At 49.5% G+C, this 143,829-nt stretch overlaps 1 protein-coding gene across 5 annotated transcripts; it reads right to left on the bottom strand.

The window, feature by feature from the left end:
- Window positions 1-46,506: 46,506 nt before the first annotated feature.
- Window positions 46,507-106,308, bottom strand: ADCYAP1R1 (ADCYAP receptor type I). Of its 5 annotated transcripts, XM_041727939.1 has the most exons (18): window positions 105,973-106,308; window positions 94,889-95,028; window positions 92,611-92,716; window positions 77,695-77,802; window positions 75,328-75,348; window positions 74,313-74,357; window positions 71,873-71,985; window positions 71,143-71,240; window positions 70,537-70,669; window positions 69,480-69,633; window positions 68,985-69,045; window positions 68,343-68,412; window positions 64,762-64,853; window positions 61,798-61,881; window positions 57,395-57,478; window positions 54,150-54,279; window positions 52,768-52,809; window positions 46,507-51,298 (listed from the first exon to the last, which is right to left on the bottom strand). In XM_041727939.1, exons 2-18 carry the CDS (start codon window positions 94,937-94,939, stop codon window positions 51,110-51,112), a joined length of 1,581 nt encoding a protein of 526 aa, XP_041583873.1. In that variant the 5' UTR covers window positions 94,940-95,028; window positions 105,973-106,308; the 3' UTR covers window positions 46,507-51,109. The 5 variants fall into 5 exon arrangements, with proteins under 5 accessions (XP_041583873.1, XP_041583875.1, XP_041583874.1 ...); XM_041727941.1 differs by lacking the exon at window positions 57,395-57,478; XM_041727940.1 differs by lacking the exon at window positions 61,798-61,881.
- Between the last annotated feature and the right edge of the window lie 37,521 nt (window positions 106,309-143,829).

Below are 143,829 nucleotides of genomic sequence, written 5' to 3'. Positions count from 1 at the left end.
TTATTATCATTATTATTCTTAATAAATTTTACGAAGGATGGTATCTAATTAGGTCCTATATAGCTCTGCCTTAATCAAAATATTACTGACTTGGGATGAAAACATAGAATGCTTAAAATGTTTATATTAATATGTCCATGTATGATACTTACATGTTACAAATCATATGGTCAATAATTATAAATAAGAAACAGGATTCAAAGACTATGAAAGCCCAGGCAATGTAATGGGCACTAGAAACCTGTTGTTGAGAGACACAGTCTATGACCTTAAGGAATTCATGGTCTGGCCAAAGAGACTAATAGTCTGCAAAATTAACAAGTTGGTATCGATGAGACAAACACAGAATCCAGTTTTGGGATCCAGGATAGGAAGTGATGTGGCTCCACGGCCACTGATGTGAAAAAAACTCTGGAGTATAGTTTGCCACATGCTCCATGATTCAAGAGCAAAATGTTGCTCTCGGAGATACAAATGTATTTTGGGGATGTGTTACTGACATGATGGTGTTCAGAATAAAGCAGGTGATAAACTAGCACTCTGGAAAGATCTGATCCTATTCATAGCTCTAGATTCATTTCTGGGTATCCAACATCTAACAGGTGATGAGAGACATTCGCAAACTGGCGAGGAACTAGAAGCCATGGTGACCAGGGCAATGATGAACCAGGAGAATTGATGAGTCATGTTCACCATGAATCACAAGAAAATGGCTGGAAACATAAAAAGAGAAGAATTCAAGGAGGCTTGATGGCTGTCCTGAAATATCTCCAGACTGGCCAGGTGAAAGGGAGAATTAGATGCCAGCCCTTCTCAGACAGCAGACTGAGTACTAATAGGAGGGAAGTGTTCATGGCAGGATCTTCAAGCACCACAGATGCAGCAAAGTCAATGCAAAGAAGACAGAAAAGCCTAAAGGCAGTGGTCTATTGTTGGATTGCGCTTGTTACCACTTATCTTGTATAGGGTGTCTGCAGAGAAAGAATGGTACCCAAGATAGTCCGGAGGAGTAAGCATCCCCTCCACGCGAAGCCAAGGTCGGGTGGAGTCTCTGTCCTCTAGGAAGTTGCAACTGGATGACCTGACCCTAAACAACACACAGCCAACTGAGCTACAAAGAAAGAAGTATCCAAAAAAATATCCGAAATCCCCTGAAGGTCCCATCCTTTTGCAATTGAACTTGAGGAAGTTACTAAATCCTGGGAATTCATCGTTGTAAATGTCCCCTGGAACAGCTTCTTCCTCTGTAAGACTTGCCAATCTCATAGTTATCACCCCACTCCTGACTCTTTCACCAGATTCCCAAGGGACATTCATTCCTCCTGCTTTTTGTATTGGGATAAGGGAACGGACTCACAAACTGTTCAAAGATCACTCCGGGCGTCATTCGAAGGATGAACTGGAAGGAGTAAAACTGGACTCCCCAAGATGAAATATAGGATTCCTACCCTCCAACTTCAAAAATGTCCTTTGTTATGCTTCCAATTGTAATAATTAATGCCAGTCGACATCCACTAAGTCTTTACCAAATTATTTTGTAGGGTTTTTTAAATGAACCTTCTCAATTTATGCTCATTTTACAGAATAGAACTGAGGCAAAGAGAGGGTAAGAACTCACATATATGGTGGCATATATGTGCGCTGTTTCCCTGTCTCACCCACCATTTGCCCACAGATCACCTCTCTCCGAAGCCCACCGGCTTAACCACTGTGCTATTTTGCCAGCTAACCGCCTTACAGCTACTTTTTATATCAGTTCTAACCACTTTACCACTAATTTTTATATCAGTTCATGATCTTTAAAACTAATCATCATTCCCAATTTTTAAAAAATAATAATTAACGGGCAGCCCAGGTGGCTCAGCGGTTCAGCGCCTGCCTTCAGCCCAGGGCGTGACCCTGGAGACCCAGGATCGAGTCCATGTCGGGCTCCCTGCATGGAGCCTGTTTCTCCCTCTGCCTGTGTGTGTCTCTCTCTCTGTTTCTCGAATAAATAAATAAGTCTTTTAAAAAAATTTTTTTAAATAATAATAATTAACGAACAAGGTTATGGCTAAATAGAAATAAAACCCTCAGCTCAGACTTCAAGTGTGACATCCGGGCTGCTTGTCTGTTTTTCTTCTCTGGGCCTGTGTCTTTGCAAGATGAACAGCTATCAGGAAAGCTATTCACCCTCTCACACCTCTAACATCTTATGCATCTTATGGCTCCGGATGCAATAGATTGGGAGGCATCACTAGCAAAAAAAGGAGAGTTTATCAGAAAATTACTAAGCCATCTATATCCATCTCTCTCTCTCTTTTTTTTTTTTTTTTTTTTTTTACCATTAAGAAGGGAGGCCAACCCCAGTCATTTTCTGAAGTTAAAGAACAATTTGACCTCTTCTGACCCTGGCTAAACAATCCTGTTGGGAGGGAGGAGAGGGGAGGGCGGGGGTGGATGGGTGGTGGGAGGCTGGAGGGGAGCGGCAGGTGGGTGCTCTGCGGCCCGCATCACCCCATCCCCCGGGGGCACCTGCGGATCCCGACGATCGCTGCCCCACACTGACCCCTGGGGGCAGCGCGCCGCTCCGCAGCCAGGGCTCCGGCGCACACAAAAGGAGCTTCCAGCTGGAGCCGGCCAGAAAATCTGCGACGAGTGCTCTCAGATGCAGACACCACAAAGCCAAAACATTAACATTTTGCTTGCTATTTATTCAGCTTCTCCGTCTTTAATTCCCCCTCGCCAAGTAGCCTCCAAATGTGTCTCTTCGAGTATCAAAGTGATCACTTTGGATTAAAGTATTCCTTCTCAAAAGATACCTTAATTAAAATGTGGGGGGGGTGGGGGGAGGTGGGGAAGGAGGCAGGGGAGACCTTGAGACCTCCTCCGTACTTCTCATTCTTCTCTGGGAAAGACATGACAAGTTAAAAGAAAAGGGAGCTGGCCTTTTCACACCACGGAATACAAGATAAGGTTTTTAATAAGCTTTTTTTATTTGTCTCTTTCTGGTAGTTATTGGAACACTTTGGATAATGGTGACAATAGCGACAGTAGCAGGTAACTACGTTCACTGAGCACTTGCTATATGCTAGGCACCTTTCTAAGTACTTGCATTTGGCATGCACATTTTATTAAGAGGCAACTAAGGCACAGAGAGGTTCAGTGGCTTGGCCAAGGTCACACAGCCGGCAGGTTGCAGAGTTAGGATTCCAACCCACAGCCCCCTCTAACTACTCAACTGCAACCCCTTCTAAGCTGCAGCTCTCAAGGCATTTCCAACGTGAGTTTACACTCTCAACTCCTCGTCTATTAGCAAAAGTTGGCTAACACTCAGATAACACTTGACAACCCAAGGAAGAGTCAAGGGTTTCTCTCAAAGGAGGAAAAGAAGCAGGTTATCTACAGGGCTGAATCCTTTGGCAAGGATTCAACACTGGACACCATCCTAGTTATTTGGGGGCATCACTTAGAAGTTCCTTTGGAGGGGATTCAGAAACTCTTCCTCATCTCGAGAACGGGAATACTAAAATACGTTTGTTATGAGGTTTTTGTGAAATCATCTTGTGAGGTGATTCATGTCAAGGGCATGTGCCTGGTACACCAAGCACAGTGCCTGGTACAGGGTAAGTAGGAAAAGGACCTGATTGTTTAGTGTGGTTATTGCTTCTTATTGAAACCTGACTATGCATGGTCAGAGTGGTGGAGAAAGAGATGTTTATGAAGTTGATTTTCACATGGAGAGTTCCCTTGGAAAGGCCACTACAGAGAAGGGAAAAGGAAGATTTATACCTCAAAACCCTACTACCAGGCAAAAATTTATTTACAAGAAAACATCATGAGGTAGACCCTGGGGGAGGAGTATACAACCTGATGTGGAAAACGTGCCTCACCCCCTGTACTCTCAGAACCACGCCCAAGGCTCAGTGGCTAAGAAATGGTTCCTGACACTGTCTATGAAATATTCTTGCCAAAAATAAAAAACCTGAGTCTGATCGAGCCTGTAGACCCAAACGCCAATGCTAATATAAGAGACAGAAGAATGTGTTGAACCATGCAGTAGGAATGGAATTGGCAAAAAGAAGACTGTGGTAAGTTTTACAGGACAAATTATCCAATTTCTTTAACAAATAAATCACATGAAAAGAAGAAAGAATATATAAAATAAAAAAAAAACATTTAAAAGATATATCACCTGGGGGACCCTCAGCGGTTTGGTGCCTGCCTTTGGCCCAGGACATGATCCTGGAGTCCCGGGATCGAGTTCCGCATCTGGCTCCCTGCATGGAGCCTGCTTCTCCCTCTGCCTGTGTCTCTGCCTCTCTCTCTCTCTCTCTCTCTGTCTCTCATGAATAAATAAATAAAATCTTAAAAGAGAGAGAGAGATAGACATCTGGGGGCTTAGCAGTTGAGTGTCTCCCTTTGGCTCAGGGCGTGATCGCAGGGTCCTGGGATCGGGTCCCACATCAGGCTTCCTGCATGGAGCCTGCTTCTCCCCCTGCCTATGTCTCTGCCTCTCTCTATGTGTGTTTATCATGAATGAATAAATAAAATCTTTTTTTTTTAAATAAAAGATATATCACCTAAATTCAATGGGTGGACTTTGAATTCTGATTTGAATAACCAACTATAAAAAAAGTAACATTTGTGAGACAATTTAAACATTAACCATTCATCTTTTTAAAAGATTTTATTTATTTATTCATGAGAGACACATAGAGAGAGAGAGGCAGAGACACAGGCAGAGGGAGAAGCAGGGCTCCATGCAGGGAGCCCGATGTGGGACTCGATCCCAGGACTCCAGGATCACTCCCTAGGCCGAAGGCAGGTGCTCAACCGCTGAGCCACCCAGGGATCCCCCAAGATTTTCATTTTTTACATTGATCATGTATTGTGGCTAAAGCAATGTGATTTAAGCACCTGGTATTGTGCTGAAAATGAGTCCTTATCTTTTAGCGATACTCACTAAAATGCTTACACACAAAATGGTATAAGGTCTGGCATCTGCTTTAAAGTAACCCATTCAGGGGTAAATTGAAACAAGATTTGCCATGTGTTGCTCTTTGTTGGAGCTGGGGAATGGGTACAGGAGGGCTCATTTCATTATTCTCTTTTAGTGATACAGGTGAAATTCTCCATAATATTTGATATGAATGACTGATGTCACCATGGATAAATAAGGAACCAGGGTGAAAGAACCTACACGTGTTCAGGTATAGAGGGGGGAACTTTGAAGGATTCTGTAAGAATCAGGGAGCAATGCACACTCCACATTGCTTCACAGGTTACATAAAGCAAGGTAGAAACATGTAAATTTGGGCAGAAATGGTAAGCTTCATTTATGAAGAGCCATGAATACCAAGAATAAAAAGAGCAGCTAACATTTTTTCTTGACAATTACAACGTGCCAAACATATAGCTTCTCCTCACTCTTTAGTGTTAGACCAATAATTAGTTCCATTTTATAGAAGAAAGTGATGCTTGCAGGAGGTAGGTCACCGATGCAAGTGCGCACTTAGCAAGTTAAGGAGCCGAGATCCAAACCAGAGTCTGACGACCCAGCCCCCACCCAGTCTTCACAGATGTAGAGTGATGTAGAGTGTGGCCAGCGGGGGGCCAGCGGTGGGGGGTGCTGGGCTGGGCTCCCTCCAGGCAGGTTCATCTGGTACGAGCTCAGGAGATGGCTTGGAAGGGAGACTGCTGGTAGAGAAACCAAAAGAGACTGTAGTTGTCTAAAGGAGAGCTGGAAAGGCTTACACGAAGGGATGAGAGAAAATAGGATATCAGAAATGAAGAGAACACAGAAGGGTCAAACAGCAGACCTGATTTCAATGACCAGAAAGAATGCACTGAACTTGGGAGGACACCTAGAGAAAATTCTTTTAACCTGCTGGTACTGGCGGGGACAAGAGCAGATACGCTGTTATATTCAATGGAGCTACACTTGGGTACACATTTTTTGCTGTGAGGTATATTCAGATGACATTTTACAAAACAATGCTTTGCCTCATGATTTATATACCATTATCTATTTCATTTCGGCTATAAAACTGAAAATAGACACATCTTTCCAAGAAAAAAAAAATAGCAGACTTTGCTGGACTTCTGTGTCTCACAATGGCAGGGGCACCCTTGGATTCTAGCTGTGAAAATAGAGCTCTCTGGAGCACAGGGCCTTCTGGACAGATCCGGACAAAACAGCCAGACCACCTGCAACTTGTTTGTTGAGGGAGAGATTAAAAATGCCCCAAGGGATAGGGAGCACCTTCCTGTGCCGGCAGCAAATTGAATCTCCAATGCTCCAGTAATCTCTCCGTGCTTGATTTCTTGGAGATGGAAGGAATGCTCATCTCCTATGAAATGAGTGTGAAGCCCAGAAGAGAGGTGACTGATCCGAAGTCACACAGCTAAATGTTGGCAGAGGCAGGCCTAGAGGTCCGGTTTCTAAAACACAGCACCTCTGGAGCAATAAAAACATTCTTAATAATTTCTCCAGTGAGCTACTAATCTCTCATATTTTTCAGATTACGAACCCAAAAAATCAAAAGCCAGCTTAGCAGTCAAGGGACCAGTCTGCTGACTTGGTTGGTAAATGACTGGACTTTACAATTTTACCAGGAATGAACATGATTAGTTGGCACCCCTCTAGGAGTGTGCCTTCACCTTTGATCGCAGGCACAACAGCAGCTTCACGTGGATCTATCCTACACGGATTTGGTGAGCACATGCTATAGGGTTAGGAAAGAATGAACTTGATCTAATTACGTCTCCTCTCCATGACAGGAGGATCTTAGCCAGGTTTTGTCTGTTTACTTTAAAGGCTTGTTGATAAATTAACAAGTGCAGATTTACTGGGCCCTAGGCAGACATCTAAGAACTCAGACAGTATTGGGAAAGTCCCTGTACTCAGGCAGGCAGGAGAGCTGCTCCAGCATCTTGGCCTGGCATCCTGATGGAGGTACACTGGGAGAAATGGCAGTGTCTTCTGGTGCCAAGCCTGCCAGAGGCACTCAAAGACATCTGGTCACTCTTCTGAGAAGGCAGAGACTCAAAACAGCAGGGAAAATTAATTTAAAGGAGCAGGATGAGCAGCTCCATGCTGCTGATGGTTGATCTCAGCAGAATGCGTGTGTCCTCAAAGACAGGCAGAGTGCACCAAGAAATGGATCCAAGCTTCCTGTCAAACCATGATTCTGCATCTGGAGCAGACTGAAGAGTAAGCCTTTGGGGTCTGCTGGGAAGTCGCCAAAAGGGGAAGGAAACACACAGCAGTGTACCTAGTGGCGATGATCAATCGTACCAGTAGGAGCCAGTGTGGCCTCTGCCATCTTGGCTGCACTCTGTGCAATCTTATCCCAGAGATCTGCGAAGAGGGCTCCTGCCGCAATGACCCCATCCATGTGCAGAGAGGCAACATGAGACCGAGGTGAGCACGTTGTGCCATGGGGGAATTTGGTCCTAAAGTTAGAGTGGTGGTTGATCAATCTACATTATAGATGACTGACCCCACTCATCTGTCCACGTTCTGGGCCAGCCACTTGCTAAAAACTCTAGAGACAAGGAATAAAGAAGACTTAGCTCCCTGCCCCTGATGACTTGATGATGCAATGAACGGTACAAACGGATAAACCCTTATTTACAATAGGGGGCATGAAAGAAAGTGCTATGGGAACTTAGAGGAGAAAGTAACTAACCATCTGTGGGGAAGCAACGATCAGGAAGGCTGCGCAATGGAAGTGACAACTGAGTGGACTCCGCATGAGATCAGTTCACCAGGTTGGGAGCAGTGTCACCCCCAGGAGTAGGAACAGCATATGCAAAGGCACAGCAAGTTTGGTAACAGGAGGAAGAGCCTTCAGCCTCTTGCTATGGTTTCAGAACTTTCCATGTCAGGTGACCCACAGCTCTGATTATTGTTCTTCCCAAATGCATGATTTAGGTCACTCACAAGAATTGTTCTGTTAGTGCTGACTCTTATAATTGCTCATTTATGGGTCAGTGATGGAAATGAGCATGACAGTAGAAAAATAAAGTTTCTCTTGAACCTACAAAAGTACAAGGAAATCAACTTTCAAGATACAGAGCTAAAATAGCCACTATTTAAAAAGCCCCTTCCACTCAACCCTTAGACACGTTGGAACTTAGGAAGTGTTTGTAGCCAAGCACAGGCCTGCTGACCGTCTCTCTTAGCACTACGAGAGCAAGGAGGTTATCCATAGCTAGGATTTTCTAGTTCCCCGTACAAATTTCCGGTCACCTTGGACCACCACCTTGGATTGTTTTGTCATGTCATTTTTCAGAAAAGGCTCACTGCTTGCTTATCCCTTCTTGAAATGAAAGGTGTTATGTTCCCTGCAAAATTCTATTTTTATTTTAAATGCTCAGTTGGGAACTTTAAACTTTGTTTTGCTAACTCATTTTTAACTGAAGCTGAACAATAGCGTATGATTCGAATTCTATAAATTTTTCTCTTAGCTTCAAAGACTTCCACCCCCAAGAGCTTGAACTCTGGCGCTTTATACATCCACGTGGTGTGAACGTGTTAGAGGGCTGACGGTAGACCTTGCCATCAGGACAGCATTTGCAGCTAAAATAATCCCACAGTCGCAACCGGGGCATCCGTGCCCTTCTGTCAGCACTTTTGCTGCCCTCACCAGCCATTCTGTTTCTCATGGTGACTCTACTAGGAAAGGAACTAACCATAGAAGTAAGAAACAGAAAGAGAGGCTCCCTGTGATATAAAAATACAATGAAGTTCCCCCTTGTGATGTCCCTGCATAAAGAATGCCAAATAATAGGGACGCCTGGGTGGCTCAGTGGTTGAGCGTCTATCTTTGGCTCAGGGCGTGATCCTGGAGTTCTGGGATCGAGTCCCACATCGGGCTCCCTGCATGGAGCCTGCTTCTCCCTCTGCCTGTGTCTCTGCCTCTCTCTGTGTGTCTCTTGTGGATAAATAAATAAAATCTTAAAAAAAAAAAAAAAAGAATAGCATCTTTGCATATCCAGTGTGCCAAGTGCTAGGAATACCATGACAAAAAGACAAAGTCTGGGCCTCATGGAACATGCATTCCTATGGGGAAGACCCAAAACATATATCATCATGCCAGGCGCTTATAGGCAGACATGACAACCTGGGTACAAAGGCAGAGAAGGATGATGTAGGAGGGGCCTGTTCTTGCTCAGATGATCAGGGAAGGCTTCTTTTAGGAGATGATACTTGAGCAGAGATCTGTCTGGAAGGAAGAAGAATCCAGCAGAATATCCACAGGGAGTTGCTGGAAGGCAGCTGGAGTGGGAGGGCGAAGGTGAACTCCAGTTGCCATTAGCAACGGGTCCAGGCATCGCAAGCAGGTGTGGTGTGCCTGGTGGTCTCCTGACTGGGAGAACCCACTGTCTATACCCCAGAAGTCCTTTGGCTGTAACAGTGGCTCCAGGAGCACTCAAAACACCAAAGGGAAAAGGACCAAATCTGAGATCCTCATCCCAATACTCCAGGCAATGAAAGAAGAATCTACTCAAATTCAAAACGGCCACACGAAGAATTTCTTTCCACACCAATGGATTTGAATTCATTTATTTCTACCAATATGTATAAAACATCTATATGGAAGTTGTATTGGTCAAATATTGTACTTCTCAGGATAAGTGGCTTCGTTTATATAAAGTTTTCTCTCTCTTCGTTTTTTATTTTCATGTTGGGGGAAATTTCTCCAACTTTATCTTTCAATTCTTTTGAAATTTTAGTTTTGGGAAGTAAATGCTTATTTTCCAAGAGCACCTCCCTTTTTAAAAAAAAAAGATTTTATTTATTTATTATTTATAAGAGAGGGAGAGAGAGAGAGAGAGAGAGAGAGAGAGAGAGAGAAGCAGGCTCCACACAAGGAGCCCGATGTGGGACTCGATCCCAGGACGCCAGGATCATGCCCTGGGCCGAAGGTAGGTGCTAAACTGCCGAGCCACCTGGGGATCCCCCCAAGAGCACCTTCTTACTCCATCATTGTTCCTTTTTTCATAGCATACTCTACTAATTTTATGGATACAGAACCTTCTTGAACCTCTCCGAGGACATCAAGCAGAAGATTTCTCTTAATTTCTTGTGTTCTCTGGTTTAACCATTTTCTTCTAGGAGAATTATCCTATTTGATCTATTATGTTATTTATTTCCATGCTTGCTGGTTTTCTTTATACCCAGTGATATAGCTGTTGGTAAACTGGGTGAATTTTCTTTTTTTTCTTTTTTTTTTTTTTTTGCTGCTGTTGCTGTATATGTACATCTCCCTACCCACTCTGCCACCACTAGGTCTTTTCCAAGAATAGAAAAATCTGACTACATTTTATACATAGGTGTAAGGCTTGTTGCTGGCAGATTTTTATTATCACGAGAAGGTACCAAGCTGGTACTGGCATCCACATCGCAACCTTGATTCTCAGAGATTTTTACCCAATTTCTTGAGAGAGACATCTGATGTGTAGGGATGGAGGGAGGGAAAAACCTAGACTATTTGTCTTCTGTGCAGAAGGAAAAAGGGGGTGTGGAACCATTCCAGGCATTCCTTCCAGGGTTTCTTAAATGCAAGCAGTACACCCTTTTATTTAGAAACAACTGGATGCATTTGTCATTGTCCTGCTAACTAAGGGATCATTAGTACTAGCATTTATGGAGAGGAGCCAGGGACACCAAATGAACCACAATACACAGGACTGTCCCATTTGATAAAATTTGATCAGCACAACATGTCAATAGTGCTTCCAGGGAGAAAACATTAGACAGACTTTCTGTTAAATCCCCCCTCCCCTCAGCACCATTACCAGCTTTCCTTCGCACTCACGTCAACTCTTGCACTTGTTCATCATCACCTGATCCTGGAGGGTCTCCAGGTCTGTGGCCTGCAGACTGAAGCTCTCCGGTGTTATGGGCCCCCTTCTGGAAATTCTAAGCTATAGCACTCTTGCTCTAACCATCAAAGGGCTCCCATAATCTTCAGTATCCACAAATTTACTAAGACCACTTTTTGCTGCTAATCTTTTTCCTCTTTGCTATTATGGGGTTATTCCTATTTTACCATTTCATTGAGTCCTCAAGAAAGGGAGAGAGAATGACTAGGCTTCCATTCAACATCATGCCTATTTTTTTGTTCTGTCAACATGAGTATCTTCATTCTCTTCTAAATATGAAAAGGATATTGGCACACTTCCCATTCGTTCTAACATCTTCCCTTCGCACCTTCTACCCTATAACTTGCACTTGACTGTCCTACTTTCATTACCATTTACGTTGATTTCTGCAACTGCAAACATCATCCATTCTTTGTCCATAAATTCTAAAAGTTGAAAATCAATAACTTTTATTTAAATTTAAATATTATTTACAGCTAGCCTGCATATTATGTTTAATTATATTTCCTATAGGCCCAATGTCCTAACTTCTGGACATTCAACAACCTTTCTAGAAAAAAATTAAATGCATTACCCACCCCCTCACCCCCATCTTCTCTTTCTGATAGTTAATTTTATGTGTCAACTTTACTAGGCCATGGGAGTCCCAAATGTTTGGTTATAAAAACTAGGGACACCTGGGTGGCTCAGCAGTTGAGCATCTGCCTTTGGCTCGGGGCATGATCCTGGAGTTCCGGGATCAAGTCCTGCATCCGGCTCCCTGCGAGGAACCTGCTTCTCCCTCTGCCTGTGTCTCTACCTCTGTGTGTGTGTGTGTGTGTGTGTCTCATGAATAAATAAATAAAATCTTTAAAAAAAATTTTTTTTAAACTATTCTGGGTACGTCTATGAGGGTATTTCCAGGTGAGTTTAGTATTTGAGTCGGTAGACTGAATAAAGTAGATCACTGTTCCCAATATGGGGGGCCTCATGCAGTCCCCTGGAAGCCCGAATAGAACAAAAGACAGGGTAAAGGAGAATATGTAGATAGATTTTAAAATTAATATTGAGTGCAAATAAAGTAAGAAAAAAGTTTTTAAAAGTAAAAAATAGTAATATTTCTAGCATATAATACTATAATAGAAATTTTTTAATGGATGGGAAAAACGGGTGAAGGTGAGTAGGCTTCCAGTTATGGATGAATAAGGCACAAGGAGGAAAGGTACAGCATAGACAATAGAGTCACTGATACTGCAATAGTGTTGCATGGTGACAGGTGGTAGCTATACTTGTGGTGAGCACAGCATAACATATAGAGCAGCTGAATCACCATGTTGTGCCCCTGAAACTAATGTAATGCTGCGTGTCAACTACACTCAAATAATAAAAAAAAAAAAAAATGTGAATAAAAGATAAAACAAAATGACAAACTCAAAACAACACTGCAGTAAATGGGAGTATCAGGAAAATAGATGGAGGGGATCCCTGGGTGGCGCAGTGGTTTGGCGCCTGCCTTTTGCCCAGGGCGCAATCCTGGAGACCCGGGATCGAATCCCACGACGGGCTCCCGGTGCATGAAGCCTGCTTCTCCCTCTGCCTGTGTCTCTGCCTCTCTCTCTCTCTCTCTCTCTCTCTGTGTGTGACTAATCATAAATAAATAAAGAAAAAAATAAAAAAAATTTAAAAAAAGGAAAGTAGATGGAAAGGACTCTGCTTGAACACACCAGAGTGGGTGCATACGGAGCAAGGAGAATGGGACTGGGGAGAAGGATGAATGGGTGGAAAACACAAAATCTGGGTAACTGAGTGGCTCAGTGCTGGAGCCTCTGCCTTTGGCTCAGGTTGTGATCCTGGGTTCCCAGGATCAAGTCCAACATTCAGCTCCCCACAGGGAGCCTGCTTTTCCCTCTGCCTATGTCTCTTCCTCTTTCTCTGTGTCTCTCATGACTAAATAAATAAATCCTTAAAAAAAAAAAGGAAAACACATAATAAAATGAAACAAGAGATGGATTGTATGGACCAATGACATTCATTGTCAGGAACTTAGGAGAGTGATTAAATCAATTCTGTTCACCTGAGGTTCTTACTTCCCATCTCTGCAGAGAGAACATTGTCGCCAACTCTTTCCCTCCAGGCCTCACCAGCCCCACTCATCAGTGCCCCGCTCCCCCTTCAGGATCAGTTTGATCTATCCCCAGGGGAAGGCATTCCTCCTCCACCCTAGCCCCCAGAGCACACTCTCTGCCACACTTGCATTATCAGTCCTTATCACAGCATGTGTGACTCTCTGCAGCATCCTACACCTACCTGGCGTGGGGCTGCCCTGGGAGTCTCAGATTCCACTTAGGAATTTCCCAGAGACTTTCTAACATTTCTCGGTGGACTGGGAAATGTAATATTGCTTCCTTGAGCATCTGCACAATGCCTGACACATCTGTAGCTATAACTGAATTTGGGGTTTGTAGAGTCATTAAAACTACGGATCTTGGAAGGACAGATTAGTAATACTGTAGAGAAATGAAAATATATCTTTCTCTTAAAACTTTGACGCCAATGTGTTTGAGAGGAAAGAGACAAATTTCCCATACAACAGAATTCAAATAGTTTATGTAGAGACTCTGCCCAGAAGGAATGGGAAAATAGCTCCCTATTTCTTCAGTGTGGGCTGCACATAGTGAATTTGAGGAAAAGTAATTCTCCAGGAGTGAAATCTGACAGACACCACATCATCCAGGTGATCCAGGTCAACATCAACAGTCAGAAATTGTGTCGATAGTATGTACCTTTGAAATGATGTAATGAAGATGGCACTTTACTTCTGTGATCTTCCTCCCAAATCACCATAACTCCCATCTAATCATGAAAAAAACATCAGATAAAGTCCAATAGCGGGCATCCACTAAAACACCTGACAACTACTCTTCAAAACTGCCAAGTCATCAAAAACTAAGAAAGTCAGAGAAATTGTCACACGAAAGAGGAGCCTAAAGAGATGTGATAACTAAATGTAATATGGTACCCTGGGGTGGAATCCTGGAATAGAGAAAGGACAGTAAGTAAAAATGAAGGAAATATGAATAAATTGGGGACTTTAGTTAATAATAACATACCATTATTGGTTCATTCCTTACAACAAATATAACAACCTGATTTAAGATGTTAGTAATAGGGGAAACTAGGTGTAGGGTATATGGGAACTCTGTACTATATTGGTAATGTTTTCATTCCTCTAAAGCTGTTCTAAAAAATACAGTCTATTAAAAAGAAATCAGATTTGTAAAGAAAAGTAATTGCCAATACTGTTAAGAGCAGTGGCTTATGTGCTTTCCATTATTGTTAGCATTGTTGGCCCACAGAGCAAACCATAAGCTACTCCCTCCCCACCAACACCCCCCTCATCAAACTAGTTAAGCCCACATTTAATGAATATGGCCACTCATTTGCAAAACAGACACAACCTAAAAAAAAAAGAGTCAAGAGGAGATGAGTTAACCCTCTGGCTCATAGAAAGTAAAGCAGGATCAAGACTTGGAATTCTTCACATCTCCAGTGAGTGTGTGGGATGACTCTCTTCTCAGTGGAAAAGTCCTGGCTACTTTATTGTGCTAGTAGCAAAAAAGATATGGTCTTCAAGACAGAGAAATGATAGAGTTAGACATGAGACACAGACACGACGTATTTGTCAGGGATCTCCAGAGACAGTCATCTAATGTAATATTTTTCCAGGAAAATACAATTTTTTTCCAAGATAACATGTTTCATTAAAGTTAGAAGAGATCTCCCTATGAAAGCGGTTTATAAACTGTGACACTGTTCATATATCAATTATATTATTCCACCTTATTAACACCTTGATGTCATCAACGGAACCAATATATACTGATTTTCAGCCTCATGGCTAACAAATCCAGAGCTATCGCTGATAACAACTAAGAAATCTTAATGTGCAAAAACTGTACAGGGAAGCCCAAGGCAGGGTATATAGGAAGGGAGATGTCAGCAAGTTAATGGAGAGTGGTGCTGGACACTTAGGCAAAGGGGCCGTCCTTCCAAAGCAGATGTGAGAATTAAGCAAGAAAAGAAAAGCAGCTAAGTCAAAACAGAAGTGATCTTTTTCACTTGTTAAAAGTATTTGATTTTCTTTCTTTTTTTTTCTTCTGGGTCATTTCCTGCAAGAGAATGGACTGTTAACACATGACTAGTGGTATTGATATTGTATGTCATCTCAATAGAAATACAGGGATCTAATCATTAAATGCTTAATATAAGACTAGTGAATATACGCAAAACCCTCTCTTCTCCCAATAGCTTTTGCAGAAGTTTTCTGCCAAAGAACAATCTTCACAGATAGCACGAACGAGCATGCAGTTCTTATGCAAGGGGAGTTTTATTCCGGCATCAAAAGCATTCAGCAAGAATGTTGAGAGCATCTTTGGATGCTCAGAAACAGAGATGAATTTTCTACTTGGAAATCTGACTGCTTTTGATCTACCCAGTTTCTACTTTGTTGTCTTTGTTTTCACTGCCGTGCGATGCTTGATGGTGTCGGGCAAGGATCGAAGGTGGGAGAAATGAAGTTTCGTGGAAACAAAATGATCATTCAGAGACTCTACTGTTGAATATTGCAAAACCCTCAGGGAAGGGTGCTGAAGGAAAGCCAGTGAGCAATCCTCATTTCCCCAGCCCGGTTAGTTCCTGTGTTCTTCCAGCACTCCCAACTTCCTTTAGGGAAAAAGCAGCATCCACTAAATGCCTCCTCACAGAGTCTGAAAGACCTAGTAAAGCGAATCCCAAAAGGTTAAATCTAGATGATTCCTACAATCAGAATGAATTGGTTTAATAACTTCAATTGCTGGGGTTTTGTCTTGTTTTTCTTTTTTGAGCTAGCTGATTCCTTTTGTGAATAAAAAAGGTCCATATCTGGACAGACTCTCTCTTCTCTCCACAGAGCCTTAGATCAGTTATTTCTTAAACTTTTGTGAGGCCAGGGGTCATCCCTTTAAGAATGTAATTAAAGCTACAGATGTCTTCACAGAGTGATGTGAAGACACGCCTACATACACACACGCACACACAAATGTCAGGTAAGAACCCCTGCTCTGAATAATTTTGCACGGCTCCTCACATTCCCACAGTTTTATACATGGAGTGCCTTCACAGGAGCTTCTGCAAGTTGTAGCAAAATTAAATGCATCCCCCAGAATCCTTGAAGGTATCATTCCTGGCAGGCACACAAGTGCAGGTTTGAGTCAAGGAATGATGCAAGGCATGAGCAAGCAAGGCAGCACAGCCTGGAGGGCAGAGCATGCCCCTCCGTTCCCATGCTGGGTGACCCGATGTGGCTCTTTGAGCAAGTTACTTCAGCAGCTGGGAAAAGAAGATAAAATGGTACTACCTCATGGGATAGGTCCTGCCCACCACTGCCAAGGATTTGGCAAACTCTCAATAGAAGTAAGCTACGATTATTTATGCTTTATAACTCAAGCTATGCTCCCTTTATTACTTGCCTACTCTCTAGCCTCTTTCCTTTCTCAAATATTATGATGCAAAACCACAGAAAATTCATGAGAAGTAGAAGGGAATAAAGAATCCCATCCAAGAATAGCCCTGTCATAGATGGTCATCCTATATAATGGGATGTAGATGCAGATGTAGGGATGTAGATGGTCCCTATAGGAATCTAGAGGACATCTACAATTCCTTGTCATCTAAACTACCGTGAACGGCCACAACAGGAAGTCTTGCTGTCTCATAAGCAGCCCCTCTACCTTGGGACAGGCCTGTTTATAAAGATACTTTCCCTTGTATGAAACTGAAATCTTGTCTTAAAGCTGTCAGAATCTCAGTATCCTTTTCCCTTCCACATGAGAAGTGTCCAGAAGGCAGGACATATTCATACATCTTCTACACATCCCGTATTCCATGCCCAGTGCCCAGCCCCCAAATGCTGCTCAGTTTTTAATTTAATTCATTGAGACTTTAAATATTTGGAAGCAGCTAACGAGGTACCTCCACCAGCCTGAAATGTCCCCTCTTGAAAGCTAACTTTCCCCAGTTTCTTTGAAATTCCTCATAGTACATGGTTCCCACACTGTCATCATCTCAGTGGTCCTTCAGTTTAAGCACAATGTGCAGCCCAGGTGCAGTCTGACTAGGTCAGAGAGGAATATCACCATCCTTGTTCCATTCCCTTTATTCATTCATTCCTTCATTAACTCATTCATCAACCAATGCCTTTGATTCTTGTTCCTAGAAAATTCTTGGAGATTAAAAAGGGGAACTGTACCTAATACACGGCTTAAAACACTTGACCATTGATGGAGTACGGTATTTCCCTCTGGGAAAAAGCCATGTGAGTCCTTTCTAAATCTGTTGTGGCACTAATGTCAGCTCATGTGAACCATTTGCTGCTTCTTACTTTGTATACTGAGCTTTTTTAAACATTCCTGATTGACCTAATCTTTCTCCAAAACTAATTCTTAAAAAATTCTCTTTCTTCTTTCAGTTTTAAGTTTCATATTCCTTCTGGCACAGCTTCCTGTTACTGTTAATCTTCCTGTTTCTTCTTTCCACTCAGGGCCAACATACGTCTTTTCTTCCCTTTTGACCTATGTAGTTGCAGAACACGTCAATCACCACCAGGGGAACTTGGTTTGGCCTTCAGATACCAATAGCCAGCAACCACAAGGGTAGAGGAAATAAAAGAAGAAATATTTTTCCAAGTAGAGATTAAAAAAAAAAAAAACCACTTTCATACTTCTGCAAGCAAGTCAGCTACAAATGTCTGAAACTCTGTGATTCTCCCAAGGAACAGCCGACAGGTTTAATTTTAGCACAACCCTTGAAAGAGCTCAGGGAGCCCAGGATAACTGGTTGTACTGTAAATCCATGATACAACAGGACAGGAGGAGTATGTGTCCCCTAATAAATATTGATATTAGCTCTCAGATTTTCATGTGATGACTGTTTTCAAAGGAAAAGTCTTTTATCTGAAGGATCGGATTGACAGGTAATGATTTTGGAGGCTCTTTTATCAACAAAATGGGTGGAGAAACACTGGCATAATTAACTTTTTTAGCTGCTGATTTTTTTTTTTTTTAGGCCCGTATTCCACAACTGTCAATTCACTATTCTCCTTCTGAAGTAAGTTACAATTCCCAAGAGGCCGAGGAAGGTTTACCAACTTCTAAAAGGTCAAACTGCAGACCAGCGGCAGATCTGAAGTCAGGCCTCCTGGGTAATCATGGCTGCATCAGAAAGGAGCACAGGGTGTGGTGAGAGTGACCCTCCATGAGTTGGGTGAAGATCTATAAGGGGCAGAAGAAGGGGCCCATGTGAATACCCCAAAGAGATGAAAATGTCCTGTGACAGCATAACCACCTCTGAAGGAAAAGCCACCAAAGTTCTTCAAACCCTCAGCCTGTTCCCACTTAAATGATTTCACAGAAAACAAATACAAAGCTGGGAGAAACATGGGTTTGCAACCAGGCTACCTGCATAGAAGAAAAGAGAGTTCAGGTAGTATTTCAACTCTTCTTCCCTAGAAAGTTTTGCCTGTAGAAGAGAAAGGAGGCTGGGAGAAGTGCCCAACTGGACTGGATTCTTAAGGTACATTTACCAATGCCAAGATGACTACTGGTATGAGGCAGTTTACCAAGGCAAACTGAGGAGATGCTTGGGCAAGAGACTTCTGAATGGAGCAAGAGAGCTCTAACCTGGGCACAAGAGAAAACCGCCCACATACTATAGTAAAAACAGAGGATGGTGGAAGACAAATCAAGATTAATATATAAAAAATGACATCTGGCAACTCTAGACAGCACATAAAAAATTCTAAACTCTTAATGTGATTATTCTTATGAAATCTTTGTGTAAACAACTGATAGCATGAAATTCTCTCTTGAATTGAACAATGCAACAGTATACATTGTCCCTTTAAAACGGAGTTTATTTTACTTTAACTGGCCCAAGCGAGATAATGCACACAAGTGCCTGTTGGTTAAAACTCTGTTCATTCACTTATTGATTCTATGAAGACCAACTGCTTAGCAACTATAGGCACTCTTGTGCTATAGGCGTGTAAGTAAACATAACTACTTCTTGTTCTTGAAAAGCTTATTAGCTAGTGAGTTCCCCATAGTACATGCCATCAGAAAAAGATATAATTGAAGCCAAAGAGGAGAAAAGGATCACATGGAGAAAAGATCACAACAGAGCCAATTTGAGAAAGACTGCAAGTCAGCCAAGCAAGAATTAAATGCAGTTCAGCGCAATAAGAATAGTTTTTGTTACCTAGTAGACCTTCTGGAAAAATTATTTAATCTGTGTGCCTCATTTTCATTCCCTGCAAAATAGGAATGATAATGCCTGTTCATAGAGTTGCTTCAAGCAATGAGTGAGGATATATATACAAATGGATATATATGGATATGTAAAGTATATGGGACATCATTAGTGCCCAACAAATGGTGATTTTTTAAATGAAAGAAACTTTCACATTCTGTCATATATATCTATATTATTTGCATTTTGTAATAAGTATTATGATAATAATCAAAAAGAAGGGGGGAAGGAAATGCTAAAATACATGTAGGAATTAATCAGCAATAGACTTGATTAAAAAGAAAAAAAAAGAAATATGTAGGTGAACTGCTGACCCCAAACACTAGGACAGAATTAGAATTATCCAAGGCCATATTATTTTTCCTGGAGGTCACACACTATGGATTCAAGCTCCCACCCAATCAGGATGATTACTTGTAGTGGAGTACAATGCACGCTGGAACCCAGCACCCTGGCATGGGTGCCTGCCCCACCATGTACCTTAAGAATCCAGTCCAGTTGGCCACTTCCCCCAGCCTCTTTCTTTTCTACAAGTAAAACTTTCTAGGGAAGAAGAGTTGAAACACTACCTGAACTCTCTTTTCTTCTACGCAGGGAGCCTGCCAATGTCAGATACTGAGAAGGGAAATCCAGGCCTACTTCGAGGGGATGGGGGGCAGCAAAACAGGAGTTCTCTGGGAAATCAAGCTGCATGAAGATCTTTCACACAGGAACCACATTGGATAAGAAATGTTCCCTTTTGTGATATCCACAGAAGTGGGCATTACGGGATGCCTGCGCCACATAAAGAGGAACAAGCTTCAGAAAACAGCGCTTCATCTCAACCAGTACAGATTGGCCCATGGGAGTCATTCAGACCTTTAGACATTTTGTACAGGCTGTGTGTTAGAGTTTTCCAAGTACTCTGTGCTCTGTAGTGGAAAGATCAGGTCTTGGGTTCAGACAGAGCTGACTTACTATCCTCCTTCTATCACTTATTAGCATGTGGTCCTTAATTACCCGCCTCTATATGAACCACTATAAAAACAAGGAGAATATTACTTGCCTTGCAATCATCTCATAATAAATAAGCGATCTTTCAGTCTGTGAAATCTCCTAATCTAATATCACTTAAATAGTAAATGCTTAATAAATGATGGCTATTACTAACTGGATTTCTGGATTATTACTTGATAAGTCAAGTTAATTAAAAATCTGCCCAGTCTTTACTTCAGTTTGTGTGGACTAAGAGGAAAATGGTATTTTGAAAAAATTTTAAATGTGGTTATTTCACGGCCACAGAATAATAACCACTGACTATTACGAACTGCGGGCCTAACTTGTTTAGACTTCTTTATACAGATCTTATTCGTATTTCTTTTTTCACAAGGGCAAATAAATAAGTAGTAGCTCCCAAACAGTTCTTATGCATTTTATACTCTCAAAAGTTTGGGCAAATATAAATTAAAAAATAATGCAATACACTTATAGACAGATATAGTGTAAATGTAGTAATCTTGTCAACTGGTAAATATTGATGAAGTGTATATGGATGTTTGCATTGATATTCTTTTAATTTTTCTGGACACTAAAAATGTTTTAAATAAAAAATTGGAGAAAACCTTACTGAAACATTAAAATTAATTTAGTTAAACTTTAAAATGTAATTTTCCATATTGAAAGGACATACTAAATGTTGGAAAAATTTGCCCAGAATGACCAAACCAAGGCATACTCTAAGAGTTTTGCCAAAATTTTAACAAAAATAAAAGAAAACATCTTTTGGATATTCAAATAAAAAGACCAAGTCCGTGAAGGGGGAAAGAATAAAATTGTTATGTATGTTTGTCAGTAATGTGACATGTCAGGAAATAAAAGAGTAACAGTTTACATACTTAAAAAAGTAAAATATGAGCCAAAGATTTTGTATCTGGTCAAACTGACCTCAAGAATAGAAGACACAGTGTCCTGCCCCTGGCTAGCTCAGTTGGTAGTGCATGCAACTCTTTATCTTGATCTCGGGGTGTTAAGGTCAAGCCCTGTGTACAGCTTACCTTATAAAAAAAATAGAGGACATAGAAATTTTAACTTTTTATTTTGAAATCACTTCAGAGTTTCAGAAAAGTTGCAAAAAAATAGTACAAAGGGTTCTTGTACATTGTTCACCCAGGTTACTCTACTAGAATATGACTGTGTCCTTAGACACCAGAGAGGCACATGCACAGAGAAAAGGCCTTGTGAAGACATAGCACGAGGCAACCACCTACAAGCCTATGAGAGGTTTCCGGAGAAACCATTCCTGCTAGTACCCTAATTTTGAACTTCCAGCCTCCAGATCTCTGGGAAAATAAGGTCTTGTTTTTTGAGCCATCCCACCTAGTATTTTGTTATGGCAGTCCTATCAGATAAATAGTGACATGGTCCAACTTCCAATTTTTCTATAGCCAGTCCTTTCTTCCAGCTTTTCCTTCAACTTAGGATATTTTACTATCTATCTGCCAGAATGTTCACCTCTTACATCCAAGGCTCTTGAGTTCCTTAGAATGGCCCACACACGAACTGATTATTTGTTGTCTTTTCTCAATCCAGTATTTAAATCTTGTGTAAATTCCTTCATGTTTCTGACATGGAGAAGCATCTTCTCCAATTTCCAGTACTGCTGTATTTTTGCCCTATTTTATATTCAAATAGACATTTCGCTGAGAATCTGCAAATATGCTATTACCTAAACACACTCCCTTCTCCAGCTCTCCAGGAAATCTGATGAACAGTCTTCCTAAGTGAATATTGGTTACAGTAACAGATTTGTTAAAGATTTCTTGATGTAGCAAGGTTATGCATTTAATAGTCTTTCTAGTTTATGAAAATCTTCTAACCTACCTGGTAATGAAGCAGCAGACAAACAACATCTGGGCAGATATTTATCTTGTTAAGTTAAACATGCACCTGGCCCCTTAATTATCAACTATAATTGACAACTTCATCATTGCAGAGCACTTTTCTGTCCATGCCACAGTGGTGCAAGTAATTAGGTAATAATTAATGATTCTTTAAGTGCATTATTTCCTAAGAGTTCAATTCGCACTGTATGTATATTTAAAGAGCAACAACTCTGTTTGTTTTGTCCATATAGACAAATGTTGGAATAAATGAGAATTGCCATGCTTATCATGGGTAACTCAAAGTATCATCCATAATCATTCCTAACCTTTTTTCTACTCCATAGAGTGCTTATTTTCTTTTCATTGAGCCTTACCAAATAACCATAAAGTTTTAGAGCTAATTATAGAATCCAAATGAATACACATTCACAAAGATACTCATCCCCATGTTACACATAATAAGGAAACATGTAAATATATAAATGGCCAAAAGGATTAGTAAACTATGGTACATGAACTAAACAAAATATTATGCTAAATTTGAAAATAATAATTTTGAACATTATAAAAATGTGAAACGTTATATTTTAAAATAACATAACATTCTCTGATTATAATTATATCAAATATGTATATTAATAGAAAAATACTAGAAGGTAATAGGTACATAAGAATGCCCACAAGTGAAGATTCTCTCATTAAAGTAAATTTTTCTTCTGAAAAATATTTTATTTCCATTATTGACTAGGTAACACATGCCCATAGTACAATATTCAAAAGATAAAGAAGGATATTCATTGAAATGTTAATGTCTGTCTGAGACTTGTCTTCCATTCCTTACAAGTAACTTTTTCTAGGAAGTATTAAATTTTACTAGTTTTTGTATATTATTCCAAAGACACTTTTTATAAGTGAACTTACTCACTTAGAAAAAAATGTAAATACATTTTTCCCACACAAATAGTAGCAGTAATAGCACACACATTGTTCCACATCCTGCTTTTCTCTCTCAATATCTCTTGGAATAGTTCCATATCATTACATAGAAAGCTACCTAATTATTTTTAATGGTTATATTTCATTATATGAATTTATCACAATTTATTTAACCATCTTGTATTCATACGTTTAAGTTCATGCCAATCTTTTACTATTTGAAATAATGTTCCAGACAATAACCAGAGTGATACGTTTAAAATGAAAATGAGGGATCCCTGGGTGGCGCAGCGGTTTGGCGCCTGCCTTTGGCCCAGGGCGCGATCCTGGAGACCCGGGATCGAATCCCACGTTGGGCTCCCGATGCATGGAGCCTGCTTCTTCCTCCGCCTGTGTCTCTGCCTCTCTCTCTCTCTCTCTGTGACTATCATAAATAAATAAAAATTAAAAAAAAAATAAAATGAAAATGAGATCAGACTTCCAATTTGAAGATAGCATATAAAATTTGAATTTTTCTTTCATTTCCTTGGAAGTCTTTGTAAAGTAAAAAGAAGAATGAGAAACATAAACACAGAAACCATAAACATGTTCTTTGTAGTGAAGAAAAAGAAAAATCCCATACATGTTTATCCAGTTCATAGAAAGGAAATAAAAATAAAGTGAACTTATATACCAAACCCTATATCATAAGAAACACCTCACCTAGCATCACACTATTCTACCTCTTATAAGAGTTTCTCTGGGAAGATTGTACATACTTTAAAGATAAGCGATCACAGATGAATCCTTTTGGTAATGACAGAGTAGATGGTTTCAGATCAACTGTCCCACTAATATCACCTAGAAATACTCAAGAATATGTTTTTAAATATGTATTTGAAGACACCAGAGAACTACAAAGGCACTGAGGACTTAAAGAAACAAGAGAGAAGGAATTTACAAAGAGGTGAGTTGGCATTAATTTCAAACTGCTTTTCTGATCAAGGAATGTGATGATTCATAAGTGGTTATGAAGAGACAGGAGAGGATGAGTAAGGATTTCCTGCATTCTTACAAGTCTTAAGGGAAATAATTGGAGGAGGATCCCTAGTAAACATCCAAGGATTTCCTTTGAGAGCCCTAAAGGAACTAAACAGCAGGAATAGGGATGAACCCAAAAGTAAAACATCCCTTATGAGACTGAAGCCCAGCTTCAAATTAATTCAATATCTGGATGGATTAAAATGATTGTATCCTACTCTAACTTCATACCAGAGATTTAATAAATGCTCTCTAGGCCTAGATAACATCATCCAGAGCATTTCCAAAGTGTTTTGTGTTCAATAAAGGAATTTAAGCTATTATCAAAAATTGTTGTTAGATCAGAAAATAAAACTGATGGTTTCAATCATGACAAAGAAAGAAACAAACAGATATCAGCTCCAGAGCCATAGGTGATTCAATATTGTTTTTATCAGATATGGTCTTTAAAATAAGTGATTAGTAATGTTCAAGGAACTAGATGACAAGATAGTAAATTTCATTAGAGATTACAAAGCGCACAATAGAAAAATTGAATTTAAAATGCAAAACTAAATGAATAAATAAATAAAAGAAAACCTAAAATTAAAAACTCAACTGATGTGTCTAGCAGCAATATATGCATATATATTATGTACATATATAAAGCTCTAGCTCTATAGCTAAAATAGATGGAGATAGAGATGGGGGAGGGAGAGAAAAATTATTAACTGGCAGAAGATAAGAAGGAAACATCAAAAGTGAAGCCTGAAAAAGAAGGAAGGATGGAGTAAGAAACATGTAAGACATAGCAAAAAATATGTAGTATTGTAGTCCAGGAGGGAATGTAGAGAATAAATGGGACTGGAGCAATATTTGAAGTAATACCAGATAGAAATTCTCTACAACTGATGGAAATCATGCTACAGGTTTGAGAAATATTATGAGCCACAAGCAAGAAAATATAAAGAAATAACACACCTAGACTCACCATAGTAAAACTGCTAATAATATATATATATAAACAAACAAAAAATGTTTTGAAAGTAACTAGAAAAAAACAAAGACATTTCCTTCAAAGAAGCAAAATAAGAATGACAGATTACTTCTTAATTTACATAATGGAATACAGAAGACAATGGAATGACATCTTCAAGTTCTGAAAGAAAATAACTGCTAAATTTGAATTTATCCCCAGAAAAAAGTATCCTCAAAAGATAAAAAGGACAGTTCAGATAGTGAAAAACAGATAATTCATCAGCCAATCTATAATAAACAGAATACCAAAGATGTAAGGAAATTAATCCCAGATTAATCATGGTAATGGAGAAAAAATAAAGAGCAAAAAAAAAAAGAAAAGAAAAAAGAAAGGTCCATGTGAGAGTGAATCTGAATAAATATCGACTGTATAAAAATAATAATGGTTTATAGAGCTAATATGTATGTAAAGTTAAAATATATAACTCTAAGGTTTTTGCATTAACAGAAGAGTAGTAAAAGTACTAATTTATGTTGCATTCTAATAAATCAGGATTGGCAGATGACATGATTGTGTACAGAAAATTTTTTAAAATACAGGTAACATATATGCTTAATAAATAAATTAAACAAGGTTATTTTATGCAAAAACTATTTCTTTAGATAAGCAACAAAAAAATAGAAAATAAAAATTTTTAATATTATGCCATTTTCAAAAATAATAAAAAATTAAATACCAAAAATAATTTTGAGAAAGATGTTAGCTCTTCACAGAAAACTATAAAAAATTACTGAAAAATATGAAAATATTTCTTTTTTTAAGATTTTATTTATTTATTCATGAGAGACACAGATTGAGAGAGAGAGAGGCAGAGACACAGGCAGAGGGAGAAGCAGGCTCCATGCAGGGAGCCCGATGTGGGACTCGATCCCGTGTCTCTCCAGGATCAGGCCCTGGGCTGAAGGCCGTGCTAAACTGCTAAGCCACCGGGCTGCTCCTGAAAAATATTTCTTAAAAAAACAAATGGATGAATATCACCATGTTCATTGACTAGATAACTTGATATTGTTGAAGATGTCATTACCCCCTATATGAATCATAGATGCAAAGGAACTTCAGTCAAAAGAATCCTAACCCTGTTTTTGACAAGCTGATTCTAGAATTTATAAAGAAAAGTAAAAGGGGAAAAGAAGTCAAGACAATCCTGGAAAAAATAAAAGGAACTGTGGAAAGACACTACCAGATATCAAGATATAACAAAATCACTTAAAATAAAATCACAGTAATGTGATAACAGCACAAAGGGAGACAAATAGATCAATGAAATGAAACAGAAAGTCCAGACACATAGACCATAGACATCAGACACCTGATTTATGATGGTTGGTGACTGTAGTCGGCTAAAATATGACCGCACAAAGACATCAAATCTTAGTCCCTAGAACCTGTGAATGTTATTTTATGTGGTAAAGTTTTTGCAGATGTGGTTAAGAACACTTAACTGAGGAAATGATCCCGGATCATCCAGATGGTTCCTAAAAGCCATCATAAGTGTCCTTATAAGAGACAGGCACAGGGAGACTACACACACACACACACACACACACACACACACAGAAGGTCATGTGAAGATGGAGACAAAGACTACGATGATGTGCTCACAACCAGGAATGCTGGCAGCCACCAGAAGCTAGAAAAGGCAAGGAAGGCATTCTCCCTTAGAGCCTCTGGAGGGAATGCCACCCTGCCAACACTTTGATCTCACCCCAATGATACTGATTTTGAATTTCTGGCCTCCAAAATTGAGAATAAATTTCCCTCTTGGTGCCTGAACTCAACAAGTTTGTGGGAATTTGTTACAGTAACCATAGGAAATGAATACAGTGGTACCATGGAACGTTGGGGAAAGGATAGTCTAGGATGGTCTTGTCCATAAACGGTGCCAGGTCAACTGAATAGCCATATAGAAAAGAAATGAATGCAGCCCTTGACTTCACATAAACCACAAGGATAAACTTGAGACAAATCAAAAATTCAAACGTAAATTATTTTTAAAAGAACATCAAAAAGATAACATAGGGAAACAGATTCATGAACTTGAGATGGACTAAGATTTCTTAACTAGAACCTCAACAGAACTAACCAAAGGAGAAAAGACTGTAAGCTGGGCTACATTAACACGAAGGACTCCTATTCATGAAAAGATTATTTCACGAGAATGAAATTGGAAATGGGAGATGATATTATCAAATATATATAACTCTCAAGAGATTTGCATACAGAAAATATTTTTAAATCACTTCCAAATCAATAGAAAAAAAAAAAAACACCTGTCAACTCAATAGGAAAACAGACAAGAGATTTGAGCAGGCGCTTGACAAAAGGGAATATCCAAATGTCCTAGTAAACTGATAAGATACTCAATGTCATTATTTAGCAGAGGAATAAATATTAAAACCATAATGAAATACATGGTTACATATCTAGGAGAATAGCTAAAATTTAAAAGATTGATAGCACCCCCTATTGGTAAGGAAACAAAGCTGTTTTAAATTTCATGTAGTGCTGGGGGAAGTATAAAGTTATACAGGAGGCATCTTTGGAAAAGCATTTGGGATCACCTCCTAAAGTGTAATATATACAGACCTTATGACCAACTGTCTAGGCACTGTGGTCCAGCCATGCTGACCCATCAAATTAGTCGTCACTTCCTAACTGTAAAAAATCCTAACATGGGGCACCTGGGTGGCTCAGTCAGTTGAGCATCTGCCTTCCGCTCGGGGGTTGGTCCCAGGGTCCTAGGATCAAGCCCAGCATCAGGCTCTCCGCTCAGTCTGCTTCTCCCTCTGCCTCTCCCCTCTTGCTGGTGGTGTGTGTGCTCTCTCTCTCTCACTCGCTCTCTCTCTCTTTCTCTCTCACTCACTGTTTATCAAAATAAATAATAAAATATGTTTTAAAAATCCTAACTTTTTAAATAAACATATATTAGTTGTGGAATATTATTTGCATTAATCTGCTACTGAATTGTTTACTATTTTGTACACCAACTTTCAAAATAAAGACTGAAATATAATTTTCATTTTTATCTTTGACAGGCTTGATATTAACCTTTTTCACATCATAAAACAAATGTGGAAGATTTTCTTGCTTGCAAGTTTATCAAAGATAGGGTAAAATATTTCCATGAACCCATCTGGGTCTGGAGCCTTTTACGGAAAATGACAGTGCCTCTTTGGGAAATTTCTCTATTCCTTCTATTGTACTTGGGCTGTGTAATTTCTAACTTCTTCTAGGAGTGGTTTTGCTACTTCATATTTTCCTAGAGTATCAACCAATTTCATGTAACAGCTCAAATGTATTTCCATGATATTGAGCAAAAATATGTGTTTTTCTGATTCTTTGAATTTCCTTATCTTTCTTAATATGTGATTTTATGTTTTCCTTCTTTAAAAATCAGATTAAGTAATTTTTCAAATAACAAACCCATGAGTTTATTTAGAATTTCCAAAATTTGGGATCCCTGGGTGGCGCAGCAGTTTAGCACCTGCCTTTGGCCCGGGCGCGATCCTGGAGACCGGGGATCGAATCCCACGTCGGGCTCCCGGTGCATGGAGCCTGCTTCTCCCTCTGCCTGTGTCTCTGCCTCTCTCTCTCTCTCTCTCTCTTTCTCTGTGTGACTATCATAAATAAATAAATAAATAAATAAATAAATAAATAAATTTCCGAAATTTCATGTTTTCCAATTTATTAGTTTCTGCTTTTAATTCTTCTTTTCTGCTTTTCTTGGATTTATTTTATGGTTTCCTAACTTTTAAAACAATGCTTAATTCATTTGTTTTCATCATTTATTTTTTATGACCACAAGTGTTTGGGGTATGTGGATTTTTTCCCAATTCTTTTAGGATATTATTGGATTATACTATTTAAAAATAAATACACATATGCAAAGTTTTCCAAGAAAGGGCATGAAATCCATGTTCTAGTTTCAAGGCTACTGGAAATATACAAAAGGTGGATGATTACAGACTTCCCATTACTCTTTGGAAATATGGCAAAGTCGTATAATGACAGTATAGCTTATAGTTAAGAATCTGAGCTGTGTCTTATAGCTCTAGGTTAAAATCTTGACCTTACTACCTACCTGCTATGTGACACTTGGGAGGTGACCTATCCTCTCACCGCTTCTCCGTCCCCATCTGAACAAAAGCAAGGATTTAAAAACAAAATTTAAAAGGTACCTATTATATAAGGGTGTTGGGAGAACAAAAGGTAAAAATCTTTATGAACAGCTTCGAAGAGTGCTTTAATATATAAGTTCAATTAATCTGTTCATTTGTTTAGTGAAATAGATGAATTTGGTTACTTCCAGTTAATTTCCGAAGGATCATGGCATACCAATATTTATTTGATAAGGATCTGGACAGGGATCCCGGTTGACACCAGTGACTGAAATTGTGCCTTTTCATTCACTATTTCCAAGGCTCCAATGGCTCTCAAGGACCCTGAGAATCAAGTACACAGTGTGTCCACCTAAGGACAGAGTCTAAACTGCTGGGTGCAACTCTACACACTCGGGTCTCTAACCACATCTCCCCACCACACGTTCCCACCATAACAAAATCAATCTACTTCCTCAAAAAAACCATGTCCCCTCACCCCTGTGCTGCTTCCTCTGTCCCGGGGTTTCTCAACCCAGCCCTAGAGCCATTTGAGGCCTGGATAACTCTTTGCTGTGGGGGCTGTCCTGTGGGTTGTCGGATAGTTCAGCAGCACTCCTGGCCCCTACCCACTGAGGCCAGTACCACCTACCCCTGATCTAATACCCCCCAAAATGTCTACAGGCCTTGCAAGAAGTGCCCTGTGGGGCAAACTCTAGGGGTGCCCAGTTCTAGGAACTGTGCTCTACCTTCAACCCACCCTCCAGATTTCTGCCGTGTCCCCAGGGTCAGCACCCCTGCTATACCCAGACAGCCGGGGTGGGGGTCAAGCAAACGGCCCCCGCGTTCCTTGCACAAGGATGAGAATGGGAGGGCTCGATGGGGAGCCCAGCAGTGAGGCCCCATCAGGCAGCAGGTTGGATGGGGGGCTGGAGGGGGGGCCCTAGAGTTAGACAGGAAATTGGCCTGCTTTCCAGTGAAATGATTGGGTTAGAAGCCTGGAATGGAGAAGGGGGGGGGGAGCTCCGAAAAGAAGCATGGATTGGGGTGTGCCAGGATGGAGAGAAGGAACTCATGGGTTCAGAGAGACTCTGACCTGGTGGGGCGGCCAGGTAGGGACACTGGAGAGGGGACACTCAGAAGCAGTGGCCCTACCTTCTTTCTTGCCCGGAGTTAAATCTGTGCCTTTGGAGAGGCCATCCAAAGTTCTGGGGGGACCCCAAATCCCCTCTCCCGCCCCGCTCAGCGCCCCCCCTCCCCAACACGTGCGCACCTGCACGCGCACTCCTGCCTGGAAATCACGCGTGCAAAAGCAGCTGCCGGAAGAAGGAATTCTTTTTTATTAAGGCGGGGTTGGGGTGAGAAGATGGAGAGAGAAGTGGGAGCCCGAGGAGGACCCTGGCAGGTAGGAGAAGCCACCCCCAGACCCGGCAATCTGGGCTGGGACCTGCGGAGCGCAGGCCGGCGCCGTCGTCTGGCGCCATCTAGTGGCTGGTTCTTGTAGCGACTGGAGCTCTGATCCGCGCTGAGGACCCCCGGGGCAAAGGGACTTAGGGAGCCAGAGAGGTAATGACTGGAAGGGCACATAGAAGCTGTTCTTCTGGGATCCAGGAATCATACATCCAGCTTGGAACAGGGCACCTGCACTCCATTCAGGCTGCCCGTGGGCGGCCCTCCTGGGAGGCTGGCTTCTCAGAGCCTGGTCATTCCCCTACAGTCCTCTCCAGATCCCAGGGCACCCCCCCACACACACACACACCTTTTTTAAATTTTTTATTTATTTATTTATTTATTTATTTATTTATTTATTTATTTATTTATTTATTTATTTTTGTCTGACCAGAGGATCCCTCACGTCTGGTTGATGACGGCCCTTGCCGATGTTTTTTTTTTTTTTTTTTTTCTTTTTTTCTCCTCCTAATTATTAGCAGTCTTTATTACTAGTGCCTGGATATAGTATTTCTTATTTGGAAATCCAACAAGCTTTTAATTAGAGAAGCAACAGGAAGAGATATTAAGCTGTATTAATGCATCTGAAAACCCAGCACAGTTAAAAGAAAGACAATCTCATAGATAACAGCACGGTTGAAAATTACAGGAACAGCTTCCAGTAAATAACTAAATGGAAAATCCCAGAGAGGGTCAATTGTTGTTAGTTAATATTTGTAGCAAAGTACGGCACTTAATAATGCGGCCGTTTCTTATCCTTATGGGAGGCAAATAACAAGAATTGGGATTTCCACTTTAGATCGTAATTCTAGCTCATTTTTAAGGGCCCAGATTTTGCAATAATGTATCCAGAGAAGGTTTGTCGTAGAAATAATCCCTTCACCATCAATTCTCAGAAGGGTCTCTAAAAATGCTTTTCTTGCCAAGAAATTTCACAAAATGACCTTAGAGCAGGTCATAAAATAGACCCGGACATAAAAATGGGCACAGTCACTGCTCTCCCTGTATTTACTCCTTGAAGCTGGGCTGGGTTTGACTTGTTTTGTCTAATAAAATGCAGTGGAAAGCACTTAACCAATTCTGAGCCTGGAACTCAAGAGGCTTTGTGTACTTCAGCTCAATCTCTTGGAACCCTGCCAGCTGTCAAGCAAACAACCCCAAACCAGCCTGGTGAAACATGCAAGAACATATGGAGCAGAGACAAGCCATTGTAGCAAGGCACGAGGGAGAGCCCAACCAAGATGAGCAAGCCATCCACGGATGCATGAGACGACCCAGCGGAACCGCAAGAACCACCCAGCTGATCCCAGCCCAAATTGTCGGTCTTCAGAATCATGTGATACAGCAAGAGATAGCTGATATAAGTATTGTGGCTAAATTGCATATAGAGAATTTGTATTTCCTGACTGCATAGGAAATCATGATACAGAAAGAAAGAAAGAGAGAAAGAAAGAAAGAAAGAAAGAAAGAAAGAAAGAAAGAAAGAAGAAAGAAAGAAAGAAAGAAGAAAGAAAGAAAGAAAGAAAGAAAGAAAGAAAGAAAGAAAGAAAGAAAGAAGAAAGAAAGAGAAAGAAAGAAGAAAGAAAGAGAAAGAAAGAAAGAAAGAAAGAAAGAAAGAAAGAAAGAAAGAAAGAAAGAAAGAAAGTAAAAGAGGGATAGTGGGAGTACATTTGAGGAATAATCCAGATGGAATTAAGGACTTTGCTCCTGCTCATGTTGCCAGGCAGAGGACTCTTGATTTCCTTCTGGACTATCTAACTCTGACTGAAACTAACTCTATTCCATCATTAATACATCCTAGTTAAGCAGAGATGGAATTTTAATGAACTGCAATTCCTGTTGTGACCACACTTGCCTAAATCCTCATTTATTTCATACCTAATTTATTGTAACAACTGATTTTTCTTACTCTAAATTTATTTCTACTCCAATTTATATTGTTGTCTACAATCAAACCAAGTGTTTTTTAATGTCTTTTTCTACATGTTGAACCCCTGCTCAAAATGCTTCAAAAATCTATTTCTGGGCAGCCTGGGTGGCTCAGCGGTTTAGTGCCACCTTCAGCCCAGGGTGCGATCCTGGAGACCCGGGATCGAGTCCCACATCAGGCTCCCTGCATGGAGCCTGCTTCTCCCTCTGCCTGTGTCTCTGCCTCTCTCTCTCTCTCTCTCTGTGTGTGTGTGTCTCTCATGAATAAATAAATAAATAAAATCTTTTTAAAAATCTATTTCCTATTGCCCCAAAAGGTCTCTGAAAACAAAAACAGCAAAATAAATTTTTAAAACTTGAAAAATGATAAATTGGACTTCATAAAAATTTTTAAAAGTCTGTTCTAATGATGCTGTCAAGAAAATGAAGACAAGCCACAAATACTTGTAAAATACACATTTGGTTACTGATGTAGCGAAACACCGGGACACCTACACCCCAATGTTCATAGCAGCAATGTCCACAATAGCCAAACTGTGGAAGGAGCCTCGGTGTCCATTGAAAGATGAATGGATGAAGAAGATGTGGTCTCTGTATACAGTGGAATATTACTCAGCCATTAGAAAGGATGAATACCCACCATTTGCTTTGACATGGATGGAACTGTAGGATATTATGCTGAATAAAATAAGTCAATCGGAGAAGGACAATTATCATATGGTTTCACTCATATGGGAAATATAAGAAATAGTGAGGAATTATGAGGGAAAGGAGGGGAACTAAGTGGGAAAAATGAGAGAGGGAGACAAACCATGAGAGACCCCTGACTCTGCAAAACAAATAAAGGGTTGTGGAAGGGGAAGTGGTTGGGGAGATGGGGTAACTGGGTGATGGGCACTGAGGAAGGCACTTCATAGAATGATCACTGGGCGTTATACTAGATCTTGCAATTTGAATTTAAATTTAAAAATTTTAAAAACACATATCTCTTTTATGAAGATTTTTTTCAAAAAATTCCCAGAATTCAGTAGTAAAGAAAGAACCCAGTTCTTTTGAAGAACAGGTTATATGAGCAGACATTTAACCAAAGGAATGATATGAGTAGCAAATAAACACATGAAAAAATATTCACCAGCATAATTCATTAAGAAAATACAGAATAAAACTGCAAGGGATATCACTACATGACTATTAGAAAGGCTTTTTTTAAAAAAAAACAAAAAAAAAAACTATCACTGGGCAGCCCAGGTGGCTCAGTGGTTTAGCGCCGCCTTCAGCCCAGGGTGTGATCCTGGAGACCTGGGATCGAGTCCCACGTTGGACTTCCTGCATGGGGCCTGCTTCTCCCTCTGCCTGTGTCTCTGCCTCTCTCTCTCTGTCTCTCATGAATAAATAAATAAAATCTTTTTAAAAAAAGGAAGAAGAAGAAGAAGAAGCATCAAGAGGCTCGGGACGCCCGGGTGGCTCAGCGGTTGAGTGTCTGCCTTCGGCCCAGAGCGTGACCCTGGGGTCCCCAGATCGAGTCCCACGTTGGACTCCCTGCATGGGGCCTGCTTCTCCCTCTGCCTGTGTCTCTGCCTCTCTCTGTCTCTGTCTCTGTCTCTCTCTCTCTCTGTGTGTGTGTGTGTGTGTTTCTCATGAAAAAATAAATAATCTTAAAATAAACTATCACTATCAGGTGCTGATAAGAATGCAGAGCATCCATGTTCCTGCTGGATATGCAAAATGGCACAGTCCCTTTGGAAAACAGTTTGACAATTTCTTACAAATGGTAGGGAGAATTATGACCTAGCTTTCAGCATATTTGCACCTAAAAATTATACACAGCCTTTTAAAATAGCTAATCACAAAAGCTAAAGTGAAATATAAAAAATGCTGAAGACAGATTAAGTATAAAAACAATCTAGGATAGTATGTATTCCCATAAAAAAAGGTATAGCTTAAGTTGGATACAGTGAAGAAGCACTAAATTGCTACTATTTACATTTATCATTAATAATAGTGGTAGTTAAGCCTAAATTTACAGATCCTCCCAAATATGTCTGATCAAATGTATTCAAAGCTACTTACAGCAATGTTTTGCTTTTCTAGTGGGCGTTTCATTTTTTTAACTTAAAAAAACAGTTTTATTGAGATGCAATGCACATACCAAGCAATTCACCTATTTAAAGTGTATAATTCAATGATTTTAAGTGTATTCACAGATATTCGCAACTACCACCACAATTTTAGAACATTTTCATCGTTTCAAACAAACAACAAACAAAAACTCTCTAAGCCTTTTCATTATTATGTTCACAATCCTCCCCCAGACCTAAGGAAGCATAATCTCCTTTATGTCTCCATGGATTTCCCTGTTCTGGACATTTCATATGAATGGACCCAGGTAATCTGTGGCCTTTTGTGATTGGCTTCTTTTACTTTCCACTGTATGGCTATACCACATTTTGTTTATTTTTTCACTAATTGATGGACATTTGGGTGGTTTCCACCTTCTGGCTGTTGTAGATACTGCTGCTAGAAACATTCATGTAGAAGGTTTTTTTATCTTTATTCTTTCTCAATATAGACATTTATAGCAATCAATTCTCCTCTAAGCCCTGCTTTCGCTGCTTAATATCGGTTTTTGGTATCTTGTACCTTCATTTTCATTCATCTCGAAGTAGTTTCTGACTTCTTGTGATTTCTTCTTTGACCCGTAGGTTATGTAGGAGTATGTTGTTGAATTTCCACAAATTTATGAGTCTCCCAGTTGTTTTCCTGTTACTGATTTCTGATTTCATTCCACTGTGTCTGGAGAACATGCTTCCTATTATTTCTATCCTTTTAAATGTATTGAGGTTTAGTTTATGGCTTAGCATATGGTCTGTCCCGTGTGCTTGAGAGAATTGTATATTCTCCTGTGGGGTGCAGGGTTCTATACATGCTAGGTCTAATTTGGTTTATACTCTTGTTCAAGGCTTGCTTTTCCTTATTGATCTTTTGTCTCCTTGATCTGTCCATTATTGAAAGTAGGGGTATTGAGGTCTCCAACTATTGCTATTGAACTATTTCTCTCTGCATTTCTCTCAGTTCCACTTCATACGCTGTAGTGCTCTACTATTAGATGTGGATACATATATAATCATTATGTCTTCCTGATCGATATACCCTTGATGGATCTTTTTATCATTATAAAATCTTTATGTCTGTTGTCCGGTAGCCGTATAGCCACTCCAGCTTTCCTGTGGTAGCTGTTCACATGATATACTTTCGCTCATCCTTTTATTTCCCATCAATTTGTTGCTTAGAATCTAACAAAAATGCATGGTTTTCATAAGTTATAAGGTAAAAACCCTCATAGTTAGCACCAGAACTTTCCTTAGCTGCTTCAGAAGCCCCTCTGTGTGGCATTCCAAACACAGTCTTGTCCCTGCCCCCCAAATTAATGACTATCTTGATTTTTCTAGTAATCTAGAAAATTAGATTAGTAATCTAGTAATTACTAGATTACTAGGTTATCTAGTAATTCCTCATTACTAGAAAATCTAGTAATTCTTTGACTTCTTTAAAGTTTTACAACACCAACGTGTAGCCATAGATGTTATGGTTTAGCCTCTCCTGGTTTGTTTTTGTTTTTGTTTTTAATCTGTTAAGTTTCTTCTTGAAAGCTGTATGGTTTGCTTGAAGCTGGCCTATCTGAAATGAGAATGGAAATAGGATTCAGCCTTGTTTAAGAAGCTCTAGGAAGTCAAGAATCAGAGACTCAAACATCTTGCAGAACTGCAAAAGCATGTCTGCCGCGTGTATCCTAAATCCTGTTTGGACAGAGGCGAGAAGTGGAAATGTGGAACATAAGATTCAAGGAAGAATCACAGAAATTAGGGACATGAGATTCTCAGTCCCCTCCTGCCCCCTGCTGTCTGCCTGAGGTAAAGCCTGTTGCCATGGGGAAGCACCAGCTGGAAATGGGATGTGGAGGCTGGAAGATAGGGGCTCTACCCTCCCCCACAAAACACAAACATATTGCTTAACCTTCAGAGGCAGAGGTCAAGAAAGTAGCCACCAAGCTGAGACCTAACACAGAGCAAGAGCCTGTGCTAGAAGACAGGAACCGAAGGGCAGGATGCCAAGTCCAGGGCCACTGTACATGATTTAGGACACTGAAGAGCACAGAGTTTCCAAGAATCAGATTGTCAATGAGCCTTTTAGTGAATCTCAAAAACTGGTAAATGGGGGTCAGGGATTACTAATCCCCAAGACCATCTCCTGTCTCCCAAAACAACACTTACAGGAAATGAGCTGCAGAAGCCCAGCAGCACATGGAGGAGGAGAATCCTCCTGGATCTTGCTCTCCAGTGTAGCTCTGGAAAGCAAGGCAAGTGGGAAATCCCTCCAAGGTGCAGCTGAGGTCACCTGGGAATGGTGAATTGTGGGTGGGAAGAGAAGGGCACAGAGAACCACAAGAATCTGGAAACACCATCCTTTCTGGGAGCAGCTAAGAACATGTGCTGCCTTCCGTGGACATGAACAGCTATTTTCACCTGAGCCAGCCCAGCCCAAGTACTACTATCTCCTAAACCAGGTCTGGGCCATTTAACACTAGAAATACTGAGGACGGACTGGAATGGGTTGAAAAGCCCAGAGAGCCTCCTGGGGGGTGAGGAAAAGACTTGTATCATGAACTCTAAAACCAGAAGAAGAAAAGTTTGAGATGTTCCAGAAACATCCATGGCATATGATGGTGCTGGCCAAGAAGGAATGATGTACCCAGCCCTCTGGGCACCACTGTGCTACCCTATGTCTCAGTCCTAGTGCCGCCATCAGGGACAGAGTCCTGGAGGACCTGGCCATAAGAACAATCCTTCAGCATGTGCTAATGAGAAAAACTCAGCTTAACAGAATCAGCTTTGGAAAATCAACTCAACAGAGTCAGGAAGCTGCTCTTGGTCTATGCCAGTGCTAGGTGGCATTAGGTAACCTGAAGAAGTGTAGAGCAGCATCCTTCTTCAGAAAGACAGGAGAGCTTTCAAGGAAGGAAAAATCCGGTCTCAAAGTCTGCTTTGGAAGTTTTGGGGGGCATTTCTGATAATCACAACAGTGAGAGCTGGAGTACAACTGGCATCTATTGGGCAGGGGCCAAGAACAGTGGACATCCTGCGACATACAGGGCAGGTCCACACTCTGAAGAACTGTCCCACACCCTGCAGTGCTTTATGCCCTAAGAGACCTTTGTGTAGGCAAAACATGCAGGATTTTACTTAAAACCTGGGCCAAAATAGGTTCACATTTAAACCTGGAAGGAGAACACAACTGCTGTTTATACTTAAATGAAAAGTATTAGGGGAATACGTTGCATTCCTCAGGAAAGCAACTGCCCTGTTAATCAAGGGAGGATTAAACTCTTGTCAAAAACTCTACCAAAATTGGGGCACCTGGGCGGCCCAGTCAGTTAAGTGTCTGACTCTTGATTTCAGCTCAGGTCATGATCTCAGGGTCCTGGGATTGAGCCCCAAGTCAGGCTCCACGTTCAGCTGGGAGTCTGCTTGAGGATTTCTCTCCCTCTGCCCCTTCCCCTGCTTATGTTGTCACTCTCTCTCCAGATAGAGAGATAGATAGGTAGGTACCTAGGTAGGTAGATAGATGATAGATAGATAGATAGATAGATGATAGATAGATAATAGAACAGCAAAAACAAAAAACAAACAACAATAAAACCTATATGTTCCTAATCTTAGATAATTGTTCCTAGTCTTAGATGATCATATCAATGACAATAGCTCTGCAAATGGCATTTGAGTCTTTGGCACACCTCTAAAAGTCTGTATTTGCAATGGCTGTATTTGTGGTGATATGATGTACAAGGACAAGAATCTACTTCTTTATGTCCGCTAGTGTCGTGAGCTGAGAGCATTTACTTATTGAATATATATCATTAAGTTTAATGCCCCTTTCTTTCTTCTTTATATGGCAGTCAGACCATTATATTGCTTTTTAAACACTTAAGTAAATACATATGCATATACATATAGATACACACACACATATATATACTATGAATTTCATTTTAGAAAAGTAAAATGGGTGCATCAATCATAATGAGCTAATTATACCACAGAAATCAACAACCCTGCGTTAATCTCTGTGATTTAAAACAATCAAAATTTATTTCTGCCACAAATGGCATCCCCACACTGATCTTCGCTCCAGCAGAGGAAACGAGAACATGACAAATCTCACACGGCTCTTGAATGCTTCAGTAGCAAAGTGGCCCAGTTCACTTCTGCTCACGATTTGTCGGCTAGTGCATGTCACATGGTCACGCCTGACTTCAAGGACTGGGGTGAAAGCCATCCAATTTCTTTCCCATAAAGAGAAGGATCAAAATTTTTAGGAAAGCCCTAATGGCCACCCAAAATGTGATGAAAAAGGCATGTTGGATTTCATAAGATTAGTAACTGCTGCATTAGGAAGATCTCACTCCGTGCAACTTGTAGAAGAAAAGAGAAAAGCTTTGGCTCTAAGGTCAGTCTGCCATCCCAGCGATCATGAGAGCCCTTGTGAAAGAGGTGACATTTGGAAGGTGGGTGCCTTTTGGTTCTTGGGAACAGTGGTGAATACTTCAAAAGTGGACTGGGAGCTGGAGAAAGAAATATGTTGAGCACCTACTCTGTGCAGGCATAAACTACCCCCAGGCAGCCATTGAACAGGGGATCATGAGTAAGGCTAGCAAGTATTGAAAATTTAGAAGTGTCCTCGAAGTCACTTATTTCCACAAATGTCCCTGGTTAACTCCTGTGCAGTAAAATTTGTTTTGTGTCCATCAGGCACAGGAGGATAAATAAAACACACCCCTGCCTGGGAGAGCTTCTACCTCCTAAGGCTACAGGTCTTGGGAAGTCTTATTATTTTATTTTATTTTGAAGTCTTATTATTTTAGAACAAAGAACAGTGCAGTCTTAGGACGTTGGCTTGGAGAATAGAACTGGTAGCCAGTAGGGCCTGGGCTCCTTGAGAGGCTCAGTTCCCTTGTCCCTGGGGCCATTTGTCAGGGGACCTTAGGTAGTCACCTCTAGCAATGGCAGAAACTTGCCTCTTACTGATTCACACCATCCCTGGTCCTCTAGGGAAACCCTTAGCTCTGAATGCAGAGACTAAATGAAATACTTCAGTGCCTTAAATGTGGAAAACCTAGAGAATATTCCAAGATCCCAAATACAGCATTTGTTTGGAAGTGCTTGAAAAATGCTTGGCAGTCATTGCCATGGCTTCAGATAACCACCCACAGCAGGAGCTGACATTGGCTGAGGCTTGAACCATTGTGAGGAATTAGAACATCTGTCCCCATGGGTAAGTTTTGGGAAAATTGTCGGAGAGAGACTTGGTGATGTTGACCGATTAGCATATTTTATTTTCACTATAGAACTTACCTGAATTTATCTAATTGTCCATCATTTGTTTTCTCATTTCTTTCCCTCCCACTAGAACGTAACAAGCTTTGCCACATTTGCTGCTGTGTCCTCAAGGCCTGGGAGACTGCCCAGTTCAGAGAAGGCACTCAGTCCATGTGTTTGTGGAATCAACGATCCTCTCTAACGTGCTCAAATCTAACCTAACCTCCCAGGCACGTTTTCCTGATCCTGAGAACAGACATTGTCTTTCCTGAGCCTCTTTTTATGGCACGTGTTTTTGTTTGGATTCTATAGAAGAGCCTGAAATGGAGACTCCTAAGCAATGGAGTCTCCAAATGGAGACTCCTATCTCCTCCTAAGATATTGTGAATCTTAAGCAAATAACTTTTCTCCCTCGGGAGAAATTATAGGGGAATGAGGGAAGCCGGAAGGGGCAGGGGGGTGCTAGGCAGAGATGTCATTGCAGCTGAATCAGTCCCCTCCTGCCCCTCCTTGCAGGGAACTGTGGCATGGACACCGCACCATAGAGACTGCCCACCCAGAGGCAAGGGCCCGGGTTGTCATACCCCTGCATCAGTTAGTTGCTGGCCACAGGCCGCACCAGATGGGGAATGTGGAGGGAGGGTGGTGTTACCACTTGGGCATCCCTCAGCGATCATTTGGAGAAGGGGACAGGTGGACACCATTAGCAGCCCACACCTGCCGCGGCTGGCCCCGGGTGGGCATCCATAGCATCTGCTAGGGCCTATCTCGCTGTGTGCCTTCCTTCAGTGTATTTATTAACTTCCTTATGAGCAGCAAGCTCCTTGAGATCAGAATCCTTATCTCTTTCACCTTCGTGTCCTTGAGGGAGGTCATAGTAAACATCTCAGTGGAAATCTGAGGCCCGAATGAATGAGTAACTGAGTGTATTTGTGTTTACAATTGAGTGTGAAAATCCTTACGCCCATATTCTCTTCCCAAATGACACCAAACATATGTTTCTTATATTTATGTGGTCTTCAGAAATAAACTTTCTGTGTGATCAGGGGGGGAAAAAAATGTAAGTTAATGCTTCACAACGGAAAATGCGAAGGGTTAAAACCTGCTGCCAAATCCTCTCTGGGCCGCATTCTCTCCACAGGCGATTTAAGATAGAAGTTTTTCCTCTAGATGTTAATTATGGTAAACATTTTAGCTTGCTCTTGTCCCTCATTATTTCATTTATGAGTCATTGTGTGGAAGCAAGCTGGGTTGGATGAAAAATCCGGGCTGGGAAGGGCTCCTGCAATTTCCAGAAGGGAGCGCCGCGCTGCCTTGTTGATAACTGAGTGACCAGCAGGGGGCAGTGCAGACCCACTCACTGATTTTTCCTCCCAAAGAAACCCAAGATCAGAGAGCTTGTGTCTGGACGATTTTGGAGGAATTGGTTCGCAGTGCCTGGGCTTTTTCTATTTGCTGTTACCTCACGTGCTCGTTCAGATTAGATGACAGGTTGGGTCATGACCTGTTTTAAGTATGTCCCTGCTCAAGATGCCGATAAATGAGGAGGCAAGGCCATTTACAGAGCCCAGGACACCCATTTTCTGCACTGTCTGTGCTTCCAAGCATGTGGACCAGGGCCCAGTCTCAGATCCTATTGGTGATTGGTGTTGAGGGGCTCGGTGCAGCTTGGGTCTTACTCCTTTAGCCTTTCCAATGGTTCTGTGATCCTCTAATGCCCCTATTAAAACTCCTCATACTTGGAATACCCACAATAGCTTCTCTTCTCCTGACTCCTGACTGATTGTGACATTAAAAGTTGACCCTTGGGTAACAGAACACTTCAAGTCTCCTTCCCAATCTGCCCACCTGTCTTCTTCGTCTCCATTAATGACACCCTGCCTCAGCCATTGTTCAACCCAAGAACCTGATCATCATCTTCCCTTATCATGCCCAATCCAAGAGCAACTCCCGTTGGTTTGACCTCTATATGCCCCCAGTCATATCTCACCATGTCCACTGCTACACCTCCACTCCAAGCTAAATGATCATCCTTCCCATCTGGACAGTGGCAGCAGTCTCCAGATGAGCCTACAGTCCATTCTCTACAAGGTAGCCAGAGTGATTTGAACATACAAACCGCATGACCTAACTCTCCAGCTTAAAACTCTCCCAAGACTTTCCACTGAACTTGAGAAATATTCCAAATTTTTTATCATGGCCTACAAGATGCTACTTAACCTGGTCACTGCCTGCCTCTCAAACATCATGACCCTCCCCATGACTTACTGCACTCATTGTTTTGTCTTTTAAATTTCTCATTTCCATCACCTGGAGATTTCCCTTTCTTGCATTAGTTCTGCTAATGCAAGATATATATATATATTATGTATTTTTATATAATATATATATATCAATTCATCCAGAATTTCTATATATTTGAAATTGAAGTTTGCTTACCAGCCTTGTTGACCAGATATTTCATCCACACTGGTCTTTTTTCTGTTTCTAGAAACACCACTAAATCTGTGCCTACTCTCAGGATCTTTGCACTTTTCAGATCATTACTCTTTTGATCTTTCAATGACCATATCCTTGTCTTTTAGGTCTCAACTCAAGTGTCACCTTCTTGAGAGGCCTGTCTGGAGCACCGTGTTAAAATCTCTACCCCACTACCCTGTTTGGTTTTATATATTTTATTATTCATTTGCCTATATAATTTCTGCTTTCTTGATTAGAATATATTCCCTGCAAGAAAAAAAAATCTTTTCCTTCACTCATGGTTTTATCCCAGGCATTTGAAGCACATAGAACTTAATAGATGTGCCATTAATATTTCTTGCATGAGTGTTCAAACTCAGTGTGACTTCAGAACAAAATTGTATGAGAAAATATCAGAGAAGCATTTAACTGGATTTGGAATCATAGGAAGCTTTTCAGAAGAAAGTGAAGAAGTCTTTGATAATACTACTTTCTCTGCTTCTAAAGTTTTGTTGGTTTTTTTTTTTTTTCTGTCTTCTTGGGTATTTGTTCATTAATACTCAGGCTCAAGAGGAATTCTCTTGAAAAAGTTTACCAAATCCTTCCTCCAGCTATTATCAAGTTCCTCTAACAGTCAAGATACTCTATGTCACAAGAGACTGAAAACCTGACACCATCTCACATGTTGGGGACTGGTGAACTGACCATGAGCACTTTGGGGATCTTGCTAAAGGGAAGTCAAGTTAAAGATACAGTCAGTTCGGGTTACAACTAAATAGTGTGCTGTTGCTTCATTATGTAATTAGATTATTACTAAGTCATCTAGGAATTCTCTTATATTTCATTGAACATTACATATAAAAACAGAGGACTAGAGATCATAGCATAATATGAAGATGTCTGGCATTGTGATTAGTTGTGAAGAAACAAAGTTTGACATATATGAAGCTAGGCATTTGTCTGGAAAAAATAATCTTCCAATCATTAGATATGTAAAAGTTTAAGTGGGGGATTCTTTTCTCATTGGTAATGAGTCCAAGTCATCAGTAATAAAACACATATTTTGATGAATCATGTGACTGAATTATATTTCAGTTATCTGTATGGAGAATGACAGAAAAATTGTTATCCAGTAAAGATATAATCAAAGAGCAAATGGACCAAAAAATAGACAAAAGTGTCATAGAGTAATTAATACAAATATTATATTTTTTTGGATTTTGAAATATTTGTGATAGTTGTCAACTTCTCTCATTCTAAAAGGAAAAATGTTTATATCTAAGTTTGAATTTAAATCTTTGCATTTTTTTAATTAAAGATGACCCAACCCTCCCCCAAATTATATGTGTTTCAGACCCTATAAATCCTAGATCTGTGTTTGTTCAAGTCAGATAAATTGGCCACACAAAGATTTGACTCTCAAGTAGGTGTAGTGTCTTGGAACTGTCTGTGGTGCTGGACCTGAAGTTCACTCAGTTCTCTCCATGGTACTTCTTGCACAAACCCCCACCTATGCCAATAGATTGTGCTTGGAGATGAAGGATCGGGATTATCAACTGAAGTCATGGTTAATGAATACGAATGAGTGCTTTTGTCCCTGGAGAGAATGTCTAAAAGGAAGAAGGTTGAGAAGAAAACCACAGACGACTCCCAAGTGTCAGGGAAACCCAAAGGACAGGCACACCAAAAGGGTATCATCTCAAGAAAAACATTGAGCACCAAGCCATGCCTAAATCTAGATCAAGGGCAGAGAGAGGGAACCCAGGGTAAAGAAAACAAGTAAAGAGAATAGAATAAACTGGGGGTAGGGACTGTCTGGAAAGGGAATAGGAGACAATGACTGAGAGGGGTGGCCTGAGAGAAAGCCCAGAGGGCCACAACAAAGACCCTTTCCATTGAGTTGGTGGGACTTCACTCCCCAGTCTCCATGTGAAAGTCTATATGAGTTGGAATAGATGTAAATGATGGTTTTGTACAAGTCTTCTAGCATCCCTAAGTATGTGTAGTTGACTCCATATTTTTTCGGTTTGCCTTTGCTTCTGCTTTGGAATGGGCACTCAGTTTCTTTGAAAGCTGGGGTTATTTGAACAGTGAGAGGTCAGTGTCTAGCCTTCCTGAATGGGCTTCATCCAGCTTCACCTGCTGAGACTGGGCCCCCTAAGCATTTGGATGCTCCAAATGTGATCTGGAAGGCAACAGAATCTTAGAAACCAGGCAATTTCCATAGGAAACATGAGAAATGCTCAAAAAAGGACCAGACCAGAGCTGGGTGGGCCAGCACCAATGCATGTTTATTACAGTGGCCTGGGAAGAAAAGTCAATTAAAGCTTATGCTGCTGATGCCTGTGCTTGTCCTCCCCCTCTTAGTAAGTTAATCATTGTCCAGGCCTAAGTTTCACAAAAAGGCACTGTGATGTCTACTCAGTGCCCTCAGTAGAATGTCCGGAACAGTGGTTCCTAAAGTATTGTCTCCAGACCAAAGCAGCCGCCGCAGCAGCAGCACCTGAGAACTTTTTAGGAATGGAAATTATTAGGCAGGCCCTACCTCAGACCTTCTGGATCAGAAATTTGAGTCCAGCCATCCGTGTTTTAACAACCCCTCAGGTGATTCTGATGCATGGTAATGCTTGAGAACCACTGGAAACCCAAGAGGAACTCCTCACACTATCCATAGCAAAGAGCATCCTCAGGAATAATCAGGGTTGAAGGCCTTCTTTTAAAAGGCTTGGGAGAAAAGAGGGCTGGAATGGTTGACAGATTTGGCGGAATGGATAGGACAGGATTAATAAGCGTTCATAGACTGAGTAGTTTGATGATCTTCATAGTTGCAAGAAATTCAAGTCTAATCCAGAATTCAAGGCTTTCAGTTTGCTTTTGACTCCTTATCTTTGCTTCTTGAATGTGACCTCCTTCTAAGAATGAAACCTATGGAACCTCAATTTATCATGGTCACACCAGTGAGGACACTTTTTCTAGACACTAGTCTTCTGCCCAAGTTATCAGCAGTCAGACATGCAAGATTGATTTTCACCCGTTGAGGATGAGTTCCATTTTGGAAGCAGCTCAAAATATCTGCTAAGTGGGTCATATGACATAGCTGGTACTATCCTTTAGGGTTCGAACAAGAGGTGGACCTGGAGAGAAAAGAACAGGGGCAATCTTAGGAAGAAGAAACATCTGGGGAACAGGCCCACTAGATACCTGGTGCATTTGGCAAGTGGCCTATCTGGTTGTAGGGCTCACGTGTTTCCAGCTGGGATTGATCTTTTCATTGGCTTGACTTCCTCATCGTGGCCCACCCGATCACTGGAGGGAGCTGGCTCTGCTTCAGCTGTAGACATCAGGCCTGCTGTAATGGGTATTTGTTATTCTAGGGCTTTTTAATACTATTGTTAAGTTTAGAAAATCTCCAGAATTAGGATCCTGACTTCCCCAGGAATCCAGAAAAGTCAAATTTCTGGCCTCCTTTGCAACCAAAACACAGCCAACCTAATGGACTCATGTGAGGCTTCGATTCAGAAATGAGAAACTTGAGGAAAGAGGCTGCATGTGGACTGATTTCCTGGTGAAGATGGCAGCAAAGCTATTTGCTCTCAAAGCTATTTGGATTTATCAGCCCAAATTATCTTCTGTTGCTAGCAACTGTAAATTCTGACTACTTACAAATGGGCACTGGAGGTTAGGACAGTCAGTAGAAACTCGAGGAAATGGAAGTTACTTGGAATTGGTGAACTGGTCTGGCATGGGCTAATGGCTCTGAATATCCAGATTAGGGGGTGGGCTCTGGTAGCCAGTGATGCACCTGTGCTTATTTGGAATTATAGGCAAGCTCTAGGGTATCTGGTAGCCGTGCTCATAAAACAACATAAGGCCACAGGGAATCAAAACCATGGGGTGAGTTACTTTCGTTTCTGGGAATTCAAAACATCTAACAGACCTTGATTCCACTCAATTTGCATGATCCTTTCAGGTCCTTTTGAGGTCATGACTTTACTCTTCCAAGCCGGTTCGTTCTAAGCTCATTATGCTTGTTCTCACACCTGTCCCTTGGAATCCAAAAGGCCACAGGACTGTGGGGACTGGATTACTATGGGTGGTCAGATTTCCTCCCCTTCCACCTCCTCTCCTCCCTGCCCATAACTTCTGCCAAGTTAACAGCCACCAGGAAAAATGGTAAGACATTTATTGAGTCATCTACAGCAGGTTGACATCCTTAAAATCCCGGACAAGGTTGTGAGCACAGCATTAATGGCGGCAGCGGGAGCAGTGAGGTCTTTGGGGTTTATCTTTATTGTGGGAGACAAAACACAGCGGGGAGCCTGGTTCCACAAGCAAGCCTGAAGCCACGTCTGGGATGCTGGAGACTGCCCCACTTCAGCCCTCATGAGGGCAAACCACAGAACACGAACATAAGACAAGACACAAATGACTAAGCACAAACACATCCCAGGACCTCACGTTTAGGGAAAGCAGAAAGGGGCACATAGCCCACTTGAGGAATTTCCCAGATCCTTGAAGGATTCCCATGGAGGTGACATGGAAATCACCACCCACATAAAATCCTCCCCATCCTAACCCCAAGAGCAAAGTGAATCAGTTGACAGACATAAATCTGGAATTCCGTGTCCATCACAGTCCACTGGCCTCCCCCTCACCCCCAGTGCTGGTGGTTTTACAAATGGAGCATAGGTTAGCCCAGGATGGCTCAAAGCAGTTGACAAATAGCACAGAGTCCCTTTCAGAGGTCTTCGCCCCAGTAACCAGCCAATAATGTAGCTTCCAAAGCCCTTTTACACACAAGGCGGTCTCATTTCAACCTCATCCCTGGCTAATGGGGCAGACTGCAAATCATCTTCTCCCATTTCACAGATTAAGAAACAGAGGCTCCAAGAAGCAGGTGGGAAACCCCAGGCTAGAACACAGTTCGCCCCAAGCCACACTGACTCCATGGCTCTTCCTGTAATTTGGAGTCCTAACAACTTCTGCAGCCAGAGCCCCTTTCTTGTGCAAGAAGACTGTTTCCTGTATGGATGCTTTATTCTGGTTCACGTGCAGGGCTGGGCACATGCTGGCGGGCCCACTGCCTCATTCAGGTTTGTAAAGCATATTGGATCCCAGCACAGTACAGGCACCATGCTGAGTAAGCCTGCCGGTAAGTGAGTTCTCAGCAGCCCAATGGGGAGGTTGGACCTGTCGACCTCTGTTTTTCTTCCCAGATCTAGTGCTTTGTGAGTCTTCCTCAAGATATATGGGGAAGGGGTCAAGGCCAAACAGCAGGTCACCCACAAAGTTGGGAGAAGCCCAGGTTCTCCGCTCCGCGCTCAAAGCTTTTCTGACAGGCTTCCATGGTCACTGGGTTCAAGCAGGAATTTATGATGACAAAGCACTCACTGCTTTCACATTGGTGTGGCCTCAAGGGGGTCGAAGGTACTCACAGGATCACAAAGAAAGCCTCTTCTGGCTTTCCTTCCAGGAAGGGAAAGGGTCAAATGAAGGAGGTGAGTCAGCACACTTGGTGGGTGATGGTGTGTATTCCAAGCCTTGGCCCAGCTCCAGCTCCCTGGCCCTATTCCCCAAAGAAACTGGTTTGGGGGAGGCAGGAGAGTAAGAAGAGGAATCACTGCACACCACTGGATGTGTCAAGGAGAGTCACAGAACTACCCACCGAGCTAGACAATGTGGCCTGGCCTTAGGTATAGTAGGGGGTTAAGCAGTCCCCCCCACCCACCCAGCACTGGGGACCACAACTAGCTACAGAACTGCCCGCCCCCCACCCTCCAAATCACACACTCTGTCCTGTCACAGGTTCCCTGACAGCCTCAGCATCCCTGACTTGCAATCCCATTTCCTCCAGGGTTGGAGTTTCTCCCGTAACAGGACCTGTCCCATGATGAGACATTCATAAAAGAGGTTGAAAAATTTCTTCATTCCAAGAAAAACTCAGCCACTCCGGGTGACTGTTGCCCTTTAGGATTGCATAAAACAATGAAAAAAACCCCTTCCTGGTAATGATCCTCTAGAGTCATGGAGTCGGATAACTGCTCCTCTCCAGCCTAACCATTCCCAAAGCCCTCAAACCCCTCCCCGCCCCACACCACTTCTTATCCTTTCCCAGACAGGCAGATACCACAATCTTTGCCTGGGACCCATGCCCAGTAAGTAGATGGCTGGTGTATAGACATAGAATTCCAGGGATGCAATGGGCCACACAAATCACCTAGCCTTACTGCCCATTTTACAGATTTGAAAACAAAGACTCAGAGAGGGAAGGGTTTTATCCAGACCTTATGCTATCCCCCTCACTGCCTATGATGCTCAAGGCCAGCTGCCTAACCTTCTGGAACATTCAAAATACATTGGGTACATCTGTTCACAAGACTGGCAATTATTCGTTCAGATAGAAAAACAAACCAACAAACTAACAGGAACCTGGAACCTCTACAAGGATGCAACCCAGGGCTCAGGTGGCAGCACAGCACATGGAAATCAGGGCTGATTATGTTTTTGCTGTTTTGTGATGACATATGTATAAAATCAAAGTCTCTTTTTTCCAAGGTGAAGCAGATTTGCTGGTGGGGACGGGGACGAAGAAATGAGGTCCACTCGGGGGACTGCTCCTAGGATCTTGGGGTGGCTACCGTCCAAGCAGCCTTGGCACCCTGCCCAGGTTAGGGACATGGCTGGATCTGCACATCACACCCAAGGCCCCTGTCCAATTGTCCCTGGCATGACCCCTCCCTCCAGCCCACTAGCTTCCACTGTGGTGTCCCAATGGAAGAGACAAGTGTTTCCTTTCTAAGAAAGGGAAAATAAACAACATTCTCCCCTCTCTCCACATATGTACAAATACGTGCACTTCAGAACCTTTTTGGTGACACACATGACAATGACGCATGCCCTTTTATCTGCTTAGTTTTGAACTGGAGAATTATTGATGTACAGAGCTTGGAGAAGCTTTTAGAAGTCACTGCATCTCACAAATGAGAAACCGAGGCCCCAAACAGGGAGCTCTGTGTCCACAGTCTCAGCAGTATGAGCCCAACTGGGGCAGATTCTGGGTTTGCCAAAGACCCAGGGGGTCAACAATGCTTCACTGTCCAACAACACAAGGCTCATCCCTAAACCATGCAACCAAGTCCTTCTCCAGTCATCTTGGGGATCTCTCCAAAAACAGACCCCCCCAAACCTCCCAGGCCTCTACCCCTTTATAAAACCAAGCTAAGCAGCATTCCCTCTCCACCCAAGTTCCCCAAGCATTCCAGAATACGATCACGAAGCAAGTCCACAAACACACTTGGACAAGAACAACACCAAAAGTTGACATGGAATGAAGTGGGCCCCACACACGGGCCATGGCACTCTAGCATTTTGCTCCACCATCCCCCAACCTGGTTCTGCCCCATTTTGAATTCTTAGGCTGTGGCCAAGAACTGCAGCTGGAGAACCACGATGGGAGCTGGAGAGCTGCCGGGCCTTCCATCTGCAGCTTCTTCTAACAGGCCTGGTGGGTGTGGTTCCCTCTCCCAACACCCTAGGACACTCTGGCATCTGTGGTGATTCAATGTCAAGAAAACACAGAGGGAAGTCTTTGCAAAGGTCTCAGAGATATTTCAGTAGCTGAGCCAAAGCCCAAGAAGCTGGTGGCTGGGGCTCATCGTCCATGAGGGTGGGGAAAGGGGAATCTCATGCCCTGGATTCGGGCACATGGAGGTAAGGTGCTTTGGGATTCAGTGACATCACAGGAAGGCGGCTGGTTCATCCTAATCATGGCTTTGACTTAAGGAGGAACGAGAAGGGGGAGGGCATAGGGCTCCTCGTAGTAGGTATGGGTGGGGAGCAGTCTCTCTGAGGCATGTGTCTCTCACCTCCTGCAGCTGATGCTCAGGGATGGGAGGGATAGAAGGGAGGCTACCAGGTGAATCCCCACCCCCTTGAGTCCGGAGTGAAACAATGGAGCCAGTGAAGGTCTTCTTCCATGGGCCCCAAAACTCTTTCCATCTCCTTTCCAATCACATCCACATTTCTGGATCTTGGTAATTTTTCTTCCACCAGATGAAGAGCACCAGAACATTCCGGGACCCTCAGCCCCACACCCAAAATGAAGTCTCTGATTGGAAGAGCCCTGGAGCTGTCCACCGTCCTGATACCCAGGAGCGGGACATCTGGACACCAAGATGCTGGGTGAGGAGTACGAAGGAGTCTCAGCTCAAGTCTTGCTTCCACTGAAGGAAGCTCTGGGCACCCACACCGGGCCTCTGGCAGACCTCAGGGACCGGGCCAGGCCTGAGGAGGGCCTCAGGTGGCAAGCAGACTCAAGGAGTCCACATTGAAAGTCAGACACTGTGGGGGCTGTCAGGAAGGCCCCACCCCAAGCCTCTCAAAGCAAGGTCGTCAGCCTTAGCCCACAAGGCCTCATTCAGGGGTCAAGAAGATCACTAAGGCTGGTGGAAACAGGATAGGGTGAAGCTGGGGACTTGCTTGAGGTGAGCAGGGACAGTGGGTAAAGGGGTAGGGATGAGACAACTTCTCAAAATTTGTGGAGTATTTACATGTCTGGGATCAGGGCAAAGAGGCCCATGGTGGGTGGGGCCAGTGCCAAACGGGTAGGGCCAATACCCATCTGCGCCCGGCATCCTTCTCCCACCTCGGGGAGCCCAGCCTTCAGCCCAGGGCCTGCCCGAAGTGAGAAAAGAAGCACAATGTGCGTGGGCTGGCGCCTGCCCGCAGCCCCAGCCTGTGTATGGAGGAGAGGAAGAAGGGAGGGTGGGCTCAGGTGGCCAGGTTGTCAGCCGGGAGGCCCGACATGCGGATCTGGGAGCTGCTCTTGCTCAGGATGGAGAGCTGGGTGCCCCCGTTCACCCCGCTGCTGGCCAGGGATGGGTGTCGGTGCTTGAAGTCCACGGCAAAGTAGCGGTTCACCTTCCAGCTCCGCCACTTACGCTTGATTTCCGCCTGCACCTGCAGGGAGCAACTTAGATGGTCACTTCTAGACAGACATCTTCTGCAACCTCGTCTACCTTGAGGCCCCTCCCAGGCTGGCATCGCCACCTCCTGCACTACCGTCTGACCCAAACGGCAGCTTGGAGCCCTCAGGGCCACCAATGCGAAAGGAACTCCGCTGAGGAGCTGACCGTAGTAGTCAGTCGCCCAAGTCACCGTCTGAGCAAGGCCCTCTCATGGCTTCTTGCTCTCTGTGGGCCTCTGGGCCCGGGCCTTGGAGCTCCACAGTCAGGGACTGGCTCTCAGGCTCTTTCAGGGGATCGTACAAAGCAGGCCCTTGGGGCCGACAGGTCAGGGCAAAGAGCCCACTGTCTCAGACCATTAACAGAGGGCTGCACGGCGGAATAACCTGGAGAGCTCGACAAACCCAGATGCCCAGACCATATCGCAGGACAGTTACATCAGAGTCTCTGGGGTAAGGCATCCGTACGTTGTACAGCTTCCCCGGGGGATTCCAATATGCGGTCAGGGTCAGGGACCACTGAATAATGTGCTCTCTGGGTGAACACACCCCCATGTTGCTCTTAGCACGGGATGTACGGGGCAGGGCTAGTTTCAGGCTCCAGACGCCCCCTCAGGCTGGCATCTCCGTGTGGCGCACCAACTGCACGACCGCAAGTGAGCGGTCCCAGCTTCCAGCCCTCTGGTTCCAGCTCCTGCTTCCCCCGCTCACCCAGGTCTCTTGGCAAGCTCCACATAACTCCCATTCCCTGCCTCCCCCAGCCACCCCCTGCAGGGCTCTGTTGTTTCTCCTCATCTGACCTTTCTAGAGTTGTCTTGGCGATCTCTAGACCCAGTCTTCTTATTTCTCAGATGCAGAAAGGGAAGGAGCCTGCCGAGGTCATGCAGCTGAGACCCAAGCACGGGTGCGTGATCCCTGCCCACTCTCCATACTTGTCCCACCCAAGGAGCCCCTACCCTGGCCTAGGACCTCTGTTCTGGGCTCTAATCAAGAGCATCACCTTAACACACTGGAGCAGGAGGCCCTAAGACTACAGCTCTGGAAATGGAACACTACAAGAAGGCTCCAGGCCTCTCTGGGAGGGGGCTCTCCAGGTCCCCAGAGCCCCCACTCTACAGGGGATGGGTTTGGGCAGGCTAGCAGGCATGCCGGGGAAGATGCTGACCTTGGGGCAGCTATGTCCCACACTGCAAGCCCTGCCAGGCACAGGTGTGCTCAGCAGGTGATGCCTTACAGGCACAGTTGATGCTTTGCACAGCAGGCAAAGGGGGACAGATTCTGGCACAGGGTGCAGACTGCCAGGAGACCCTAGCACCGCTGCCCTCCCCCTCCACTGGGTGCTGGGGGGAGCCTGGCATGGCCCTGGTTCGGAGAATCAGCTCTGGTGGGCAGCAGGCTCCGCCCCTGTCTGCTCCCCAGCAATCCCCACCTCCATTACTGAGAAGCCAGAGGGCCGGAATCTTACCTCCCCATTCAGAAAACAGTAGAGAACAGCCACCACAAAGCCCTGGGGAGAGAGAGCAAATAACCTGAGAGAGCTAGCAAGGGACCTTGTGCACAGGGAGGGGAGGAGGCGGCAGAAATGGGGAATGACACCAGGCGGCAGAAAAGTACAATGACCTGGATGGGGGGCCACCTGCCCGGGGAACCTGTGGTTAAGATGGGAGAAGTTCTGCTGCACCAAGACGGCCACACCCATGAGGCCAAGTGACTGCCCCGGGCTTTGGATCTCACAGTCCCTAGGTTAAATCCTTCCCATTGCCGAAGGCCAGCTCTATCCACCTGCTGCAAGAAGCCTTTCCTGGATGTTCCCAGGGATGTTCTCTGGGCTCCCTAACCAGCTTGCAGGGCCCTGAGGGTGGCACCATTCCAGGACAGAACAGACGTGTGTCTTTATCCCCACTACCTCCCCCATTGCAGCCTTCCTTGGCCAGATACCCATATACACAGCACGCAAAACACCACATGAGTAATTGCTCGACACAAAGTAGGCAGCTAGCTACTCTACGTGGAGTCTTCACGTGTACTCCCGGCACTTAGAGTTCCTGTGCCGGGATGGGAACGCTGGGCTCTGCCTCCGGGCTGGGGCTGCAGCCACACAACTCCCGGCCACGCCAGGCTAAGAACCCTAACTGGTAAAATGGCCTTGAGTTGGAATGGGGTGGGGAGAGGTTAAGTCAGATACACAGAGTCACCTTCTGACCATCAAGACGCTGGGCCCGACAGCTGGGTTAGAGAGAGGTGCTCTATCGTGGGGACACTCAAGGTTGTCACTGCTACCTTCACGGATCCACTTGTGCAGCCGTCTATTAATTTACTCCAAATCCTTAAAGCAACTCACTCACATCCACTTACGCCTTCAGGCATGGGTGCATGGTCCCCCCTACTCGCTATTTCCTGGATCGTTTACATCTCTGCTCATCCACCTGTTGGGGTCTCTGTGGCCAGGTCCAGTGCTGGGGACCCCAACTTGGGTAACACAGAGCTCCGGCACCCCTAAGAGGCATGGTTCGGCAGGCTGGAGTCGGGATGTGGACACACAGGTCCCTGGAGAGCATCCTGCTCACACCCCAGGCTGAAGGTGAGGGATGGGGAGCCCAAGGCCTTGCTGAGGCCTTGCTGAGAACACCCAGGTGCGGCAACAGGCAGATAGCAGTGTGTGTTCTCACAGGAGCCCACAGGGTAGACAGAAGGATCTCTCCCGGCTCCCTTTTCTCCCAGTGCTCCTATTTCAGAGATGGAAACACAAGGCTGGATCTAGGTTAAAGAAGTCAGAACCACCAGCAGTTTAGGGGCCGGGCCCTGGTTCCCCCTGAGTCCCCCACCTGCCATCCCCACCACACGTACCTGGAAGGAGCCCAGCCCCAGCTCAAACACAAGTCTCTCCCTCTTGCTGACATTCTCCGGGGAGAAGGCGAACACCGTGTAGTGGATTCCAAATAGCGGGATGAGCAGCAGAGTAGACCGGGCTAGCCGTCTGTCAGGAGAGAGCAAGATATTGCTCTTGAGGCTGCCAGGTCTTGATGCCGGAGCCTTGGAAGGCAGAGACCCTAGTCCCAGCTCCCTGTTCTCCCCCAGAGCTGGAGCTCCTGTCCACAGACCCTCTCAGGATTCTCTCCCAGTGCGTGGGGCCTGGAAGAGATGGTGGCAACACAGTAGGGCTTCCAGAACTCCCTGGGAAGTTCTGGGGGGAGAGGGGGACACAGCATCCCTCTAGGCCCTATCAGTATCCTGCACAACCACTAAATATGCACGTGTGAGTGTGTGGTTTACAGACACCCCTTGTGGGTGGGAGGTACAAAAAACCTTGGGAAAAGTGAAATCAGGACAAATAGAGGGATGGGATCCGGAAGGTTTGAGTGACATGCTGGACCCTCAAGCAAAGCAAACCCTCTCCTGCTCTGGATGGAATTCCATGTCCCTGTCTCAGGGACACGGAGGCAGTGGGCTTTTCTGAGTCTGGGGTTGCCAGGGACACTCATGGAGAGTGATGGGGAAGTGGGGGTGAGGGAGAGGTGGGGGGCACAGTGGGTGGACCACAGAAGGAGAGACTCGGGAGGGATCCAGGGAAGGGTTTTCTGACTCTGGGAATCAACAAACACCAGCTAAGCCAGAGGAACCTACTACCTGGGAAAGTCAAGAGAGAGGAGACAATCTGCTTGGAGCTTGTGGGCTAGGGAGAGACAGGGCCAAAGGGACATCCATGCCTCCTGAGGCTCCTCTTCTGGGGTTCCTCTGCTTGCCCCTGGCTACTAAGCCCAGTGAGGTGGGGCTCTGCTCTGAGGGACCAGGGCACAGAAGCCATGATATGACATCCCAAGGATCCACATGGCATGTACTCATGGGTCCTACTCTATCAGAAGGGGTGTTCCCAGAGGGTCTCCAAGACTGGGACCCCATCTTTGCCCACCCCAGCAGACTGGCTCCCTCTGGAGCTCCTGGAAGAGCCAGCCCTGCCCTTGTAGGTATGGTCTGCCCCCTGGGCAATCTGAGTGGGGGGTGTGAAGTGGGTTCCCGACCCTCTCAGTTCCTATCCTTGGGGGTATGGGATGGCTCTGTGATTTGGGACCTTTACACATGTGCCCTGCCCTCTTCTCCACTCCAGCCTTTCGGGGAGACAACATTCTGTTGAATATAGGGGCCCTGGATTTCAGGAGAAGGTGAATCCATGGAGTCTGAGGGAGGCCCTTGGCATCTCAGCTTCAACAAAGAGAAAAGGAAAGTGAGAGGGGGGAAGGAAGAAAAGCAGAGGAGGAGACACAGAGGAAGGGGGAGGAGTAGCCTGAGAAAACCTTCAGGTGGACCAAGGCTCAGCCCTGGAAGCAAGAAGCTCCACGAGTGCCAGTGCCCGCCCCCTCTGCCCCTGCTCGCAGGCAGCCAGTTGTGCAGGACCCGGGTGCCCTGGACTAGAACTGGCACCAACAGGATGTGAGTTGGTCCCACTCTGCACCCAGGTGTGGTCCTTGAGTGGTCTGTGCCCTGCCAGGCTCTGGCTCCTTGAAGGTGGGCCTGGACTGCCCTTACCAGTTGCCCTCCCTGGCCAACACACGCCAGGCTGGGGGCTCACACGCAGAAGGTGCCTGCCTGGGAAGGGACAAATGGACACGCGGGCCTGAACGTGCCCCAGGGCCCAGGCCCTGCTCATCTCTGTGTCCCCCATGGCCAGCACCAGAGGCAGCAGGGAGTGACAGCTGAAGAACGAAAGCTCGAAAGGCAGCAGAAGAGGCAACTGGCCTGGAAACGCAGGCACATGGGCACCTGGAGGCCCCTGTAGACCCTGCCCAGAGGGGGTTACCTTACAAGGGTAAGTGAAGGGGCTCAGGAGGAAAGGCGGCCCTGGGACGCACCTTTGGCCCCTGCCCTCCTCCCCCCTCCCTTCCTCCATGGGTCTGTTTGCAGGACTCATCCCTGCAGTTTGAAAGTCCTTAGAAACCAAAAGGCCAAACCTCTCCAGCTTTCATGGGGCACTGGATGGATGCGTGTGTGTGAGAAGCAGGATCCTTCTAGACATGGATTCAGGCCTTCCCTGTCCCTGGTCAGGTGGCAAATGGCAGCAAGGACAACACTTTTCACTCCTGGATGGCCCTACCAGAGCCCTGGAATGGCTGGGGACTTCGGCCAAGGTCCCAGTGACCCCTTTGGTAGATGGGGTGGGGGGGCACAGATGAGGAGGCCATGAGGACCCAAAGTTCTGGAACCTCTGTACTTCAGAGCTGACCAGAGGCCATGAAATGGGGACACATGGTGTGAGCCTTGGAAACCCTTTGAGGACAGTCAAAGAATCACCCTATGATCTGATTAGGCCACAGAGACAGTAACACCGGCCTCAGCCTCTGTCCTCCTGCTCCAAGGAGGCATCAATGGGCAGAAGAGTCCTAAAACACCCAAGGAAGAGCTTCCACAGTCAGTCACCCAAATTATGTTGGGCTCCCCCCTTCAAAGGATTTCCAAATGAAATGAAGACCGATCTTCAGTTAGAGATGCCTTGGGGCCTTAATGCTTAGGTCTCCCTGGGTTCAGTTATGGGACCTTGAGGGAGTACTTCACTTCTCTGTTCAGTCTTCTCGTCTGTAAAATGAGGTTATTACAAGGATCCCCCTCACAGGGTCATTGAGGGGATGAAGCCACTTGGCACATGAAGTGTGAGTGAGGTTCCTTGGAGTAAGGGTCCTGTCCCGCGCAGGAGGACAATCGATAGGAACTCAAGTTCTAGGGCTCTTAGAAACAATTGGATAGTTGCAAAGCCTGAAGCCCAGAGAAGTGAGGGATTCAGGACAAACCACACATCATGGCAGCAGCAAGGATGCTTCGGAGGCTTCCAAGCCTCAGAGCCGGGCAAGCCCTGCTGCTCCCACCTGGGCCCACAGATCCACCCCACGACCACCCAACTCCCGCCCCGATGGCTTCAGGTTGCAGAGAACTCACAAGACACACAGACGTCAACATGCAACAGCACAGAAGGGCTGGGCAGGAGGCACAGGCTTGCTCTCCGCCCTCGTCGGGCCGGGCCAGGGTACAAGCTCCGGGCAGCAGCAGCATGCGGCCCCCTCCCCTCCAGGATTCCCGGCCACAGCCACGCCACGCACACTTACAGAGTTATGGTGGACAGTTCTGACATCTTGCAGGAGTGCTGCTGAGCCCGCTGTGGCTTGCAGTAGCATTTCTGCACGCAGCTGCTGGGTGTGACAAGATCAGCACTTCTGTCAGCTGGGGGCATCGGGCAATGGAGAAACTGAGGTGGACCTAGAGCGACACGGCTCAGGGGAGGAGAGGGGAGCCCCCAGTGTGGAGACAGGGTTGGGGCAGTAACGTGGAAGAGAATGAGGAAGCCAGGGGCCAAGACACGGTCAGCTCTGGACACAGAAACGCATGCCCATACGTGTACAGGTGTGTGCATGGACACACACGCACACAACAAGCACCACACTGGGTCCACAGCAGGTAAGGGAGATGGGAGCACATGTGTTCTGAAGGTGGGGGCAGGCCTGGGTCTCAAGCAGGGGTCCGGATGCTGTCTGCTGAGTCAGCTCCAGGCTCAGAGCGTGGGCCTGCCGGAGGTCACTCAGCAAGACAGCAAGACGGGCAGCTGGAAACGTACGCCATGGGCCTCACGCTGCCTACGCCGGGCCGGCCGAGCCTGAATCAGGCCAGTTCTGGGCTTGGGTGTCCACCGCCTTTGTCCTCTATACCTCTCACTCTTCCTGCCTGGACCTTCTCCTCTCTGTGCTCCCAGGCAGCTCCCCGTGGGCACACAGGGGCGACAGAGGTGGGACGGATGGAACAGAGTGTTACTTAATCTACATCCGCGTCACCCCATACGACAGCCACTCCACATCGGCAGCTATCTGAGTTAAAATGAAATCAAATTAGAAATCCCCTTTCCTCGGTTACCCTAGCCACACTGCAATGGCTCAAGAGCCACATGGAGCCAGTGGTTCCCATACGGGGTGGCACAGTCTCGGGCATGTCCGTCCCTGCTGAGAGTCCTACAGCACAGCGCTGGGCTGGACTTCCTGATAAAGTTCAACAGGCAGGGGCTGCAGGCTGGGAGGGTGCCTTTTGGGCACTGCCCTCATGCCTGCAGTAACAGGTCATCTTAAAGGAGGCATCCGCAGGCAGGCCCTGGGTGCCAGGCTCCCTCTACATCCCGCTGGGCGAGGAGGCACAGAGCTTCCACCTCCTCGGAGATGTCAGACTAAACGTCCATCTGTTCTAGCTTCTCACGGTCCTGCTTACGCTTGGGTGGGGACAAGCCACAGACACTGCTTTTCCTTCTCCAATACACACGTACGATCCGGATCAAGAGCCATGTCAGCTCGTCAGACTGCAAAAGAGTGGCCTCCTCCACGAACCCTCCTTGGGCACCACGTGGCACCGAGCCCCTAGGACCCGCTGATGATCTCTGAGGGGATCCAATGCACATGAGAACAGACACACACGAAGACACCAGACCTTGGGCATTCACTGATTCGTAATTTGTGATTCCAGCTCTTTGAAGGTCAGTCTGAAGGTCCTTGACATGTGGAGACAGGTCATTTTGCTGAGGCAAGAATATGAATGACACACTTAAAAAGATGAAGCAAGCTGAGGTCCACCCAGGACCCTTGCCTCTGTCAGGTGCGTGGTTCTCATTTAATAAACCGCACCTCTCGGGATGCCTGGGTGGCTCAGCAGTTGAGCGGCTGCCTTTGGCTCAGGTCCTGGGATTGAGTCCCCCATCGGGCTCCTCGCAGGGAGCCTGCTTCTCCTTCTGCCTGTGTCTCTGCCTCTCTCCCTGTGTCTCTCATGAATAAATAAATAGAATCTTTTAAGTAAATACATTAATTGATTAAAAAACAAAAGGCACCTCTCAGTTCATACCACATGGTGGGGTGGGCCCTACTGGCCGACTTTGCAGATGAGAGGTGTGAGGGGAGAGGTGTGAGGGATGGCGTGACGCTCTGCTGCCCAGACCAGCAGCATCAGCACCACCTGTGAGCTTCTTAGAGATGCAGAATCGTAGGCATCACCCCAGCCCTGCTGGCTCACAATCTGCATTTTTACAAGATCCCTACATGATCCACAGACAACTCAGAGCTTGAGAAGCACTGTCGTGAGGAAGTCACGTATTTGAGAAGTTTCTTCATGTGTGCTCAGGGAATGTCAAAGGTCGGTTTCTCAGATATATATATATGATATATATATCTATGATATGATATATATGATATGTATATATATATATATATGTGAAGAGACAGATGGACACACATAAGTAGGTTTTTCTCACAACTTAAAAGAGCTTAATTGGGTATACAGGAAAGGGAGCCATTCTAGTCTCCAAATTTATCTCTACCTGGCCCAGACTGAAAGGTTGGCTACTTTCTCCTGCAGTCAGGGGCCTGATCCCTCAACTGTGGTGCCCAGGAGCCTGAGAGCCCAAACCTCAGATGCCACCCCCTACGTGTCAGGCTTAAGCCCTCACCCTGAATTCTAAATCCTCAGCTGCTGTCCTCGGAGACCACTCTTCCTTGCGCTTCCAAATTGTTGTCCCTGCCCTTTCTGGGCCCTGGCCACAGTAAATACAGACTCCTATGATTTCTTCACAGTATGCTAAAGGCCACTTAGTGGCAGGCGAGCTGGGAGGTCAGACCCCCTGGGTACAGATGTGGGCAGAACAGAGGGCGGGGGCGGGGGGGGCTGATGCTGGGGAGGGCTCTCGGGAGAAGGCTCTAGGAACAAAGGTAAGTGCCCTCCTTTCCAGACACTCCATTTCTCCCAATACATCAATGACTCTATGCAAAAGGACCCACTGAAAAGAATACAAGAGGGTAGCAGAAAAGCCAGAGACAGGCGTGAGAAAGAAGAGATGCCATAACCTCAAAAAAGACACTAAAATTAGTTAAATTTTAAAAAAGGGTGGGGAAATTTTAAAAAAGGGTGGGGAAAAAAAAATAATAAAAAAATAAAAAATAAAAAAGGGTGGGGGTGGGGGGAATTGAACCAAGAGAAAGACATAACGCCAGACTGGCTGGGGAGCTCAGCTCTGATTTGGATTTAAGGGAAGATAAGAAACTAAGGCAAGGCTGCTGGGTGGGAATGGATCATGGATCGGAAGGCTGGAGGTCCCCACAGCAGGTACACGGCCCACACCGCCATCTGGACACCGGGGGAGCCCCGGCTCGCAGGCCTGGTTCCGCCAAGGCTTTGCTGGGTATCTGCAGGAAGGTCAAAGCCACGTCCAGGTCTCAGGGCTCATGTATAACCCAGGGAGGCAGGACATGGTTTCTTCGGCCCTGCTTTGGCCACAGGCTAAATTCCGTGGATGCTTTGGTGCCTTTGGTGTGCAGAGCTGCCTTTGGGCGTGTAGAGCCCCAGGGAACATCCAACCCAATGCTAGACAGAGACCCCTGCGGGGGAGCCCTAGGAGGGCAGCACCCATCTATTCCGCCCTGCTCCTAGTGACTTGGTGGCACTGGGTGGCTCGGCAGGCTCACAGAAGGTCTCAGCCTGAACTGAACATTCTCCATCCAGTCCCTCGTGATGCTAAGATGCTGTATACCCCCCAGAACCCTGGCCCAGCACCCAGGGAAGCACTGCACAGCACACGGCTACTCCAGCCAGAAGCTCAGCTCAGCAGATCTCGGAGCTTCTCTGCCCACTCCTCACCACTGAGGACAAGCTCACCCTCTGTGCCCCGCCCCCAGCCTCTGGGGGTCAGGGTTCGTGAGCTCGAGGCTTCGTCTACACACTGACTTGCTAGCTGGTCTCAGGTGGTACCACTTTCCTTCCCTGAGCCTCAGTTTCACCATCTGCAAAATGGGAGTAACCGTTCCCTGCTGCTGATCCCTAAGAGAAATTGTGAGGACACGGGTGCTGCCAGACAGGGGAGGGGTGCTCTGGAAGTGAAAGATGGAGCCCCGTGGGAGTTGGAAGCTTCCTGACTGCACTTTTGCCACGTCGGAGTCCGTCTTTGGAGGTGGAGCGGTCGCTCAGACTCTGGGTATCACAGCCCTGCCAACATCACAATGTCTGTTCTCTTCTCCCTCCTTTACCCCAAGGGGCCGTGCAGATCTGCTCTGCAAGGTCCCCAAGGGCTTCCTCCCCCACCCCAGACCCGAGAGGCAGCTTCCAAAGCCCATCCTGCAATGCGGAGGCCACCAGGAGGAAAGCCAGCAACTGAAGGTGGTCTCAGCACAACTGGTGCCCTCGCAGAACCTCACCCTCCCCTTTCTGAGCCAGCTGGCTTGTCACAGAGCTAAGGGCAGGGAAGGGCAGACTAACCCTGGCTCCCGCCTCAGGCTGAGACCTAACCCCCACCCCAGACCAAATGGAGCCAGAGCACATGCTAAGCCCCGACCCAGGCCCACACTCCACGCCTGGCCATTGCCCAAGTCCTGATACCAGCTCCTCAGAGTGAGTGTGGGTGGCTCAGGGCCACTGCCCCCTGCAGGGGTCCAAGCCCCAATATAAGCGATGTCTCAAACCCTTATCATCTGAGCAACTGGAACCAACCTACAGGAAAGGGAGTGAATGCTGGTCTGAGGGCACAGGCAGGGGGTCCTCTCGGGCTTTCTTGGGGACTCCCAGGCTTAAATTTGTTCTGGAAACAGAGGAAAAAACCAGAAAGCTGTTGTGGGCAGATCGGAAGGGGCTGCTCAGCCCCACATATAACTCTGGTGGCCCAAGGGGACTTGGGCACAGTCCTGAAATCTCTTCTCCCACCAGGTCCTGCCCCTTCCCATCCCCCCCATAATCTCCCCTCCCCTACAGCAGACACCTCCCTCCCAACCCAAAGCACTCCAGGTGGGGTAGCTCTCGACAAGGCTGGATCCTATGGGGCCTCTTCTTCCAGGAAGCTTTGTTTATATGCTTATTTAACACCATCTTTCATCTGTAACTTCCTTGGCGACAGGATAGACGTGCAGTCAAGCTCAGAGCCAAGGGCCTGCTGTACCAGAGCTATGGCTTCACTAATTCCTCCTGGATTCATTTCACTTCACTGACAACTAGTTCCCTCAGTTGCAAAATGAGGATTATACTGAACAGTTGGTTACTCAGCCCACCAGATTTACTGGATGTTTACGAGCACGAAATGTGTGTGGACTGAGTGGCAAGTGTTGCTAGAAGCTCTGCAGTCCCCAGCAGCACGGTCACTCTGATTATCCCTCACTTCCCACCAACAGGGTCACCCTGACCCTGCAAATGCTCAAATATGTTGCTATGTTTACTGGAATCGAAATGGTCCCGTATCCCGCATCAGCACTCCCCCGGGCTTACAGACCACATCTGACTTTTTCATCTCTGGGGCTTGAGACTAGCACAGGTTTTCTCTAAGAAGAGGATGTGCAGAGGTAGCAAGGGGATTTTTTTTACACAACAGAAGCAAATCAACTAGCTGGTTCTTTAAATACTTGTACTTAAATGTATAAAGCACCTTGACAAATAGTTGTCTATGCCTTAGGAAGGCTGGACAGGACTCCAGTCTGTGGTAACCTGAAAGCTCCGCCACCTGCTTCCCTCTCGCCAGACCCCAGGGCTTCTTGCTGCCTGGGACAAGATGTCTGAGCTGAAGTGTGTGTCGGGGTCACTGAAGGGGTGGCATCGGGGCCTTTTTTAGGCTGCAGCTGGGTCCCTGTATACGTCCCTGCACAGGCCAGGTGAGGGGAAGCAGGGAGAGCCTCCCAGAGAAGAGATCCCAGGAACCACAAAGAAAGAAACACTTCCTACCAGGAAGCAGAGGGGGGGGGTGGGGGGATCCAAGGCATGAGCTTAAAGGAGAGAAGAGGCCACCTTCACTACCGCTAGCTTCAGATCTCTGAAACAACTGTGTGGGAGCCAAAAGGCCTCTGAGCAGTCCATCCTGGGCCAGACACAAGGGCAGGAGTGCTGACATCAGACGGGGAGGTGAAGGGAGCAGGAAGGCCCTGTTTTGTGGGTCCTGGACACTAAGGCAGGGATGATCCCTTGAGGGCAGTTAGTTGCAGGGAGCCAACCCCACTGGCCCCCCAGTGTAAGGCCTCAGAGACTTTATGACTTACATGTATGAACAATTTTTGACGACAAAACACATACATACAAACACGGGTTGGCAAAAAACTTGCAAAAACATGGGGGAAAAAATACAGTAAATGGATAGCAAAAAAATAGGTGGAGGGTCCCTTCCAATGTAATGTAATCCTCTTAAATTCAGGGAAAACAAGGCTGACCATCTCAGGCCCTGTGCAGATCCTCTGCTCCCACAGGAAGGACTTCCACAAGGGGAGGTGCCCAAGTTAACATACAAATCAAGGGAAAACTCTACCTCCCTGAGGAAGCCCCAAGGAGCAGAAGGATCTCAACTGTCCTGCCTCTCTTTCCACCCAGCACAATGGTCAGGTGGGGAGAACCCTCTGCTGCAGTCTCTCTGCTGTTCCACTTGTCCACTGGCAGCCATCAAGGTTCTGAATCCTGGGCTGGGGTCTCTGATGAAGGCAGGACCCATCCCCCACTAATGCCATGAGAAGACTTTGGCTCCTTCTAACCTGCCCTCTTCTTAAAAAACTGAGGAGGCAACACATATGGATTCTACTGCCCATGGATAGACCCCAGGGACTGCTCTCCAAAGTCCTGTGCCTCTCTAGCCCTTCCAGCCAACCACAGGGGACTCGACCTTCCTCCCCATCATCAGAACACACACCCAGCTGGCCATTCTCCTGATCATGAAGCAAGAGGAGTGAAACAGGAAGTTCTTAGTCTGATTCAGAACAGGTGGAGGACTGGAGGAGGGGTGACAGAGCAAGTGGGACAAGCTGTTAGGGACATGACTGCAAAAACACTCGTAGGAAACAAGCCAAATGGCCATGAAAGTGGAGAAAACCCTATGCTCAATGGTGTAAAGGTTGCCTGCAAATCCCCTCAATCTCAAACATATCACCTGTCCCTCTGCTCAGGGAGAAGGGAATTGCAGGAGGAAGACCAGACCTAGAGATAGAGCGGCCCTGAAAGAAGGTGGAGAAGAGAAAGGACTCCCCCCTTCCAATATCCAGACCAGCAAGAATGTCCACCTGGCTCAATAGTAGGGGCTGAGCAACTTGTACACGCTTGGCTGGTGGTGGGACATCAGGCAACAGTGCATCCAGTGGCATTCACAAACTTCCCGCAGAAGCAAGATCCTCCAAGGAAATCCAACTGCTAAACAACTAAGACCCTAATTACTCTAAGGAATCAAGTGTTTCCCATCTTGATTTTCCTAAAGTGACAGAAGATCTGACCATCTCATCTTCTCGCTCTCTTCCCTGACATGTAATCATGCAGATCAGCAACTGGGTTGACTGGAGGATGGGCAGACAACTACATTTTAAAGGCGCTTTAATCAGAAAGAAATCTTGCAAATGCCCCTGCTAGTTTACCCTGTCAGCAAAACCTAGGCCCTCTCCTATGACCTGAGTGCAGGGCCCACACAACTGCTGGAAGTGACTATGGCATTCACAATGGTACTTACAAGTAGATGCTGGACTCATTGCCTCCCATGTCCGGAGACTGAAGTTTCTGCACAAGGATGACAATGATGCCAATGAAGAGCACAAAGTTAACCTGAAGAGCAAAGAAAAAGTAGATAGAAATGATTCTGGGCAAGGACTTTCCATACCCCTACCTCTGCATAGACTGTTCTTGCCGCAACAGGACCCTCCCCAATCCAGTCCAAATCCCAATAATCCAAGATGGCAGCATCAGAACACTCATTTGCCTCCCCACTTACTATTGCTAGAATGACAGAAAAGATAGAAGAAAAAGAATGTCATAGGGGTACTGAGGAACAGGAAAAATTATCATGAGTGAGCTGGAAAAGTAGGCAATTTCTGTAAGAGCAAATAGGATCAGGGTGTTGGAAAACAATGCCAAACAGATAGAGAAGAGGCTCCTGCAGAGGTGAGAACTGTCCTCTGGAGAAACTCCAAGTTCAGAGTAATGGAACACGGGGAACCAGAATGGACAACCAAAAGCATTATTAATTAAAGGACTGTCTGGGAATGGCAATAACAGCATTTACCTTCAGAGAAAGATCAGGGAACAAAATCTCTCTAAACAATGAGAAAAGGGGAGGATAGGGAACAAATAAATAGAAACAAGGTGCAAAGAGAAAACCACAGGGCAATACCCTCTGAGTGTAGCCAAAGCAGCGCCTGGAGAAAAAAAAATGTAGAGCTTGACACTAACTAGTGAAAAAAATAATAAATACTGAAGATAAAATAATTAAGCATTCAAATCAAAAGCTAGGGGGAGAGTACCACAAATTTAACTTACACAAGAAGGAAATTAATAAAGATAAAAATTCATTATAAAGAAATAGAAAAAGTAGACTTGATCAATTAAAAACTTTATTTTGGGGGTCTGGTTTTGTTTGTTTGTTTCCACATGTTCTACGAAGGCAGAGTTCTTTCAGTCTTCTTCTCCAATACAAGCCCAGTGCCTGAACAGCACCAGAAATTCTGCACAGTACATACTGCTCACTGTGTAGGTTAGTCGATTCAAAAGGAGAAAATAAAATTAAGCAAATTTAGGGATAAGAAGGAGGACAAGACAACAGATGTACAGGATATTTTAAAACATAAGAGAAAAATCAAACAAAATTGGAAAACAGAAATAAACAAAATCAAATCAAGAAGCCGTAGAAAATCTGAGTAGAGCAACGACCTCAGGAGAAAGTTAAAGAGTTATCAAAGATGTATGCATCAAAAGGCATCAGGCCCAGATAACTTTACAGACCAGTTTCATAACACCTTTAGGGAAGATGTCATTTATAGCCTACTTCATTTATTTAAGAGCACGTAAAAAGAAGACCTCACAAACTACTTATTAGGCTAACAAAACTCTGCTACAAATCCCAGACAATAAAAGAAGTATACAAATAGATACACGCACACCCAAAACCAGAGAACTTACACAGAACAATGCAAAAACTATAAACAAAATATTAACAAATAGAATTTTTTTAACAAATAGAATTTAGCAGTACATTAAAAGAACAAACAGGTCATGGCCAAAAAAAAGTTTTATATGAGAAATGAAAACAACAACAACAAACAAAACTTTAAAAAACTCAGATCTGCTAATATTTCTTACATTAACAGATCAAAAACAATAAGCTGCCCTTATCCCCCATAAGATTGGTGAATAGTTCAATCATCAAAATATCAACAAAGACATGAGAAATGAGCATTATTGTATTCTGCTCATTTGATATCTATGAAAATGTTAAAGGTACATACCCTTTGTCCTGGAAATTCCATTCCTAGAGATTTATTCTAAAGACATATTCATGTGCATGAATATACCCATTATAGCATTGTTCATAAGAAGAAAATTTGGAATATTATAAAAGCTCATCACTAAGGGAAGGGATCATTCCAATAAATGTTTCCAAAACATTTGATTTCATAATTTTGAAAAAATATACACTAAAACGAGCCGGGAATAGAAACTCTCCTAATTCAATGAAGACTAACTAAAACTAAATAGCAAACACCATCCTAGTCAAAATCAAGGAATCAACGGTATAAAGACTGGAAAGAGTGAAACTATTTTCATATAAAGATTATGTCATTTTCTACCTAGAAAACCATAAGAACCAACTGAAAAGCAACAAGAACTACTAAGAGAGTTTAGAAAGGTAACCAAGAAAAAATACACAGAAACGAACAGTTTCCCGAAGCACCAGCCGTAACCCACTAGAACATAGAATGACGGCATGAGTCCCAGACACAATACAAACCCAAACGGAAAATACCCTAAAGGTAAACTGAACAAGACAACTGAAAAGCTGTACAAAATGACTCTATGGAAAAGGCTGCATAAATGGAGAATCGGGCCATGTTCTTGGAGAGGAAGACTCCACATTTTAAGAAAATCACTTCTCCAAATTAATTCATAAAATTAATGCCATTTCTCTAAAAATCTCAACCACACTTTATTTTTTTTTGCAACCTGATAAGGCTATTTGACAGTTCACCTCAAAGTGTGAATATACAATAAAATCTTGAAGAAAAAAAGAATGAAGAATATTAACATAACAAATACCAAAACCTGCTACCAGGTTATAGCAACCAGCACAAGGGGGCATTCACCGTGGAAACAAGTGGATTAGTAACGTAGCATAGAATACAAGTAGAGTACACAGAATGTTCATGATAAAGTGACATTTCAACATAACTGGGAAACAGTGATCTATTTAATAAAAAGAACTGGGAGGGTGGAATGTCTATCCACTGGTAGGGAAAAAAAAAAACTAAAGAAGATTAGATAACATTTCAGATCAGACAAAGAAATAAAGCTTTAGCTTTATTCAGATTCAGAACATATATATAATAATCCACCCCATAAAAATGTTATAAAACAACTACAAATACTTAGGATGGGAAAAGGCTTCCGTAATAAGAAAGAAATTTCAGAATTTAGGAAGACAAACCGCGACAGTTTGTCTAAAATTATGCAGACTTGGAAATACACTTACAACATGTTTACCAGATAAATCGTTACTACCTTTCAAACAATTAGAAAGACAAGTGAGCAAAGCAAGCAAAAGAGAAAATGAGCGAGAGGAATAAACAGGTAATAACCAGAATAAAAACAAATTGCCAATAAGTGTTTGGGAAAAAAAAAATACCTCACTGCACTAGCAATATGGAGAAATTCACATTAAAACAATGAGCTACCATTATGCCCTAGGAGCCTGCGCAAAAATTTAAATGATTTACGTTACAAGCACAGACAATGATGAGAGGTACTCTCTTTCCAACCCGGCTATTCCATTTCTAGAGATTTAGTCTAAAGGAATGCTCGTGCTCAAAATTACACACAGAATTGCACCTAGTAGCATCCTTTATTACGAGAAAAAAAAAGAGAAAATATAAATGTCTAACACTAGTGGACTAGCACATAACTTGTATACTCATGTTGCAGAATATAATGCAGCCACGAAAAAGGTGGAGGCCAGTTTGTGCAGTGACTTCTGAATTTGTTCCCTTTTCCTGCTTTCAGCCCAGGCTCATGTCTCTTTCCCAGCCTTGTCCCAAGGATACTCACCATTATGGAGCCGACCACAGGCCCTTTGATCACCCACCACAGAGCTGTGTTGTCATTCATGTCCCAGCAGCTGAAAGACAGACAGACAGAAAGAAGAGAGATTAAGCTCAGGGCTGGGATGCCTGCAAGCCAATGCCCCCCGCCCCATTTGGCACTTTTCCCTTGCAGCTCTCTGAGGAGGGGCTGGCTGGAACGAGAGTTTTCAGGCATCCTGCAGACCCAAACCCAGTTTCGGTTCTTCTAGTGCCTTGGTCTTTCCCTCTGCTCCCCATCAAGGCAGCGAGTGGAACCCAAGAGTAAGAATCACCAATGGGCTCCTGAGCAAATGGCCATGTTTCCCCTTCAGGCTTGTGGGGGTGGGGAGTTGACCTCAACCTCAATATTCTTCCTCTCTCCCCCAAAAGAAAAATAGACACTCAGAGCTGAGCCCAGAAGTGGAAAGGGACTCTGAAACCTTGCACGTTGTCACTAAGTTCTGGCTGAGCTGTGACTGGGCGGGTCCATGACAGTGGGATCAGGATGCAGTCAGGACCGAGGATGGGGGTACAGTCTGGCAGTTAATGTGAAGTCAGGGCAGCCACTGAGACCCATCTGTAAGAACCTACTCAGGGCTCTGGCCCTGGCTCTTGAGCACGTACTCACCCTGTATCATCAAAGTAGAGCCTCAGCATTGCCCACACAGACACACACACAGTTGGGGTCCCTGGGAAGACAAGAAAAGGAGCCTGGTGATAACAGGAAAGCCAAGAGGCCCTGGGGTCTCCTCAGATTTGGGGCTCCCAGGGGCCATTATCACCACTCAAACAGGGGGTCCTAATCATGGGGCAGGTCTCCCTTTCAGACCTGGAGTCTTGGGGACCCTAACTGTCCCTCACAGTGGGGCCTCCTGGGGGTCCATGTATCCCCCAGTCCCTTGGCTATCTCACTTCTCGGAAGAACTTCAGCTGAACATATCACCTTCCAACTTCTATGGGCTTTCTATGGGCAGGAAGAACAAGAAAGGAACCAAGAACCAGACATCAGCTGCGGGACAATGACAACACCTCCCTCCTCTGACCTAACACCCTCTGACAGCGGGACCAAGAACATACCTGGCCGTGAGGCCTGAGCCTGTCCAGGCCACAGCCAGTGACCTACCCCAGCCTATAATGGTGTACCAGTAGAAGTATCTCCTCTCGGGGAAGAAGGTCTCCACTAGCAGGGTGAAGAGGTACAGACCCTCGATGAACAGCCAGAAGTAGTTCGACACGACACAGTAGTGGAAGAAAACCATGATGGCCTTGCATTCCACCTGCAAAGAGGGTGGGGAGACTGAGGGAAGCATGAAGCCCCCTCTGCTGGCCCCCACCCAGCCCTGAAAAATCGAGGCCAGCAGAACCGAGGAGAATCCTGAGGGCCCTTCAGCTCCAGCATGCTTGTGCTCAAACATCCCATGGATTGAAAGACTCAACATTCCTGGATTTGAAGAGTTAAAAACGGCAGCATCCTAGGACTCTGAGTTGCCCACGGAGGCAACTCTACATTTGTCAGGAAAGGACGGGGGTGGGGTGAGCACAGGGCCCTCTACCTCCCAGGCTCATTCACCCCCTAGTTTCCTGCTCCTTCTCCAGCCCCTCAGAGAGGGGAGTAAGGGGAGTAGACGACTCCACAGGAGACTCCTTAGTCAAATGAAGGTTTTAGATATCAATGCGGAGATTCCTGGTCCCCAGAAATCTCCGACAGCTCCTCCCACCCCCGCCATGTGTGCCCTCCTGGGTCAAAGTCCTGTGCTCTGGGCTGTTCTTTCCATTTTATTCCATCAAAACCTATCGTGTCTGCTTACCCCAAAGGTCTAAGAACTGGGGAGACGGTCTGGAGAGACCCAAGCCAAGCAGCCCCTCAGCTCTGTCACAGGTTCGTTAAATGACCAGGGGCCAGGCAAGCCTCGCTCTAAGCCTAGTTTCCTTTGCAGACAAGCGAGAGAGGCGTTCCCTCTCCACGTTCAGCATCTGCTCTGCCAACGCACACACAGACTGAGAGGCAGGAAATGACATCAAGCAATGGTCTCGCTGGTTACTAGCAACCTCATGGCCATTCCTGGATTTCTGCGTTCACTGGGGACAATGCGTTAACCTGCAGGGAAACACCTGGCTGGCAAGGTGTCACAGCAAGGGACCCCTGGAAGGCCTTTCCTACCAGGGTTCAGCTCACTCACGGTGGAGACAAAGCAGTGGTTGCTGTCCTGCTCCGCGTAGAGGATCCAGTCTTTGATGAAGACAGAGATGGCCCTCAGCATGAAGGACACGAACAGGTTCATGTGGATGAAATTGCGGGTGCAATGTAGCTTCCTAGGCCAGCAGGCGGGGGGCAGGGGGAGGACGAGGCTTGAGGCGAGGAACCCCACAGCATCCCACCCCTCCTCTCCAAGGGCTGCTCTGAGCCAACTCCAGGCTCTGTCTTGGGCGGGTCCCCACCTTCCCACCTCCTTCCCAGGCCTTTGTTGCCTGACTCCACTATTCCATGAGGCCAGACTTTCCCTTCCTGTGACCTCTGTCGGTCTGGACCAGGAAGACAGAAGTGGGGAACGGAGGTCTCCTGCCCAGCATCTACCTCGCTGTGTAGCCCTGGACAGGTCAGGTGCCCTTTCTCAGATCAAGTTCCCCATCTGTTATTGTAGGGGTGGGCAACATGCCTTCTAAGGGACCTCCAGGGCTGACATTCAGAGGAGAGGGCAGGGGTGGGTGGGACAGGGCATGGACTCCAAGCTAGGGTGGGCTGCCTTAGCTCAAATGCTGCTGGTGGGGAAGAGAGGAATCCTTACCGGAAACGACACAGGATGACCATGGCAGTGGTGAGGGTGACAAGGGATGTGCTATAGCCAACTGTGTACAAAGCCTTGACTGACAGGTAGTAATAATCCTGGAGGAAAGCACAAAACATCCAGGGCCCCACATGGGGCTTACCCCAGCCCCGAGCTCCCCAAGGCCAGGGCCTGCCCACCCCAGGGGCCCAGCACCCAGCGCCTCCTTCCTTTCTTCTCCTCTTGCTGATCTCACGTCTTGGTCTTGCTCTCCCTGTCAGTGCCTCTACTACCCTGCTCCCTCCACCCCACCCCCCATGAGCTTCTTACTGCCCCCTCAGTGTCTGTGCTCTGCAGAGGCTCAGTAAATGCTTGCTGAATGCAAGGGCACTGACCAATCAGGACAGACAGCAGCCTCAGCCCGGTGAAGTATCCAGGAGGCCCTCCCTGCTGGGCCTGGCCTCAACTTTCTCGTTTCTGGGCCACAGAAAAGACAAGCGTCTTGGAAGGATACCCAGGGAGGTAGGGGACATGTATGGGGGCTGGAGGAACTTGGGCAGCAAAGCAGATGCTTCTTGCCCCAGAATGAGTGAATGAAGGCCTTGCCCCCTGTGTGTCTGGCTTGGGTATACAGCAGGTGCTCATTTGCTGCCTAGGATCCTAGAGTCCCAACAGAAGCCAAGGCCTGTGGTGGGGACATGCTGTCACGGGCCTCCTAAGCCTCACCCCCATGGTGGGGGCAGACACTCACCTGGTCCCCAGGCTCATATTCATCGTATTCGTCAAACCCACACGCGTCTACATAGTGAGGGAACGGCTCTGACCACCCGTCCTCAGTGCAGTTCCGGCTCACCACCCTCATGTCTGCGGTAGAACAAAATCTCAGTGAGGCACGGGAAAGACTTAAGAGGACCCTGAAACTCTTACTTGAAAATTACTTCTTAAGTGGGAATTTCTAGAAACCCATATGCCCATCTGGGAAGCATAGTGACTACAGGTTCACGAAATTTTCCACTGTCTTAGGGAAAACAGTCCATGCCGGTGACCTCAAGCTCAGCCTTTACACAAAGGACATCGGGGAGGACAAGGCACCGCTGATCTCTTAACAAGGGCTGAGGGGACCGAGTCTCCCTCTCTTCTGGAACTGGCAAATGCTCACCAAGGAAAGGCCTGAGCCCCTCCACTGGCTCTGGCTCAGCACTTGCCAGACGTCAGTGAGCAGAAAAGAATGATGTGAGATCACCACTGCAGACTCCAGCCCCCAGATCCTGGCCCAGGAATCACCTGAGGTGACCACGGAGCAGGAGTGCCCGTCGTCGTACCCCCGGGAGCTCTGCGCCTTCCAGCAGCTGCAAGATCCCCCACCAAGGGGGTGCATGGCTTGCTTGATTAACAAGGACCAGACCTCCATTAACCTAGCGCCAGATCTTATTAAGATGTGCATTTAGGTTTAAAAAAAAAAAAAAAAACTTTTGTCTTCCCAGGTTTAGAGGTCTGTTTCCTGTCACTAATGTACTTTAATTTCCTTTTGATAGACTTTAAAGGCCATTTTGTAGGACACCAAAGGGGAGGGAGTCCTTTACTGTCTGCAGAGTGGAATCTAGATTGGTTTTTGCCCCGCCTGGGGCCTTTTAGCCTTTAATGATTGCTCATTTCATCTTCCCCTCTCCTGACTGTCTATAAGGGTGAACCACAGACGTCCCGTGGAGGGGAGAAGGCAAGTAGCCCCCCTGCCTCCGGCCCAGGCTGTCCCCTGTTCGCAGACTGGCTTCCTGGAAGTTCACCTGGCATGGCAGGACAATTGGGAATGGTTCGCTCTTTCTCAGGATTCAGGGCCCAGGAAATTGTGTACGATGGGACACATCTGCAGGAAAGGGGCTCCTCCAGCACCCATGTTGCTGGAAGGTTCCTCTAGCTCCAACCAAGGCCACCTCTGGGGAGGTCAGGAATGAGGCAAGGGCAGAGGCCAAGACAGGAAACCCTTCTATTTTCCCAATCTTGCATCCTCGCCTTGAGTTGGAAGATCCCAGGCCAATTCTTTTTTACCAAGAGAGTCAGAAACACACTTCCTGGAACTCTGGGAAGAAGCAGAGGGTGGGTGACCCTGCCACAGAAGACAGCTCTGCCCAGAGTGGGAGACTACTGGTCTCCATCACTTCTCCAATTCAGAGTCCTGTGACATAGGACACAGAGGACACCTGGCAGGCCCAGGGAGAGGAGTCGCTTTGTCCCACATTTTGATGCCAAATTCTTCCTGTTTCCAGCAAATCCACGTCAGGCTGTTACTGGCACCCTCATTCCAAATCCCTCTGAAAATCTGCATGCCCCAGGGGGAAATCATGGCTTTGGCCAAGACCCTTCCCGTTCCTGAGCCTCATCTCCTCTCTGCTTTGCTCACATCAGAGTGGTGGGAAGAGGAAAGGGAAGCTGCTTTGAAAAGCAATTTTTAAAAAAGGGTCCTAGAGGTGAAAGCCATTTCCTTTCTTTTATTTTCCCCCTTTCTCCGTTTCTTTTTATAAGACACTGTGGGCATAGAGGCGTATAAATCTTTTTGTTCAGAACTATTCCACGAATTTGCCACTATATTGTTCTGATGGAAATCTCCAGAAGATGGAGTACTCTCTAGACTGTCAAAACCGTGCAGTGACTACGCCCACTTCACTAGACTCTTTTGCCCCAGCGATTTCATAGGCGCATAGGATTTTAGGGCACTGGTTCTCAAAACTGGTTCTCCCCCCAGGCTAGCCCATCAGCATCCCACCCCTCACTGGGAAGACTGGCTAGACATGCACATTCTCAGGCCCGACCTCAGAGACTCCGGGGGTGGGGTCCAGGAATCCGAGTTTTAACAAGCCCACTAGGTGACGGTGGTCACAGTGGAAGCCTGAGAACCACCATTGGCACCCACGGGAGTCCCAAACTATCTGGGACCGCCTAACCGAGGGGATCTGTGCTTGGAGCCCACAGTGTGACTTCAGGAGATCTGTGCACACAATATTCTATCTGAACACGTGAGTGCAAGTTTCTGCGGAGAAAATCCTCGGCAATTCCAGAGAAGGAAAAGGACCTGCCAAGGATCACATAGCCACAGAAAGGATGCCAGCCCTGGAACGGGGGTGCTCCCCAACTCATGTGTCGGTGGATGCCTTCCCTCTGGCCAGCCTGTGGTGGGACCTGGTTTATCCCCTCACCTGAGAGATCCAAGGAGTTAGTGTCAGGGAAATCGAACTCTCGATCTGCAAAGCACAGAAGTGGGCAGGAGTCAGTACACAGCCATCAGCATGCCAGAGCTGTGCAAGGTTTACTCTCTACCCTGGAAGGCCAAGGCCATCCCTGGTCCTGAGGATAGGGGTAGGGGTCTCGGCCAAAAGGCTGCAGCACCCAGGGCAGCCACACACATCTCTGACACACTGTGCCTTCGGGCATCAATCCCTCTTGCTTTGTACTTCTGTGATGCTAATGATGGCCCATGACTCAGTTCTCCCCACTGGGCCACAGGAAGTGGAAATGGGATAGTGTCAGGAAGGTGGGAGGGCCTTCGGACAGGAGAGGAATGGAAAAAGATGACTAGGCCTTTTCCAGAAAGAGGCAGGAAGAGGAACATGGGTCCTGGACTTGGGTTTCTTCTTGGTCCACACGCCTCCATCTCAGCCCCAAACCTGCCTCATCCAAGGGAGCCCAGGACTTCGTCCGCAGACATTTTTTCCTCTCTCCTGACTCTTTATTCCGCCTTCATCCTTTTCTTATGATGAGCCCCCTGCTAGCAACGAACCCTCATTTCCTTTCCAGTTCTCAAAATCTTGTTTCCAACACGTAGCTGACATGCCACCCCCCGACCTTTTCATTACCCTGGCTGCACGCTGCAGTTAGGTCTCTCTTGCTCTCAATGCCAAGGCAAAGGCCACCGAGCATGTCGGTATCTACGTGGGTTCACACACACATTCAGGCCTGTACGATGCCCTCCACAGGTGTATCTCATCCTCCCAGATCAGCCCATGAGCACCTCAAGGCCAAGGGCTGTGTCCCCCATCTGCCTGTGTCCCCCACCTCCCCGGATGGCTAAGGGCAGGTGGTAAAGGGAGAATCTGGTCCTGGAGGAGCCTCTCATTCCACCCGCACCATTCCCAGCAGTCAGAACTGGGTTCCCACTGGATGGACACATGGACAGATGATCAGCAGCCTTGTCCTCTCCAAGGTTCCTCTTACCAATGGTTTCTAGCTCCCACACTGAAACAGAGAAAGAGAGAGAACACAGAGGTGAACGAGGGAGCAGAGGTGGGTCTGCTCTCACTGGGGCCCCCCACCACTCCCACTCCCAAACTCTGCTGGGAACCCAGGGCTGTGAGGACTACAGGCTGGGGGTGGACCAGACACCGGAGACTTCTACGTCTCCCTCCAGAATGGGACCCAGTTAAGGAGAGATGAGCCAAAGCATCTGCGAGGGGGAAGACAGATAAACGTCCCTGTGTCTTCAGAAGCCTGCAAAGCAATGACCGCAGCAAACAGATTCGGCCCCTGGTGCCAGGAAATAGAATGAGAAATGCCATCCTCAACTTTCTAAGTAGGTAAGGTGAATCTCACTAATCCAGCTTTGTGAACACAGATGCTATAGGGCCCTGCCTTAATGAGCCATTAAGAATCAGGTGTAAATAAGCCGTTCATGTTCACGGTGCAGTTGCCAGAGGGAGGGACGGAGTGTGAAGGAAAGCCTTTCTTAAAATCTTAGTTCACTGCTGATTCATTTTGCCTCTTTTTGTTGTTTTTGAAAAGCAGCAGTCTTGCCACGGTACCTGCCCCAAAGCAGATGTGCAAGAAACCTCAGGTAAATGATGAATGAGGGGAGTACGTGAATGGAGGAAATGAGGAAGGTGGTTTCCATAGGAATGCGGCAGCGAGGTGGCTGAGTCACCGGCTGCCACGGCATCTGATGCCCTCCATACACACTGTACCCCACACCCCAGCACTTCCCCAGTTCGCCTCCTCTTCCAAATTCACTTCCTGTCTGGTGCTGGGGCACGCCCAGGCCCCCAGGTGTCAGGATGGGAGAGCCTCAAGCCACCCTCCTTTTGGGCTGGCAGGTCCAGTCCAGAGATGGGAGGTGTGGCTAAAAGCCCAGAAGGGGAAGTGAGGGGAGGGGAGGCAGGGCAGCTGCTTTCCCTGGTCTTTGCGTGGGGCCATGCACCCCCCCCCCCATACGGCTACTATCCCCTCTGCCAATTCCCACAAGCACCTGCCCCTCTAGGCAGAGTCACGGGTGCTGGGGTTCCAGAAGACAAAGAGAAGGTGCCTCTGTCCCTCGCAGACAAGTGGGAGGAAGGAGATAGGCAGGACTCATACTGGAGTAGAGCTCAGAAGCACTCCAGTTCCAGAAGGACACTGACCTAAAGCTTAGGCAGGTGAAAGAAGAAGCTGAGGACCAGGTCGCAAGGTGCTGTGTATGACCATGGAAGTGAGTCAGATGCCTCTAATCCCCTCAAGAGTCCCTGCCCTCCACCCTCCTCTCAACAAGGCCCCAGCCCAAGGCTCAGCAGTGAGTGGGCCAGCTCTTAGGACATCACCTGCCTAGAGCCCAGCCCCACCGAACTTGGTGTCCTACTTCCCTCAACAGCCACAAGGAGTGGGGTGGAGGAGCAGGAGCTAGCTCTAGACCTTTCCCAGAGGCAGTGCAGATGGGCTGGAGAGCAGCCTTAAGACTCTACAAGGTCCCAGATGAAAGGTGGGAACTGGCCTAGAGAGCCCAGCAGACTCATACCCAAAGAAGAGATCTGCATGAAGCCCTCTTCCTCAGACCCCTCCCCTTGAAGATGCAGTCATTAAGGCCCTGTCCTTGTCACTTCCGCCCCCTTCTGGCCCTGCCTCTCCCTGTTCCTACATCCTGAGTTAGGAACCTCAGCCACTGCCCACCTCTAGGACTCTCAGATTGTCTGGGGCCCCTGATAATTTCCACAAGCTCAACAATGGCCAAGACCTCAAATACAGACATGTCCGAAACTGAGCTCTTTGTGATACCATACGTAGTATCTAAGTGGGTATGTGGGAATGGACAGGAGTGCCTTGTGTCCAGCTGGCTGAGGGCGACTCATTGTGTGTCCATATCTGGGTGTGTCTCTGGGCCTCTGAGCATCCCTGTGTGGTGACAGTGAAACCAGCTAACACTACTGACCGTTAGCACGTGCCAAGGCCTGGGCTACCACGTGTGTTCTTCCACTCAATTCCCCAGTCACGATGCCACATTGCCATTTGACAGAGCAGGGAATGTGGGGCAGGGGACGGAGGGGGGAATTGCCTTGCTCAAGGTCCAACCTGGGTAAGTGATGGATGTGGACACCTCCAAGAGCACAGCCTGGCCTCACACACAATGACGGCACAATGTGGCACATCTCCACGTCAACCTGTGTGTACTAGGGTCTGTAGCTTCATGCTCTCACTAGCATGGGAACTCTGGAACAGGGAATATTGGCTTGCAGGATGCCCCAGGTCCTTGGTACCTGTGTCCCAGAAAGGCCTGGGCCTCAAGTGTAAGGAACAGGCTAGACCAATCATGGCCTAGGGAGACCCCAGGGAGAAACTCACCTTGGTCTGGGTTGAAGATTCGGAAGAGTTCAGGGCAGCTGACCAGGACCATCTCACCCACGCGGGCAGGCTTCCAACACGTGAGGTTGTCCCACATTCCAGGGCAGCCTGTGCAGAAGAGCACCACCACGGTGAGAGGAGGCCCAGCCCCACACATGCACACACACCACACACATACCCTTGGGAGCCATGCCCTTGCAGGCGGAGGGAAGAGTGTCATGGAGGGAAGGTGAGGCACTGTGTGAGGAAGGGCTCGGCCTCATCCCTGGAAGACCCCTCACAGAGGAGCTGAGTCATTCCAGGAGCTCCCAAGGTGGAGAGGGAGCGCTCACCTGATTTTACACCTCACACCACCCCACGGTGCTGGCAGGATTGCAGGGCAGGGAGAAGCAGGCCAATATGGGATCACTAAGCATGAGATGCTGGGGGTCTGTGTGGCACCCCACACCAGCTCCCCCTAGTCCTTCCAGCTGCCACCATCGCTAAGGGGTCCAGCTTCGACTCAGCCTCCTGGGTGGGCCCTCCCTGTCCCTGAGGGGAGGGCCAGGAGCCGGCTGGCTTAAGGGTGCTGCTCCAGGGCTGCACCTGCCTTCTGGATGGTGAGGTTCTGAGACTTGGGAGAGGAGTGGCCACCGGCCAGCCAGACAGGGAAGAGGGGAAAGCCAGCCAGGCAGAGGCCTGCGCAGCCATGGCCCAGGACTGTGAAGGGACACAGCGCCCAGAGACAGAAAAGGCCAGTGTGGTGGTGGCACAGACCCAGCTCAGGTGAATGCTGAGGGCTGGCTGAGGGGTGGGACAGACTGGGGGGTGCTTAGGAATCATCAAGACGGAGTGCCTTGCTGGACATGCACTGCTGGGAGCAAGAGAAAGATGACAAGCTTGCCGACTAGGTATTAATTTGGGGGCTCAGCGGAGCCTCCTGCCCCTCTGCCTACCTTCCACTCTCTCCTTCCAGCCCTCGCCAGCTCTCCTGGGAGCTCTCTGTACTCCCCACGGCCACTTCCTCACCTGCCTTCACACCCCACACCTTCCTCTGACTAGCCCTCCTCTCTGCTGAAATGCCTCTGGTCACCAGCTTTGCCCACCACAGGGCATGCCTTGCCCACCCTGACTAAATAAAGTGCTGGTGGCTGTCCGGCCCCTAGGGCCTCACCCCTCTCACCTGGGACAAGATCACCGGCTCATGGACTTAGGGACAGAGCTACACTCAGACAACCCCCAATCCTGAGACCCGTACTCCCTGAAAACAGCCTCCCGTGGCTGGAGAGCCCCACATGAAAGGCCCAAGGGAATCCCAACCCAGCCCATCCAGGACTCAGTTCGGCATCTCTCACTAAAACCTGACTTTCAAAAAAATAAAAATAAAAATAAAAATAAAAAAAATAAAAATAAAAATAATAAAATAAAATAAAATAAAATAAAATAAAATAAAATAAAATAAAATAAAATAAAATAAAATAAAATAAAATAAAATAAAACCTGACTTCCCGTCTCGGCTGGACACTTAGACTTGAAGCCACCTTAGCCCCTCTGGCCAACCTCGCAGTCTTGCAGCTTTAGCAAGCACCCTTAGCCCATGTGATTAACTAAACCTTTCTTTGTAGATCAATAGATGATGCATTCTTTCCTAGAAAAGGACACAGCCCCTTCCGCACCAGGCACTAGACCCTCCTGTACGACCTCCGTGCGTCCCAGTAGTGTCTGTAGGTGGCATCTGTAGCGTGCACGTAATCAAGTAATGTTACAGACCACTGCACTCCCTTAACCAACTCACTGCCTACAACCTTTTTAAAAAGTCTCTGGGCCAGGCAGGAACCTCGGACTCAGCCTTTGGGCAAGTTTGCTTTCTCTCCGGGTAGCCAGCCTTCTGAATAAAGCCTGTACTCTTTTCCAAAAAAAACTCATCTCTTGGGGTGCCTGGGTGGCTCATTCGGTTAAAGGTCTGCCTTTGGCTCAGGTCATGATCCTGGGGTCCTGGGATGGAGCTCTGTGTTGGGTTCCCTGCTCAGCGGGGAGTCTGCTTGTCCCTGTCCCTCTCCCTCTTCTTCAACCCTTCCTCCTACTTGTGCTCTGCCTCTCTCTAATTAATTAAATCTTTATTGTTTATAAAATAAAATAAAATATTATAAAAACTTTTGTTTTATTTAGACACTAAATAAAAACAAACACTTGTCCCTGGAGAATTGGCTTTTCAAACAAAGGGGAGCCAAAGTTGGGTTTGGTAACAGACTGCCCTTACTATGTCTCCTTCTCCTTGTCCATATCCGACTGGTCACTATGTCCTGCTGGTTTGACCTCCAAACCCTTGTGGAATCCATGGCCTATTCTCTATCCTCCCACCCCTGTCAGTTAAGGGGTAAGCCATCCTCCCACTGGGACCATGGTCACCTCACTCAACCCCACAAGGCTATGATGATGATCTTTTCAAAAGGAAGATCTGGTCAGGTCATACAGCCCACCCCCAGCAGAGCATATCTGTCAGAGGACCTACCACCCCAAGTCCTTAATGTGGCCCCCAAGACCCAGCCCTGGCCACCTACCTCCGGCACACGGGGAGGGGATGAGGCCTTGGGACAGCGGTTCCCCCAGGGGGAGGGCATGAAGTGAGAAGGGCATGGAGATGGGAGCCCCAGGGAACCCCACATTTACCAGGTGGGCAGAGGAAGTATACACAGTGAATGTAATTCCTAAAAGGGGGGCAAAGGCTGAAGAGGGAGGCAGCTGTGTGGAGGGTCCAACAGCTGAGTAGTTTCAGGAAAGGCCCCACACCCTGCTGAGGGGTCTGTACGAGGGCTTTGGAGAGGGCTTCCTCACCAGATAAGGGACAGTCAGCGGGTGACCGACACTGTCCCACCTCAGAGCTGTCGTGAGGATTAATGAATTCATACACGTAAAGCCCTTGGAGCTCCAGGCTCCCTCAATGCATATTCACTGCTGTTATTAGCATTAATTTCATTATTTCAATTAGGTGTCCCTGAGAATCATTCCCCTGAGAGAGGCCCAGGCAAGGAGATGAAGCAGAGCCCTGCAAGGTGAGGACAGATTCAGCGGAGTGCCACCAACAGGTCACAGAGGACGCCTGGGCAGGCGCTAAGCAGGGCCAGAGGCCCTAGGGCGGCCTTGTGGGCTCCCAGCCTCTCTGGGGGGGCCCGTGACTGACTAATGGGCCGCGTCTGGACAAGAAGGCATCCAGAGCTTCCAAATGCAGAGGACCTGCTCTCTCGGAATTCAGACCTGGCTATTTTGGAATTCCTACCCAGTCACACGGGCCCAGAGTCTCCTGGAATGACCAAGTTCCGGAGCTGGAAGCACCACAGTAAACTCTGAGGGTAACACACCAGGAAGATAAGGACACCGGGTCCACAGCCATAGCCCGTCATGGCTGAGTCCCGTTGACCCCACACAGCAGGACATCCAGCGGGCACGTGGCTGCTTATGACAGCACGTCCCTGAAAGAGGCGCAACAGCACACCTTTGGCTGTCATGGTCCACGCTGATCGTGGAACGGCCGTGGAGCGTGGCTGGGTCTGGCCCAGGCCCTGGAAGCCCCAGCCAACAGATGCTCCCTTCATGTGGAACACTGGGCCCTGGCACAGCCAGCTGCTCCCCCAAGCTGACATTCCAGGGCCCCTGAGATACAGGGAGCTTGGCCGCGAGGGCTGAGGCAGGGATGCCATGAGGGGAGATGGGGGCCCCCAGGTTGGGGGTCAGAGGTGTAGAGGCGAGGTGGGGAATCCATTCTCTTGACAACTACTTACTGAACCTGCGGCGCCTACCACACCCACCAGGCCCAGGGCCACAATGGTGTAGAAAACAAATCTAAGAAGTTTGCGAGTGAGGGCAGAGGAAGCAGAAGGGCACCTGCATGTCCCTTCAGCACCTGCATGGCAGCCTTAAGCCTTGAATTCTGCAGACTTCTGCCAAGGGCTCACTTCATGATGCTGGTAAGTCTCTACCCACTCCACCCTGACTCAGTTTCCCTGTGTGCACTGTGAGGGTGGGGTATCTCTGAGGGTATGCTCAACTCTGGGTGACCAGAGCTCCAATTTGGAACAGAGATTCACACAGGACCTGCGGTGCCGGGAAGGGTGGCTGGGGAATCCAGGGCTGCCCACCCTGGCCCCAGGGCCAGGACAAACATCTCCCAAGGGCTACCTGCCAAGCAGGCCCCACCTTACCCCACGGCCTACCACACTATGGAAGCCCTCCTTAGGTTCCCAGCCTCATTCCCCTCCAGGGACTAAGGTTCCTAGGGGCAATTCCTACAGCACCAAGACAGGTGGAAAGACTAGAACTAAAATCCATAACTGGAGGGTCCAATCCCAGGGTCTGGGTTTAGGGGACTGTAATATTAAGATATAATAAGAATTAGATATTTGGTCTTAGTCCCAGCTTCCAGGCAACACTCCTAAACTAAACCCATGGAAATTCCTGACAAGGGTGAAGGGAGTGTCTTTAGTTATTCAAAAGCCTCTTTCAATCACTCCTGAGTTTATGCTAAGGAGGTGACTCTTGGGTGACCCTGGCTGGTTGCTAGGGGGAACCAACCACATGACTAGAAGGTGGGGACTTTCAACCCCACCCACCAACCTCATGGGAGGGGAGAGGAGCTAGAAATTGGGTAATCACCAATGGCCTAATGATTTAGTCAATCATACCTACACAGCAGGATTTCCATAAAAACCCTAAACAGTGGGGTTCAAAGAGCTTCTGGGTTGGCACACACACCCACATGCTAGCAGAGTGGTGCAAAGGGACAGAGGCTCCTGCACTTGGGATCCTTTCGGACCTCACTCCATGAACCCCTTCATCTGGCTGTCATTTATATCCTTTATAGTAAACTGGTAAACTATGGTGTTTCCCCGAGTCCTGTGAGCCATTACAGCAAATCACTGAAACTGAGGAAGACGTAGGTCATGGGAACCTCCAACTTGTAGTCAAGTCAGACAGAAGTGTGGATAACATAGGGACCCATGATTTGCGATTGGCATGTGGAGTTGCGGAGGTGACAGTCTTCAGACTAAGCTCTTAGCCAGTGGGGTCTGTGCTAACTCCAGGTAGTTAGTGTCAGAAGTGAATTAAATTATAGGGACACTGATCGGTGTCCACAGAAAACTGGAGAATGGCTTGGTGTGGAAAGCCACACATTCAATGTCAGAAATGCTGTGAGTACAGACATGGCTTTCCTTTAAGGGACAATGTCCCTGATCCCATCAGGATCTCACAGCTCACAGCTCTCTGCCCACCCCTCTGGCCTGCATCACTGCAGTCACAGGAGACTCAGGCAGCCACCTCGAGGTTTTCCAGAATGCCCCACTCACCCTTGCACAGCTCTCACCTCTCAGCCTGTCTCTGATGGAGGTGGTGTGGGTTCTATCCCCTCTCCCCTCCTCGATGGGGCCTGCTCTGAATCCCTCCAGTAACCCCCTCCGGGGAGACGAGGAGGATACCATCTGGGCTCTAGAAAAAGCCTTGGGTTTCTCTAACTGAGGACAGCAACTCGTTTTCCTTCCACCCCCACAGAACACATCCAGCTTCTCTACCCCCATCTGTTCCAGACTCTAGTCCCAACAAAGCTTAGTTCTGTTGGGACTGGAGGATCTCAAGACACCTTTTCCCTTTCTACCCCCCATTCCTTTTATCTTATTTTTCTTCTCACTCTCCCTTCCCCTCCCTCTTATTCACTCACTTACTCAAGAAGTTCTGTATCTATAATATGAGTCAGATGCTGCCGAGCAATACAGAGTGAATAAGCCGCCCGGTCTCTGCCTGCACAGAGTTTATAGTCTGGTGGTCAAAAAAAAGAGTTTGCATTTTATGCTAAATGGTAAGAGCAGCCCTTAGATTAGGAATTGCCTTCCTGTTGCCACTGCAACAAAGCAAACTCAGTGGCTTAAATGTCACAATTTCTTACCTTGCAGATCTGGAGGTCAGAAAGTCCCAGACTGACCACACTGGGCTAAATAAAATCAATACATCTGCAGGGCTGCGTTTTTGTTTTAGTTTTCTTTTTCTGGAGGCTCTAGCGTGAATCCATTTCCTTATCTTTTCCAGACTCAAGACATTCCTTGCCCGGCGGCCCCTTTCACCATCTTGAGAGACAGTAGATAGCATCCTCAATTCTCTCCTCTGACCCGCCTGCATAGGGGGGGTCCTTCCTTCCCTTATAAGGTGACCTTATAAGGACCCTTCCCTTATAAGGACCCTTGTGATTATATTGGATCCACTTGAATAATCTAGGGTACTCTCCCCATCTTAAGATCCTTCACTTAATTACGTCTGCCAAGTACCTTTTGCCATGTAAGGTAACACACTCACAGGCTTTGGGGATTAGGGTGTGGACATCGCTGGCAGGGGCACCCTTTTGCCTCCCATAGATGCGGTTTAAGACAAGGAGTCATATGACCTGATTCAGCTGTGTGGGGAGGTAATCCATTTCAAAAGCAGCCAATCGAACACGGGACCTATTAGGATATGGGCCTCAGTCCAGGGAAAGGTGGAGGGACTCTATTTGGAGCCAGGATAGGCAAGATGGAAAGGCATTCTGTGTTGGGGAGTCTGGATGCGGGACTGAAGGGCCTGGTGACAGACCAGCTGTGGCTGGCAAGCGTGCCCCCCACTGCTGGTACTCACCCTTATCACGTGACTGGGTTCTCCCCGAGGGTAAGTGGAGGTGAGGTGATGAACTGCTCTCAAAGACATCCCTCACAGGCTCCATGCTCTTTTTCTCTCTCCTCTCTCTGTGGCACCCTTGGAGGCCACATGTTGAGAGTGACAGTGTTTTAAGGCAGAAGGAGCCTGGGGCTCTGAAGGACCCCTGCAGAGTCAAGCTCCGCCTCCTGACTCTGCCAACAGCTGGCCTGTGAGCTGTGCTGTAGCACCCAGGCTCCAAAATGTTAAGGGTTTTGTTGTTGTTGTTACCGCAGTGAAATCTAGGCTACCCTGACTAATGCAGCGGGAGAGCTACCGAAGACGACGCCTGGATTTCTAGCTTGCATGTCTCTATGGCCAGAGGCGTTAGCCATACTCCACAGTGGAAAGAACTGGATGAGAAGTAAATGGTGGAGGGTATTAGGCAGGCTAGAGCTCAACAGTTTTGTTTGGAGTGTGTTCAGTTTGAGATGGTGCCAAGAGCCAAGTGGAGGCAGATTTCAAGCAGGCGGTCAGATAAAAGTCCAGAGTGCAGACGGGGGAAGTCGGAACGAGAGAATAAGGAGTGGTCAGCACAGGGTGCTAGGGAGGACCACGGACCTGGGTGATGGGCCTAGTGGGAGGATGTGCATTAGAGAAGTGAGGAGGGGCATCTGGGTGGCTCAGTGGTTGAGCATGTGCCTTCGGCTCAGGTCGTGATCCCGGGGTCCTGGGATGGAGTCCCACATTGGGCTCCCCCTGGGGAGCCTGCTTCTCCCTCTGCCTATGTCTCTGCCTCTGTCTCTCTCTCTCTCTGTCTCTGTCTCTCATGAATAATAAAACCCATTTAAAAAAAAAAAGAGGAAGAAGAAGAGTGGAGTAGAGGGCCTGGTCCCAACAGAAGAAGAAACGCAGCATTTAGAAGACAGGGTGGCAAAGAAGACTGAGGAGCAGTGGCCAGGAACCCAGGGAAAACCAGGGCAGATTAGCAACAGAGCAACCAGGAAAGCAAGCTTCAAGGAGGCTGTGGTCAAGTGCATCAGCCACCGGTGCCCTCTTCTCCTCCCCCTAAGAGAAAGGTAAAAAATCAGAATGGCTCCTATGCCCTGGGAGAGCTCTCTGCTTTGACACCCCCAAGCCTCCCTATTCACCTCTCCTCCAGTTCTCCAATTCTACACAAAGTCTGCCTGTGCCCTCCTAGCTCAGTCTGCCTCCCTGCCCCCCACCCCAAGGCCTGAAAGCCTCTAGGGAACCTGGGCAGGGGGCTCCAGCACAGCTGGGATCCTGCTCAGGAGAGAGCGCTGTGCACACTCTGGGGGGATCTGGGTTGGGGGGGCTGCTCTCACTAAGACACTAGACACAAAGCAGCCACGGAGACGCGGTGCCTCGTGACAGCAGGAGGGGGAAAGACCACTTGGGCGCACTGAACAGAGAGAGAACACAAGGGCCATTAGCCTCAACTGGAACAAAATAAGGAGCTAATCGCAGGTTGTCATGGTGATGATTTTGTCCAGTTCCGCACAGTGTTCAAAACCCATGAGACCAGGGGCACCAAAGGGACTCAGACAAAGACACAGTGCTCCCTTGGAGGATGCTTGGGTATTGTTAAAACAAGCCCCTCATTTTAGCACACGGTTCCAGGGTAAAAAAATGATTCGATTTACCTCACAGCCAATATTTCTGATCCATAAAATGGGGACCAGCTGTGAGCTCAGTGCTGGGAGTGGGGAGGGGGGGTCGATGGGGAAGGAATGAAGATTCAGTCCTCCCCTCTGGAAGTCAGGGGTTCTCAAAGTGGGGACCGCAGGCCAGGGACAGCACAGGAACCTGCCAGAGATGCAGACGCATTCAGGCCCCACCCAGACCCACTGAGTCAGAAACTCTGGGGTTGGGGTCCAGTAATTCTGCGTTTTGACAAGCCTTCCAGGAGGTTCTGATGCAGGCTCGAGTCTGAGAATTATGGGACCAAGGGAAAACCAGTCTGGACAGAAACGGAACCGACTGTCAGAAGTGAGGGTCCCCGCGGACCCCAGCCTTTCCCATGCTGAGCGCCTGTTCAGTCTCAGAGTGGCTGGGAGGTGCGGTCAAGAAGCTGATCTTGCCCCGGGGCTGGGGAGCCAGGGCACCAGCCCTTAGGTGGCGCCCTCCTCCAGGCCTCTCCTCCTGTGGTGAGAGGGGAGGTGGGGCTGGGGCGAAGCCCTCTGCACCCCGACAGGCTTCTGAGGTTGCAGCAGAATAGCAATGAGCAGGCTTCCGCATCTTCCCTCCAAAACTCCTCCCTCCTGCTCCAGCCAAAGCCACCGCGGGCCTCTTTCATCTTCTCCAAAGCAGGGGGACCCCCAAGGAGGACCACACCCAAGCAGCCCCACTTACATGCAGGGAAGGCCTCCTGGCTGCCGGAAGCCCCGCAGCCCTGCAAAGAGGAGGTGCTGGCCGGACTCGCTCGGGCTGAGCAGAGGACAAAGCAGGCCGTGCCTGTGACCTGGGTGGGCCCGGCGACTCTTTAAGAGTAGAGCCCCCGTTCCCACGCATTGGAGTCCTTTCTCCTTCTCTCTGGGCACAAGAGCACCGCCACACAAAGGGCAGCCCCTGGTTGGATGGCAGACCTGGGCCCTGTCCCAGAGCTGGCTCCAGCCCTCCGGGTGACCCAGCCAGTGACTGCCACCTCTAGCCTCAACCTCTCTCTGTGTCTCATGACAGAGCTGGACTCCATGTGGTCCCAAGTCCCACTGAGCATTCAGGGGTCTGGAAAGAGGTACAAAACCACTTAACAGATCTCCTCAAAACAGTCCCAATAAACATCTTTAAAACACCCTGAGGATGTTGTGAACAAAAAACCATGCAGGCAGCTTTCACTCTTCTGGCCTCGCCTGGCTTCTCTACCCTCTTCAGCTGTCTGTGGAACTCTGGTCCCACCCTGTCACCCTCATATCTCTCTGCCCTTTGGCTTCCACTCTGAAGGCTGCTCTGTTGCATTACCATCCCAGTTCTCTTTAGGGTGTCCCAGGGACAGAAAAGGGGTTGACAGGAAGAAGGTGCCTTCCAGGGAGCCCCCACTGCCCCAGCCACACACACACACACACTGTAGGATGGACACACCTCATCTCTAGTAGATTAGTATCCTCATTCCAACACACTCGCTTTAGAATTTAAAAGAATGAAGGAAATATACGAAATGCATAGAAATACATTTTTCAAATATAGCAAAGCATGACTGTGAGTTCACAACTCACAGTTACTGGAACAGGCTGACAGATTTTCTTTTTCCATTTCCTTTTTTTTTTTCTTTTTTTCTTTTTTTTATGATAGTCACACAGAGAGAGAGAGAGAGGCAAAGACACAGGCAGAGGGAGAAGCAGGCTCCTTGCACGGGGAGCCCGACGTGGGATTCGATCCCGGGTCTCCAAGATCGTGCCCTGGGCCAAAGGCAGGCGCCAAACCGCTGCACCACCCAGGGATCCCTCTTTTTCCATTTTCAAGTACACTTCGGGGAAACAGCTGACCTCTGGCCAGAGTTCTGTGCATGGTGCATATGCTTAGGGACAGAAGCGGGCAGGAGGTGAGAAGAAGGGGTGCAGTGGGAGGGCTGGCCTCTCGGTTGACAACACCATGCCAACTGCCAATTCTCCATTACATTCACATTTGGCTCTCGGCTAGGAATGAGCTCCCAGCCTGGCTTAGCTGTGCTCGGGGGGCTGCTCTCTGGTCCAAGAGGGCATGAGCATCCAGTGGATGCCATCCTCTGGCCACAACAACGGCTCTCAAACTTGGATATGCTTTAGAATCATCTGAAGGCTTTTAACACATACCTCCAACAAGCCCCCTACACACACCAAATGCTAATCACGTTGGTGTGGGAAGGGCCTGGCCATCAGCATCTGTTAAGTGCTCCTGGGGGTTCTAATGCCTTGCACAGTGCAAGGAGATCAACTGCTGCCTGGCTTTCCCAAGCAGGTGTAATACGAAGCCAGGAAGCCTAGCTCAACTGCAATGACAAGGTTGCCCCCAGGACCTGAGGCTCGTATACAGCACGTGAGCAAAATTTAGACTCTAGCAAACTCTCCCCATCTGCTGACCGCAAGATCAGTGCTCTCCCAGAACTTCAGCATTGGAGAGATGCCCAGAGGCCACCCGGTCTGAAGCCCCCCCGAGGGGTTCTTCCAACCTCAGCTTGTAGGGCAAAGCCCCTGCTGACCAGAGGCCTGAAGTGAGCCAGGCTGGACACTTCTGAGCCTCCCCTTGCCAGACCCTGTCTCCTTCCACAGCACTGGAGCTGAGGCCTAGAGGGTCACTAGAGGCTGAGGCCTCCTGCTATCCTGGCCCTTAGAAACACTGATGCCCTTTAGCCAAGTGAAGTGCTGGCCTCGGGGGGCACACTGAAGGCCGTCCTCTCCTACTTCTCTCTCCAGCCTCATTCCTCTGCCAAGTGACATTTCACTGCACAAGGGGGGTGGGGGCAGTTGGTGGTTATCTCTCGGCTCCTCCTCTGAGCCACAACACAGTGTAGCAGTTAATGGCAAGGACTGCAGAACTACCAAATGCACATCCTGGCTCCTCCCTCCCTGGCCGTGTGACCTACCAGGTAAGGGGCTAGCAACCTAACTTCTGTGAGTCTGCGTAGCCTCAGCTGTAAAATGGGAGGAAAAACTCTACCCAGCCCATAGGTCGGTGAGGTTACATGAGCTACGCCATGCAACTCCGTGTGGGGGAAGATTCGGAAGCTGTCCTTGGTGTTCAAGTGTGAGCTGTCACAGTCCCCACCCACTGAACTCACTGCTCCCTTCCTATCTTTATCAGGGGTCATCCCCCACCTGGAGGTCTCTCCCCCCTTCCCATGCTTCTCCATCTGCCCTCTGCAGCCTGGATCTGGTTCCCAACCCCTCCTCCGGTCTTCCAGAAAGCCCTTCCAGATTGTTCCAAACTGCACTGATCTGTTTCCTGTAGAGATCGCCACACTTCCCCAGAACTCAGATCTAGTACAAGATGGGAGACCCTGGAGGCACTCCATACCGTAAGATGACAACTCTAAGTAACTATCATGTTTTTGTTGAGTACTTAGCAAATGCCACATAGAACCCTTAGCATTTCCCATGACTGGCATTTAATGCAATAATGCTAGGTAGTACATATCTTTTCCTCCATTTTTCAGACAGAAAAATGAAGGCATTAAGTGCCCTTTCCAAGATCACATGGCTGGTGAGGGGGGCTAGAGCTTTAGTGGATCGTATCCTTCTTCCAAGGCAGCGGATCCCAATGGTTGAGGGCACAGAGTGCCCAACTATAAGTTTCACCTCTGGATCTTACTGGTCTCCAAGCAAGGTACATAATCTCCGTGGGCCTCAGTTTCCTCACTATAGAATAGGGGTAATAACAGACCCAACCCTCTAAGTTTCTGGAGAAAAAAAAGCACTAGCACATTGACTGGCACATGGTAAGTCTATATAAGTACTGGCTACTAACATGATCCATCCCACCTGCTCATTTTAATAGAGAAGGTTCTGAGGCACAGAGAAAGAAAGAGCTGTGGAGGTGGTGATCCAGCTGGGCCCTCAGTCTCTTCTTTGCCACCTGATGGCTGCCTTTTGACTCTACTTAATAACATCTCAGCTTCGTCTATAGAGCCCCATCCTATGACTCATAGCAGGATAACAGGGAGAGGTAAGAGAATCTTTAGGCAGACTGTAGGAGGGTGTAGGAGGGTGTAGACTCCTCTCTGCTCTGGTCACTCAGAGTCAGAGGAAAGCTCGCTTCCGGAAGACCCCTCCACACCCTGCCTCTTGCATGCCCCTTCCTCCTTGAAGCCCTCCCTGATCCCACCACCTCCACTCACCCTGTGCAGCATAAAGTACTTTCTCCTTCCACTGAATTCCCACAGCACCAGCTCCACCTCTCCCCCCTGGCATGACCTCTGTGAACTGCATCCGGGCCTATCAGAGTCTCTCTGCAGTCCCCTACCTTGGCCTTGCCCTACTCAATCCAGCCAGACACTAAGATTCCAATTTGTCATATGAGTGAGCGAGCGAATGAGTGGGTGAGTGAATGAGTGAGAGTGAATGAATGGGTGAGTGAATGAGTGAGTGCATGTATGAGTGAATAAATGAATGAATGGGTGAGTGAATGAATGAGTGAATAAATGAATGAGTGGGTCCGCAGATGAGGGAATTTCTTCCACAGGCCTGGGGTTCCTCACCCGAGTCCAGGTTTGAGGGTGACCTGTGGTCAGCCCTGACTCACAGAGCCCCTGGGACCCTAGGCCAGACCTCTCTAGCCCACTCCCACCCACCCTCATTCAGGGCTCCAGATACAGGGAGTTACCCATTCCCCTCCCCCACCTCTTCCTGCTAGGGTTCCTTCAGCCGAGAATGTTCTCCCCACCTCCCCACTCATCCATCCCCCAGCTCTCACCTGCCATCAAGCGCCTGCTTGTCCGTAAGCGTCGCGCAAGGGTTTCAGCCTAGCTTCTCATCGGAATTGCCTGGGGAGCCTTTAAAACTCATGACTACAGCGGACCTCGGTTCTGATTTAATTGGTTTGGATTGTGGCTTGGGTAAATTTTTCTAAAAGCTCCTGATGATTCTGATGTGCAGCCAGGTTTAAGAACCAAGGATCTAGTTTGAATCCCACCTTTTCCATGAATCCTTGCCCACCTTCCCCACAGAGAACTCCTTTTTCTTTCTGTCTGGAGCATCACCTGGGGGTGAGGCCCCCCAACTCAGCACTGGCCTGCCCCCTCCTGGGAGGGTGTCCATCCTCATATCCATCTTGCTCATGCTTCTTTGAGGGCACCCCTGTGGCCAGGCCCTCATGCCCTCCCCCAACCCAGGGTTCCCCAAATCGCTGTGCAGTTAACCTGCATGCAGCTCACCAGGCCTGGTCCCCACCCCACTTCTACTCTTCCCTCCTGGATGCTTCTCATTGCTCAACACCAAGTACATCAGAGACCTGCAATGCAGGAACAAAAGGAACAACTCCTGGGGCTAGGAGGCAGGACACCTCAGCCTCACGCCCACTCCCACCCCCAGGTGGCCTAACAAGTCATTGCCCCCAGGGCTCCCCTTGTCCCATCCCTGAGACCAGAGGCTTGGACCAGATATTCTTTTGGTCTCCTGCAACTGTGTACCCACCTGGGCCCCCTGCTTCAGCTGCCCTGGGTGACAGGGCCTAGAATCCACTTTCGGCTTCAGTTAGGGCTGAGCCCAGAGCCTGGCCTGGAGGGAAAGGCCAGCCTGGCCAGGAGCAGCTTCATTACCAGTTAATGTTCACTGACTGCACAGGGAGCTCAGCCCGGAGGGACCATTACATTTAACTGGGCTGCCGATTAATCAAGGATTTAAACAGATGGTGCTCAGAAGAGCTCCTCATAAATGAGGAGGATCCAGAGGGAAAAGTAGAGCCCTCTAGTCTGGGCAGAGAGCCCCACCCTCCAGCAACATAGGCACAGGTGAGGCTCCAAAGCCTCCAGGGATGTCCCCAGCCCCGAATCCCCAGGCCCTCTTCTGCCCCGTGGGCCTGCATCCCATCTGCACCACGAGTGCAGAGAGGAGTCGGCAGGAGAGGGCTTACACAGACCCCTGGATCCCCGCCAGGAGCCACCCCATGCCCTCGGGACACTTGGAAAAGGTGGGAGGGATTGGGGGTTGTCACTGGGATTGGGGGTGTTCCAGGCATGTAATGGGGAGAGCTATGACTGCTGAGTGTCCTGCCGTGCATGGCCCCATCCAACACCAGGAGGCAGCACCCCCCACTGCGTCACTGCTAACAGCAGCCCCAGGAAAAGCTCTGTACCCAGCAGGCGGAGGAGTGGGGTTCCTGCTGTAGCCTCATTCCCTGGCTCCTGGCGGAGCGAATAGAAGAAGAGGGGAATGACCCCACACTGCCTACTTTGGGTTGACCAGGTGCTCTCCGGCTCGGCCACTGGCAACAGCTGTGTCCCTGCTGCCACCAGGCCCAGGCTGCTTGCTAATAAGCTCACTAACAGCCGCTCCTCAGCGCAGACACCAGCCCAATCCCAGTCCCCGTGGGATCAGAGGCAGCCACATCCAGCCACCCAGAACTGACTCCTCCAGAGTGAGGCATCCTGGGCAGGCTGTTCCCGAGGAGGGCAACCCCGGGGCCACTGCCCAGAGCAGATCCAGGACTCCCATCACCCCAGAGGGTTTTCAGAAGGGCCCAGGCACCTATACCTTCCACCACTCTATACAAAATGGCCAGAGGCTGGGACACCAGTTTCTGAAGGCTGGCCTGGATGTGCTGGGGACACCATGACCTCCACACCACCTTACTCACCTGGGAAGGAGTCGTTCAAGCCCATCAGGTCATTGGCCCTCTGGATCTTCTCCAGGCACATGGCTTGCTCCTTCTTGAAGATGCAGTCAGAGTGCATGGCGGTGGCCTGTGAGGGACACACAGGATGGACAGGAGGAGCAAGCGGGAGGCTCACCTGCAAGCCCTGCTATCTAAGCACCCGGGGCAGTGTGTGGGGGCTGCGGGGGGGGGGGGGCGGCAGAAGCGGGAAGAAGATAGTGCCAGAAAGATTTCAGGGCCAGCAGGGGCCCTGACTCCACTTTGCCACGGATACCACAGGGGCTCTTCTCCTTCCCCAGTCCAACGTGCAGCCTTCACTGGATTCCACCCCTCCCTGGGTCTCCATTTCCACGTGTTTGATAATAGTAGCAAACACACGCACAGCATTGTGCTACTGTGTGCACGCATTACTCTGTCATATACATGCACCGTCTAAGAGCTCTAGAAAGTGGGTACTGGGCTCATTCTCCATCTGACAGACGTGAACCTAAACACGAAGACATTAAGTAACTTTCTCAAAGTCACACAGCTTAGAGACTGTACAGCCAGGATCCGAACCTAGGCAGTCTGGCTCTAGAGGCCATGAGGCTACTACTACTGGACTTCGGGGGAGCAAGGAGGGGATGGGAGAGAGAAGGGGCTAGGAGAGCTCATTCTCTCTCCTCTGGGGGCTCAGGAAGGAGGTGCACCCCCAGCGGCTGTGGGCAAAGGAGCAGTGGTTGCATTCAGTGGGACCTACTACTGCCCCCATTCACTCCTGCCCCCATGTTACAAAAGCGGAAACCAAGACTCATTAAGATCAAATGTTCCTGAGGGGAAAAAAAAAAAAAAGATCAAATGTTCCTGCCCAAGGTCACACAACCAGTTAGTGGCAGGTGTGGATTTAAGCCCATGTGTTGCTACCATGACAGCTGTGTTCTAATGCTGTCACTTTCAAGTAAAACCTTGGGGCAGGGATGGTTCCCCAAGGGGTGCCCACAAGTACGAAGGCAGGCACAGGCATCTGAGCTGCTAAGGACAGTGCTGAGGGATCCGATCTAGTTTTGACTATTCACAGCTGTGAAGGCTTCCAGGGAGAGGGCTGAGCTTCTCTGGGGTCATGAGTAAGGCCAGTATGGAGACAGGAGTGGCATCCAGGCCTCTGAAGACAGCTGCATCGACTGCTGGTCTAAATTCCCAGGATGAGGGGCAGAGGCCAAGGCCTAGGAACCCTCCTCCCCCACCCTTCCCTTCTTAGGGAAGACGCATTAGCAAAGAGCAGGCTTCTGAGCTCTAACCTGGCCGAGACTTATGGGCTAGGGATTGGGATCAAAAAGCTTTCGATGGACACCGAGGCTCCTTCCACAGTTTGGCTATTGTGGACATTGCTGCTAGAAACATCGGGGTGCAGGTGTCCCGCCGAGATTCAGATGCAATGAAACGGCGGGACACCTGCACCCCGATGTTTCTAGCAGCAATGTCCACAATAGCCAAACTGTGGAAGGAGCCTCAGTGTCCATCGAAAGATGAATGGATAAAGAAGATTTGGTTTATGTATACAATGGGATATTACTCAGCAATTAGAAACGACAAATACCCACCATTTGCTTCAACGTGGATGGAATTGGAGGGTATTATGCTGAGTGAAATAAGTCAATCGGAGAAGGACAGACAGTGTATGTTCTCATTCATTTGGGGAATATAAAAAATAGTGAAAGGGAATATAAAGGAAGGGAAAAGAAATGTTGGGAAATATCAGGAAGGAAGACAGAAGATAAAGACTCCTAACTCTGGGAAACGAACTAGGGGTGGTGGAAGGGGAGGAGGGCGGGGGTGGAGGGGAATGGGTGACGGGCACTGAGGCGGACACTTGACGGGATGAGCACTGGGTGTTTTTCTGTATGTTGATAAATTGAACACCAATAAAAATTAATTAAAAAAAAAAAAGCTTTCTGCAGCTGTAACTAAGGCTCCTGCATACAGTCGAGCAGGTTGTACACTGCACAACTCTAAAGGTTGCCACATCTGCATCATCATAATAGATTAGTAAATTGTGTCATAATTTCTAGGCAAGTCAGTACAAGATCTTGAAGAAGGGGTACCCTTTGTACCTCACACAAAGGTACTGAATGGCTCGGTGGGGGTTCAGGCAGAGATAACAGCCAGCTGACCGGAGCTTGGCTGGCGAAGGACACACAACAGACACAGGTTCTCTGGGGTGTGAGCTCAGGTGAGCCTGGGGCTCCAGTTGGTCATGGAGGGGAGGGTCCTGGGCCCTTACCACAGGCAGCAGGAGGAAAGCAGCCAGGGAGGCCTGCAAGATGCTGGCCATGATGCTTCTCAATCCGGAAGGAGACTCAGGGCAGCACTGCTTGCCTCCCACTCAGAGCAGCCACTGGTTAACCCCAAGGTGTCTACCGCCTAGAGAGAAAGGAAAGCATGAGTCCTGCGGGTCCCGTGGCAGAGGAGGGGCACCTGACACCCTCCTCACCTGCAGCAAGGCTCTGGCCTACAAGGGTAAGCCCTCCCTGCTGTTGTCTATGCCTTCTTAATTCTTCTATCAAACAGGTATTTCCTGAGCACTTACACAGTGCTGGGCAGTGGGGATGCGGTGGGGAACACACGGGCTCAGGCCCCCGTCAGACCACCAGAAGGGTCTGCATGGCTTCCCCTCTGTAGCAAACAACTGTGTCCCCATATCTCCCTCCACTGCCACAGAGTCCTAGGTGGCACAAGCATGCCCACCTCGAGAGGACATTTCTTAGTCCCTTCTGCTCGCAGGTGTGGGCCTGTGATGAAGTTCCCACCTACAGAATATGGTGGGAACATGCATCACTTCTGTACCATGTGTCCCTCAGGCAGCACACACTCCCCGCTTCTGCTCTTTCACCCTTCCTAAGTGCTAGACCTGGCTGTGACAGTGCCACCAAGGCAACACCCATGGAGTGGAGAGTAACAAACACAGCAAAGGGAACCAAATCCCAGTGAGCACCCCACCAGCCTGGAAGACCTGCCTCGCTCCAGACAACTACAGAAGAAAGAACTGCACTTCTACTACGTGTTCACCACTTCATGCCAGCTGCCGAGCCCCGCCTGCTAACAGACGTAACCTTTCACCCTCCCTCAGGCCACCTGGGCTGCAGGACAAAGCCTCTACCACCATGACATACAAGACAGTGACTGCCAAAGAGCATGCTCCAAGTGGGGAGGTCCTGGTGGGGACCAGACCGAGTAAAGGGAGCCCAATGGGGAGGATGTGCGAGCCCTGGCACATTCCCAGGGGTAGAGCCTGGTCTGCTTCTAAAATCGATCATTAATGTGTATTCCCTTCAACCCAGCAATTCCGCATCTGGGTCTTTATCGAGAAATATTTGCACTGGTCTAGGGGAAGAAAAAAAAAAGCATATGCAACCATATTCACTGCAGCATCACCTAAAATAGCATCAACAGCAGAAAATGAAGCAACAAAGCATCCATCAAGCAGGCACTGTTAATAGACCCCGGCAGCCATGCAAGGAAATACTACACAGTAATTTAAAAAATAGTATTTTTATTACTATTAAATTATTATTAAAACGATTCAGTAGGTCGGTGTCAGGACCACCACCATAGGTGCCTGATTCAGAGACCCATGGAGGGCTGCATCCCAACTATTAGTCTCTGCATAACCCCCTCGGGGGGCAGAGCTACCATTACTCTGGTTCCTCTGCACCCCTGGCTCTCTGCCTACCCATGTGTCCTCCCCTCTCTCCTAGCTTCTCCAAGCTCAATCTGGTGACAAGCAAGGACCCAAAAAAGAGGAAAAGAAATGTGCCGCAGGAAAGCTCAACAAAAGGGGTCCTATCTTATCCACCTGTTGCTCTATCCACCGAGGGCCCACTCAGAAACACTGAGGGAGGCTTCGGGTATCCCCCAAGAAATGCTCTGAGAGGTCCAAAGCACCCTGAGGATGCCGGTGCAGGATCTCCCCTGTGGGGCAGGAAGGACTGGGCAGGCTGGGGAAACACTGGCCCCAGCATCCCTGGGCACCCCGAGGACCAGCTGGGCTGGACTCCCAGGCTTTGATTTTTATACCCACTCCCAGGACCCTCCACACCTGGACTGGTCATGTATGTCTTAGCCAAAAGGATGGTGACTCCCCATCTCAGCACCCTCCAAGCCAGCAGGACCTGGACAAGAGCCAGAGAAGGGAAGTGGGCGCACAGCCTGTGTCACCAAGTGGACACAGTGCTCCTTCCTCAGAGGCCACCTCCCTCATACTCCCAGCAAGGCGCTACCATAAACAGGACCAGCTGCTATTTGTCTCTTGAGGGGGGAGACCTCCACCCTAGGACACAGAGCAAGGCTCCTGGAAGAGGACACCTTACAAGAGCACTCAGAAATGACATCAAGAACTCCAGGCTCTCAGCGACACTCTGAGAGGGCAACAGCACTACCTGCCTCCTTCAGGACGGGGTCCCCCAAACGGAGACTTGCTGCCCTGTCCCCAAGCCCCAACCCCGATCCGAAGATGTGCTCCGATCTCTTAGCCCACACTCAGCTCGGACCAGCCATCAGAACCACTGAGGGGCATTTAAAAATACCCCTGCCCAACTGAGTCAGTGTCTCCGGGGCTAAGGCCCCGAAGATCAACGCCGGTTCTGGCTCTCCAGGTAACGCTCACGTAGAGTAGGATTTTAAGGTGCCTGTTTTGACCTTTATTAGAACTGAGAGAGCTGGACCGGAAGAGCAAGCAACTCCCACAACTCTGGGTGCTCTAGGGGCAAGTGGGCGGCAGCACGCAAGCGGAGAATGGATTTGTGTTTGAGAGCTGGATGGTTTTTGATCATATCCTCTCTCTCTCTCTCTCTCTCTGTCTCACACACACACACACACACACACACACACACAGAAGCAGGTCCACAGAGAAGAGCGTAAACACATGTCAACCCCGCAGAGACAAAGAGAGACATCCATCCCCAGGGCACCCACTTGAGGCACCAGTACACTGCCACGCACGAGATACGCAAAGGTGAAGATTCCTTCAGGGGCTGACAGGCAACTCCACGCGCATTTGCACACGCACACGCTCTCCCTCGCAGAAATGCAGAAGCACACCCAGGACACAGCGTAAAGGTAGGTACGGATGCAAGCACCCAGCAGGGCAGAGGCTCACGTACGTTTACCAGATCCTGGATCTACAGGAGTAACACGCACACACTGAGTACGCAAAGGCATTCAGATGCACAGAGGCAATTAGATATATTTGGATTCTGGCACAGATGCTCACACACACATACGCACACGCTCGCACACTCCCAGGGGCACGCCGGACTTGCAGGGTGCTCCTGCCCGCTCTCCGCAGGCCAGCGCCTCGGCACTGATTAGAAACCAGCCGGAGCCGAGGCCCCACGGCCCCACCATCCCCCAGCTCTGCTTTGTCACTAGGCTGCTTAGGCAATGATGTGAACCAGTGACGCAGGGTGGAGGGGCTGGGGTGCTCTCATCACAGGGCCTCATCTGGATCTGGACCCGGCTTCCCCATTCCCATTCTTGTCCTCTTTTCTTTTAATTGAGATATAATTGACACATGTAGCATTCTATTAGTCCCGGGTACGCTACGTAACGAGTGGATGTTCATCTGTGCCATCGCCACGGTTAAGTCTCGTTCACATCGTCACCACGCAGATGCAACATTTCTCTTGTGATGAGAACTCTTACGATCTAATCGTTCTTAGCCCACTAGTGTCCTCTCCCCACCCCTCCCCAGGCCACCCCCTGCCCAACCGGACTCCCCAGTGAGAGAGAGAGTAGAGAGAGAGTGTGGGAGAGCTCCAGGGCCTTGATCTCCCCCACGCCCCCCCCCGCCCCCAGCTGGGGACCTCAGGGATCATCTTCTCTAGCTTCTCCAAGATGACAGTGTCCCCAGCCCCTTCTGGCATTTCTGCCCCTCATCAGCCCCCCTTCCACGCCCTGACACCTCCCTGTACCCTTATTGGACTACGCTCAGAGTTTACAGTTGGAGGCCACTTGCCCCAAACCTGCTCCTCTTGTGGGCCACACGCACGGTGCACCCCCCCCTGCCCCCTGAGATGTGTCCCTCCCCAACACCTGCCAGTCCTGTCAGATGCTCCTCCTCCCCCACCCCATCCTGGCCACCTCCCCTCTGCACTCCCCCAACCTGCCAGTGACCATGGCACAGGACAAGGCTACGCCTGGCCACTGTGGTCTGGGGTGGGACTCTCCCCTCCCTGAGGATGAACACTGGACTCTTTCAGCCCAGCCACACAGCTGGCTCAGGACAAGCGGGTCACCCATATTCCAGGCTCGCTCTCTCGGGTGCAGGCTCTGCTGGGGCAACTGGCTTCTGCAACTGATCTGAGACCAATTAAACCCTACTCCCTGGCATTTATGGTGGCGGACGTGGGGACCACTTTGCTAGAGTTTTAAGACTTAGGACTTCAGGAAAATCAAGTTTTCTGTGCCTCGATTTGACTGTCTGTAAAATGGAAATAATAGTAATACTATCTCAGAAATACTACAGTGAGACACCAAATTCATGTAAGTAAACTACAGAGTCTATCGCATAGCCTGGTTCCAACAATAGGGCCACACTGGTATTAACCATCACTAATTTCTTACTACCTGTGTTCAGGTTTTTGCACCTCTCGCTGTCACCTCTATCCCCATAGACCTGTGTCACTTGCTAAATGGGAGCAGCAGGACTGCTACACCTTTATTTGCTAATGACTAACATTTATTAAACGCCCAGTATGTGCGAAGGACTCTTCCAAGCAATCAATTTGCATTAACTCGTTTCACTCGCCCCAAACCTTAAAGTAGTTGTTAGCATTATCCTTATTCTATAGCTAAGGTGACTAAGGCACAGAGAAACTAAGTGACTTCTCCAAAGTCACACAGCAAATATGCAGTAGAGCTGGGAAGGGAACCCAAGCCGGCTGGCTCCAAAGCTCGAACACTCCATCCTTACACTCCTGCCATTCTCCGTCTTTGGTAAAGGGAAAATCAGCGCAGAATGCACTGTATGTTGTTCGTGATCCTTCTCACACCTTTAGGGATTGGTCAGCTCCCCCCTGCACGTATTTCTACATCTGAAATATCTTCCTTAGGAAGAGTTCATTATAGACACACCGTTTCACGCCGGAGACGGGCTTGAAAGGCCATCTTTCATTACTACTGCGCTCCCTGTGGGGAAACTGAGCCCAGAGAGGGTGAGATTCTTCCCAAGGTCACACAGCAGAGAGTACTGGAGCCCTGCCTGGCGGGAATGCACGTGTCACAGGTATGTGGTCTACACGGGAGTCTGCTCCCCCGTCCACACTCGGGAGGCCCTCTTTGGGCCCCACCAGTGTGGTGGACTGACAGCAACCAACGGGAACAGACTGGAGCAGCCACCGTGTGCTTGGTGAGCCACTGCGCCAAGCACACAGGAAGAGGGTGTCATCAGTCAGCACACAGGAGCCAGCGGTGACTCACCGGGCTCCCCACTTTCCCCATGGAGTGGGAGGGGACTCAGAGACCCTGCAGCCACTCCCCGCTACCCCACAACTGCACCTGCAGGACCCTTTCTGCTGCACTCCGGCTGAGGATGGCCCAGCTCCGGGGACGGGCACCCACCCCGTTCAGCGGCTAGCCCAGGGCCCTCAGGGCAAAGCTCTGATTTTTTTCCACCATGTCCTTTGGGGCCAGCCCTTGCCTTCTGCACGCCCCCACGGTGGGAGGGCAGCACCTCACCCTCCTGCTCCATTGGGCCACACAGATCTAGGCCCTTCTTCTGCCCTTATGGGGCTGGGGTCCATCTGGCTACCCCCTACTGAACTCCCCTGGCTGTTCAGCACCCGTCCCTTCACCTCACCAGGCACTGCCAAGCCTGACATGAGACAGCTGACCCACAGGAAGTGGATCAGTGGCCTCCCTTGCTCACCACATACTCCCTTTTTTAGTGCACCTGAGCAGGATCTGCCCCCCACTTCCTTTTCTCCCTCCCAGGGCAGGAAACCAGGAAGGGAAGACTAAAGGATAAAAACGTTACCTACCCCGACACCCTGCCCCCACCCCCCATGCCAAGTTCACCCTTCGAAGGGAGGAAACTACACTCGCTTCTGGAGAAGGAACAGGGAACCTCTAAAGCCTCTTTCCTCCTCAGTAGGGTCAGAGCTGATGAGGGCCACAGCCCGATGCCTGGCATCCTCTCGATTGCAGGGCATCCTCTCGATTAATCATTAATGTTGATGCTCCTCTGGGTGTTCATCCCTTCCCCTTTCAGAGCCTGGCCACTGAGGTCCTGTGCACAGTAGGTGACACAACCCAGGTCCCTGGAAGAGTCCCCCACGATCCCACCCACACCCTCCACTTGACACATGGGAAACCTGGGCTCAGGGCAGGGAAGGGCTGGGCTGGAACGCACATGTGTACATTGGGAGTGTTATCCCATCTCATTTACGAGGGTGTGAGGCCCCGAGGAGCCAGGAGACTTTCCCAAAGTTATGCTGCAAAGCCCTTCCACACTGAGGAGTCCAGGCACATCTGCTGTCCTGGAAGGGATGCTGGGAGTTCTCTGCCAGGGAGAGACCCACCCCTCACGACGTGGGATTGAGAGGGGAGGAGAGGGGGAGGAGGAAGCAGAAGATAATAATGGAGGTGGAGGGAGAGTCGGAATAGCAGGCAGGGGCCTGGTGGAAGGCAGTGGGAGGCGTGGAGGGAGAGGGTGGCCAGGGAGGGAATGGAAGCCAGGAGCAGACCCTTGTTTGTTGACAGTCCAGGGAGCACCTCCCAGGCAGAGAGGGACTGTGAGTGCCTCTCTATCTGCCTTCCCTTGTCACCCCGCAGGCCCTCCTGAGCGGGCATGAGCCCCTGGAAGGGGGAGCCAGCTCTGATTCGCACATGACCCCAGCATACAGTGGGAGCCCAGAGACCTCCCCAGAGATCTCTGACAAGTGCCTGGAGAACGGGCTTGGGAGGGTAACTGGGGGTGCTCAGAGGCTCAGCAAGATGTCAGGAGGGTGGGAGGCTGGTGGCCAGTCTGCGGGTGCTGGAGACACTGCAGCCTTGGTCCCCGGGATAAGACAGGCGCACAGAAGGGCCCTAAGCTGGGGAGTGAAATGAGAAGCTTCCCATTGAGGCAATACTCCTTAGACAGCTGGCAAGCCGAGCAGAAGGGGAAAAACCCACATGGAGGCCATTCTCCGGATTCAGGGTGGAGGTGATGGTGGGGAATCCCTGGGCAGGGAATGGAAAGAAGGGAACAGAATCCAGAGACTCACGGAGAAGGGGAGAGGAAAGTCTCCCTGGCCCACCTCGGGGCAAATGGCAGGAAGGAAATGTCAGAAGGGAACAGGAGGGAGGGGAAGAAACCAAAGGCAAGGCCTGGTTCACTGCACAGCCTTCAATCAGAAGCTGGGCCGTGTGGAGGAGCCTACAAAGGAGCTTTTTTTTTCCCCTCCGCCAAGCCTTTGCAGTGCCCATTTGTCGGGGGGAGAGGGGGAAGGTTGAGGATGGTGAAGGCAACGTATGGCACTGGATGGAGAGCATCCAGGTATCCTCAAGGTCAAGCCCACCTCCCACCACCACCTCTAGGAAGCCCGCCCTGGCTGCCTCTACCTCTGCTGATCTCACCCTGTCTGAGAACCACCAGCCCTAGATAAGGAGACCCTCCCTCCTGCCTGGGCCATTTCAGGTCTCATCCTGCTCACTGTGACCTTCAAATCTTGTTGGAAACATGGGGCTTGTCCAGGTGTCCCTGCATGTCCCTCCTGGTAGAGGCGGGCAGGGACCCGGACACAGAGGGTCAATGGAAAAGGGGACTCAGGACCTATGTGGTGAACTAAAGTGACACGCCGTCATTTCATCTTCATGAATGCTGTCTCCAGGTGTCCTTAGATTTATCACACGTACACAGCAAAGACCTGTCTGGGGTGGGGTGCTGAGGCCAGGCAGGGAGCCTCTCCTGGCACTGACCCATTAAGCAGATGGACACTCGGGGCTCCAGGCAGAGTGAAGGGAAGCATCCACAGCCCCTTAGGGCAGCTCGGGCTCCCAGGACTAAGCCCTTCCTCCTTTAATCTTTTAAATCACTTTTCTTCTCTGACCTTAGGCCAGAGGTTGGCAAACACTTCCAGCAGGTCTGAGCCAGCCTGTCCCCTATTTTGTACAGCCAGTGAGCCAAGAAGGGTTTGTACATTTTTAAGTGGTCAGGAAAAATTAAGACTCACATTTCGTGGCACATAAAAAATTGTATGAAATTCAAATTTCAGCATCCCTAAGCAGAGTTTATCAGAACACAGCCACGCTCACCTGTTTACGTATCACCTACGGTTGCTTTTCTGTTACAACAGCAGAACGAAGTATCTGCCACAGGGTGCGCGGCCAGCGAAGCCTATTTACTATCTAGCCCCTTCCAGAAAAAGTTTGTCAACCCTCAGTCTAATCTCATGCAACACATGCACTTTCTCCATTTGATTCCGTGTGCATCCAGACTTTCATTAAGGAAGACTTTTCTGATCTTCCTGTGGCCAATGTCCGAGTCCCCAGGTATGCAAGATCCGGTTGAGACAGTGTGTCCCAAAGTCCATATGTCTTTCTGCTGTTGCATGTCCTGCCCCAGGCCTGTGGCAGGTGTCACTGGAAACCTACATGCCTCCTAGGCAGTGTGTCACTACCTCTTTGTGTGTCACTGTGGGGGTGGCTGTCACCATGTGCCTCTGACGGCATCCAGGGCTTAGTACAAATGTCACCGCCAAGGAGTTTCTAAGCCTGTATGTTGCCAGGCAGCTGGACCACTAGGCCCAGCACGTTCAGTCCCTGGACTCAGATTGCTCTGTCCAGGGGCGGCCAAGGTTTCCCACGCCTTTGGCCCTACCAGGGTAGAAAGCCCCCAACAGCCCTATCTGGGGCATCAGACCTCTGCTCACATACCTCCTAAGACAGAAACCCACTGTCACCCCCCGGTACTGGCTCCATGCTGGGTGGCTCTCAGGGAAGTGAGGCCTTCCTGGCACTGAGCTGGGCTCCCACTCTGCACTTGGCACACCTTGGTTCTGCCCTCTGGCAGACAGCACAAAGTGTCCTCCACTTAACTGGTGCCAGCCCTTGGTCAATGAAGACTTCATCCCTGGGAGGATAGAGACCCGGGACACTCAATCTGAGGCCACCTCCCTAGGAAGAAAGCCACCTTGTGGCCTTAGCTCCTGTTTTTCCTAGCCCCTTAGCTGCACATACTGATTTGTAAATAACTTTTTGTTTTTTGTTTTTTGTTTTGTTTTGTTTTTAATTTATGATAGTCACAGAGAGAGAAAGAGGCAGAGGCATAGGCAGAGAGAGAAGCAGGTTCCATGCACCGGGAGCCTGATGTGGGATTCGATCCCGGGTCTCCAGGATCGTGCCCTGGGCCAAAGGCAGGTGCCAAACCGCTGCGCCACCCAGGGATCCCTGTAAATACCTATTTTATGTGTTTGTGTATTCAACACAAATTGAGGGAGTATCCCAAAGTAGAAGAGTGACAGGGAGGGGTGGCCACATAAAAAAAGGGGGGGGAGGGGGTCCCAAAGTGTTTCTCCAATCGACCTCCTGCCAGCCTGAACTTTACACAAAAGAGGACTTTAATGGATGTTCTAGCCTGGTTAGTCCTCAGAATGCAGGGAAGGGTCCCTCGAGAGGCTCCCCACAGACACCTGTCCTCATTGCACACAGGGACAAACAGACTAGAGGGAGCCGGGCCCGGATACAGACCCACCAATGAATCATCCATAGAGGAAGGGACCAGGTCCGCATCCCTGGTCACCCTACCCACCTGTTGATGGATTGGTTGGAAGATTTGGCCAAGAGCCCACCCCAGTGTGTTCTGTTTCCAATGGGTATGTTCCAATTTCGGTTTGTATCCAGACTGGCACCTCTGCTTGCCCTCCCCAAGGTCAGCGGGGAGCAGGAGCCCCAGATTCAGCTGGGGACTCTGCCAACCCCCACCCACAGCCAGCACCAAACTGAGATTGGGGTCTCCTGAGAAAATCTGGGTGCTGCTGCCCACCCCCAAGCTCATAAATAGTTTTTCATCCCATTCACTAGTTCACATCCACTCAAAGCCTCGAGCCTGACCTGATGCTTGTCTCTCTCTGCCTAACAGCAGTCCCAAGGCAAGTGACCCTCCACTGATGGTGTGTAGCCCCATCCCACTCCCCAGGCACCCCACACACTGGGCTGTGCAACAGAAAAGCTAACTGCTGTGTGTTTCCTTCCTTTCTTTCTTTCTTTCTCTTTTTTTTTTTTCTCTCTTTTTTAGCGGGGAGAGGGGATGCTTTGTGGGATGCTATAGGGCCAGGGTAAAGTCAGGGACACTGACCACACTAAAAGCGTAGAAATGGTCTGGAGAATTCGCAGGGGCCCACCAGCCCTCCCCCAGCAGCTTCCCAAAGGGGCCTGAACTCCTTCCAGTGGTGAGGCTCCGCTCCCCAGCTCCGTGCGACATGCAATCAGCTTCTGGCCAGGCTCCCTCCTGAGCGGCTGGCTTCACCCCCCCTCCCCAGCCCTGGCCCCTTCGGGGGCCCTCAAAGCGCCAACGTCCCGCCCAGGATGTGGCCCCCGCCTCTGGCAGCTGCAGCAGGAGCCTGTGCCTTTAAGGCGGCCGGCAGGGGTCTCGGGCTGGCCCACCTGGGCCCAGGGAGGCCGGAGCTCTCCCCCCCAGGTCCCCTTAGGGTGTCTCCTGCAAGACCACCACAGGGCGCCCGGGCGTCAAGACCCCATCCCCTCTGCGCCGCGGGAAACCGAGAGACGATGCTCTTTTGGACAATCCCGAATGTGTCACTATGGGGGGGCATTCTAGGCTGGCCCCGGCCCCCACCCCCCCTGCACAGCGCCTGCCCACCCCTCGGCCCCCGTGGGGACTGCGGTAGCCCGCAGCCAGGGCCCCCCAGCGCTGCCTTCCCCATCCGCGTAGGCGCGTCCGTCTGCCTCGGGAGTAGGGAGAAGGGTCCCTCGGTCTGGGTCCCCCTGGGTCCCTCGGCCTGGGTCCCCCTGGGTCCCCCTGGGTCCCTCGGCCTGGGTCCCCCTGGGTCCCCCTGGGTCCCTCGGCCTGGGTCCCCCTGGGTCCCTCGGTCTGGGTCCCCCTGGGTCCCCCTGGGTCCCCCTGGCCGCAGTGCCGGTCCTGCCCCAGGTTCTCCCCCTGGCGCGGGGAGGGGCTGCAGGGAGCTGCTGCCCCAGGTACTATCCCAGGTGGGGGGGGGCCGGGCTGTCGCGCAGGCAGGGAGCAGCAGCGGGAGGGGCTGGGGTCGGTCGGGCAGGTCGGCCGCCCGCCGTCCGGCGGTGGAGGGAGGGGCCGCTGCCCCCGCGGGGCCGAGGGTTCCGCATCGGGAGCGGCGGCCGGGCGGCCCTTACCTGCTCACAGCGGGCCTGGCGGCGGGCTGCGGGCTGCGGGCTGCGGGCTGCGGGCGGGAGGGCTGCGGGCGGGAGGGCTGCGGGCGGGAGGGCGCGCAGGGGCGAGTCCGCGGCCCGCGCCGCCCGGGCTGGAGCGAGAGCGCCGAGGAGCGCGCGCCGAGCCCGGGTCCCCGCGTCCGCGTGTCCGCCGGCGGCCGGTGTGCGGGCCCCTGCGCCGCGGCTGTGCGTGTGCGTGTGCGCACGGGGACCGCGCTCGCGGGAGCTGGAGCCGCCGCCGCCGCCGCCGCCGCCGCCGCCGCCGCCGCCGCCAGTCACCGCCCGGGCCCGGGCGCGGCGCCCCCGCCCCCCCGCGCGCCCCGCGCCCCGCGCCCCCCGCGCCCCGCGGGCTCGGTCCTGCCGGAGAGGCGCCGCCAAGCCGGGCCGGGCCGGAGCGAGGCGAGCGACCACCGCCTCCGCGCGCGCTCCTCGCAGGGTGGGGTGCGTGGGGGTGTGGACCAATGGGCGCCCGGGGGAGGGGCCAGCGGGGGTGTGCGGGGGAGCGGACCCGCCCGCCGCGCTCGCCGGGCCGCCCCGACACCGCCCGAGCTGCGGGGCGACCCCCGGCGGCGGTGCGGAGGCGAGCGCCCGCCCGAGGGGCCCGGCTTGGCTGGGGCTCACGGCCCCCTTTCCACCCTCTCCGAGCCAGAAAGCCCTCCTCTGGCCCCTTCCGCGTCCTCAGGAGTCCCTGCGGGTCCCTGGGTCTAGTCTGTGCCTCCTCCTCCGGGAAGCCTTCCTTACCCGGCAAGTCCCAGAGTCCGCTTGGCTTACTCTGGGCCCCCACAGCCCGGGGCCTGGGAAGATCGGCCAGCCTTGCCCCCCCCCCCCCGGGATGTCCTCAATGTGACCCCTGGAGAACACCTCTGTGGCTAGAAAGGAGCAAGAGGGGGGCTTACTCTGGGCCCCCACAGCCCAGGGCCTGGGAAGATCAGCCAGCCTTGCCCCCCCCCCCCCCGGGATGTCCTCAAAGTGACCCCTGGAGAACACCTCTGTGGCCAGAAAGGAGCGGGGGTGAGGGTGGGGAGGGGGTGTGCTTACAACTTATCCTGCTCTGAAGTCAGACTGCCTGTGCTCCAGGCCCCGCTGCGTCAGGGGCTGGTGTGCTTGGGCTGGTGACTTGACCTCTCCGAGCCCCAGCTTCTTGACCCTCTGTAGGTGGAATCATAATGCCCAAGCCCTCCCCATCCTGACAGCAGTATTAAATAAGAATGGTGCATATCCCCCCTCGTAGGCCTTCGCTGATTTTATTTAAGTCGCTAGTGAATAAATTACTATTACTACTGTTACTGCGGTCCTACTCAGCCTCTTCCTAGTACAGGTGGGTAAATTGAAGCTTAATGAGGGGAGCCGAGCCGGTCAAGGGCAGGTAGCCAGGCAGTAGTAGAGCTAGAGCCTCACTGAAGACAGTTAGTGCTCCCAGGCAAAGCACTTAACCGCTGCCCACCTACGCCCACAACCTCTGCTTCCGCCTGCCCCTGCTCTTGGTTTCTGGTCACACCCCAGGCGTGAGCATCCCGAGAGCTCCCTCCAAACCCCGATCCACAGTTCTGCAACCAGGCTGTCCTTCCCCGTTCAAGTAAGCTATTGTCCAGCCTCCCATGGGCCAAGCCTTGGGTGTGGCCACTTTATCAAGGAAGCTTCAAGAAGGAGGAAGGAAGAACAGATGAATCTTTCCTTGGGGATTCCAGTCCAACTGAGAAGAGGAATCCATAATGGAGACTTATAGGAGGTGTCTGAGGCCCCAGAAAGATGCAGGGAGTGCCTAGGTCCACCCAGAGACTTGATGGCGTCTCCTCACTGCACAGCAAACGCTAGCCCCGGCTGGTACACCACACCGTTGGTCTGCATGAATCACATTCCGTTCAGTCCAGGAAAACTTCCTGGAGGAGGAGAATGCCAGTCCTTCTCTGTGTCAATGAAGAGGGCCAGGTGCTGTGCTAGAGACAGACAGACAGACAGAACCTCCCTGTGGGCCTGGCTACACCCCTGCCTGGCTTGCTCCTCTAACCCTTGGGAGCCTGCTTCCTTCCTCTCCAGTGAAGTTCAAATAAGATGCTGTGTCTGAAAGTGCTCTGTGAACTGTGAAATGTCAGGAGAGGGAAAGGAAGTCTGCTGGGAGTCTCAGAGTCTGGGGAAGCAGGAGGGAAGCAGGACGCTGGGGACCCGGGAGTGTGAGGAAGGGTGGAAACCAAGAGTCACCTACGGCAGCCCAGCTCAGCCTGGAAATGACAATGGCCAGGGCCCTGGAAGAGGTCCCCTTGGCTCTGAGATCCTTCGTTCTGTTCCAGGTGCATTTGCTTTGTGATACCTAGTGCTTAGGGTTCTGTACCCCCTGCCATCTATTCTGTGTCCCCACGTGTACGTCTTGGTGTGGGCAGTGCACACTTCTGTTCATTGGTCCTAGAGGGGGTATCTCCCTAATTCTCTCCAGAGCGCTGTATGGGCCAGCCGGCCTTGTAGATGGACTCTGATGCCAGCCCTGCCTAGGAGCATCAGCCTGCCTGAGGATCCGGGAGGTTGTCCAGTCCCCTTCCCTGTGAATCGAGTGCCTGACCCCAGAGGGATGAGAGGACTAGGCTGAGGACACACAGGCAACTTTCTCATCAGGTTGGGGACCACAGCCTGTGTCCCGGTGTTCAACTTAGTGGTGTTCTACTTGGTGGGCCGCCTCCATCATGCTGGAGACCCAGGCTGGGCTCTCACAACCTGGACTCTGCTCCTCCAGGCAGAGGCTCTGGTCTCTCCAAACAAACCTGGTTGTCCTTGAACAGCAGCTACACCAATCCTGTTCCCCCAGAGGGACCTTCCCGAGGACAGACAGGGCCAGAGTCTCCCCCTTCTCCCGAGCCAGCCAGCCCATTCTCATCCTACCTGCCTGCCTTTGGGAAGATCGGGGGCTGAGGGCCCACCTTGGGAATGGTCTCCTCCCAAAGGACCCCTTGAGTTGCCTCCTCTCTCCTAGGGAGGGAGGCTGGGGGGGTCTTCCCCACAACTTTTCCCTACCCTGAGGTGCTCACTGCCTCAGCTCCCTTCCACATTCCAGCCAGCCAGGCGGGCAGCAGCTGAAAAATACAAGTGGTAATTCAATTTTCCGAGACATGGCTGAGGGAGATGGATGCCAGGCTGCCCTACCCGGCATTCATCTCTCCTGAGCAGTGGTGCCCTCCATGACTCCTGGCCCCCCAGCCCAGCCCAGCCCAGCCCAGCCCTTCTGCTGCTCAGTCAAGGAGAACAGCACATTGGAGGACACGGAGGCATTTTCGTTAGAGATGGATGACATTTGCTGAATGCTCACTTCATTCTTGGGCCTGGGCTTCTCAACTCTCCCTGGGGAGCTTTAAAAATATACCCATGCCCAGGCCTCACCACCCGGAATCACTAGACAGTTGGCCCGTGGTAAGGCCTGGGCAAAATTATTTTCTTTAAAGCCCATTCTAACGTGTAGTGAAGGTTCAGATCCACTGTCACGGGGCCTCGGCTAAATGCTTTACATGTGAGCGTCCCAAGGTGGCATCCTTGTATGTCCAGAACCGGTTACCTGTGCACCACAGTACTGTCCCTCGGCCTGCTAGGCAGCCAGCAACTATATAAATACTTTAGTTTTCTACGATCTCTAAGGCATGGAAAGGATGTGGAGTAACTGCCTTATGTGCATTAACCCATTTGACTCGTATGTGGGGAAGGGGCCTTGAATACCCAGCTCTACTAGAGTATGTGTTTCTTTCTCTGGAATAGAAAATGCTGATCCTGGCTCAGTCCTCATTCAGGCCAGTGGGAGCCAGAGGCCCAGATTATACAGCTTTGGGGAAAGTTTGATTCTGAAGGCCCCCTGATCAGCTCCTGCTCCTGTGCTGGACCCAGACAGCCCCAGGTGCCCCTAGGGATGCCCAGTGGAAAGCCTGGAAGCACAGTAGGGCAGGGGCAAGGAGGCTTTTGGAGTGCTCAGCCCATGCAACTGTGCAAGCCACGGCCATTGTCCCATTAAGGTCCCCTCTCCCATGGATACACAGGCTCCAGGGACATTGCAGGCATCAGGGCTGGGGCTCCCCTGAGACAGTAGCCATTCCACATGCACACCCCGGAGGTCTATACACTCTCCTCTCCCGCCCTCCCCTCTGAGGTCCGCATCTTCATCCATGAATCATGCCATGTTACCCCGTGGATGCTCGTCCTCAGGACCCTCTGGATTCTCTGAGAAGCCAAGGCAATGAACACAAGGCTGCCTAGGTCCATGGTTTTCAAACTGTGCTCCAGGAGCTCTGGAAATCCTGCCTCCCCGCCAGCCTGGAGTACAGGAAGAAAGAAGACTCACCTTCAGAGCTGAGGAGTCCCAAGTTGTCTCTGCCCTGCATCCACACCAGGGCGTGGCAATGGATAAGGATGAGCAAGGAGAGAACTGTCTGGAGTAAGGGCAGGTAGGGCCAGGGGACAAGGGGGCCTGGAGCTCTGAATTCTAGGTAGATGTGATTGGTTAGCACCCCATTTCACAGACAGGGTAAATGAGGTTCGGGCAACAGAAACGACAGGCTCGTAGTTACAAGGCTAACGAGTAGCAGAATTGGGCCTCATCCCAGGTCTCTGGACTACTGTGCTCTCTCCCCTGAACCATAATAACTCTTAGAAAGGGAGTTGGAAAATGTGGGTGTGTTGGAAGACCAGTGGCCAAAGAAGTAATCCCTTAAAGCTCAGAGCGAAAGTGAGAGGTAGTCTCCCTCCCCCGTGTTCACAAATACTCGAATGCAGCATCGTGCTCAGATTATGCATATTCCTGAATATGCATACTCCTGAATACTTGTGACACATATACCTATGCATCTCCTTTTTTTTTTTTAAGATTTTATTTATTCATTCACACACAGGCACACAGTGAGAGGCAGAGACAGAGGCAGAGGGAGAAGCAGGCTCCCTGCGGGGAGCCAGATGCAGGATTCAATCCCAGGACCCTGGAATCACGACCTGAGCCCAAGGCACATGCTCCACCACTAAGCCACTCAGATGTCCCCACCGATGCATTTCCATCCAAAATCTGTGCCCAGAGGGGCATTCACATGGGGTCCAAGCATGTGCACATGCACACACAAAGGCCCCATCCACAGATACGTGGTATGAAAGTACATCTTCACTACCAAGACAGAGATGTTTTCTCTCCTGCAGAATTGCACGCAGGCAGTGGGCCCCTGGGTGGAGGCATAGCTTCTTAGCTGTCAGACGGTGACATCTCTCACTCGCCTTCCCTACTCCCCTCCCTGAGAGCTCAGTTGTTTACCCAGGGGAGCTGAATACCCTGCAGTGCACCGGTTGAAGGAGAATAGCACGATCTATTCTCATCTCCAACTCCTCTCTATCCACAGGGCTTTCTTTTCTTATCCCTACACCCATCCCCTCCTCCCTCTTTGGCACAGTCTGGAGTTGGTGTAATATTCTGCTGCAGAAGGGACCCCTCCCGGGCATCCCACAAATGGGCCATATTGCGTGTGTTCCAGAGCCCCATCATGCATGCCCTGCCCTCTCTGATTGCTAGGGGCTCAGGCACTGCCCCCATTCTGGCTCTGGCTCCTCCTGGGACGGACACCCGCTCCCCTCTGCTCGCTCTCCCCGCCCCCCTGTAGCTCCCACAGTCAAAGCCAGGTTCTACTTGCACTTGCTCCAGTTTTCTCAGAGCCTGACTTGGCTGCCTTGGAAATCACAGTGTACCCAGCCCGCCACAAGTCCCTGGCTTTAACATGGGGCCTCGGCAAGCACGGAGGTGTGGAAATTACAGATAATTCATGTGGGAGGCAGTAGCAGGCATGAGGCGTGGATACAGCCGTTCCCAGAAAAGCAGCTCAGGATAATAGGGGCCTGCGACAGGCTGAGCCCTGACTTGGTGTTGTGCGAGCGATGCTGATAATTATGTTAAAAGTAGGGCAAATAGAACGTTATTTGACGACCAACTTTGGGAGCAGGTTGGCAGCTGATGAAACAACCCTTTGCCTTGGCAGATGGGAGCATTGTCTGCAAGGAATTCACTGGAGCCTTGGGGGCTCTAGGACCTCAGCAGGGACAGGGAAGCTGGCTGCAGGTGGCAGGATGGGGTTGACCCAGGGCTTCACCCTACATTCAAGGGTAGGGTCTGTCTATCAGGCTTCTATTGTCATGTATCAAGTTACCACAAGGGCTTCAAACAAATCACAGTGGTTATCTCAGTCTTCTTGGGGCAGGGACATAGGCAGGATCCTCTGCTTAGGGTACCACAAGACTACAGTCAAAGTGTCAGCCAGGCCTGGGGTCTGGTCTGAGGCTCAGGGTCTTCTCCCAAGGTTATAGACAGTCTGTTCATCATGGCTGTGGGGCGAGGGCCCTCAGCTTCTAGAAGGCTCCCACCATCCCTGTCGTGTAGCCCTCTCTACAACATGGCAGGTTGCTTCTTCCGGCCAACAGGAGAGAGACTCTGCCTCTGTCTTTGACTTCTAGATCCTCTTATCATGGACTCACATGATTAGCTCAGGCCCTCCCAGGCTAATATCCCTTTTGGCAAATTTAAATTCAACTTATTAGGGGACTTTAACAACCTCAGCAAAATCCCTTCCCCTTTGCCACAAAGGTAGTCTAACCAGAAAAATAAAAATTCCATTATATTTATAGGTCCAGCTCACATTCAAGAGGAGGGGTTTGTATGGGCATGTACACAGGAAGCAGAAATCTCAGGGACCTTATAAGTCTGTCTACCATAGTCCCCATGACTTAGAGCCAGAACGTGAGGAATGGGGTCAGAACAGCCCTTGACCAAAGCTCCTTGAGCTCAGAGCCTGTGTCAGTCCTGTTCCATCTCTGGTGCTTGGCATGAAATAAGTACCCAGGAATTTTTTTTTTTTTTTTTTTTTTTTTTTGGTTGGACAAGCAAGTCACCAACTCCTAACTCTGTTGTACAGGTGTGGAAACCAGGGCCCAGAGAAAACAAAGGACTGTTCCAAGTCATCCAAGGCAACAGAGGATGAAAGTGAACCACTGATGAGCACTGCTACTTGTTGAGCATTTACTATATGCCAGGCACCCTGTTCACTTATTTCATTAGCTCTTTGAGTCATCATAAAGCTGAAGGATTAAGGATTAGGATTACCCCAGGATTATAGACGAAGACAACAAGCCTCAGGGAGGCAAAGTAACTTGCTCAAAGACGCTAATAGCATAATCATAAAGCCAGAACTCAAGCTCACTTGGCTTGATCCCACTGTCCCTGATGCACCCCTGTCTATACTCTCTAGCCTGTGTCTATAGGCAGGACAGACTGAGAACACCATCAGGAGGCCAGGTGTGTGTGGATGGTCAAGGATGCTTGGCCACCTCCCCCCACTACCCACTCCTCACCACTCCCCCTTCCTTCTCAGAGGGATTTAGTCCTCACAGTGTCACTCACTTTCACTCTGGGCCACCCACAGCCTGACAAGGTGGTAGGGAGGGTTGCTAATTACTCAGAATTAGCCATGCTGATTGGTCCTGTCATGAGAGGATTGTCTCTTTTAGTTCTTTCCTTTGTGTTCCGAGGACACTTCTCTGGAAAGGAAGGGACTCATCTGCATGACCAAGGAGGAGAGGACACAAGGGAATCTGGCCAGGGTGAGCAAAGGGGACTTTTATGGCCGTAGAGACAAGCACCTCCATGAGCCTACCCCCTCCCACCAGGTCCCCCATGAGAAGCCTTTTTCCAGCCTTGGAACACAGAGAACATGGGTCCTCCACATTGCAAGAAGAGACCGGGCTTACTCCCCAGACAGACACATGCATCACCCCCTTGCCTTCTGGTAAGTTTCTGGTCAAATGTCCCTGCCCCCCCCCCAACCCCAGTGTGACAGCACTCTCGTTCCATCACTCTCTACCCTCTTACCCTGCATTACAACACAATGGATAAGCATAGATTTTTGGAGGCAAACTGCTGGGTTCAAGTCCCAGCTCTGCCACTGGGACAAATTATGCAACCTTCTGTGCCTCAATTCTCTCATCTCTAAAGTGGGACTAAAGAATAGCACCTACTTTTTCACAGTGTTATAAAATCTAAATAAGATATGTCAAGCATTAGGACAGCGTCTAGCACAGGGTAAGTACAATAAAGTATTAATTCTTTGCTCTCTTTCTTTATAGCACTTTGTACAACCTGGTATTGTTTGTCTATTTGTTCAATATTTGTCTCCCCCAAGAGAGTGGGAGCTGCTCAAGGGCAGGCTCCTCCTTTGCTCATTACTCTGTTTCAGCACCTAGAGGGCTTGAAGAGTGTTTGTGGAATCCAGGAGGGAGTCCCACCTTCCTTCTTCCCAGGCGGCAGTTTCATTGATCTCCATGGTCTTGGAGAATAAAATGCAGCTCCCAGGCCCTCATCATCTTCTAACCTCTGTCACCCTGGCTCATGATCCCACTCTGGCACCACAGAGCCCTCTGTAACACCAAAGCCAAATCCTAGAATACAATTCAGTGGTCTGAGACCGTGTCATAAAATTTTGCAATTCTAGAATTCATAGATTCCTAGAATGGACTCTAGGATTTGGAGAATTCCAGAACGGAGCTCTGGAATCTCAGAATGTCATCTGAGAATGGCTGATAGGACCTAGGAATCTTGGAAAGGAGGGCCAGAATTTCAGAAGAGACTCTTGGAATCGGGTCATTGGGAGAACGTGGTGAGCCCAGCTGGCTCTGCTTCCCTGGCTCCTTTGCAGCGATGAAAACACAAGTGGTGCCGGTGCTCAGAAGAGGAGGGGCAGGGCCAGGGGCCAGGGCGGTGGTGGGAAAGGGCTCCCCTGTGAGGGTTGCTAGGCACTGGCTCTGCTTGAGACAATGAGGCTGGCGGGGTAGGTAGAGCCGAGGGCTGCATCCTAATCAGGATGCAGGGGGGAGAACGGGAGGGAGAGGTTTGGGGCGGAGTAGGGGGGGCGGGCATGGCCAGCCCTAATCCCATTACAACTGGCCATCCAGCTGCCAGGGCTGGCTAGGCACCAGGCCCGGCTGTGCCCTCTCCTCCAACTGCAGGCTCAGGCTGCAGAGGGCTTTGGATTCAGAATGTTCTCCATCTTTTTCTGCAGTCTATCCCCCTGCACAGGAGTATGGCTGCATTTTGAGCCCCGGAGGACAAACAGATGAAAGGGCAATGGTGGCAAGGGGACTGGAGGGTGCAGGAATCCCTCAAGGAAATGGATTGACCCAGAATAATGGTGGCACTTTGTAAGAAATTTTGCATATAAGAGGTTCAATTAATGGACACCTGATGATCTTCTACCCTGAGAACTGGCTCAGTCCCAGTCAGCACTTTGACCCATCTGGACACTGACCCTTGACCGTGTCTCAAATTAGTCTCTAATCCCAGTCTCAGAGGAAACCCCTGCCCTGACCACAGACTGACTTGTAACCCCTTGCCCTAATCCAAGACCAATCCCTGATCCCCCCTGTGGATTCCTCCTTAATGAGCACACAGATCTCTGAAAATAGGCTTTACCTCAAAGAACCCAAATGACTAGTAGGATTCTTTAAAATGGTAAGATAGAGCCCCCTGAGACACATTGGCTTTTGGAAACTCACAATTATGAAGGCCTGAGCTGAACTCCCACTCAAAGTCCAGACTCTCGGAAGGGTCTTCTGTCCAGAGGTAGCTCTGCTCCACCCTAGGCTCTTTCCAGTATAAGAAAGAGAATGTGGAAGGAGGCCGATGGACCAGGGTTTAACCTGACCCAGACAGTGAAGGTGGAGACATTGACTGTGGCAAGAGAGTTGGGTGGAGTGGTGGAGGAGCTGGTCCTGGTGGTGGTGGAGGTAGAGTGGCCATGGGGATACTGCCCTTGGTGATGGCCAATATCGGTGAATGTCTGTAAGCCTGGCAGTGGCCACCTACACAAACGGGTCTCCCAACTTCCTTTCCTCAACTGCACTCTTTCCTCCTCTCTGTCACCCCCTGTCTTGTCTTCAGCAGGGCTGGTTTTAGCGTCTTGCAAGAGGTCATTGTTTTTCCTTAGAGAGCCTGACACTTTTCAAGGAGGAACTCTATACCAGCTCAAGTAACAAATAAATTTGAGTCTTTGTGTATTCCCTGCACTTCTTTCAGCATCTCCAAGGTGGGGGAACAACAATCTTCTTCTAGAAAGAGCCTTCCCCCTTAGGCATATAACTCGTCTCTCTCTCTCACACACATAGACACACACACACACACACACACACACACACACATCCCGCTCAGTCCCAGGAAGGTCAACGGAGTCCTGCCTGGAAGAAATGGATGGACCCACAGACCTCTCAACTGCAATCATCTGGACAGAGGAGGGAGAGACTGTAGGCCACAGTGGGGGTGCTGTGCCAGCTACACCTCACAGGGCCAGTGGAGCCAGGATGGCAGGGAAAGATGCTCTACCCCCTCCACAACTTTCCTTGTCCAGTGCTTCATCCAAATCTCCCCCACTGGGACTCATTCTCTTTCAGTGACAGGTGGGAATATGCCCTGCAGAGCACTCTTGACTGATGGGAAGAGGCCTGCCTGCTAATCTGGGTCACAGCACTGCTTCTAACTGACGCTTCAGTCACATAACCCCACATTCATTTCTCAAGGAGGACAATACCAGGGCTTTTTGGTTAGGATATTGCCAGGCTGTTTTTTGCAATGCAAATCATTTGGCGTCTTGAGGCCAGTTCTAAATGCTAGGGGCATTGCCCAGTCATTGTGACGTTAAAGACATTCCTATGTAGGGCGCCTGGGTGGCTCAGTCGGTTAAGAGTCTGTCTTCAGCTCAGGTCATGATCCCGGGGTCCTGGGAACCTGCCTCTCCTTCTCTTGCTGCCCTTCCTTCCTGCTCATGTGCTCACTCTCTCTTTCTCTCTCTCTCTCTCTCTCTCTCTCTCAAATAAAATCTTTATATAAAATTCCTATCCATTTCCAGCACTGCCCACTCTATACCCCCTTGAGAATCATTTTGGGAAATTGTCTATGCAGGGTTTGCAAGGGGAATGGCCTCAAAACTGTTTTGCCAACATTAGCCCACCACCCACCTCCAGGCTTTCTGAGAGAAGGCAAGAAGTTTCAATGAAAACCGCTGAGGATATACGTGGGGGGTGACTGAGTGCTGGTAAGAAGCATTATGTTCACCAGAAACCCCTTTGTGGGCCTACTCATCCAATAGTAATGACAATAGCTATTGCCACTATTACAAGGAAATAGTCCCACACCTCTAAGCTTGCTTAAGCAAAGAAGTCTTCTTTTTGCCACTCAGTCACTGTGGTCTTATTTCTAATTTTTGGTTGCCACAGTTTTCCTAGATGTAAAATGTGAAGAATAGCATATTATTATGCCATAAGGTTGTCCCAAGTATCAAATGTGTTTAAATAGTTGGTGTCCAGGATGGTGTCTGGTGTGAGTGAGTCCTCTGCAAGCACTAGCTAGTACTACTTCTACTTCCCTGCCCCTCCCCAGCACTGTCATTACTGATCCCCATGGGGCCTGGCATTCTGTAGATACTCCATCTGTGTTTGCTGAGCTAGACTGCTTGTGGGTGTGGAGCAGAGCGAGAGGTATACACCATCACCAGGTGGGCGGGCACAGGCTCCAGCTTTCCCATGCTCACCGTACATGCTACTCAGAACCTCAGTCTCCTGGACAGGCTAAAGGGCCTCTAAGCAAGCCCTTCTGAGAATATCTGGTAGGGAGAACTAGAGTGGGGAGTTATTCTGGTACTTCCTTCCCATTTCGCCCCACCTAAAGTTGAACATGTTGCCAGGATTCCCCTCCACACACCCCTTGCCCTAAATGGCTGCCTTTCTGGTGGGCTTGACTTATGATAACCTTGGGTCAGGTGGAGAATCCCATGTCAATTGACTCAAGTGGGACATCTCCCCAGAGTCCATATCCATATGTCCAATAGCCTACTTGACATCTCAGCCCAGCATTTCCAACACTAAATGCAAGATACTGACCCAGTCTTCACCCCTTCCTGGTGCCCTGTCTCCACAGATGGTGCTACATTCATCTCCTTGACAAGCCAAAAACCTGGAATCACTCTTCATACTTCTACAATCCTCAATGTTCACCAGGGCAACCACCATTTAGGAAAGATATCCTGTGGGCCAGGCACCATGCTAGGCACCGTTCAGGCAGTGCAATGGTCCTACCCTCTGGGAGCCTACAGTCAGCTGTAGGTACACACAACCTAAGGTACACACAACCTAAGCAATGATCACACTAACAATATAATACAACCTGCAATGCCAAAATAAAAGAATAGGGTGCCCTAAGCCTAGGGACTGGGTGATCTGATCTCATTCAAGGGGTCAGGGGAGTTTTTCAGGGCAACTGTCAGTTTTCCTTCCATCTGCAGGACAAATACAGGGAAACAGGAGAAGGTAGGAGGTGGTGGGAAGGCGAGAATGCTGCAGCAGTGAAAGTAGCAAAGGCCATGAGTAGAGATGAAGCTGTCTGTGCTCAACCCCCAGGACTTGGACCAGTGTGGCTGGAGGATGGACAGCAAGGGAGGGAGGCTTTGATTTGAGGCCAGAGGGCAGATCAGATCATGAGAGTCTTGGGGCTGATGAAGGGTCAAGAAAGACCCTGGGGCTTTATCCTAAGAGCAGCAGGAAGCTGCTAAACAGATGATCAGGTCTCCTTTGCATTGAAATGATATCACACCAGGATGCAAAGGACAAACTAGGCTGGAGGAGGTGAGGAGATGAGGAGGCTGTGGCAGGAGATGTGGAAGGAGATTATGGTTTGTACTAAGGGGATGGTGGGAGAGGTAGAAAGAAGTGGGGGGACTGGACACCATTTGAGGAGATGAAATCAGTAGGATTTTGTTTCCCTGATTCTCTTATGGCTGAGTATGAGCCTGTGACTACATCCTGCCCAATGGGACATGTGCAGAAGTGATGTGAACAACATTCATTTTGTACCCCCAAAGGGAGAGGCATGACCTCCTCTTCCCCTTTGCCCTTTCCCACTGGCTGCAACGGGGACATGATGGTCAGGATGAGAACACCATGTTGGACAAGGAGAAGAAGGCTGCTTACGAAGGAGAGCAAATGCACCCGATTGAGGAGGAACCCTGGGACCCCGGTGGTTATGGAGCTGCCACACCATCCTGAACGGTCCATCCAAATTCTTATGAGAGAAAGAGGGAAACTAGAGAAACTTCTATGCTGTCTGGACCCTGGGGCACCACTAATTTATGTCTCTCTGTCCGAGGTGCTGAATCAGATCTCCATGGAGCGGCAATTAGACACTAAGCAAATGGACAAAGGAGGCAGGTCCGCACTCAGGTCTCCGGCTTGCACTGCTGGGTGGAGCCTTGAGGGAGAAACAGGCTTCACCATGGAGTGAGATGGGGTGTACAGATGATGAACCTGACTCAGGCAAACTGAGCTGGAGGCATCCTAAGAAGAGACAAGAAGAGGTGCAAAGGGGGCAGGTAGGAAGCTTCAAGGGCAGGTGTCAGCTGGAAAAAAGGGAAACCAGAGGAGGACTCGGCAGTTCCCAACCCTGACTGCACAAGAGTGGGCGACAAATTCTGATAGCCAGGCCCATCTCTGAGATCCTGACTTAGTCGGTCTGGGACAGGGCGGGCAAGCAACATTTGCTAAAAGCTCCCTCACGGTGCAGGGTGCGGTGGAGGAAGCACTGGTGTGGCCATACTGAAACCACAGGCATGGATGAGACACCTCAGGAAGGAGTATGGGGTGGGAAGGGAACCAACCTGCAGTCCCTCCCACACTCCTAGGCCCGGGGAGAGGAGAACAGGTGACCCAGAGCAGCCACCCAGCTACCTCCATCACGGTCCTCGCAAGAACGCAGTAAGGAGAGCCAAACAGGAAACCCGATGGTCCTCTCAGGAGTGACAGGGCTTTAGAGAAACAAAATAGTTTCCTTTCCCTTTTTCTCTCCCTCCATCCCTCTCTATTTCCCGGGGCTCCCCGCATGTCACTCGTCACTCATGAGTCCTTCAGGAAGCTGCGCTGGCCTTCACCGGCCCTGGAAGCTGATCTGGCCGGAGCCTGATACTGAGGGACTCCACCTTCCCTCCTGGGAACCAGCCCCCCCTGCCCAGGACAACTGCAGCCAGCTGTCGCCACAGTCCCCTGTCCTCTCTGCAAGTGCCAGGCCAGCCTGTACTGTGAGCACGTGCATACGCACGAATGAACCCTCGGGACCTCTATCACTTCTCTCTCTAGCCATTTTGTTTATCTGGACTTTAAAATGCTCATCTGTAAAACAGAATAGCTATAGGGTACTCAATCCCACAAAGTGGTAAGGTTTTTTTGGTGGGGACCCAAGCGGGTGCTAATGAAACTGTAAGAATTTACGAAACACCTTTAATCTTGTTCAGGTCAAGTGCCAGGAAGAGCTAGGGAGGGAGGCAGAGACAAAAAAAGACCCATAAATCCCTCCTGCTCTTGGGGGCACTTACAGAAGAACGTGCCTGACATAAGTGAAAGCCTAGAAGGAAAAAAGCCTATAGCATTTGGTTCAGGAGGAGCCCAGAGTTTAGGAGGGCAGAGGTCAATGGCAGGGTACAGGTAGGCTCCCCCCAAGAGGGCCCTACACTCAGAATTTCCTTGAGAGCAATCATTGTCTTCCCTCCACTGGGTCCCCAAAGCTCATGACCAATGTCTGTTTTGGGAGGTCGAAGTGGAAGGTGACAAGGGTCAGCTGAGCCGGTTTGAATGTCCACACTGCCACACTCTGATTATGTGGCACCGGGCGAGTTAGGAAGCACTTATCTCTTCTGAGCCTGTGTCTTCGTCGCTTAGCATAAAACCTAGAACACAGCAGTAGTTAATAATAACTATTAGCTACTTTTGCTGTTAAGATTTTACCAGATTCAGATGGTTGTGAGCTACTATGGAAAATGCCTGACCCGGGGTATGCACTCATTGCGGGCTGGTTCCCTTTCTTCCTTCAAGTTTATAATCAAATAAAGCTTTAGTGTGTTGCAAGTGCAGAATGTGAGGACTGCCAATTCTTTGTAAAGGTGAGGTTCCTGCCAGTGTTATGGGCTGGCGGGGGTAAGGGTTTTGAGAACCAGCACCTATCGTGACCATCTACAAAGCAGGAAATCAGTTATCTTGCCGGGGGTTACTTTGACCAGGAGCAGATGTGAAAGGTCAGACATGGGGCCAGGAAATAATATCCACAGCCTGTGGGCGGGGGAGCCCCTGGGCAAGAGGTCAGTGGTGATGGGGACGGGTGAGGGTGGGGTGGCAAAGGAATGCCTACCTGAGAATGTTTCTTGGATGAGTGGATAGATAAATGGATAGAGGGGCACCTGAGTGGCTCAGTGGTTGAACATCTGCCTTCAGCTCAGATCATGATCCCGGGGTCCTGGGATCGAGTCCCACATCAGGTTCCCCGCAGGTGCTTATTTTTTACCTCTGTCTATGTCTCTGCCTCTCTTTCTCTGTGTCTCTCATGAATAAATAAATAAAATCTTAAAAAAAAAATAAACGGATAGAACTAGAAGACATGATGGATGCTGAGCCCCTACCCTGAGGCTCACAGATCTTCCTGCCCCGTCTGTGACTGCTGTTGCTCCCCTGGGCCAGGATGGCCCAGTCTGTCCTGTGGGGTTGCTCTCCCAATGTCCAGCATGCGGCCACCTCCCAGAGCCCTGAGCTGGAGGGCTTTTCCAGGGCTGGCTGCAACCTCAGCCCACAGTCCCCACACTGGGACATGTCAGCAGAGCCTGAGCACTTGAAGGAGTCCTCCATGTATCCTACTCCAAAACCCTGCTCTTCCCACCTTCTCCTTTTATTCCTTCTCTTTCTGCTCCCCTGAATGATAAGGCCCCACACTGAGGCCATGTCTTGCATTCTGCACTCCCTACCTTTCTTCCCCCAGCACCTCGCCTGCCTTCTCAGGGACCCAGTGGTGAAGTGCCCTTGGTGGAATCTTGGGATTCTCGAAGGAGAAGATGCCCACCAGAGTGCAGCATTCCTGAGGTCCTCGGTGGCAGGATGGCTTCCAAAGATCCCAGCCGGTGAGCTTGCTTGCTGGGCGGCAGGCTGGGCCTGGTCTCAGTGGTAGCCAAGGGAGGTAAGGGGGCATAGCTGCTGCCTGGTGGATTTGGGGCTCTGGGAACACTCAGTGTGGTTGAGGCTTCAGAAAGATCTGGCACATGGGTGGAGCTCTACTAACATTTGTGGCATGAATTATACCCAGAAGGGAGTTTAAACACCATTCATCCAACCCCCTCATTTTGAGATGAAACCATGCAGGCATGGAGAGTAGACCATGGATGCCTCTGTCCCCGAATTAGTCTATTCTCTCCCCACGTTACACTCAGAGTCACAAACTCAGCTGGCCATCAACAAATCCACTCTAGGTGTTAGCTTCTGACAATGCCCTGAAGGCTCCCTCCTGCCAAAGACACCCCGGTGACTGAATGGCCAGCCTTACAGCCCCAAAGTTATGAACTGTGGGTGGCCAAATCTCAGACATAGGCCCTCCTTGTCAGAGTCACCCCTCTTCCTGACACCCCCCGCCACCAGCCCCTGTGAGTGTGAGCAACACCGGAATATCCCAACCACTCAGGAGAAACTAACACAATTGGATTGCAGAAATCCATGAAAAAGAATGGATTTTCTTACTGTGCTCTGAGGCTTTAATTTCCTGTGTTTGCCCCCAAAGGGCTTTTTCATCGACAAAGCACTTGGTTCTGTGGGCAGTGCGGTCGAGGAGAAGCTGCTGATGGAGAGATTAGCGGTGGGGGCCAGGCGGGGGCTGGTGCGCTGGGATGACAGCTCCGAGAAAGCGGTAGGAGAGCAGAGACCAGGCCTGGGCTAGGGGCAGGGGTACCCCAAACGGCCAAGAGTGAGCAGAGAACAGAAGCCAAGCTGGGCTGCAGTCAGGTACCAGGTGGCAGAGAGCAAGTTGCCAAACCAGAAACAAGTGCTCTTGAGAACAGATTCCTGGAGACAGATCTTCCTAATCAGCTCAGAGAAACAGTGGAAGTTAGGGATGAGGGCCAGCTGGAAGCTTCTAGAGTGAGGCAGAACCCAAGAAGCTCAGAGCAGAGTTGCTACCTATCCTTCCCCATGTGTCACGAACTCCAAACTGTCCAAGCCCTGAGATGAATTTGTGGGCTGTTGCCTTTCCTAGGCGAAGGGAGGAGGAAAAGCTTGGGGAAGCTGGGGCTGACGGGTTTGGGGGGAGAGGTCGGGAGGGAGAAGCATGTTCTGTCTTCAGCCATAAGAAATACGTGTCCCGGGGGTTTGCTCTGCTTGGCTACAAGAACCTAGCTACAAAGACCTGTAGGCTCACTTTGAGGCAGTTAAGATTGCAGTCAGGTATCAGGAAGGACTTCCTGACTATCAAATGGAATAAGCTGCCTGGGTCGCCCTTCCCACACCCCTGGGCCTTCCTCTCACCTTAGCTGGGGCCGTTTGACATGGCCCTTCCTTGCCTGATCTTCTGGAAACCAGAGATGCCTAGTTCTGGGGACTGGGCATGAATCTGGGCAGCCTGCAAGGCTCCAGCCCAGACGTCCTTCCTTGGACGCTGAGTTGTCCCGCAATCTTGCTCCCACCAGCCAGAGCTCACAGGCTGTTCAATGAGCCTGAAAACTGACCCCACCCTCCTTCCCAAGACCTCTCCTTCTACCTCGTTTTCCTTTTGCACCACTGGCTTCTCTCTCAGCCACCCATTCGGCTTCCTACCCCATGGCTCACCCTCTAAGTGTTGGTGTGCTCTGCATCTCCATCCTGAGCAACCCTCTCTTCAACATCTGTACTCTCTCTGGGTGATAAAATCACCCCCGTGTCCTTAAATGGGGCCTGCAACTGACCCCCAAGTGTCTATCTCCACCCAAACGCCCCCCTACAAACCCCACCGCCTTCTTGCTGACTCTAGTTGGATGCGTACAGTCATCTTGAAGCTGGCAGGGCCAGCCTGGAACCCTTGGGCTTCCTGCTCTGGCTTCCTCATCTCCATGAATGGCATCACCCCCACTTGCTGCTGCTCAAAGCAAAGCCTAGTGAGCTTTTTTTTTTTTTATCCCCTAAAGATTTTATTTTTGTTTATTCATGAGAGACACAGAAAGAGAGGCAGAGACATAGGCAGAGGGAAAGGGAGAAGCAAGCTCCCCGCAGGGAGCCCGATGCAGGACTGGATCCCCAGACCCAGGGATCACGCCCTGAGCCAAAGGCAGATGCTCTACCGCTGAGCCACCCAGGTGTCCCCTAGTGAACATTCTTGATTCCTTCTCTTCCCTTCCCGCTTTGCCGTGCCCACCCACTAGAGTCCTGTGGAGCCGCATGGGGGTCCTGAATCACCTCACCTCTGTCCAACTCCATCCCTTCCACCATAACCCAGCCATCATCATCCTCATGGGGCCTGCTTAAGCACCCAGATTCCAGAACCAGCTCTACCCTTCCTCCTTGTGTGGCCTTGGGCAACTTACTTAACTGCTCTGGGCCACAGCTTCCTTGCATTAAACGGGAGATAATATCTTCCTCAGGAAGCTGTTGTGGGAAGGAATTCGGTGATGTGTGTAGAACAGTGCTGGGCACCTAGGAAGCCGTCCCGTCACACTATCACCGCCCACCTCAGCACCATCCAATAGCATGACGGAGCTACAAATGCAAGCCGTATGTCTAACTTAAATTTTTCTAGTAGCCACGTTGAAAAGAAATGAAAAGAGGCAAGTGAAAAGAAGCAAACATTTCATTAAATGTTTCATTTTAATGAAACATTTTATCTCACCCAGCGTATCAAAAATATTAAGATTTTAACATGCAGTCAATATAAAATATGGATATTTTACATCACTTGCATTATACCACGTCTAGAACTCAGTAGGCGGTTTACACCCACGGCACATCTCACCTGAGACTAGTCACATCTGAACGTTCAGGAGCCCCCCGAGGCCAGGGGCCACCACACTGGCCAGCGCAGGTCTAAGCAGTCTCGACGCTTCCATTCCAGAGTTTCTTAACCTCTGCACCACTGACATTTCGGGCACGTGGTGGAAACAGAATTTGAACCCAGAGTATATATAGAAAGAGCTAGATGTGAGTACAGTGTGACCCTGGGTTATTCAAAATGAGCAGCAGCCCTGGGGAACACCAACATTTAGACCAGGGTTTCAGAACCCCTCCCACCACTGACATGCGGGACCAGATAATCGCTTGTTGTGGGGCTGTCCTGCACATGGTAAGACGCTTACCAGTGTCCCTGGCCTCTACCCACAAGGTACCCGTGGCACCCACCCCTACCCCCAGTCAGATCTGTCAGTTATCCCGGGGTGGAGGGGTCACTCCCGGTTGAGAATCACTGTTCTTGAGTGTCCTCTCTTTGGACTCCTCTACTGGCTTCTCACTGCACAAAGTCCGAACTCCTCACCACAGTTGGCTGAGTCCCCAGATCTGGCCTCTGTCCGCTAAGTGCTTCTCTTACTCTCTCCTCAGCATCCACCATGCTCCCGTCTTCTAGCCTCCTGGAAGTCTATGAACAGGCCAAATTCTTTCCCTCCGTGGGGCCTTCGCCGGGCTGTTCCCTCCACTTGCCATGCTTTTTCCCTTGACCTTTACTCTGCTGATTCCTTGTCACTCAGGCCTCAGCTTAAGGCTCAGCGGAGCCTGCCAGACTCATCCACCTGTCCCCCATCTATCATGGCCCTTCACTCACTATCACGCTGCATGACGTAAGCCTCTGCCTGCCACCTGGTTTGTTTGTTTGTTTAGGTTACTATTGACTGCCTCTCCCCTGCAAAACATAAGCTCTAGGACCTGTCCACCTTGGGCATCCCTGTGCTCCCAACATCCAGAACAGTGCCCGACGATGAGCAGGTGCTCTCACTTAGTAGTTGTTGAAGGAACCGATACCCTTTCTGCCCTGGCATCCAGCCTCAGCTCACAGGCACCAAAGCCTTCCCACCTCCTGTGCCACCAATCTCCCTTGATCCTCCAGTGGGTCGGCCAGAGTTGCTGCCAGTGGGTCGGCCAGAGTTGCTGCCTCTCCAATTTCTGCTTGGCAGGCCTCTATGGACGGCAATTCGAATCTGCTCCGTTCAACAACAGTCTGTGGGGGTAGCCTCTGAGGGACTGGAATCTGTGCACTGCGGAGCCATGTCTGCCCAGAGAGGGTGCATTTTCCAGTCCACACAGAGAGGCCAAGGGGGCTGACGACATCCTTGCCTCTGTGGCCATCTGATGCTGCCAGCAGCCCAGTCTCAGCAGAACTCCCCACCATAGCAGTCTCTTCTCATGTCCCAGGCCTGGTGAGCATCCGGGAGCCCAGCCTAGAGGAGGAATGCTTGGATCTTTCCTCCAGACCTGGGAATACCCTGGAGGCCGGACAGCACCCCTTTCCCCGGCCCTTGTCCTAGGAGTTCTCCCTACATCTCAGCCCTCTACATGCAGCAGTAGCAGTACCCAGGATCTATCCTCTCTGCACACCCCCTTGGTCCCCCTCCCAGGGCCAGCTCTAGCTTCCACATCTCTCAGGACAGGGGTGGAATGCACTAAGGGCCTTAGCTCATGAGTGACTATAATTTAAGAAAGAACTGCCCAGCCACCAGAGCCTGCAAATCCTGGGAGTGACAGAGGGAGACACTAGCAGAGCAAAGCAGCCTGGATAAGGATCCTCAGCTGGGGCATGGAGTGAAGAGCAGAGGGTGGTTTTAGGATCTTGGAGCAAATGATCCTAGAGACTTTGCCTAATAAACACCCTTGAGAGATGCACCCTCCCAAAGGTTGTTCGGGGCCCATTGCACAGGCTCCTGGCATCATGGCTGGGCCCTTGTCTCAGGCCATTAGAGTCTGGAGGGCTAGAGATCCCTCCCTCCTCCCCCACCCCGTTCCTTTGATATACGGAGAAACTGAGGTCCAGGGCTGTGAGATTCCACATGGAAGGTTCTGAAAACAGGGTCACAGAGAGGGCAGTGTTAAGGCGGGGCGGGGGGGGGCAGTGGCAGTCATGGCCTCTGAGCTTCTTTCCCAGGACCCCTGGCTCCCACACTCCCTCCTCCTGATCCCACTCAGCTCTTATCTGATTTGCTTCCCGTGACAGCTGGGGAGGCTGGGTCTCGCCCCGGCTCCTGCCATCAGCCATCTCTGTGTGGCACTAAAGATGTGCGCAGGAGCCAGGCCTCGGCGGCGAGCTTGGCAGGCACTCGGCGTTGCCTGGGAGACCACGAAGGAGGAAGCTGCTCCACACCGCGACCGAGGGCCAGATGGCTGGTGGTCCCCGAGGTGCCTCTCCTGGGGGCCACTGCCTTGTAGGCCTCTTGCTGGGGTCCTCTGGACACCCACAAGGCAGACTGGGAAAACTGAGGTGCAGAGGGAGGCCCTGACTTGTTGACACACTGAGGGCAAGGAACCAAGGACAGAGCCAGGGCCAGGGAGCTGCAACACAGGCACACACAGCCAGGGGGCATATGGTCTCCATGGCCAGGTCCCCCACCAGGCCCCTCTGGAAAGACCTCAGGCGCCAGAAAGGCCACTACTACACCTCGCTCTCCGGAGGAGCTGGAATGTGCAGCCACAGGGGAGGAGGAAACCCAGGCCTGTTGCACTGGAAGCGAGAAGCAAACACTGTCGGCTCAGAGCTGGGCTCTGCTGGGCTCTGGTTGGGGAGCCAGAGAAGGGGTGCTGAGGTGGGGGCCGTGGGGGCTTGGAGCTGGGGCGGCCCACCCCCTTCCTTCAATACAGGAGAAGAAATCAGAGTGTGTGTTGGGTGGGAAACGAGTGCAAATCATCCAGAAAGGCTGTCCAGGAGGGGAAGGAGAGCCTAGAAGGAGGGGAAACTTGAAGCCAGGTGGAGCAGGTCTGGGGCCTCCCTCGACCTCCAGGGACCCATGGGGTGGGGGATCCATCATCCTCAAGGTGGATATGGCTGCTTTACCCATTCCTCAGCCCGGCTGTGTTCCATTCACAAGCCTTCCAGCCCAGCACTCAGAGATGGAGCCGAAGAGCTTGGCCATGACCTGCGCATCGAGATCCCAAGGCGGGTCTCCCGAGTGGGAGAAGCGTGCATGCCTGGCTCGGCATCTAAGGCCGGGGCTGTCAGGGCTGGGATGGGGAACCATGGGCATCTTCCCAGCGAAGGAGAGGGAGCTCCAAGCACAGATCTTGACTGGTCTCCTCTCGTGAAGCAAGGGGATTGGCTGGATGCTTTTCAGCATTGACATTAGGCCTGAATGAAGTGGGGAGACAGCCAGGTGGGCTCTTGGGGTTCACGTAACTGAGGGACATTGCCCCACAGCCCTCTTCTCCATGGCACAAATGACAGTCCCCACCTGCTCGGGGTTGTCACCCAGGCAGCCAGGCAACCAAGCAGCGTCTGCTCCCTGAGAGCTGCCTGCAGCCCCGGGCCTCCCGCCCCAGCCCCCGCCTGCTGCCTGAGCTGTCAGCCTGACTACCAAACAGGCTGATTATCCCCATCTGGGGAAAACAAAACATGTCAGCAGTCGTGCCTGAGAAGAGGCCTGTCTTATTAGTGAGAAGTAATCTGAGGAAAACTCCTTGCTCTGATCTGCAATAGGAAGTGAATGAGCGACTGTAGCTTTCTCAGCCTGGCTTTCTCCTGCCAGCAGGCTGGATTCCGCCAACATCACCTCCTCGGAGAAGCCTTCCGGGCCTAGGCTGACCCTGCCCAGGCTCCCACCAGGCTCCACTGGACCTTCTCCCGGCCTGCGGTGAGTTTGCAGTCAACACTCCCCTGTGTGGTGCTAGAGCTTTGGTCAATATTTCAAAAGTGAACCATGGGTTGTACCGTTTGTTGCTACGTGAAAATTTTGGAAATAGCCCTTCTGATTCCTCCAGGGGGAATTCTGTTCCTGCTTGAATGGGGTGACCCAGGTAGGAGGTAGGGATGTAGTGGGGTTTTGGATCCGCTTGCCTATGATTTCCCGCCCAGCACTTGCCTGTGGGGCCCTTCCACGTGGGATGCTCTTCAACCTAACTGGCATACCTGAATTTCTTCTATCCTAGCTGTCCTTCAAGCCCCAGCTGAACCGAACCAAACCCAACCCCAGCCCTCCTTAGCTCAAAGAGCCCTCAGCCCGCAGGCCAGCCTTTCTACTTCTACCCGGCACAGTGTTCATCTGAGCATACATCTTCACCGCGCTCCCCGCACCCTGGGAGCTCCTGGGAGCAAGAGTTATGTCAGCCTTGTCCGTCGGCCCAGGACCCAGCCCAGGGGCCAGACACAGTGAACATCTGGGAAACGTGCTAAGTGATGAAAATGCACATTTCCTCTGCCCCAGCCTGGCCTCTCTACCTGCTTCCATCGGTGTTAGCTGCCAGCTGCTGCTTCCACCTTCTTCCCAAATTCTAGGGAGGATCCTTGTGTGATATGTCACCCAGGGTCCTCCTGCTATCCTCTTGTTGATGGGGCCGGGTGCAGGGAACGAACTTTCTCTGAATGCCTCCAACACGCCAGGCCAAGTGATTGCTATTTTACGCCTTCGTCTGATCTAACTCTCAGCGCCACGGTGTGTTTGGTGTAATGTCCCTCACTTCACAGATGCAGAAACGGAGGCTCAGAGAAGACACAGCCCCGTCCCAGGTCCTTGGCAGTAGCACAAGGATCTGAGCTCCCAGCCTCGTGCTCCCAGCTCCCAGGCTGTCCTCTGCAATAGGTTGCTCCATTCAAGCAGGGTTCCAATGATCAAGCCTCAGGCAAGAAGTGATGCCCGTGGGAGAGTTTACACCCCAGCTTCCCCCCCACCCCCCAGGGCAGATGCTCTTCCAGAGCCCATTTTAACCCAGGCATATATCATCATTATCACCGGCTAACTGCTCAGGGGCATTCGCCATATGCTAGGTGCAGTGCTAGGTGTTTAGCAAATGGATACATGCCAAATTTCATGACTCTTTGAGATTTGTAATTTATAATCTCCACGTTGCAGATGAGGAAACTGAGGCACAGACAGGTTAGCAAAGTTGCCTAAGGTCATGGCTATCAACAGATAGAGTCAATATTCCCAACAGCATTCAAGCTGGAGCCAGAGGGTATACGGATCGGATCGCATGCCTCTGCCCTGCAGCTAGCCAGGAAGATGCCCCCAGGGGAATCTAACCTGCAGCCTACCCCCCGCCCCCCACCACCATGGGGCACACAACAGAAGGCCAGCTGTCATCTCCGGCCTGGCTGCAGCATCTGACAGTGGGCTGGGCCAGAGTCCTCTCTCCTCCATCCCCATCTGGACTGTGAGCTCCTCAAGGGCAGGGGCCAGGTTGACCCTCTTTTATTAAATCTTCCCACAGGGCAGCAGAGACCAGGGTTGAACGAAAGGAAGCATGATTTTACATATGCATTTACGATGCTTACTGGCCTGTTTCCAAAGCAGATGTAGGGTGGCTTACAATATTGAGATGCACAATTAGAACAACACAATTATTCTTCAAAACAGAGCTGTTGGCATCCCATCAGCAGTCTGAGAAGATGGAGTCCTATCAGGCAGCTGGGAGGTCCCAAGCTGGGATGCAGGAATCTGGATTCCTGTCCCTTTGCTCCACCACAAACAACCTTATATAAGTTATACCTCCTTCTTACACCTCAACATACCCATCTGTAAAACAGGTAGGCCGAGTATATCATGCAGAGTGATGCTGGTGGGCAGTTTTTCAAATTGTGCTACCCGGCACCCTAAGGGTTAATCAAAGCCACTCCTGGTGGTAGCCGCTAGGGGTGGGCTTCAAGGTTAGGAGTCAATAGGTGGCCCCAGCCTACCACCCCCACTGCAGTCAGAGTGACTACCCTCATGTATTTTAGTCATTGAGCCGCTGCTAAAGGTGTTTGAAACCCCACAGCAGACAAGACATTCTCTAAAAGTCCTTCCAGATTCCAAGTCCTCCCCCTCCCCCCATGTTGCTGGCCCACCTACCCAAACCAAGCCTCTGTTCTGGGCAGAGCTGGGCATCCTTGATCTCCTGGGGTATTTGAGCCCAGTGGGTGAGATACAGGCACTCCTTGTCAGGGGCTGCAGTTGAGAGGCTCACACCCCACAGGGGTTGCAAAAAACAGAAGCTAGGGTTCCTTTTCTCTCCAGACAGGGGCATATCTGGTGCCTCTAAGACCCAAGACCTGTGCGCTGGTGTGAGGGTCATGGACTTCAGGACCCTCTTGACCCCTCTTGAGCCCAGCTCTGCATGGCCTCCGTGCTGCAGGGAAGTGCCGAGGACAAGGTCTCCTCGCAGAGATCACATCAGACGGGCAGGCGGGTGGCCCAGATAAGCTCCTGTCTACCAGCAGGGACTGGATGTTCCAGCCACCACAGCTTTAGGGAATGACTCAGCCACTCCTAGAGCACTCGGTGCCCCCTGCATGGACCTCAGAGTCTGTGCTATCAGCTCTCTGACATCCAGGTGCTCACTGCCTCCCTCAGTCACAGGCATGGCTGTGGGCACTGACGTCTGCTCACCGTGGCAGGGTGGGTGGCAGAGAGCCATCCACGCTCCCTGCAGTGGTCCTCAGGCCAACTTGCTGGTACTTTGTCATCTTAAAGTCTGGTGCCTCCCCCAGCGTCTAACCCCCAAGCCCTGCCATGGGTTATTCATGGAGTAGATCTGAAGAGCAGCATGCAATTCAGGTTCTGTCCACGTGGTACTCCTGCACCCCTGGAAAGGGAGTCCTGGGTCCTGGGAGCAGGTGCAGGAATTGGTAATAAGCTCAGGCCTGTAATAGTCTAGGCCTCTGGCTCTGACATGGGGAGGAAGACAGGAAAGGGAGTGGGCAGGCCAAGAAGACAAATGGCCAAGATATAGGACAAATGGGCTGAGGAAGGGTAGAGATGCCTGATGGTCAGCTCCTCCACCCCATGAGCACAATATGGAGGGCCTCCGTGGGGTCTTGGGGAGCCAGAGTAGTACAACCCCACATTGCTTCCAAGATAGCTTGCAGACCCCCTCTTACCCCATGGGCACCAGCAACAGCAGACCTGACTTGACTTCTGGGCTCTGAGCTTTTCCATCAGCTGACCCCACGCTGTGACTCTGGAGGCCCCATGACCTCCTGCTAGCCTCTTGCCTCGCCACACTGCCCTCTGTGACACCAGACACCTATGACCTTGCCCCTTGTCTTCCTAGATTCCACCCATTGCCATCTTCCTCTGCCTCCTTTTAAACGATGATGGTCCCCAGGACTGGGTTCTGACCCTCTTCTTACTCTTAGCAGAAACTCCCAGGCAACCCTCAGGATGGGGTCATAGCACAGTGTCTGTGGGAAGAGATGGAGATGTTCTCTCCAGGCTCTGCTATTCACAGCCACCCAACTGAGCACCATACTCTACTCCCATCTATCTGCCAGTGGGCCCCCATCACTCATTTGTGCCCCTACCTACCCAACCATCCAATGGACTGACTCCACACTGCTGCTTCACAGATGCTTGGTACTCAGCCAGTCCAAAGTCAAGTTCCTCATTGTGTTCTCAGTCTTTGCAAATGGCACCCCATCCCCCTAATTGCCCAAACCAGAAACCTAGGTAGAAGTTAGCCTTTTCTGCATAGATGAATCCCATCCCCATCTGATCCACCCCAGGCTATCCCACATCTGCATTACAAAGGTGTTCAGTCTCTCCTTTCCAACCACTGGGAATAGTCCAAACCGGGGCACCACTGCCTTTTACCAGTTACGATAGTCTCCCAACTAGTCACCAAGCTTCTACTCTCATCCACTCTCCAGCCAGGGGAAGAATGAGTTTCGCCACCTGCTAATCTAACCAAGCCATTCCCTTGCTCCAGAATCCTCAATGGCTCCCTATTTCCCACTGTGTCATGTCCAACGCCCCTAGCCCAACTCTCTCTGCAACTGGCTTCCAGGTCTATGTTTTCTCTTTCCTGGCTTACTGGCCACTCAACCCTTTCCTGGCCCAACTAGGTGGTGTTTTCCTTCACTTCCCCCATCTTGTCATCTTTCATCGCTTACTCTGCCCCAGCTAGGGCAAGACAAGAAGACCTCCACCCGAGGGCTCTTCCTCCTCAGTCCCCCTGTCCGAGTCCTGAAGAACCAGCTCTATCTACTCCTCTCACAGGAACCTCCCCAACTGCCTCAACCCCTGTTGACCTCCCTTTTCTGAACTTCTCTGCCTAGCTGGCCAAGCAAGCGCTACCCTCCAGCCAGACCTCCACCTCAACCAGGGTTCTTCTCTGGCTGACCTGGGCTGAGTCTGGTCCCCCCACCAGCTAGGGGCTTCCTGAGGGCAGGACCCAGGTCTTCTTTCCCAGTTTTTCCAGTAGGCCAAACAAATGAAGACAGGATGCAGGGGAGGGAGTGCCAAGCAGGGCCTCCGGGCATGCCACACATGCCCTCCACTCTTCCTTTTTATTTTTCTTGGAGAAAAACTTCGGGACCCAGTGGTCATGGGTGAGTTTTGCATCATGTCTTTTTGTGGGGGAGGGGTTTAGGAGCCTCTATCTTGCAGCAGGGAGGTTGGGGTCTAGGACCCTGATGCCTCCCCTGACATTTACCCCCTCCCCAGGCATCCACCAGGCCTCAGGGCCCTGCTTCCTGAGGTCCTGGCCCTGAGAACACCCTCAGACTCAGAAGCTACTCTCTTCCTGGCTGCCCGTGGTACAGCTCACTGCCCTCCCTTCTCGTGAACTGGAGGCTGAAAGCTCTAGGCCATTTTCATCCAATTTTCTCCTCAAATAGACAGGTGATTGAGGCCTGAAGATTCGGTGTCTGCTGCTCAGAATCAGCAAGGAGCGGTGTGTAGGACAAATAATGACAGGGACCAAGCAGGAGCACTGCCTCCTCCCGTCCCCACCTCTCGACACCCCTAACCCCCTCCCCAGAGCTCAAGTCAGGGGGAGCCCCCAGACAGCCATGTGACCCTGGGTAAAACACCCATCTTCCTCTGGCTTCTGTCCCTTCCTAATGGGCGTCATTGTCTTCTTCAGAGGATTGGACGGAGATTTGAAATGTTTTTGAAAGCCAAGGAAGAGGCCAGTAATTGTAAACGGTTGCTGTTCTTGTCTGATATCAGCTTGGCTTCTTGGCAGGTTGTCGGAGCCAGCGTCATTCTCCCCCTCTCAGCGGGGAAAGACACAGGTGTGCACAAGGTCAGTGCTTGCCCATTGCTGCCTCCATTCACCGAACCCCAAGGAATAATAACACATATTTATGGAGACCGTGTGATGTCCCAGGCTCAGGCCTCTCCTTGGATTATGTCGTCCAAAACTCATAACCCCTCCATGAAATGGTCCTGTTATTATCTCCAGGTTACTGATGGGCAAACTGAGGCAGACAGAGTTTAAGCAACTGGCCCATAGAGACACTTAGCAGCACAGGGTCACACTCCCTCACTACCGCGTCCCCCTGACTCTAGGGACTGAAGGAGAGAGAGTCTGGTTGGCTCTGGTCAACCATGCCCAGGGGGCTGGATTGGAGCCCCTCGTCCCCCACAGGAACTCCACCCATTTTCAGAGGAGATAGGCCAGATTCAGGAACCAGGACCCAGCAGGTAGATTCTTCTTTGTCGGGCCAAGAACCATCTCAGATTCTCCATCCCTGCTCTGAAAGCAAACCCGTCCTTTGCTCTCTTTCCTTCTGCTGTCTCCACCCCCACTCTTTTCCCCTCTTGTCCTCTTCCACCTGCTGCTGCCTCTGGCCCTCTCCAAATCTCTGCCTACCTGCCCCTACCTCCCCAAAGCAGCTCCCGGGGCCCAGACAAGGGCAGGATGGGAGGAGTGTGGAGCTGAGCCGCTCATTGCTCAACCAGCTGCAGGGGCAGGGCCGGTAGGCCAGCGGTGTGTCACCTCCCACCAGAAGGTCATTATCTTAAGTACCCTCCCCCGTGCCCCCCCTCCATTTCCTGCTGTGAGGCAAAAATGAACTCAGCAGGCTGGAGCTGACACCCACACCCAGACTCCCACCCCTTCTCTCTCCTCCCCTCTTCCTGTCCCCCCTTCTTCCTGGATGCATTCAGTCATTCACTCGCCAAACATTGGTCAAATACCGATTCTGTGCCAGGTAAGAGGCCCAGGGCTGAGGTCCAGAGGAGAGCAGGACACAGCCCAAGCCCTGGGCCTAAAAGAAGAAGGCGGGTGCATGGTCGTTTCCCCACAGTATGGGAAGGGCTAAACCAGGGCCAGGAGCAGGGGAGCCTGTGGGGGCCCAGGTAATGGGGCTGTTTTCTGGGAGTTAGGACAAAATGTCAAGGGCTCATTCCTAGACATTTCTTGGTTAACCTGACTGGCCCTATCTCTTCTGAAAATCAGAGTGACTTCCCAAATGGAAGGAGGAGCTGAGACTCCTGGTAATGAGCCCATCCTGCTATACAGTCTCAGCCCTGCCCCCACAGCCCTGTCCCCAGCCAGCCGGGAGGTCAGGGGCATACCTCCCCAGCACTCTGATTACAGAGGAAAGGAAGCACAGGGTCCCCAGAACTTGAGCCCCTTCTCGGGTGGAAGGCCTGCACCCACTCTCCTTGTCTCACAGCAAATTCTCCCTCGACCCAAGACCAGCAGCTCACTCTCGCTGGGCTCCCATCCTCCTCCAGGCACTGACTTGGCCCTCTTGGGTCCTCACCATTCCTCTGTGGCAGTTCCCCATCTGCAGGACCTTGTGCTGGGTGCGAGTGGGGTCAGGAGATGGAAGACAAGGAGGAGGAAAAAGTCCAGGGACCCAGCAGATGTCAAGTCCTCCCCCTGCATCACATTCCCCACCCTCACGTGGTGCTGGGGAAGAAGGAGGATGGCAGGGCAGGAGCGGGGTCATTCACAGGGCAGAGGGACAGGGGCGACTTCAGAGACGGGAGGGCATCTCCAGCAAGCAGCAGAGGCCCTGAAGGCTCTGAGGGGGACATGAGCTCAGAATCCTCAAGCAACTGGGGAGTGGCTTTGCTCTTCTGCTTGGGACCCAGGTAGGAGCCAGGAGACAAGAGGACCTGGCTGCCCCCTCGTCAGCAGGAAGACAGCCTTATGCAAAAGTACGTAGCCTCTCTATTCTACAGAGGAGGGCAGCTAAGACCAACGGAGTCTTGAACAAGGTCTTGAACAAGGTCACACAGCAAGCAAGTGACCCAGGTATAAGACATCCGGCACCAATCAAGTTCCTTGGGATGGTCCAGTTGATGAGAGGCCCCTGTGGCTGGGCGGTGGGCAGTGGGGTGGGCATTGCCTCCCATGAAGAGTGCCATTTCCTTCCCTGACTACCAGAATAAAGACAGCGCCCACCCAGGTATTGCAGAAGAAGGGCCAGCTTTACCCACCTGCCAGGCTCAGAATAGGAAGCCAGCTCATAATGGTGCCAACTCTCCCTTCCCACCTCCCTCCTGCCCCTTCTGCCCCTCCCACACCCAGGAGGGGTCAGAAACAGGCTAGCAAGCTGGACAAGGGCCAGAGGAGGGAAGAAGCACAGAGAAACCCGCCGTGGGCTCCTTCCCACTATAGACCCAAGACAGGCGTGGGCAAAGGGCTGTTAAATCAATGTCAGAGCTATAATTAACACCTTCTCTATAGCCTAAGAGTGAGCACAGGGTCAGAAAAGGTCCAGAAAAGACATGGGATCTGCCCAAGTTCTCATCTCATAAAGCAAAAGACAGATTCCCCAGTAGCGTTTTTCAGGGGTCTCTGGAATACAAAAATAAAATTGTTTTTTTAATCGACACAAACTCTGCTTCTTGGACACATATGTGTAAAGCACCAAGACGTGCCTATCCCAGGATAGGCTACGACGATTATAATCCCCAGGTCCTCTCAGTCCCATCTGACCTTGATGTGGGGCAAGGTGCTCTCCATGGGGCTCAGCAGCACACACAGTCTTGGGTCGTCCTATTTATCCGCCCTGGGTTCCTCCCGCTGCAGCCCTGCCACAAACCCACTCAGTACCCTTGGCCAGACAGGTCCCAGTCCTGTCTGGGCCCCAGTGTCCCTATCTGGCACAGGATGAGTCAAGTGAGATGATTTCTAAAGGTTTGGTCTATTTTAACTGTTTAGGTGAGAGCAGGGGTCCCCTCTTCTTGATCTTGAGAAGTCCTGTGTCTGGGTGGGCACAGGACTACAGTGAGGATAAAGGTAAAAATCAGGAAGTTTCACAGAATCAGGATTTCTGGCTCCTCCAGAGCCACTGAGCCAGCATGTCCACATGGCAACAGTCAACTGGAGTGAGTAGGCACAGTGCCCGTCATCCAGAAAAAAAGCTCTCCATTTGGCTACGGTCCCTACCACTCCCCATCGCCCCCATTCCCAACGCCAGCTGCCATTTAGCACTGGCCATGTGCTGTTGTTTTAGTAGAAAACTATTTCTTTGTCACTGTCAAAGTGGAAAAGTGAACTGGAGGGACATGTGTTATAAGAAATGAATAGCAAAGGGAGACTATTGCCTTGGAAAAGTGTTTAACCATCAAAGGCCTGGTCCTGTGCTCTAGTGTGGCTGCCCAGACTGAGGCTTGGAGTGGTTGAGCTCGTGTCTCAGGCCACCCAAAGGACTCCCTGGCCCTGCGTCACTCCCTGTCTGCTGCCTCAACAGGACCAAGGAGTCAACACAAGTGCCCCAGCCGGGGGACATTTCTCCGGGTGGCTCTCCCTCACCTTTCTCCCTCACCCACACTAAGACAGTTTACTCAGAACTTCATGTGGCAGCAGGGGGAGGCCCATGTCTCCCTCAAGAGGAGAAAGGCTTGCATTATGCCAAAGACAGCCTGGAGCCAGGTCAGGCAGGGGGCGTGGGGGCCCACAGGGCTTTCCTAGGCCAGGGCCTTTCTCTGGACCCCCAGCCTTTGTCGTCTGCACATCCCCACTTAGAGAACCAGCTGATGGCGGGATACATTCACCCCACTCAGGCCCTCTCCCTGCTTCCCTCTGCTGGAGTTGCCATGACAACCAGAGTTCACCCTCTATGCCAAAAACACCACAAAAACAACAACAAAAACTCCACCCTCCGCTAGAAGGAGAGGAGGCGATGGCCAGGAGTCTGGCGAAATGGGGAGGAAGGCACATGGTTCGATGCTCCTCTCCCACAGATCCCCCCGAAACAAGTGCATACCTGGGAAGAGTGGGGCAGGGTAACGGTCTGAAGGGATGTTTCCCCTTCCTTCATCTTCCACATGCCCGCTCTCCACCTCCACCTGTCCCTGCAGCTTTTCCACAGTACCCATGGGGCCCACCAGGTAGAAGGCAGAGGGAGTAGTATGGGTGCCCCGAAGACTAGCTGCGGCTCTGGGATTTATGTTCAGAATGAGCCCAGGCTCCCTATCTCTGCCTGGCCCATGCTGTGTGACTTCAGGCAAAGGCACTTCCCTCTCTGGTGCCCTGAATCTGTCCTTAGCTCCTGTTACTAAAAGCCACCTTGGGAAGGAGTCAGGATCTCATTCATCCTGAGGTAGACGTGACTGACATGGCTGTAAGCCCAGGCTGGGCATTGGGGAGCATCTTCCAACGGGCACGCTAACCCAACAGTGCTCTCCCACAGCACATGGGACCGCAGGAATGGTCCCCACTGGAGCTTAAGGATTTCTTACCCTTGGTGCCATCCCTTTAAGATGGACCAGTTTAGGATGCAGTGGTTGGCCCCAGAAGGGCCCTGAAGATCTGAGGAATGACGGGGAATGGGAGGAGGGCAGAGGCCAGGCTTATAGACGTGGTACTTGTACCTATGAGCACAAGAGAAGTACAGTCAGTAGGAGCCTGACCCTCAGCTCGCCACGCATCCTTCAGCAAACCCCCTGCCTCCCTGGGCCTTGGCCTCCTCAGAATCAGGACGGCACTGCCATGGAGAGCACAGTTTTGTGATGTCCCACAGGCCTGGGAGTTCGACAGGGCAGGACATCTCCCTTTCACTTCTGACCTCCAGGCACTCAATATTGGGGTGTGGAAGGAAGAAAGGACTAGAAGGACGGTGGGCATGGAGGTGGTGAGCAGAGGCTGGCATGGTCCTGCTCCCTGCCCCCTGCAGATGGCCAGGATCCCAGCTGCCCAGGCAGGCAAAAGGGCTGCGTCTGCCCGTGGGATCCTGCAGCACCTGCCGCCTGTGCTGGCGCAGGGAGGAGTCCCTGGACCCTGGAGGCTTACGCCCACCCCCGATGCCAGAGTTGGGGAGACTCGCAGGCAACCAATTGCCATTCCACGCAGCATCTGCAAGGATGGAGGGCTCCTGAGGAAGCTGCCGGTGGGAGGAACAAGGCAGGTAAGTGTGAGGTGAGCACGTTTACACCTGAGTTTGAGGTAGCTGAGAAGAAAAGGCTTCACAGAGAAGGTGATCACAGCCCAAGGCCACAAGCAGCCACTTGCGGGCAGAGAGAACCTTATGAGCAAAAGCCTGGAGCGTGGAACCAGCCAGGGGCATAGGGAACCCAATGGAGGGGTGTGTGCGTGCACGTGTGCATGTGTGTAGTTGGCAGAGAAGTAGGCAAAGGCCAGCCCTGGCCGTCCCACAGGACAGGGCGGAGCAGAAGGGTCAGCAGGAGGCAGGGAGACCAGCAAGGAGGCTACGGTCCAGAGAGCAGAGGACAGTGCGCTCTCCAGCATCCCTGACACCAGACTACGGCCCAGACGTCCCTGAGCACCTGCCTAGGGATAAGAAGCACCACTTTGTAAGGCTTATGTGCACCAGGCACCGTTCCAAGTACTTGACACACTTCACCTGGCTTCATCTTACAGCAGTCCGATGAGCTAGTGTTGTTTTCACACACAATCTGTAGATGAGGGAAGGGAGCCCTGGAGCCATGCAGGTCTCTGATTTCCAGCCCCAGGCAGCCCAGCTCCAGAGCCTCTGCTCTTGACCATCCCAGGCTCCTGCCTCATCACCACCAGAGCAGGCAGGTGTAGGGGCCAAATAGAATCTCGTCCCCACAGGACACCAGGCCAGAGGAAATGAAGCCTGATCTGGGGTGGACAGGATGGTGGGGATAGAGAGGGGGTGGGAAACACTGCGGGGTGATATTTAGTTTAAAGGTAGCAAGAGGGAGGAGGAGGGAGGCAGGAAGCAGTGACTGGGGTGGGATGGGGATAGGGTTGAGACACTGGCCAGGGACTCTGATGCCCCTGAAGTGGCCTTGCTGCTCCCCAGCTGCCATCCTGCCTCAGGAGCTGCTCGCCGCCACTGAGGAGGAGCTGCTCACGGTGACTCAGCCCCCCTGGGCACCCAGGCTTGGATCTGCTTCCCAGCGCACCCCACCTATCCCCCCACCCCACCGCCACCCCCACTCCCCAGGTCTCTGTTCCAGCACAGCTGCAGTCCAAGGAAACTGCAGAGGAGGGAAGCCTGCACTCACTACAGAGGGGTGAAGCTTTGTGACCCCCTCCTTCTCTCGGCCAACCGCACCCCCATAGACCTGGGTGCCACTGAGGCAAGCACAGAGTGATTTACGAGCTCTCCTCCAGGGGTGTCTCCCAAACAGCAGGCTCCTGAAGATGCCCAATACAGGTATCCTCCTCAGACAAAAGACAGACACCCACTCTGACCACGGCCGACTTCACTGGGCCCTGGATTGATTCATTAGTGATGTAACAAGTACAAGAGCAAGGGGCACCGCATCAAGCTTGGGAAGGTGGGGTGGGGCGCAGTCATGGAAGGCTTCCTGGAGGCAGTAACATTGATGCTGATGCTTAATAAACAAGAGATCAGAGAAAGGAGAAGAGGCAGGAAGAAGAGAGAAGACAGGCGAGACAGGGGAAGGAGCAAGGAACAGATAGGCCCAACTCCAAGGCCCGGCTGGCATGGAGAGAACACGTCACGTGATATTTGGAGGATAGAGTACTCGGGGTTAGAAGCAGGGGGTGGGCCTGCTGACGTTGTCTGGGGACAGACAATAAAACTCACAGGCCAAGTGAAAGGGTTAGGTTATCTCAGGACAGTGAGAACCCCCTGGGCGTGATCAGGTTGAGAGAGGTCGGCCCCAGCCCCAGCGGTGGAAAGGAGAGCCGCCAGGGGTGTTGCAGTCTGGGGGAGAAATGATGCATGGCCCTGACGGGTCCTGGTGGGGATGGAGAGGTGTGGACAGGCTCACAAGGTGACCAGGAAGGGGAGCTGACAGTGTGTGATGGTCAACCCTCTTGGGGGCAAGCAGAAGGAGCTGGTCCCCAGACCACAGGGGAATGGGGGGGGGTAGTTAACTCCTGCAGGACACAGGAGGAAGAGCAGGTGTGGAGGGAGCGATGAGGAGTTCAGCTGGAGCTGTGCTGCCCTTGAGGGGCCTGGGGACCCACTGCGGAGAAAGTGCTGGGACACAGCTGAATGCATGGGTCTGGGCTCAGGGGAGACAGCTGGGCCTGAGAGCAGAAGTGGGGCCGCCGGCATGTAGATGTGCCAGGAGGGGATGCAGCCCCGCCACGGTGCCTGCACGAGTAAGCCCCGTGGGTTGCCCCCACTCCCACTAAGCCCGACTAAAATGACAGAAAAAGACAAGACACCGGAGAAGAGACAACAGGACACACGAGCCGGATCTGCCTTGTTGCCTGGAAAGACTCTGGAAGGAGAGCTGCCCGGCTCCTCTGCGAGCAGGAGTGAGGCTGGAAATGGAAGGAGCAGCGTGAAAGCAGTTAGAGCCGCCCTCTCCCTCCTGCTGCAAGGTCCCTCCCCACTTAAGCTGAGGAGGGAAAGCTTCCTCTCCAGAGAGACGAAAGTGGTGACACTGGGTCAGTGAAGTGGAGGCTGGGGACAAGGCATCATACCTAAGTGGGGATTGAATACAGAATCGTAGACCTCCACCTGCCATTCCACCCTCAGAAGGCTACAGAACCCCCAGTAGAAATTAGAGATCTCCTCTCAGGCAGAAAAACTGCCCAGCTCAGGAGAAAAGACGGCATTTGGGAGATGGTGGCATTTGGGCTCGCCACCAGGTCACCTCTGGGGAAGCCTATCCAAGGACAAGCCGTGTCTATGCGCACAGAACTTCCTGTCAGATTGTTGGTGCTTCTGCCTTAAATAAGATTTGCTGCCAAGGCTCCCCGGACATCTTAGAAAGGCCTCCGATAGGAAAGCCTTGAGACAGGGAAAGAGAAGCAAGAAAGTGGTTTGGCAGGCAGAGAAAGAAACTCAGATGAAACAGAGACAAGTAGGAGGGAAAAACTAAAAATATCCTCAGAAAATTAATAAAATGTATTGCATACCTGGGGGAGGGGAAATGAACAGAATGCTATTTTTTTTTAAAGATTTTATTTATTTATTCATGAGAGACACACAGAGAGAGAGGCAGAGACACAGGCAGAGGAAGAAGCAGGCTCCGTGCAGGGAGCCCAACATGGGACTCGATCCTGGGACGCCAGGATCACGCCCTGGGCTGAATGCAGGCTCTAAACCGCTGAGCCACCCAGGGATCCCCCCTGCTTTTTAAAGATTTTATTCATTTATTCATGAGAGACACGCAGAGAGAAAGAGAGAGAGACAGAATGCTATTTTTTAAAGAAATATTCAGAGAATATCAGGAATGGATGCTGTACTTTGTTGAATGCTTTTTCAGCATCTATTGAGAGGATCATATGGTTCTTAGCCTTTCTTTCATTAATGTGGTGTATCACATTGATTGATTTGTAGGTATTGAGCCACCCTTGCAGCCCAGGAATAAATCCCACTGGATCGTGGTGAATGATTCTCTTAATATACTGTTGGATTCAATTAGCTAGTTTGTTGAGAATTTTTGCATCCATGTTCATTGTAGTTGTTTTTTTTTAGTGGAGGCTTTGATTTGGGTATCAGGGTCATGCTGGCCTCATAGAATCAGTTTGGAAAATTTCCTTCCATTTCTATTTTTTGGAAGAGTTTGAGAAGAATAGGTATTAACTCTTCTTTAAATATGTGGTAGAGGGGTGTGTGGGTGGCTCAGTCACTTAAGCATCTGCCTTGGGCTCAGGTCATGATCTCAGGGCCCTGGGATCGAGCCCCGTGTCAGGCTCCCCACTCAGCAGGGAGTCTGCTTGGGCCTCTGCCCTCCTCCCGACTCATGCTCTCTCTCTCTTTTCCCTCTCCCTCAATAAATAAATAATATCTTTATAAATACATTAAAAAATAAGTATTTGGTAGGATTCTCCTGTGAAGCCATCCATCCCTGGACTTTTGTTTGTTGAGACTTTCGTTTGTTCTGTCATGAATATCTATTTGTGATGAAAACCTCAACAAAGTAGGGATAGAAGGAGCATACCGCAACATCATAAAGGCCATACATGAAAGATCTACAGCTGATATCATCCTCAGTGGGGAAAAATAGAGCTTTTCCTCTATAGAGATATCTACTCTCACCACTGCTTTTTAACATAGTACTGGAAATCCTAGCCTCAGCAATCAGACAACGAAAAGAAATAAAAGGCATCCAAATCAGCAAGAAAGAAGGCAAACTTTCACTATTTGCAGATGACATGATACTCTATATAGAAAACCCAAAAGATTCCACCAAAAAAGTGCTAGAACTGATAAACGAATTCAGGAAAGTCACAGGATATAAAAATCAACGTACAGAAATCTGTGGCTTTTCTATACACCAATGATGAAGCAGCGGAAAGAGAAATCAAGGAATTGATTCCATGTATAATTGCACCGAAAACTGTAAGATAACCTAGAAATAAATACAACCAAAGGGAGAAAAGATTTGTACTCTGAAAACTATCAAGCACTTATGAAAGAAATTGAAGATGACACAAAGAAATGGAAAAACATTCCATGCTCATGGATTAGGAGAAAAAATATTGTTAAAATGTCTACACTATCCAAAGCAATCTACACATTTAAGGCAATCCCTATCAAAATACCAACAGCATTTTTCACAGAGCTGGAACAAACACCCCTAAAATTTGTATGGAACCACAAAAGACCCTGAATAGCCAAAACAATCTTGAAAAAGAATAGTAAAACTGGAGGCATCATAATTCCGGACTTCAAGTTATAGTACAAAGCTGTAATCATCAAAACAGAATGGTACTGGCACAAAAACAGACACAGAGATCAATGGAACAGAA

Source organism: Vulpes lagopus, chromosome 13, assembly GCF_018345385.1.
Source record: "Vulpes lagopus strain Blue_001 chromosome 13, ASM1834538v1, whole genome shotgun sequence".
NCBI lineage: Eukaryota > Metazoa > Chordata > Mammalia > Carnivora > Canidae > Vulpes > Vulpes lagopus.
This window is presented reverse-complemented; position numbering and strand designations above follow the sequence as displayed.

Excerpts from the sequence above, each read along its gene's own strand:
- ADCYAP1R1 (XM_041727939.1), bottom strand. The coding sequence starts at position 94,939 with ATGGCCAGCATCTTGCAGGCCTCCCTGGCTGCTTTCCTCCTGCTGCCT. Across the intron at positions 70,670-71,142 it reads GTCATCCTGTGTCGTTTCCG|GAAGCTACATTGCACCCGCA; the intron begins GTAAGGATTCCT and ends CTGCTGGCCTAG. Across the intron at positions 69,634-70,536 it reads ACCACTGCTTTGTCTCCACC|GTGGAATGCAAGGCCATCAT; the intron begins GTGAGTGAGCTG and ends CCCTCTTTGCAG.